Source organism: Aplidium turbinatum, chromosome 3 (genome assembly GCF_918807975.1).
Source record: "Aplidium turbinatum chromosome 3, kaAplTurb1.1, whole genome shotgun sequence".
Classification (NCBI taxonomy): Eukaryota; Metazoa; Chordata; class Ascidiacea; order Aplousobranchia; family Polyclinidae; genus Aplidium; species Aplidium turbinatum.
Window position 1 is genome coordinate 25,111,059 of NC_137474.1, and position 144,179 is coordinate 25,255,237.

Below are 144,179 nucleotides of genomic sequence, written 5' to 3' on the forward strand. Positions count from 1 at the left end.
CCAAGGTGCATTTACCACTGCTTCCACATCACCATACAGTTGGTCAGTAACTAAGGATTGGATATTAAATTTAACAAATTTAACAAGATCAGAGTGTATTTCTTGTTTGCCTGCTAGAGTGTCCATGCGGAAAGAGACTTATCCGCAGCTTTTAGATACAATTCTTTAACCAATCGGCTTGAAACAAATGTGAGCTGAGAGCCTGGGTCGTACTGACGGTAAACCAGAGTGGTCTCTCCATTAGATGGGTTTATGACCCGCACAGCCGTGACACGATTAAACACTGCCCTCTTGTGAGCGATGCTTACACTACGATTAGTGACGGCAGGTGCAGTTCTAAGACCATTGCCATTGCCCGATGTTCCTTGAGGATTCACAGAGGCGTCGTGCAGTAGATAATAGTGCTTAAATCGGAAATGTTCGCCGCAGCGCCTACAATCACATGATTGGGTGCAGTTTTTCGCTTCGTGTCCTAGACGTAGGCAGTTTAGACAACGACCAGTCGTGGCGATGACATCTCGGTGTCGCGACGGCGTCAAGTTTAGGAACTCAGGACAATTGGGTAGTCTGTGACGCTCTTGCTTATTCCTACTCTCACAATAGATACAGAGTATGTCCTTCCTCGTACCCTCAAAAAAGCGGCTACCAAACGTTTCTTCTCGGCTCCCAGAACTAAAGCCAGACCCGCGACTGCTACCTTGGGTGACATTTCTGACAGGCTGTGCTGAGGTTTGACGAATACGCATAATGTGATTATTAGGCTTTGGAAGCTTGGTTCCTCGGTGCTACCATATTGCTCTTTCAGATAGTGCAAAAAGTCTTTCTTCGCATATTCAGGTAATCGACCTGCCAAGTCTAGTACAAAACGTCCTTCTAGCTGATGACGCTGGTTATACGCTCTAGCGAAGAGGGTACACTGAGCCAGCTCGTCTTTGAATTCCTTTATTGAGGATGATGACATCCCAGATAATTTATTGCCATGCCGTATCCGCCGAATCTCAGGCTCCGCGAGAAATCCGCCTCTAACGCCAAAGCGCTGCGACAAGCGATCCAGCGACATATCGATCCTTTCCTTTTCGCTCCAACCAGAAGTATCCGATGTTAAGTTTGAAATGGTTTGCGCGGCGCTACGTACGCAGGCTGCCTGTAGCAAAGTCAGCCGATTTTCCTCAAATGGGCAACTCTCCATTAGTGATTCGATACGGTTTTTAAAAAATATAAATGGCATGTTGTTGCCGTCATAGTTGATCAATGCGGCCCTGTCATAGAAAGTGCGACAATTATGATATTTATAGAACCAGTTTTGTTGATCCTCAGCGCCTCTGTTTGCATTAAGCCCTGGCGGGGATGTCATAACATGTCTAGTTTCACGGCCATCATCTTTAACTAGTGGTAAATTACATCTCTTACTTTTAAGATCTTTCCTTACAGTTAAGGGGCATGTTTGTGACGGTTTCACAACCTTCTCTCTATAGAAATCACGTTGATAATCATAATGAGGTACTCTTTCAGCGGCCCCATGGGTCCCCCCGGGCGGTTTTGCCAAAAAATCATCTTTAGTCCACGTTCTATACTTGTTTGTGAGGGCGTTCCCTGGAAAGAGCTTTCTTAGGGGAGTTTCTCTATGTGGCGGTTCCATTAAATTATCCTGTTTAGCCTTGCTCTGTTTAGGTTTGGCATCTATGCTAGCGGCCCCATGAGTGTCATGGGATCTCCCAGGCGGATTGACAATGTCAGCGTCCCACCTCTGGACCTTGTCTATCGCTGTAGGGATGTAGTCGGTGACTCCGAGACTACTGGCCGTAGGCCGTCTTTGCCCGCGCTCCGACCCTTGGTCCGATCCACATTGTGAAAAAAAGTCAAGCTTACTTTGCCTTGCTCTCAGTTCGGCTGCCTTGATCTGCATTTCAATTTCGGCTCTGGCTTCGGCTTCCTCTGCTTCGGCTTTGGCTTCGGCTCTGGCTTCCTCTGCTTTGGCTTTGTTTACCCGCATCTGTTTTTCCCACCGCAGCTTCTCCATTTCGAGCCGGATTTCAATCTCTTCTTCTTTTGAACGGCGCGAGCGACTACTCGAGGCACTGGTGGTTGATTTTCCTTTTATTGTACCTAATTTTGTATCTACCCTGGAGATTTGCTTCTGTTTTATAGTCAGTCTCAATTCCTCAATCTCTGACCTGACCTGTTCTGTAGCTTCAGATATCATAGTGCTATCCTTTAGTTTATTCGCAAGTTCTAACAGTTCTCCAACGTTGCCCTCTAACTCCGCCATATGAACCAAGGCCCGCTCTAGCGACGCTTCATCCTGTACCATGGGGAGACCTCTCCTAAATTTTCCAACCCCTTGCAGCACTTCTCTTTTTTTATGTCTGACGTCCCTGAGCACAGCTTCTGCACTGGAATCAGCATGGGTAAGGCTGCCATGAACCCCCTGAGGATACACCTGCCCAACGCCCGGGTGTTCTGCCACACCACCCCCTGACGCAGCGCCCCCTGTCCCACTGCCAACGGGAAGCGTACGAGACACCGGATGGCCACCGTCACCTTCCATTTATCAATTTAAGAAATTACACTACTGTATACTATAGCCTACACACAGTAATAGCGACACACGTAACGTAATGGACAGCGTAACCAACATTAATTAGGGACTTACCGCTCGCTGGTTACGGTCACGTAAGCCTCTTGACAAACAATACAGTATTTTAAACAAATTATTATACACAATTAGGCTACAGTAGAGTTCCAGTTTACAACACAATCAAAGTTTATTAGAGTCCTTTTGTTGCAGGGAAGTGCTGACCACCCCTTCTGAAGTCTTCCTTGATTGAAGTTTAAATTTGTTAGTCTTTAAGTTAGTTCTTGTTTTTTTAATTCTGTCAATTTTCGTTATTTAGATACTTTATAACTTCTTTACTTCAGTTGTCGAAAGGTAATCAGGTTTTTATTTTTGGTTACAAGAGTAGGTGCTCACTGCCTACCTACAATCCCTCCTCGGTCTGCCTCAATCATAATTGCAATTGTTTCTTGATTTATTTATTGAGTTAGTGAGTTGGGATAAAAACCTGATTTTGTATAAACTTATAATGGCTTTAACAACGATAACTTAAATCCGAAATCCGTGGTACACATTGGCATTTCTCTAGCTTGCTATTTCGATAATTGATTGATTGATTGTTATGGTTTGTTTTATGTCGCTTTACAACATCTAAGGTCTTTTAGCGACAGTCATTATTATAATAGCTATTTAGCACAGTTAGAGCACAACAGGGCATAGTGAAGGGTGCAATACGACACAACACAACATAATACGATACAGTAGTTTAAATACATCATTAGTGGAAAAGAAATTCTTGTAGGAGGTTAGGCCCACGAAAGTCAGGTACTTCTTTGGAATTGCACGCTTGGTGTTACAAACTGAAACAAAATAAGGAAAGCCCAGCCAGCAAATCAATCGCCTTCCACACCGATTCAGTGTCCAAAGACGCTGAATCAATGTAAGAGACGATCGATCTCTGGCTGGGAGCAGACACGACACGGGTGCACTACAGTATAACATGGACGATTACAGTGATTAAAATAATAATTTAAATAAGCTTATTGCAGGAGTTTATAAAAGCCAGCAGATGTGTAGTAGTTGGACGATTTTCAGCAAAATTTTTCACCGATATGTTTATTCCATACTTGCTCAGATTTTGTTCAAGACACTTCCTTTGAGTTGCATATTTACTGCAATGAAATAGAAAATGATTCACAGTCTCAGGGCTCATACATGTGTCGCATAGTCCAGAAGTGTGGCATCCGATCTTGAAGAGGTGTTGGTTTAAACGGCAGTGACCGGTGATGAGTCTAAAGACGGTTGGATGGTCAGGTACTTTGTTTGTTCCTGCACTTTTGGTGTCAGGATATATAGATTTGTAGAGTTGGCCTGTGGTACTGTTTATATAGTGATTATTCCATTTTTGCAGAGCTAGATCTTTGGTGAGGTTTTTGACTTCACTTAGGCTGAGTTTTGTGTTTGCGGAGATGGGGGTAATGGCTGATGTTGGTATTGCTGGTATGGCTCCTGAAGCAAGTTTTGCTAAGAAATCAGCAGTTTCGTTTCCAGGAATGCCTACATGACTAGGAACCCATAAAAACTTTACTTTTGTTGTATTTGATATAATGCTGGAATGAAGCAGAAGTATGTCATTGATTAAGCTGTGTTTTGTCCAGGTTGGATTTGAAATCGTCCGTAGTGCACTTAAGCAGTCGCTAATGATGACCGACTTACTTTGTTTGGTCTCTTTTATCCATATAAGTGCAGCCTTTATTGCAAACAGTTCGGCACTGAATACAGATGCGGATCTATTAATTGTGAAGCAGCGTTTTATTCCATAGCGGTTTACAAAAAAGGAAGATCCGGTTTTCGTGTTGGTCTTGGATCCGTCTGTATATATGTTGAGAAATTCTGAGTAATTTTTTGTGAGGTGCTCAGCGACTATTCCAGAGATGGCATTTGGATGGTCAAGCTGGGAGGTTTCAGTCACAAGGGTGTAGTCAGTTATGGGTATATAGACTTCCCAGGGTGGGATAGATGGTTCTTGGATGAGGTTTACGGTAATATTCGTGTCTATTGTCTCGGTGAGGGAATGGAATGGTTGGTAGGCTAGTTACTTGTGTTGGTCAAATTTCTTGGCAAACTTTCCTCGAGGATGTCATGTGCTGGGTGGTGTAAAAATGTCAGAATGTGGGCTTTGTAGTTTAGACAAAGTTGCTCGTATCTAAGTGACAAGGGTAATTCATTGCAGTAGTGTTGTAGGTTTGAAATTGGGGTACTTTTCATTGCTCTGGAGCATATTCTTAGAGCTTCATTTTGTAATGTCAGAATTGGTTGGAGTGTGGTTTTGTTTGTGGCAAAATATGCTTCCATACCATATTCAATAACCGATCGTATTATGGCTCTGTAGATGCAAAGCAGTGCTGATTTTCCTGCTCCCCAGTTTGTGCCCTTTAGTACACGAAGGACATTTAGTCTTGATTTGGATTTTTCTGCAACATGTTTAGCATGGATGCTATACTTTCCATTTGACTGAAATGTGATTCCAAGGTATTTGTAGTCTTTTTTGATGGGGATTAACGAATTTTTTATTTCGAGTGTACACGGATCATATTTACGTTTGTTTGTAAACAGCACAACCGCTGATTTGTTTGCGGAGATCTTGAAGCCCCATTTATCACACCAGTCTTTGGTTTTTGAAAAGTCAGATTTGATTATATTAGACAGAGTTGAGATGTCTTCTCCTGTTTTCCAAAAACAGAAGTCATCTGCAAAAAGTGCTGTAGAAGAGGTAATTAAGTTTGGTAAATCGTTGATCGCTACGTTGAATAGTAATGGACTAATAACGCTGCCTTGAGGAATTCCGTTTTCTAGTTTTCTTGTGGTAGATAAAGCTTTGACAACCTTGACTTGAAAAGTACGATTTGACAGGAAAGATTTGATCCAAGATAGCATGGCTCCTTTGATCCCTAGGTCATATAGTTTTAGGAGGACTGCGTCGTGATAGACCATATCATAAGCTTTCTCAAGGTCAAGAAATACAGTTTGTACTGATTCACCGCAAGATAAGGATTTTTGGATGGTGTCGTGGAGTCTGATAATATGATCTGTCGTTCGACGTCTTTTTCTGAATCCAGACTGTTGAAGATGAAGTAAATTGTTTTGTTCTAGGTACCATCTGAGGCGATTAGTTACTATTTTCTCCATAGTTTTGCAAAGGGTGCTGGTTAAAGAAATTGGTCTGTAGGAGGAGGGTATACCCGTTGGTTTGTTTGGCTTATGAATTGGAATGATGATTGAATGTTTCCATTTGAGTGGCAGTGTACCTGTCGACCAGACGTAGTTAAAGAAGTCGAGGAGGATATTCAAACTGCAAGGGGGTAGATGACATAACATTTGGTAATAAATGCCGTCCGCACCTGCAGCAGTGTTTTTATTACCTTTAAGGACTGTCTTCAACTCGTTCATTTGCAGGGGTGAATTGTAAGATTTATTGTAGAAATGGGTTGCCAGTTTTGATTGTAGATTGTTCGAAATTGAAAGACTGGAATTTTCACGGAATTTTTTTGAATAGTTGGTTGAGCTGCTAACTGAGAGAAATTGATCTGCAAGGATGTTGGCTTTGTTGGTATCACTTTCTGCTTTAGTGGCAAGAGTGGGAATTCTTTTGGTTTCCTTTATGCCTGAAAATTTTTTAATAATTTTCCACACTTTGTCAAGCTTTGTTTTACTATCGAGGGAACAGCAGAAATTGTTCCAGCTTTCTTTTTTTGCTTGGATGATAGTTTTTCTGGCAATTGCCCGGAGGCGTTTAAAGGCTTGGATGTCTGTTGGGTGTCTGGTACGATGAAGACGTTGTAGTGCTATTTTTTTGTTCCTTACTGCTCGTTTACAATTGTCATTCCACCATGGAACGCCACTTAATTTGAATGGTTTGGTTTTAGGAATTGCTATAGACGCGCAGAGTTGGATAGTTTCGGAGAGGTTTTGGTTAAATGTATTTATATCATTTGAGACAACAGAAGAATTTAGCTTTTCTTGGCATAATTTGGAATACTTTGCCCAATCAGCTCTTTGGAATGCCCATGATGGTACAAACTCTGCATTATGTGGGGAAGAAACATTGACTGTAGTAGCGACTATGCAGTGGTCACTACCCAAAAATTCATTGGTGACATCGGTGATGCATTTGTGACCAAGGAAAGTAGAAGCAATAGTGAGGTCTAGAGTGTTCCATCGGATTTCCGGCTTATTTAAAGACATGTGGGTGGGAACAGTGGTGTTGAGGATTACTGCGTCATGATTTTCAACTACTTCAAGTAGAGCATACCCTCTATTATTATTGTTGTTGCACCCCCACATGACATGGTGGGCATTGAAATCACCGCAAATTAATAATTTTTTATGGTTAGTGAAAATACAGTTTATTTGGTCACCTGCAAATGAGTTTGTGGGTGGGTTATATATACTGCATACAGTTAGGTGTTCGATTTTAATTGCAATAATTTCCAGCCGTGGGTCTGCATTCGGGATGGGTAGCTCTGTAAAGGAGATATTTCTTTTAATGCAGATTCCGACACCACCTCCTTTTCCCAAGTGAGCAGGTCTGTCGTTTCTGTAGAGATGATATCCATTAATATTAGGGGAGTATTTAGGAGTTAGGTGTGTTTCTTGTAAGCAAATGATATCCGGTGGGGTTTGTGAGCTTGCTATTAGTTGATTCAATTCCGGGATTTTCCTATAAATTGACCGACAGTTCCACTGCCACACTGTGAAGAACATTAAATTATTAGTGATTTTAACATGTCCGAGTTTGTTAGAAATCCCATTCTAGAACCTGCTGCGTCGGCGATAATTTGAAAAATGTCAATTTCTTTATTTTGGCTTTGAGCGAACGTTGTCTTTGTAATCACTTCTGCTAAAAAAGCAAGAAATAGGATTGGGTTATTTATAAAGTGGCCGCTCTCGTCTCCTACGTTGGTTGGTTTCGAGGGTCCGGGTTTTTCCATTGTGACTGGAGTTATATTTATACTGTCATTAGTTTGGTTAGAGGATAGATTTTTATTCAATTGGCTTGTTTGAGTTGTGCTTGCTACAAGAGGAGGGAAGTCCAGATCATAACTTGGCATTTCTGTATTTACAGCTCTTTGCTGCTTGCAGGCTTCAGCATATGTTAAGTTCTTAGTGGTTTTCATTTTCTGAATGGCTTTTTCTTTCAAGTACTTGGGGCAGTTTTTAGAAATAGCGACGTGATTTCCACCACAATTTGAGCATTTTACTGCCATACTTGGGCATTCATCATGCCTGTGTTGTTCACCGCATCGGAGACATTTGGTTTTAGATCTGCAGAATTTTGCTATGTGTCCAAATCGATTGCAGTTGTAACATCTTAAGGGTTTTGGAATGTATTGCGAGACTCTAAATCGTTGATAACCTATTTTTATTGAGTCTGGTAGTGATTTGCTATTGAAGATTAATAATACAGTAGTAGATGCAATTAGTTCAGACGATTCAGAATTTCTTTTATTAAACCTTTTAACCGACCTTATGTTCGCATCCTTCAGCGCCGCAAGAATATCTCCATCCTCCATGCCGAGAGGAACATTGTATATTACTCCACTTGCTCCAGGTGGTCTTTTGGCGTAGGCGGTGATCGGAATGTTGATGGTGTTTCCATCCGTCAGTGTCTTTGTTTTGAGGATAACCTCTATCTGGCTTGGGTTTGCATTTAACTGAAGTCCTCCATCTTGTCTTGCTGAGCAGGATTTGTATTCGCCTATTAGATATTGCAGACATCGGTCGATCAGTATCGGCGAATACATTTTTAATGTTTTTTTTTGCTCTCCCGGCTGGTTCAATTTCAATATGACTGTAGTAGTATTGTTGCCATTTTCGTCTGGGTTGTTTTCCGTTTGGTACTCCTCTTCGGAATGCATTCGTTTCCTTTTTAGAGACGGCGTCTCCTTCTTGTTTTCTGGGTCGTCTGTCTCCAGTTTGGTTGAGTTGATGTAAAATTGAGACCTCAAATTTGTATTTCAAACTGCACCTTCCTTCTTGTTCTGCACCGCGCAAAACACTTGCTTCTCTGGGCAATTCGCAACCAAAAAATCGGCTATGCTTACTAGAAGAAATCTCACAACCTTCCTCTAGCTTGAAAACTCTAGAATCTTCCTATTTCGATAATGAAAAGAAACTCAACACAAAAGCAAAATTGTGACCAGAAACAACGGCTCCCGGCACGCAGCAAAAAGCGACAATCAGTTGTGAAATCTCTTTGCAGCCAGGCAAGCCACATCACGCAGAACACAAAAAACAACGCAAATTCAATGTCAGCAAATTTTCATCACAATTTCAATTCTAAACAAATTTTCATCACAATTTCAATTCTAAACAAGTTTTCATCGCAATTTCAATTCTAAACAAGAGGGCAATTGACCCGCCGGAACACTATGTTTTGGTCTTCTGCTGAAAAAGCTAAAATTCAATTCCTTAATAATTTCAACTCACATCATCTTTTAACTACTTGTAGTCATGCTAACCTAAGCCTCAGAAAAGTAGACCAAACAAATTTTTCTAGATAATAACTGTAACTAACATTCTACATTAGTTAAAAACAAGTCTGCAACCACAATATCATGCACAGTTTCACCATTGATAGTAGACCAGTGGTTCTCAAACTGGGGTCAGCGAGACAATTTTCTGGGACCGCGAAGCACCTTCCGAAAAAATAAACACAATCCAAAGAAAAAAAAAATTGTGGAAAGTAAAAATTTTCAGGCAATTTATTTTCCAAACCAAAGTTAAAAGATATATTTTAGTAAGCTGGCTTGGCAACCCTGCACACAGTTTTTTAAGCCTGGCCTTTCGTTTCATTGTGTTGGCCTTTGTTTCGTTTCTATCGCCTTTGTGACATTAAGGTGTGCATAGTGGTGATGTACTCATACAACACTCATGTTTACCGGATCAAGAACAGAATTACGAAATATACTTGACTAAAAAGGAGTTAGGCAAAAGGCTGATTATTTTTACTGATATTTTGAATTGAATGCCTTTCCGAACTTCTAGCTTTTTTAGCATTAGTCAAATTAGCCAAAAATTAATAACTTTCTAACTTTACTAATTGAATTTTTAACTTAAATTTGAGTACAAAAAGTGAAAATGGCTCAGCCTTCTTATGTTCAATTTGGTTTCACTGTGATACATTCTGGAGGAGATGAAAAGCCACAGTGCGTGCTATGCTGTAAAGTTTTAGCAAGTTTTGCTCTAAAACCTAGCAAGCTGAAAAGACATTTGGTAACACATCATCCAGATTATCAAAACAAAGATGCAGATTTTTTTAAACTGCAAGCTAATTAGCTACCTTAAACCGGGGCTACATTGAACGCTTTTTGACTTCAAAATGAAGTGCATCAGCGGTTTCTTAACCTATCCGCGCTAAATTGCAATATGTTAGGTAGGGGGACCAACTAGGTCTCTAAATAGCACAAACAACATTCAGTTTTAATCTCTATCTTTACCGCTTTTTTTAGAAAATTGTTGGTGTTCAAAGTAACCCCGCGATCGGGGTTACTTTGAACAGACGTGAATTGTTTACGTTTGTTCAAATTTGGATGTATATGAGGTTACTTTAAACACATTGAAAGTTTTTAAAAAAACTTTTTGATATCGGTACCGTAGTATATTGACAATAAGCAACATATTTCACTGAAGAGAACATATTTACACGAACTGGTACACGAATTGGCAATAGAAATTATGATGCTACAGGAAAACAAGAAATATGGCTCAAAACAGTTCATATTAGCATCGGTTTTATCGGTATTAGCACTAGGTATTAGGTACTAGGTATTAGCACTAGGTAGCATCGGTATTAGCACTTTTCCGACATGTATTCTAAGTCAGGAAATCGAAGAATATTTCTGTTATTAAAAGAAATGGCTTTGGGCTGTAGGCTACTTTGACAATATCATCCCACTCGTAGAGCATCTCATCTTTGGTTTGGGGCCATCTCCATCCGTTGCGATTGCACTTTGTCAATGTCGATACCACCGTTCCTTCGCTTTCAACACTTGCCACTTTGCCGGGAAACTGTTGCCCTTCGTATTAAACAATTTGCCTATGTACTCTCCAATTGCAATATCTTTGTTAATTGTTAGATCCTTCTGCTTCATTTTTTTCAATATCACCATCAGAAACCGTAGCCTACCATCCTCTGATGAAGCACCATCTTCTATGCTTTCGTCCTCATACGACTCATCGCTTTCCGATTTATCTTCACCGTCCGTACCGGTAACTGCAGTTTCTCTTTTAGATGTGCCTGCAAAAATATTTATTCAGAACAGCAGTGTAACGAAATTGTAGCTTTTTGGAAATGGTAATGAAGTTGTTAATGATGTGCTTTCATAGCAGAAATATTTTAGACACCAATACCAGTACTGGTACATAAAATTAAGTTATTTAACCTTTGCAATAAAACTAAAAAAACAGAGGATTCTAGAAATAAAAGAATGGTTACCAATATGTGCTCTGGTGCTCACCTGCTTCTACTATCTCATCACATGTGATGCTTTTCCCTGGAATGACATTGATCTTCTTTCTTCTCTTCTTTGGTCTGTCCTCATCCACACCTACATCATTCTGAGCACTCCAAAAACTGCATCTGACACTCTGCGAGCTGTGTCGGTACCGATACTGGCATTGCCATTTTCATTCAAATCATAGTCTGGAAGCCGTTCCAACACTTTTTGCGGATAGAAAGGAAGAATACCGCATTTTTGAAATCCACTTTTGACGTTCAAAGTAACCCCAGAATACTATTCAATGTAACCCCATCCAGCATACGACCCAAGTTTTCCAAAACTACTACAAAAAAACTCGATGTGCATATTGATATAACTTGCTTATGACTTAGGCTACCCTGCAAGTTGTTTGTTCGTTTGTTTGTTTGGTTTATCTTTATCCTGCATTGCGGGAAAGCGGACTTGAGCGCTATGCATCGGTGTACGCCTTCCGACGTACACCTGACCCACGCTGCAGCCGACGGCAATGTCTGTTTCCGGTTGTCTACTCTACTTATGACTTAAATTTGGTACTACCCATTACTCGAAATCGATCACTGGGTAGAGGCATTTATCGTAAAGTTTCTTGCCCAGAGAAACAACAGCAAGTGCGGGTGGCTGGAGTCGAACATGCAGGCTCTCGACTGCGAGCCCAACGCGCTAACCACTCGGCCACTGCTGCCGATAAGAAGGTCTTGCCCAAAAGCGTTAAAACCACTCAGACACACAATGAAGTATTCTTACCATGCCAAAACTGATTATTTCCCTCAAAATCGAGGCTGAAAGCAAAATAGTCTCAAAGCAGCAATCTTCTTTTTTTCGAACAGAAAGGGTTTTCAGAAATAGTTTCCCAGACACTATTTACAAATTGACTGCTAAACAGAAAAATAAAATAAGCGAAGATACGTTTTTAGGTAAACATACAATGAACAAACAAAATAAAAAAAAATGTTCAAAGTTACCCTGGCGTTCAAAGTAGCCCCGGTTTACGATAATAGCTTAGTTAGGTTAAGATTTGATAGCACTAGTGGTCAATGGAAGGAAAATACTGCAGGGTTAAGGGCCTCCTACGAAGTTGCAAGAAAAATAGCTATCGCTAAGAAGCCTCTCACCATCGGAGAACAACTGATCTTGCCTTATTGCCAAGTTATTGTATCAAACGTTTTGGGAGAACCTGAAGCTCAAAAGCTGAAGCAAGTGTCTCTGTCAAACGACACCGTGAGTAGGAGAATATCTGAGCTATCGGAAAACATTTTGTCGCATGTGGTGTCAAAGATACAGAAGTTTATGTCACATTGATACCTAGATCAAAACATGTTGGATTGGATGTAATGCATAATATCAAGATCATATTGAACCAAACGAAACCTAACATAGAACTGATAACACCCAAGCAGGTGCACCCAATTTATTGACGTGCGCATTTTTAATTGCATGTAACAAATAAATTATTAGGCCTATTTACCGTTTTTGCGCTAATTTGGCTTAAGTTTTTGGTGGACCGTGAGTTGTTGAAAAAATCGCAAGGGGACCGTTCAACAATTTTTTTGAAATAGTTTGAAAACCACTGTAGTAGACAATATGCCTGTATTTGCATGCCTTCCAAACAGATTCTGTGATTTGATCATAGCTTTCTTTGGTGGCACTGTAAACAACAACCTCTGGCAGATTTTCCATTGACTCACAGTATCTATATTACTAGAACCGGTACGGTACTATAAGTCTCGCCAAAATCCAATCTATTGAAGTTGCTGTTCTGCTTGCTGGCGCTTTGCTTTCATAATATACCATACCACCACTTAAGAGCACTGTTTCACGAGCGATGACACTGCCTTTTTCGTTAGCCTTCCAGACTAGTAATATAGAGACTGTGGTTTAAGGGTTAAATTGGAAAGTGGCGAAAGTGCGACTGAAAGGAATCAGGCCGTAACTAGCTTAGAGCAATAGGGGGGGGGGGGCAATAAGTATTCTAGAGGGGGCTCAACTTTTACCTTCCGTATCATGTACGAAAACGACGTTTGTACATAATGTGGGTAGCCTACATTTCCGCAAAAACAATAACCGTAATACAGCGTTTACATTAGCATTTATCATAGAAACAGCAGCGTGAGCTGGTCATTTTTAAAACATTCAACCATCAACTGGTGATAAAATGGTTAATAATTGGCATAGAAACCGCAATGAAATTTATGATTTTGTAGTTGATTCTTTTGTTAGTTAATCCATTGCCTTTCATGGACTTCGAGTTAGTTTTAGTATATTTGCATTTTCCTCTAATGCGCTGCATAAATCACACAAAATATACTAGGCCTATACATAGAAAATTGGCGTTGAATTATGATGAAATAAGGCTGCAGCCGCGGCACCTGTCACTCATCGTTTTGTAAATAATTGCATAAAACACCTCATTTTTTCTAGTGCAGAATCAACAATCATCTCTTCAAGATCAATCCTTTAATGATAACAGTGAGAATCTATTTCACACCATCAGTGAAATGTATCCTCCCCATAGATAGGTTAGGTCCTACCTTAACAGAAGGCGTGGATGGACTTCACTGAATCTATTAACAAAAACGTCCACGTCTATTTTCTCGATCATTTCCTTTTTAAACGCCAACAGAACCAAGTTCGCCTGGAACATACACCTGCGTGTATAGGCTTGTCTATCCGAGATAAGATCGAGAAGCCATTCTCACAAACCGCACTACTGGACCCAAATTAGGGGCGGATCCAGAGGGGGGCGATCGCCCCCCTAAAACCCAAGAAAGTAGCTTTATTCTTCATTTATATGTATACAATTTGGAAAACAACATATCAAAAGCAATGCTGAATAAGTCTTTCGCCATGTTCAAAGATTAGGTTATAGGCTAGGGCAGGCTATAATAATAACACAGTAAGTTATAAGGCTATTATTTTGTCGCAGAGTCTAATTACCGAACAAAATTACTAAAATTTAAAAAGTTTCTAAACTTTTTGCCGGCACTGTAGAGCATAGCGATAAATCCCTTAGCCTAGATAAGTTGGTTGACAGAGCAGGTTATTGGCAACTTTGACGGTCAGACGTGGAACTAAAACCATTGAAATTCTACCCAGTGGCGTAGGAGCATATGCTGCCGCCCCTGGCTTTTATTGAAAATGCCGCCCTAAGTAGATTAGCCTACAGCAAATTTTGAAATAGTTTCATGTTCAAGCAATCTTTTCAATAAAAATAATTACAAATAATGTGCCGCGTCTCAGAAGCTCTATATTGCTTGAGAAAGAAGCCTCACTGTCTCAGCGTTAAGGCCAAAAATAAAAGACAAAAAATGGACAACAAATGCAAATAGGCAAATATTAGGCAAATAAAAGATCAATAGCCGCCTCAAAATTGAACTTTTCGAGCCTTCGCCGAAGCAAAATCAGCGATAATATCTTCAAAATCAAGTTTTTGAACGTAGTCTCTTTCTATAGAAAGAATCGATAGAGCTGATAGCCGATCATCATTCATGGTAGAACGTAAACACGACTTTATCATTTTGAGCTTTGAGAAACTCCTCTCACAGCTCGCAATTGAAACACCAATGGTAAGATAAAGTTTCAGACACAAGCATAAATATGGTGTCGAATCAAGTAGGTGTGATTTAGCTAACCACTGTAAAACATCAAACGCTGTTGCATTACGATCAAACGTGATTTCACTGCTTCGCACCAGCCTCATCTGTCAATTTCCACAGCTAACTCCAAAAAGTCCACTCCGTCGTCATAAGTGCTTTTAAAAGCGTTGGTGAATCCATTGTGACTTTCGCTTTGCAGCAGCACGTGAGGATTTAAAAATCCAAACATATCATTCAAGTGGTGTATGCCGGTAAACCTAGTTTCAGCTTCAAGTTTAAATCTGTCCAAAGCTTGAAACATGCATCGTCTTACTTCTCCAACAACACTAAGACCAGCATCTTCTGCGTGTTCGCCAGGCATTCTCTTTTTTCTGCGAACTCTCCGATCTTTACCTGGAATCTCTAGCTCTGTGCATTTTTTGATTGCTGCATCCACAGAACCTTTAACCAGATTATCTCGTTCTTCCACTAAAAAGTTGACAAACGCTTTCATCTTGTTAGTTAAAGCATTGCGCTAACAGCAGTCCTTTTTGCTGCAAGTAAGTTTAAGTATCCTGAGATTCTCGCAGGATTACTTTCCAAAAACCAGGGATATCTAGATATCCCTGCCAAAAACATAAGAAGGAAAAGAAAGAAAAATATTGAATCGCTTCTAGAATAATATGAGGTACATTGTAATTAATTAACTTGTTTCTCGTGCTGTGCAGCCTCATTTTGCCGCCATCTTGCAGCCTGCCGCCCCTGGCGCAGAGCCAGAACCGCCAGGTGGCTGCTTCGCCACTGATTCTACCTTGAAATTGCATCTAGAAACAGCAAAGCTCAATTTTTTTGAATGAGACTTTAGCATCTTGACACCTAACATCATTGCTACCACGAAATTGCTCAAGTACCGAGCCGATAGCATTGACAAAAGTCATTTGCAATGCCTACAAAGGCTTGTTACGTGATATATAGGCCTATAGTGTGGAATCTGCTCTAAGTTCAAAGATCCAACTATGGAAGGAAAAGTGGGAAAACATAACTGTTCCGGCGACTGCTGCAGTCTTACCGATGACTGCGGAAGAAGCTTTACAACCGTGTGATGAAAATGTGTAAACAATCGTAGACTCTCTTCTAAAAATACTATTAACCTTGCCAGTCAGCGTAGCATCAGCCGAAAGAAGCTTTTCATCTCTTCGGTCGTTGAAAGCCTGGCTGAGGAACAACATCGGCGAGGAAAGACTGAATGGATTGGCCTTACTGTACCAGCATCGGGACATTTTAATTGACGCAAACTCCGTGATAAATCGATTTGCCAACAGTAGAAACCGTAAACTTGACTTTGTGTTGTAGTCAAAGATACGACACCTGTTAGTATTACCCGTAGCCTACCGGCAAAGTAGCTTTTTATTTTCGTTTTATTTGTGAAGTCCACAGAAAGAGTTGTTTCTGTTATTGTTAGTTTATTTTTTTGTCTGGTGCAGCGACCGTGCATGACACGTTTTAAGGAGGACTATATCTTTTGGTCGTCATTTAACTATGTTTAACTGCCAATCTATTGTACAAATTGTAGTGTTTCGCTGGTCCAAAATAAAAATTTACAATCGATACCTATTACCTAGCCTATAGGCCTAGTGGCAATTCTACGGGGGGTAGAGTATAAGCATAACCCAGTGTTTTGACCTGGCCCTCACTTTTGTTGCTCATTATGTTAAATGCATGCATAAACTTTCCTCATTGCTCTTTGTAACAATTCAAAACTTGTCAGAGGAATAAAACCTCGAAGTTATACAGTAAATCTATAACCTCAATGTTTGTATCAATATTGGAAAGACAGAGTTACCTGTTATCTTTCCGAGGTCAATTTTTAAATTGCCGTGAAACAATCAAGAGTGAAACCTTCAGTTTCAACTATAAATGCGGCTAGGTTGCTCATGCTTCAACTTGACATGGCAAGGGCATATCAGCTCTTCATCCCTCCCTTTGTTAAACAACAGCATTGTTGAAGTTTCATCAGGCTGTCATTCATTACTACATGTGTGCTTCTCTGTTTTTGTTTTATTTTTTGCTATTTTTTTTTTTTTGGTTTTGTGGCCGTGCTAACTACTGATATATAGCCTACTACATAATTTTTCATTCAGGCACGTTTTAAACCTTTCAAGGTTTTGCCACCTTTTCCCGTTCGTTAACGTGCTGGTAGGTTTATATCGATTTTTGTAGTTAGTATCTTTTTCGTCCCGGACGCGTTAATGACGAAAAATAAAATGATTGATGATTGAATGATTGAAGGTTTTTAAGTTATAGAATTTCAATTTCTCATAATATGTGTTCGAAATGCTTTCAACGCATCAAATTCGATCTAAATTTTCTAGGGGAGACCCTCGTCGTTGTTTGCGCCTGGCTGATCACACGCCTGAATGTCAATGACATCGCCCCCCTAACGTGAATACCTGGATCCGCCCCTGACCCAAATAATAATGCCACAGTAGCGGCAAGCTTATATACATTTAGTCCTGTAGAATTTTTGGTCAACATAGAAAAAATTCTTATAAAGACGTATTATATACCGTTGGAAAGATAATTTTATCAGGTTTTCAATGATGGGTTTTGTCATTTTTTTTACTTTGGGGAAAAAAAGTTATGACCAAAAATGTGCCAGGGGGTGAAACACTAATTTGCCCCTGTAGAATTTTTAGTCAACCTATAAAAAATTCTTATAAAAACGTATCATGTACTGTTGGAAAGATAATTTATCAACTTTTAGATCAGGGGGTGTGCAACCTTTATTACAGGAGAGCCAGATATAAATAACTGAGTGAAACCGCGGGCCGCACGTTTATTTAACATATGATTTCTAGTAGTTGCAGGCACAAAAAAGTAGTTTTTTTTGTTATTCATGTTATTCTTATGGCGTTATTAGGGGCAATATCCATTCAGAAATAATAAGTTAAGACGCATAAATTTCTGAAGAAACTGCTATTCAAATTTATTATCACACCGTCTTTAAACGAGTTCAGTGAGAAATTTGCAGCTGGCTTCTTTTCCCAACGGCTTTTTTCCAAATTTACTTTAATGGAAGTACTAGCAATTCGAAGTCCATTTTCCAAGTGTTCGTCTATCAGAACCGATCGATAGGGTGATGTCATTGGAAAAACCTAGAACATCACACAACTCAGGCGAAAGAGAAAATTGAAAAAAGAAAACTACAGTAATTGGGAAAAAATGATGGTTTGCGAAAATGAGAGAATTGAAAGTGGCTACTTTTATACTTGTGATGAAAGGAAAAGCGAGATGTTTAATTTTGCATCTAGTTTTCCTTTTTCAATTTTCTCTTTCGCCTGAGTTGTGTGATGTTCTAGTCGTTACCGTCATGACGCCCATTTTAGAAAAAAATTGTGCGCACAAACACAGTGGTACGTTGAGCCACAAAGAGCCATTTTTGAAGCCAGGGATTTTTTCAAATGTGGAAAGTCATCTTAGTTGAGATGTTTTCGGTGAAAATCGCCAAGATTCATTTCTAAATACTTTGCTTTCAAATCCGTTTTTTTCTTGAAGATCAATAAGTTAAAGTTATATCTGCTGGTGCTTTGTCAATGTCAGTGTTGAATGGTGAAGAGAACATACCAAACAAATGTTCATGAGATTTGAAGTCCTTGAAACGAGCCAAAAATTCATACAATGTTTTCAAGTTGGTCTGCAAATTCAGTCTTCTTCTCAGGATGTATTTCATAATAGTCTTTCAAAGTTGGAAAGTGAAAAAGATTTCCTGTCTGTAGCCTACGTGAGCTTTCCAAAGTCGTAAATTGTTCATAATGCCTTTTATGTGACCATACACGTTTACTTTCCACAAATAATTAAATACAATGGATTAGCGGTGGCCGGTAGAAGATTTCTAAAATGGTTAACTAAAGGTGTGAAATCTACAATAATCCGCTCCACAATGAATTGTTCGTACGTACCAGACTAAACTAAATTGTAAACACGTTTCGCGGGCCGGGCACAATTCAAAATTGACACATCTTTGCGGGCCGCACAATTTTTCTTCGCGGGCCGCACGTTGCACACCCCTGTTTTAGATGATGGGTTTTGTTATTTTTTTACCTTGGGCGAAAAAGCTACGATCAAAAACGTGCCAGGAGGTAAAACACTAATTTGCCCAACATTCAATCAATGGATTTATGAACTAATGCGAACAGACTGTTATTATCAATCTTTGTATTTAGTACATTACGACTCAGCTCTTCGGAGTTGAGTATCTGCTTTGTTTCTACTTTTTATGTATGATTGTAAATTTGTAATATGGACCATGTTGAGTCTGATGCAAATAAATAAATAAAATAAAAATTATAATACAATTATAAGCTAAAATACGATACCTTCGTAACAGAATACAACATTATAAATTGGAATATTACTATCAGCAAAGCAAACTAACAATCGGAAAGCAAAAAAATAAAAACATATAGGCTATAATTAATTAGGAGGTATTTATCACACGTTTAAGGGGTGAAAAGCTGACCGAAACGGAGATAACAGGAGAGATTTCACCGAAATAAAAGGTTTTTCTTGTATAAGCAAGGACATGTAAGCAACAAATAAAAGCTATCTAAGAGGTAGTGAAGAAGTTTTTAGTTAAAATGCTCTTTCATAGGGTATTTTGTTACAAAAACAATCTGTTCTCTCCTCCACCCCCCCCCCCCCCCAGTCTTGGAGTGCCAAAAAGCCCGGTCTTGCTAGGGTTAAACCAGATGTAGCTTAGGCTTAAAGATGTAAAAACGACATTTAAAGTTTTAAGTTCTAATAAAATATAGTCTCAACACTAGGGTGTTTCATTTTTTCACCATTTTTGAAATTCAAATGCCTGGGGTCCCATCTGGTGGTGTTTGGGGTAAAAAGTTTACACCCCAATTTTTTTAATTATGGCGTTATAATGAGGTGGTCCTTAATGTTTGAAATTTTTGGGCCTCAAAATCTCGAAATTTAGCCGTATCTCCGGAACCATTCATCATAGATCGACAAAATTAGTGTCAAAATGCGCAGAAGGGTCGGTTTCCTATATATACCTGATGTAGAGAATATTAAGGTCTACATTCTTCAGAAAAAAAGGTATTTAAAAATACTAGTTTTTGGCAAAATTATCGGCTTTTTTACGTAGCCTACCGTACCGTAACTGCAAGCCTTAGCCTAATGTATCTGTATTTATGGCGATTGTGCTTTTTAGCTAAAGTATCAACAATCAATTTTGCTGCAAGAACCACTCCAGCTTAGCTTTTAAATGCACAGCAGCTATTCTTGTTAACGGAACGTTTAACTGATCAGTTGGTGTGGTTTCAGTACTTGGCTTGTCTAATGTCTCGTCTTGCTATCTGGTTAAGCAAAGTCCCATCTTGCATTGCTCCAGGACCCTTTTGGCGCCGTTCACAAAAGAAATGACATGGGAAAGATAGGCTATATTTTGTTTATGTGGAACATGCACTCAAGGGTATGAATATCATGACCAATTTCATCATTAAAATAATTGACGTCGAGTATTAACTCCGGACTTTTTTCCTGTGTTGAGAGCAGTCGTATCAGCTATGACTGATTATACTTGGGATAGGTGAACTCTGCAAGTCTCCTGGATGATGGTGTCAAAAATCAGTTCTGCAGTGATCGACACACTTTTGGGAAAAGATTTAACAGCACGCACACTTTCGTGCTTCATGCCATTATCATCAACAAGTTGACCCAAGAAAACGTATCGATCTATTTTATCAACAACGCGCCCATCATAACATTACTGCATGGCAGAAGCTGAGTTGAGAAGGTTCTCACTTTCCATCAAAGATTTTTGTCGTTGGTGGTATACTGTCGAAGGTGATGCAGATATTTGATCTTTTCCAAGAACCGACCTCATAAGATCTGACTGCTGGTGTACCGAAGTCATCCTACGATCAGCAAGTAGGCTACACAACTTCTATCATTTATTGAAAAAGAATGTACTTTTTTGTACATTTTCCCCCAACAGCTGGTTTCAGAGGCTCGTATTCCTTATCATCTTCCCGATTCATATTCCCATCAGAGTCTATAGGCCTATTGTGTAGATATCCAACTGCTTCATTTCTTTTTCTCTGTTTCGAACATAGTAGTGTCGATGCTTTGGCAGATTGTATGCCACAAGTGCTCGGTTGTTCAACTTTACTGCTCGTTTCCCACCTCCTTTTATGATTTTCCCGTTCCAAAGCCTTTTCTACATGGGCGACATCTATGCCACCGATAAACATTTTTTGATTTTTTCGCTGATCTTTCAAGAAAGCGATTTCTTTCTCCTGTAGCCTACCGGTACTCGGTTTTCGAGTTCACAGCTGCAAGAGAGTTTCTTTTGAAAAACAACCGGATTTTCGGAGATCGAATACTTGCATGCACAATATATCGAACAAGTTCTGTAACCATTCTTGATTAACCTCATTACCTCTTCGTTTCATTTCCTTCTTTCTTGCTGTAGCCTATTGCACTTCTCGATCGCGTCTTTTAACTTCGCTTCAATTCTCTGTTTGCTAAGCACTGGAAGACCAGCTTTATTCCATATGCAAACTACATCTTTCAGCAGTTCACCTTTCAAATCTTTGAAATGGGGTGTTTTCTTCAAAAACTTAAGATTAGTTTCAGCTGCTTTCTTCTTCAAGTAAAAGTAGTGACTGACTATATCTGAATTAAGGGGAAGCACATTTCCCTAAAATTCCTTGAAGTTTTGCATCGACTTACTAATACTTGACCTTAATGCCATAATGACACTTAATCAAAAGCTAACGCAGGTGAGCAGCATATCTCTTCCTCAACGGTTACATTATAATAGTAATACAAGGCTTGTGATAATGTTACCTGTTTAACTGGGGCCATAACCAATTCGTTCATGAATACTTTCAGCAATTCAGGTTCATGGGGGTTTTCTGTGCCAAGAATATCTTCAACTGAAGGATACGTAGCCTACTGCTTTTGTGTTCATGATTTTTTATGGCATCCTTTACGAGTTTTGCTGCAGTTTTAGCAATGCGCTCAGTCTCCTGAGATACATTGCTGTCTCTTTCCTGATACCATTTTTCACTTGCAATTCCACTCACACTGTCAAGGAGAATAATTTTACTCTTGCCATTTCTTTCGACTAAGCGCAATGAATTTCCATACTTTTCTTTTATTTGGGTCATCTTCAATGAACATATATTATCTCCAAGTTGGTTTGGTTTTTGAATCTTTATCCTCGGACTGACAAAACCTTGACTGGTTATTCCTGGTAGTTTCGCATACTTGTAGAGGCTATTAACGCAGAACCGGTATACCGAGATTGGCAGAGTGAAGTTATTCGATTGTTGTTGCCCGGGAATTATTCCATTCACTAAGTGCCGCTGAATGGAGAGCAGTCCTGAAAGTGCGTTGCTGAAGCGCACACCCCGAGAGTCGAACATGCGCTGCATGATCTTGAGCCGGGCGCGTAACCACTGAGCTAACGGGGCGGACGTTCCTGCATCATGGAATGAAACTTTGCAACGGTGTACAACTGTACAAGTCCATATCATCTTCCTTTTTTTTTTACATGCAGCATTAAACAATGTCATTTTTTCAGTGGATGTTGGACGACCAGGTGTTGAATATTGAGCATCATTTTCAAACCTTGTTCTGCTTGGTAGCCTATCTGGCTTCAGCAACCAACAGGTCGTGTGCACTAAGCAGTCGTTTCTGAACAATTTTAGCAAGTTCATCGTCTCTACTTTGGCATAAAGCAATTGTTACGTAATACATTCCTGACGATTTTATCCGCACCTCTTCAAATTTATTTCGATCAGGGTGTCGTTCATCAAACATACAACTACTGTATATCCACAGTAAAAACACTGCTTTTTAAAGTCGAACGACTGTTGATCTGACCTGGTCGATACTGTCTTGCTACAGGATTGTTCATTGCTTAAAGCTGGACGTTTCTTGGATCTCGCATGGTTTCTCGAGAACTTACGACATGATGTATGGGTGTACGTAATATGGCCATTTTCTCTTTTTTTCTGCAGAGTTGCGACCAGCGTTTCACAATCCAGTTTCAAAGCATGATCAATTATAGTGTCCAAAGGGTGTGTGATACTATCACTCTCGCAGAAATAAGCTCCAACATGACACAGTGAATCACCAGTCCGATAGCCTTGTCTACACTTAACACAAATTGCTTTTTCTTCTTGTCTTGAATCCATCTACAATGTATCACACTACTTTACTAAGCTTTATCTGAAAAAACAAGCAAGGGAAATAAAACTGACCGCAGTAAGTAAACAATAACATTAACGAAGTTATAATGAACAACGACAGTTCTACTGGTGCCCTCCTGTCTTGCTCACTCTTACCCCCTGAAACTGGTGTGGCCAATAATTATATTTTTATTTATACCTTTTGCATCTATATCCTGCTTTTCTGTTGATAATTTATTAGTTTCTAGCCTTTTGTTCACCCATTATAGGAAAGATAAGAATATAAATATTCTTATGTTAATTTGTTTTTCCCTAATTTCAATTTTACACCCCTGACACGTTTTTGGTCGTAACTTTTTTTCCCCAAAGTAAAAAAAATGACAAAACCCACCACTGAAAAGCTGATAAAATTGTCTTTCCAATGGTATATCATACGTCTTTATAAGAACTTTTTCTAGGTTGACCCATTTTTAGACCAAATTCTATAGGACTAATTCAGGAATGCCAGTCGTTGATCGTGCAGTTCTTTCAGTACTAGGGGAGACTCAGGTAAGTTGGCCCAATGGGCAAGTTGGCCCACTCTAAATAATTTTTTAAGTGCAATAGTTATTGTGACGTATCATACGCATACCGAGAAAATGCTGTTGAAACTACCTTATCACCAGGTTGGGAGGCTCTAGCCAGTGCCGGTCTTAGGGTATTTCGGGCCCTGTGCGGAATATACTTTGCGGGCCCCAATGACAATGATCCAATTCAGTAGCAAAGCTACTTATTTTGAAAGGGAAGGGGAGTGGTCTTACAGTCGGCGGGCAAATCACCCTGTGGCGGGTGGTCTGGGGGTTCCCCCCAGAAAATTTTAAAAAATTACTTTGAGTTTGGGGCATTCTGAGAGCATGTTCAACAAAAATTTGGGTATGAATATTACTGCAAAGTGGTGCTGTCCGGTGGCATAGCAAAAGGATAAAATCATGCTTTCCTCAGCATTTTTCGGAAATATAAAGCTATATGTTTTTATGTTGATTTGGATGCAACCTATTTTGTCCCCTAAGAAATTCTTACCTCGATTCCGTACCCTGAAATCGGAGTAACAAAATCAAATTTCGACCTAATTCGTCCTCTGAAAAGATCGAGAGAAGTTTAAAATGTTTGCGGCAACTCCGATCAGCGACTTAGGCTTTGTTGTTTTTTTTCTTGATCTTTTCAGGATACGAAATGTTCAGGGGACAAAATAGGTTGCACCCGTTGAGTCTCTATGTTTTCTTGTTGCTAATTCTTTTGTTGAATTCACTTTTCCATTGGAAATAACAAAATTACTGCATTTTCTGAGTAAATTGCGGGCCCCCTAATTTGGGGGCCCTGTGCGATCGCACGGTTTGCACACCCCAAAGACCGGCACTGCTCTAGCAAGCAGTATAAACATGTGAGCACGATTTTTGTATGAAAAATCACGATTTTTAATTTTTTTGGATTTTAGAATTTTTTAGATGTCGAGTGAGTTTTTTCTTACTAACTTATATAAGAAAGGTTATTATTTAGTGAGTGCAACGCTAGGGTAGTTATTAAGGCTCACTTTGACGGTGAAGCCGTTGTTAGAAGCTCAATAGTTTGACATAAATTTTAGTTTTTACAATATGGCTGCCATGCAGGGAAGTTGGCCCATTTCGTGGGTGGGTACGTTGGCCACCATGCCTTCATGAGATATTATATAGAATGATAATGGACTAATAAATAGGGGAAGGTCGGGACCCATGATCATGGTGGGAGCCATAATCCACCCCCGTTTTTTTTAATATAAAGTACTCTTTTTGCATTTTTTGACGTCATTATATTTTTTATGTTTGGATAACTTTCCCACAATCCTTTGGTCAAAATTGTACTAAAAATGAAGGTGCAAAGAGGATTTATAGGTTTTGGGTTAAAAAAGTAATTTTTTTTGGCTGAATGTGTTTTAAAATAACTCATTTGTTATGCAAGAAATGTTCATAAACTTTTTTGTAGTTGTAGGTGATGTATTTATGATGAGATTAAGCTGAAAAGTTTTTTAGATAGCAATGTTAGTTTTTTTTCAGCTGTTGTTTTATTTCTGAACGATCAGGTAGGGAGCCTTGAGTCACCATGTGTTGGGACCTACAAGCCATGACAAGTGCCTGTGATAGTAGATGTTAAAGTGTCATATGACATCATTTTTTTGTTTTCACACCTTTCCATTAGGATATAGCCTATCACAATTCTGACTTTTGTTTCGTTTGCAACTATTAATTATGCTATTTCACATGAAAATTCTGACAACTCATCCCAAGGAATCATTTGAAACTTCTCCATCGCTTATTTCAAAATTTAAAGCTTGGAAGCTGGCTCGAAGATTGATTTCACAACATAAATAATACAACTATGTTTTAGAATTGTATTTTTGATATGGCGAAGTGATTTCTTTGCTAAAATACTACATTTTCGGCTTATCGCAATTGTGGCTTATCGCGTGTTTAGCCTATGTTTTTGAGCGTAAATTAAACATTTGCTGAAATAATAACTTGTGCTTTTGCTGAATACAAGGCATTGCAAAACCAATTTTTAGAGAAAAATATTGAGAAACGTAGAAGATATGCATCTACAAGAAAAAAGTGGCTCGCAGGTCCCGACCTTCCCCTACGATGACTTTTTTTTCAAGATTGAAGTATCAAGTATCCAAAGTAAGTAAATCGCGGCTTTACATCAGCATTAAGCAATCAATAACAATAACTCACTTCCTAACATCGTGTTTATGCCATAGATTACGACAACTTATTCCTAAACCATATTGTAATAATGGTAAGTAATTAGATCAAGAAAACCAATCGCGGAAATGTGTCTCAGCAGGTGTATAAAGCAGAGTTTGAGGAGAAAGAGCTTTTCTACTGTTTAATATACCAAGAGATGGACATGCTGGCTTCGTGGCCAACTTACCTTCCATGGTGGGCCAAATTACTTGCACAGGCGGGTAAGACGGCCCATTTTAATTTTTTTGAAAACTTGAAAAATTACATACTTAAAGGGCGGGGAAACCCAAATTAACTTTTTGCGAGTTTTTTGTTTCAACGTGATGTCATTGTGTACAACATGCGTTTAACCCTTTGAGGACCGTTGGTACATATGTGTACCATGAACTTTTTCCACGTTGTCTAATCATTTTCTGGTAGTTATCAAAAAGTATTTGTCTCTAAACGTTTCTTAAATAAATAATCTATTTATAAATAAAAAAAAATTGGAAATTGTATTTTGTTTTAGCTTTGCTTTAACTGTTTTTGTTTGGTGAATTGGTCAGGGTTTGAAGCGATAGATTTTGAAAGATCAACAAGACAAGTAAAAATATAAAAGAAATATAATTTTTATTCTACATTAATGTTTAGTGATTAATCTGACTTATCCCATCAGTAAAATCATAAAAAAAAATAAAACATGTTGCTAGACAATGCTAAACTTTTGTGGTACACATATGTACCAAAGGTCCTTAAGGGTAAATTCTATTAGGGAACGTTCAAATATTACGTAACGCTTTTTTTCCGAATTTTTGACCCCCTCCTCCCCCATGTAACGCTAACGTAACAACTACATGTACCTTGTGACGTCACAGCATGATGCGCAACGAGACCTCGCAAACGGGTGTCAAACAAAAGCGGCCTTAGCGAGACGAGGGCAACAAAATTTGGATTTTTTTATTGCTAAAACGCATGTTGTACATAATGACATCACGCTGAAACAAAAAACTCGCAAAAGTTAATTTGGGTTTCCCCGCCCTTTAAGAATGTTGGTTTGATGCAAGAATATGTCTACTTCTAGAGTGATGAATTCTCTATTTTTCAATAGCATTCGCTTTGACATATGTTTTGTTATTAGCTCACAAATTCAATTTTTTATTTTGCTGGGCCAACTTACCCGAGTCTCCCCTACAGTACCGGTAGCCTATATGGGAATCCTGGTGTTCTGCAACTTCCACATGGTCATGTAGAAACTGTTTTGCGACTTACAATTCCGCCTCTGATGGAATATCTATATCTTCAGTTTCGTAGCATATAGGCTACAATGGAATGTGCGATTCACGGTCCAAAAAGTTTTCATTTTTTCTTGAAAGGGTACGAACAGATAAGTAAAAACCATGAACTGTCGGCCAATCTAAGTTTCAAACTGTAAGTATAGAAGCAAACCAGAAACGCAAATGCCAAGGTGGTTGTCCGGTAGGCCTACTTTAATAGCGCTTAGTGGCAGTCAACTGCACAGTATTCTGGAGACTGATCGGCTACCATACTGCTTAGCTTAGTTGGAAACTGGTGTAGGCCTACTCTGGATCTTACCAGCAATAAATCTCCAGTCTGTCTGTTAACACAACATTCGACCACACCATTAGACACACAATGTTTACAATTAGGCTAAACAACACAAGAAAATTGGGTATAAAACTGAAAAGTTAGCAAACATAGCTAATTAACATCATTTTTTCCAGGGGGGGGCTTCCCCCCTTAGTTACGGGCCTGAACGGAATGTAGCGCCTTTCTACTACATGGGAAAAAAGTAGCGCCGCCACACATAACTTACAAACGTGTAGCGGCGCTACTGCCTGCCTCTGTTATTAACACAGGCCTACATGTATTTTGTTTGGGAAACTTCGGGCAAGCCAAAATCTTTTTGACTTCACAGCTTTGTTGTTTTTCTTAGTTTTAAAATTAAACTGACAAAAGAAGCACTTTGTGACGTCAAAATGACTTTCAAAACGAATAGGCTACCGGTATCATTGTTTGCACAGCCATTTCAAAGCCTTTATGGAAAACATGTTCTAGAAATCCAGGCGAAATTTATTGTTACGCGTCTTTCAAAAACAAGTTAAAATGCTAGTCGCTGAGTCTGGCTCGCTTTAGTTTCAGCACGTCTTTTCCAACGGAGAAAAATCTCTCCACTGAGGCCCTGGAAGGAATAGGGTGTACGGTATTTAATAAAGCGACGTTATAAATCGGCACTAGGAAAGCTCGAGAACTTACTTCTCCAAAAAAAGGCCCCTACAATTCACTTGTCCGCCCCGTTAGCTCAGTGGTAAAGCGCCCGGCTCAAGATCACGCGGCGCTGGTTCGACTCTCGGGGTGTGCGCTTGAGCAACGCACTTTCAGGACTGCTCTCCATTCAGCAGCACCTCGTAAATGGAATAATTCCCCGGCAACAACACTTCAACAATCGGAAAACTTCACTCTGTCAATCTCGGTAACCGGCCCTGCGACTCAAGAGCCTCTACAAGTAGGCTATGCGAAACTACCAGGAATAACCTACCAAGGCTTTGTCAGTCCGAGAATAAAAATTCAAAACCAACCAAACTTTTTCCGTATCGACGTTTCATGCGATGGCACCAACACACAAAAAATTCATCCTGGGAGTCGTGACTGGTGTTGATGTCACTCTGGTCGGTATCAACGTGGCTTGATGTTTCCAACAATAATCGAATGGTTTCTGTTTTGATTGTTTCACACTTTGTTTCCATATAAAATCTCCAAAAACTAGTCACATGTTTCACTTTAAATTGAAAAGTAGCAAGACTGCGACCGAAAGCAATGTAGCGCCGCTCCGCTACATGGTAGGCACTTTAACGTTTTCTTCTGTACCAAAACAGTAACGCAATCATGCGTGACATATGACATTACAGTCATGTGATCCAGCACGGGATATTCTGAGTATTCTTCTCAAAAGAATTTTAATACAACCACTAGCGTACGCAGGGGGGGGCATTGGACCATGGAGATATCAATGGCCAGTGGCGTAGCCAGGGGGGGGGGTTACAATTAACTCCCCTTTTAGCACGCGTGTGACGTCACGATATTGAGAATGATGCTTTCAGTCTAAAAAAAACTTGCCTAATTTTAAACAAAACTGCATTAAAAAAGCCAGTTTTGCCAATACCAAACATCTCAGCTATGAATTAGCAACAAGAAAACATAGAGACTTTTAGCTTTATTTCCGAAAAATGCGGAAGAAAACATGATCTTATCCTTTTGCTATGCCTGACAGCACCATTTTGCAGGAATATTTATACCAACATTTTTGTTAAAAATGCTCTCAGAATGCACCAAATTCAAAGTAATTTTTCAAAATTTTCTGGGGGGCCCCTAGACCCCCCGCCGCTAGGTGTCGTCTTAGGCGAAAACGCCGACGGGATTCGCCCGCCGGTCGTCAAACCCCTCCCCTTACAAAATTCCTGGCTACGCTACTGTCAATGCCCCCCCCCCCCCCCTTGAGAAAATCCTGCGTACGCCACTGAATACAACGTAAATTAAGTGAATGTATCATCACCAACAGCGTGGCCAACGGCCCAACGGGTTAGGGCAAGGAAATAGTCACATCGATGGTGTGGGTTCGATTCCCACCACCTGCCATTATTCTTTTTTCTTCTGTAACTGAACTAAGTGCAAGAAGGATCTTAATGACTGCAATCAGTTGAGTTCAGAAAGGAAATTGTCCTATACCTTATTTAACCATAATCATAATCTGGCGCTGACAAGTCACGTGATTCTGGGATGTCACATAAGTTACACATGATTGCGTTATTGCTTTGGCAAAGAAGAAAATGTTAAAGTAGCTACTCCGCTACATTGAAAAAAAATAGCGCCGCTACGGCAGCTGTTACTCTTCCAAAAATACAGAGGCGCTACCGCTACTTGTATCAAAAAACTGCTCACCTCTGCTTATGGTGCAGGTACCACACGGTAGGCCACAATTTGTTCTCAAGCTAGGAAAAGAACATGCAGCTAAGTGTATGTGAGTTACGTTGTGGCAACGTGGGAGTGAGTTACGTAGTGGGAAGGGGAACGTTCCTGGGATGTTCACAGTCAAGTTACAATCCGCCGACCTGGGTGTGGAGTGTTCGTTGGCACGCTTCTATGAAAGGTTGCATTATAAAATAAAAATGCGTCAATGGCAGTTTGTGCAGCATCTCAAAGTGCTTCATCTTTGCAAATTATAAGTCATCTATTGAAACATTGGCTGATTGCGGTTTACAAAAACAGGGGTGATTTAAGGTTAGAGCAGGCCTCAGATTATCTGCATCTCACGGTCTTATCCCGACCATACCAGCCACACATCAAGGACGCAAGAATCTGGACCAGTACCATCGTGGCGATCCTTATCATTGTGTCCTTCGCACGCCAAGTCCTCTTTCATCATATCCTCTCAGAGAGCCAGATGGCAACCGCACATCCAGCTTGGATGCTGTTCTTGAGAAGATTGTACCCGGGAGCTAGCTCTGCATCATGATCGATCCCAATGTCGTGATGCTCCATTTCTTCATCGCGGAACTGCTTGATGGTCGCAAGGAGTTCATCATGCTTCCCTTCAGCATTCATCTCCAACAACTCCCGAATCTGTCTGGAACAATGCCATCCTAGTCAAATGTTTCAAACGTTTCCACAAACTAATAGAATGTTTGTGCGCTTTCAGCAGATTCATGCTGGCACTTCTGTTGCACACGTTGCAACACAGATAACAGTTGTACAACAGCCTAGTTTCATTTATAGCCAAAACAGTTGTTTTAATTTTAAAAACACAAAGTCGCTTTATATAAACTTAGCGAGCATGAAACAAAAAATACATTTTTAAAAGACGTCTTTTTCGGCTTGCGATGGTATCAGATTCGTTTTGACCTGTGGTTCTTAAACTGGGGGGAGAAGATTCTCCACAGGGGCGTAAATGTGGTGGGCTGTTGCACTAGTACCGTATGCTGCTGTATTGTACAAGTCGTGAACAGAAATGTTGGCAACAGCTTACTTTGTGTCACGATTACTGACTGAAAACGGTACCCTAGTTTTGGCTTAAATGTCTATCCCAGCCCTTATTCTTGCGGTTCTTATTTAGTTCATTGTTTGCAAACAATGGCTGTTCGAGTGTTCGTGACAATTTTTATGTGCGAGTGGCTTTTCTGCACTTGCAAGTGTAAAGGCACAAGGTTGCAACAAACTTAACTGTAAACTTGACATTCGGTGTGCATTATCTTCAACTAAAACAAGAATTAAACTGCTAACTTTGAAAAAGCAGCTACGCTATTGAATTGATCTTTGTACAACGGAAAATATATTTTACTTTCAAATCCAAAAATATGTAAAATTTATGTAGTTTGACTTTGATATATAATTTAAACGAGTGGGTGGGTGGGACACTTTTTTTCAGTGGCAATGAGCGGGACATGTAGCAGAAATGACTGACAGCAGATGAGCCAAAATAACCACAGAATGGACACCAAGATACACAAAAAGGCTCTCTCCTCGGACTACTACCTTAACGTGGTGAGAGAGTTTCCGTACCTCAATGACCTCTAGAGCTGTACTGGCGGGAGCTAACTGCTCCCAGAAGGGTCACTCATGCCAGGTTGGTCGAAAGGTAGAGGTCAGACAAAACGTAGTCCAAAGTCCCCAACGGCGGAACAGGCGGATAAAGCCAGCCAGGCTCAACGACTGTGAAGGCGGATGAAGGCTGCAGCATGCCACCAGCTCCAATCGTCTTGGTTTGCCTTGCCATTGGATAAAGCTGATGGTTTTGTCAAGTTTATGTGTGCTTGTTGAGTGTGCGCCAGCAAGTCCACGCTAATCAATTCACGCACAGGCGTCTTCGCAAGACACTCAAACCTAACGGCGATCGATAATGCATAACGGGAACAGGCAAGTGAAAGCTGGAAGTTTCTAGTGCGGAACCGACACGTTAGTGGTGGTAACTTGATTCAGTCGCTCTATCTTTTGGAAGAAGCAGGAATGATGTTCGTCAGCAGTTATCACGACTGAGCAGCCCTCTTTAGGATCCACTCTGCTCACCCTGAATAGGGAAAGGGCTAGAAAAGGTGCCCTGAACATAGTCTGCTTCAACTCAACCTGTCTGGAAAACCGCGTCCAGAGGGTTCACCTTACCTGCGGTCGAAAAACGAAATATGTAACTATGAAATTTGGAACCTGGAATGTTAGGACTCTAATGGATAACTCCAGCTCAAATAGGCCAGAAAGACGAACTGCTATCATTGCTCGTGAACTACAGCGTTTCAACGTTGACATCGTGGCTCTTAGCGAAACCAGGAGAGATGGAGAGGGCCAACTACTTTTTTCTGGAAGGGCTATGATCTTGTACATCCGAGAATCCACGCCGTAGGTTTTGCGATTAAAAATTGCCTCCTCCCAAAACTGACAGAACAGCCAGTTGGAATAAACGCTCGACTGATGACACTCCGAATCCAATTGGCTAACAATCAACATGCAGCTGTTATCAGTGCTTATGACCCCACACTTGATGCAGAGGATGCAGTCAAGGAAGCTTTCTATAACCAACTTGATCATGTTCCTTCCCACACTTTACGAGAAGAAAAAGTTATTCTTCTTGGAGACTTTAATGCAAGAGTCGGAAAACAAGTGGATCTCTGGAGAGGTACAATTGGAAAAGAGGGAGTGGGAAAGGTCAACTCTAACGGAACCCTTCTTCTCACTAAGTGTGCAGAGCACAACCTGGTGATAACCAACACTTTATTTCGCCAAAGAAACCGCCTGAAAGTTTCTTGGCAACATCCGCGGTCAAAACATTGGCATCTCATCGACTAAGTGATTGTAAGATCTCGTGACCAACAAGATGTGCTCCTTACTAGAGCTGTCACTGGAGCCGATGAGTGCTGGACAGACCATCGTCTCATTGCATCGATTCTAAAGATAAGACTACATACTAAATTAAAACACCACGATCAAGCAAAAGTTCCACAAAAATACAATATTGAAGCTCTTCAGGACACGAAGTCACGTGAGACTTTTCAACAGTGCCTCCAAACTCGTCTTCAGGAAAATTCGATTTCTGACTCTGTTGAAGATTGCTGGAATCACCTTAAAACGGCTATTCTCGACACATGCAAAGAAACTATTGGTCATAAGAAGAAGAACCACCAAGATTGGTTCGATGAGAACGATAAAGTTCTTAGGGAACTAATCGATAGAAAGCGAGAAACCTTTATCACGCTCCAGAATGACCCTCAATCTGATATAAAACGTGACCTGTACAAAAAATGTAAGGCTGAAGTCCAAAGAACTACTCGTATTCTCAAGGATGAGTGGTGGGAAAAGAAAGCCCACGAAATTCAACAGCTGGCAGATGCCAATAACACACATGGCTTTTTTAATGCAATGAGAGAAGTCTACGGACCATCCACGCATGGACAATCCCCTCTGAGAAGTAAGGATGGAGAAACGATACTTAAGAGCGAAGCCGAAATAAGATCTCGATGGAAGGAACATTTTGAGGAGCTTCTCAACCATACAGCTGTTATTGACAAATGCGTGATTGACATTATTCCCAACATGACACAAGAAGACTCTCTTTATCAGACACCATCTCTCGGAGAGGTCAAAACTGCCATCATGGCCATGAAAAACAACAAAACAGCGGGCCCTGATGGAATCCCAGCAGAGATTTACAAAGTAGGTGGAAGTTTAATCCAACGTAACCTTCATCGACTGCTAATCAAAATTTGGACAAATGAAATTGTTCCATCTGATTTCAAAGATGCTAATATCATCACCATATACAAGCGCAAAGGTAATCGATCAGAGTGTGGAAATTACCGTGGGATCTCTCTGTTAGCAACTGCTGGCAAGATTTTAGCACGTATTTTAAACAATCGCCTCAAACTGATATCCGAGAAGATCCTTCCTGAATCTCAGGCTGGCTTCAGGCCATCGCGTAGCACCACAGACATGATATTTTCCCTCAGACAATTACAAGAAAAGTGCCGTGAACAACATCAACCACTGTACAATGTACATGGCGTTTATTGACCTATCTAAGGCCTTCGACCGCGTCTCCAGAGATCTCCTGTGGGATGTACTTTCGAAATACGGATGTCCATACAAATTTCTTCGTATTCTGCGTCTTCTTCATGATGGTATGTTTGCCAGAGTACAGACCAGCAACAACAGTTCTGAACCTTTCCTGGTTAACTCTGGAGTGAAACAGGGCTGCGTAATAGCACCAACTCTTTTTGTAATTTTTATTGCATTTATCTTGGAAATAGTCAGCCATGACTTTCCATCTGGCATTGACATATTTTACCGCATGGATGGAAAGCTCTTTAACCTCGCCCGCCTTAAAAGTAAATCAAAGACTACAACACGGAGTATCATGGAATTTCAATATGCCGATGATAACTGTGTAGCAGCACTGAGTGAAAACCACCTACAGCAGATTCTGAATGCTTTCCATCAAGCATACAAGAGGCTTGGACTTAGCGTCAATATCAGCAAGACTCAGGTCCTCTTTCAACCACTTCTTAAAGATCGTACCAGTGCTCTGCCAGAAATCCTTCTCGATGGTACACCTCTAAAAAATGTGAAACACTTCTGCTACCTCGGAAGTGAAATTTCAGACAACGATGACCTTCAGGATGAAATACAACATCGTTTAAATTGTGCTAGCACTGCTTTTGGAAAACTTCGCTCACGAATATTTGACAACCATAACATACGAAAAAGTACAAAGCTCGCCGCCTACAATGCAGTAGTTATCACAACACTACTATATGCTTCCGAGACCTGGACCACCTACCGAAACCATATTAAAACTCTTGAAAGATTCCAACAACGCTGCCTGCGCAAAATTCTGAATATCAGCTGGGAAGAGAAAAGAACAAATTTGAGCGTGCTAGAAGAGGCTGAAACAACAAGCATTGAGTCCCGCATTATTTGAAATCAACTTAGATGGTGCGGGCATGTAGTGCGAATGCCAGATCAGCGTCTCCCTAAACAAATGTTCTACTCGGAATTGGCTAAGGGTAAGCGTTCGGTAGGTGGACAAAAGAAGCGGTATAAAGACTCACTGAAGAGTAATCTTAAAGTGTGTAACATCAATTATACAAACTGGGAGGAAACCGCAGAGGACAGGCTGCTCTGGAGATCTGCCACTCAAAAAGGTGTCGCCACGTTTGAGAAGAGCAGATCTAAAAGGTTAAAAGAAAAAAGAATGCAAAGAAAAGAACGACAATCATACCCACAACCAACTCTCCCAAACGATCTTAAATGTACCAAATGTAACCGAACTTTTAAAGCCAAGATTGGACTAATTAGCCAAGAACTCACCGTTAGCTTTTATTTTATTGCGAAGGCCATTATCCTCGAAGACGAGGGATAGCCATCACATCACACAAAAAGAACAATAGGGAGGCCGAAAAAAGATGGAGGGATGACATTGAAGAAAAGATTGGCATGAGAACAGCGAAAGACAGAATGGTGTGAAAACATATGTGGAGGCCATCTGCCAGCAGTAGCATGACTGGCTGATGATGATTGATGAGGACTGAGCAAAAAATGGCAGCTATATGCAACCAACAACCTACCAAGTTGAGAAAGTTGCGTAGTGATGCAGGTTATGCTCACCATAAATAACGCTTCAATGCAACTCACTTGTTATAATGTTCTGTGATGGACTCTTCCACAGCCACTGTGCACGCCATGGCAGCTTTAGTCCCCAGCATGGCAGTCCCAGCTCCCAATGCAAAACCTAATACATAGTCATAGTATAGTTCTTATTAAGTTAACATAGTTAAGTTCTTATTCAAATATGCTATTTGAATAAGAACTTCTGATGATCCGTAAAGGTGAAACAGGCTGTTAAGGATTCAGATAGTAATAACTATATTTGATTTAGTCATAGTATAATTATGTGCATTTCATGCACAGTTCGACCATGAACAATCAACTGCCCGTTTAGAGAGATGGTATTTGAGAGACTTCCTTCGTCATGTTGGGAATGATGTCACCACACTTTTATTCAGTAACAACCTTATGGTTGAGAAGCTTCTTGAAATGCTCTTGCTATCATGATTCAACTTCAGCATCACTCCTAAACAGTGATGTTCGATCTTTATGTTTTAACTTTTTTTAAATTTCTAATAAAATAGGTCCCGGACGTTGAAAAGAGATTGGCTAAAACAGTTAGAAAGAAGAGCCATGTTGTTTTTCTGCCGATGCAGACCAGTTTTGCTTGAACCATGTCATAAACTTAACAGATTTTGAAGAAATTTAAGAGTAACCACTAACCACCATTGAGGCTTTCAGCATCCACAACACCAACCACAGCTTACTCAAAGACTCACCAGCGACATGCCATAGCGGATGCAGAACGGTGGGACGAGCACGATATTTTGGGATGAATTCTTCAAATGTTTTTAAATGGTTCTTTTCTTGATCCCACATATGCTAAATATACACTTTCAAGGTAACAAATAAGATTATAAGACATTCAACAAATGTATCACCAAAGTTACAGGTTGGTTTTGTAGAATTCTCGAAATGCATATGTATCAAAAACGTTTTGCAAGTCTCTGCCACTGCAAGTATTTTTCCATGTTGCGTTTATCTGCACAAAGCAAGTTATAAGTGTTTCAAACCAAACTTTACAAACAATTAAAAAATAAGCACAAGTGCAGTATACTTGTATGAGAGGTCCAACTTCTGTATTTCTTAAAACAGCCATCTGTCCAGCATAGATTCTGTCAGCTCCCAATTCACCTTTGCAACAATACATGGATTACTTACACTTGAACCCAAAATCAAACGAATTGACACTACCCACCAGGCAGCAATGCTTATGCATAGTATTACTTACAGTGCTTCCTAACCAGTGAGTCATGAAGCCATAGAATGTTACAGTTACGATTCGACCCAGAAATTGTTGCAATTATTATTACATACCAGAGCTTAGGTAGAGAGTTTGTCTTGTTGAACCACAGGCATACGAAGCCGAGCAACTCAACCGGCAAATCTTGCAATGCTTTGATAAGTTGGAGCTGGAATTATAAAACCAGATCCCCAACGTATCAAAGCATTGCAAGATTTGCCGGTACCAACAACAAAGAAAGAATTGCAGCGAATCATGGGATTGTTCGCCTACTACGCCAAATGGATCTCTAACTTCTCTGCAACAGTTAGGCCACTCGTGCAAACAGAAAAATTGCCTTTAAGTTGTGAGGCTTTGGCTGCCTTGAACAAACTGAAAACGAAATTAACCCATGCTTCTTTACAACCAATCGACGAATCTATTCCTTTTACTGTAGAAACAGATGCTTCAGACTTTGCCATTGCCGCAACATTAAATCATAAACGGCCGTCCTGTAGCATTTCACGCGCGAACCTTATCAACTTCGGAGCAAATGCATTCAGCAATTGAAAAGGAAGCCTACGCAATTGTAGAAGCATTAAGAAAGTGGAAGCATTTACTGCTGGGAAGACACTTTAACTTGATTACGGACCAAAGAAGCGTTTCCTTTATGTTCGATTTAAAACATCCTTCCAAGGTAAAAAATGATAAAATACAACGTTGGCGTTTGGAACTTTCACCTTATAACTTCTCTACCGTTTACAGACCAGGAAATAAAAACATTGCACCTGACACCTTCTCTAGAGCAACATCGGCATCTGTGACAACAACATCAGAAGCCGCTTTAAAATTGCTATATGAATCACTTTGCCATCCTGGTATTACACGATTGTGGCATTATATAAAAACGAAAAACCTTCCTTATTCTTTGGAAGCCGTGAAAGCCGTCGCAATGCAATGCAAAGACTGCGCCGAAATTAAAGCAGCTTTTTATAAGCCCAAAGAGCAACAACACCTCATCAAAGCAACCCAACCTTTTGAAAGAATCAGTATGGATTTTAAAGGTCCTGTAGCATCTGCCACCAAGAACAGATACTTGCTGGTGATCGTGGACGAATTTTCTAGATTTCCCTTTGTATATCCGTGTGCCGACATGAAGGCATCTACTGTTATCGAAAAATTATGTGATTTATTTTCCGTGTTTGGATTTCCGTCGTATGTCCACACCGACCAGGGTGCAAATTTTATGTCGAGCAAACTGAAAGAGTGGCTGCATGGAAAGGGTATTCCGACCAGTCGGTCTACTAGATACAACCCTCGAGGCAATAGCCAAGTGGAACGATATAACGGCATAGTGTGGAAGGCTATTCTTTTGGGACTGCGAGTCAAAAAACTACCCGAGACTTTGTGGGAAAACGTGTTACCCGATGTATTACATTCGTTACGTTCACTTTTATGTACTGCTACAAACTGCACTCCCCACAAGCGTATGTTTTATCATTCTCGTAAGTCTTCAAATGGGGTATCGATGCCTGCCTGGCTAAAACCAGGACCGGTGTATGTAAAACGTCATGTACGAAACAAGAGCGACTTATTTGTTGAAGATGCCGAGCTTATTGAAGCTAACCCCCAATACGCTCACGTATGCCTCAATGATGGACGTGAAACTACTGTATCATTGCGTGACTTAGCACCTAATCCTAAACAGATTACCACCACTCATGATGACGAAACGCTAACGGAGCCATTAGAAATTGATTTTGGAATGTTGGAATCAGCTCAACCTCGCTTGGATCCTGCTCCAAGTTTACAAAATGTCGAATCTTCAGAAGCTGGTCCTACCAATCCTGAACAAAACTCATCGTTACGTCGCTCCACACGAACATGCTGTCCTGTTGTGCGCTATGGCTTTGATACGTGACTTAGTTTTTGCAATTTATGTATTTATTTACTGGGCTTGGCTTGAATCCTTGTACTTGTTATAATGCCGTGATGTAAGTTATGTAGTGTCGAGTTTTCCATTTAACCGGGGGTGAATGTCGTGAAGTTCTGTTCTGTTGCTTAAAGCTTTGTGTTGATTGCAGCGGCGCCGCTCACGTGTAAGGTCGCGTCTTCCTTTACACCTTTGTTGAGTTACCATTAACACGCTGCTTGGGTTGAAGTAGGGTGGTGCTAGTATAGTTTTCTGTTGCTGTTACGTGAAGGTATATTTATGTTCTGTTATGTATTTCAGACGCAGTGCCTATTTAGTTTATTAAAGCCATTAAATGGTGTCATCTACTTTTGTTACTTAATTCTATTCGTTACAACCAGGTTTAACATATTCAAGTTTGTTACATTTTGCGTTGTCTACAGTAGAAACTCCTGCCGCGTTCCACGCATAATGATTAATGCCTTTGGCCAACGCAACTGTTGAGTTGCCACTCTCACTCTGTTTACTTGCTTGATATGTAGAGATGCGGTTAAGGTTGATATCTTATTTGTCTAATGTACTAATTCATTTGTTTACATTTATTTAGATGTTTCGTTTAGTTTGTTCAAGCTAATATAAGCCTTGCGTTATTAAGTATGTATTAGTTCATGACAATTTAACAAACTAATTGAAGATGGATAGGCCTAGCAAGTTTATAAAACCCAGTCTGTTCAGCGCTGGTACAAATTGTAGTCAAGCTAGTAAAGAATGGAAACATTGGCATCGAACATTTACGAATGCTCTTGCAGCGTTTCCATAAATAAATTATGGCATAAATTGCGATGTTTGATCGCCCACGTTGATAAGGGTGTTTACGATGGTATTTACGATTACGGTACATCAGTGTCATTAGTGAATGTAATACTTACGAACTTGCAATAAGAACTTCAGAAAAATTATACGTGAAACCAAATAATCTGATACATACTGTATTTGTCCGACATTTGCTAATGACATGCAAACAACAGGCAGAACAGTCATTGGATGATTACATATTGAAGTTGAAGCGGCTATCTCAAAATTGCAATTATATAGCCGTTACTGAGAAAGTTTGCGCAATGAAGCAAACCGCGATGCTTTTATATCAGGGATATTGTCCGTATCAATATATCACACACTGTAGGAAAACATTAGAGAAGAGACCATAACCCTTGATGCCATTTTTAATCAAGCTCGGTCATTAGATAATACTCAGAAAAATTCTGATACCTTTTTAGTTTCAAATCAACAGCAAACCCACTGCCCAGAAAACACTTTAACATTAACCAACGTGACACAGTGTTCTCAGAGAGCACCGGCTAACAAGAGATTTCCTTGCATGAAAGACTTCCGTTAAATAAAAGTTGTGCTGCAGCTGACTCGAAGAAAAAATGATCGTACTGTGGCTGTTCTGATAACCAATTAACCATGGAAGAGAAAGATGGCCTACAAAGAACAGTAAGTGCTAGAAGTGTAGCCACTAGTCAGCTTGGTAACTATGCAAAGAGAGTGTCGTTCTCATAGAAAACAAATTTTACAAAATCCGTCTAGTGCTGCTTGATTTTCCTTACAATATGTTTTAAATAAAGTTAACACTGTGTGTATCAATGGTGTTACTGCAAGACCACTAGTGGACACAGGTTCTACCCAAAGTCATGTGAGCAAACATTTTGCTCTAAAGAATGCAATTCCTATCAAACCGAAGCCTAATGAAATTGGTATGGCAGTGAATGGAAAAATTTTACAAAGCGATGTATTTTCAATCGTTAAAGTTTACTTTCAAGGACGTGAATACAATGAAGAGAAACTTATCTTGCTTGAAAATTTACTGACAAATGTAATTTTGGGCAATTGGGGCAAGACTTCTTGGCTCAGCATAAGTTCGTAAAAATTACGTTAGGAGGTAAAGAAGCTCCTTTTTATATGGGGGTGTACCGATCCATTATTTCGTCATATAAGTTTTCCTTTCTTTTACTAAAGTGAACTACTTTAACTTAAATTTATTTCCTAGTATTTCTGTAATTTTCCATGTAAACTGCTCCCGAAGTAAATAGAAAAAAGGAAACAAAAAATAAAATGATTTGTTCGCATTTGGCGAAAGCTCAATCAGACCAGCTCAAGCTGAGCTCAGAAAACATTGAATTGATTGTTTAGTTAAAATGTAATAATTCGTGATAATGTTTCAATGTCCGGTAGTTTCACTATTCTGTAATGTTTAAATTCAATTTGTGTTATTATAGACCTACAATACGGTATTATATGAACACCTTCTGATGACTAAAAATTATAATTCGAGTACCGGTAACAATTGTGGAAATAGTTAGTGGAGTCAGATAGCTAAATTAGATAAGTTAGATAGAATATGTATCAGGTAGTCAGACAGCCTTAATATAAATTCAATATAAACAAACATTCTTATACTTAAATATAAACTATCCTTATACGTTAAATATAACCTAAATAAAATATTACCACAGGGGCACTAAAATGCGTGAAAACGGAAGTTTGTTGTTGAAAATTGAAAAATTTGTTGGAAAGAATCGCTCCGGAAACATCATGAATCTGGGGTGATAAAAGGATAGACCCCCAGCCCCAGATACTCAAACAACGATATAGTCTTACAAAGAAGTGGGTATCTCTACAGGGTCTGCTACAATTCGGTGAGTTCCTAACCTCTAACCCCTAACCCTAAAACGGCAATGATAATTAGGCTACAGTACCCGATAATTTAAATAAAAAATTGAAAAAATCACCAAATAGGGATCGGACTCACCGAAACGGGCCATTCCGATCTCTACAGCGCCGTAGATACAGTCGTTTCATGATCTTTTTTAACTCTACTACTTTTACTGCATGTGCGCGTGCTCGTCGTTACTGTTCTTGCCTGAAACCATAGTAAAACTGCCACGTGACGTCACACACAGCTCAGTGAAAGCCGGCACAGGCTAGTCAAAGCAGATGTACTAGGTTAATTTAATAGCTTAGTGAAGTCAGAGTTTTTTGATTGGTTTGTGTGTTATTTATCTACAAGAAAAATAACTGAGGCAGTTTGACAGCTCAATGGAGGGATATGTTATTTTTGATTGTTTAATTTTGTCTAGCAAAAGTGTGTTATGCAATTGATTAAATTTCGCTTTTAGCAGCATGATCATTGTTTACTTCACAATGTAGATTTTAACGACCTGTTTTAGCCTGATGCTACGAGTTCGCTGTGGTAATAGCAAAATGCACTGTCAGCTTTCGGAACACAGTTCCTTAGTGATGTACTATGACAAAAGTGTGTTATTTATCCAAAAAAGAAAAGGGCCCAACAAGATAGTTTTGAAGCTGAAAAAAGGCAGACGCAGCAGTATCAACCTTAAAAATTTTAGCATATTTTTCTGCGCAAGATCATTGCCGACACAAAATTATGGATTGTGAAATGGGGTCGGCAATTGCAGAAATAAAATAATGAGACATAATAACTGCTTTTTGAAAAATAATATTCACAGCTCAGTAAGCAAATAGAGCTGTTTCAAGCAATCAATTTTTCGATTTTTGCGCGTATAACCATTCTCATAGCGAACATTCCATGCAGGCGCGGATTTAGGAGTTTTTTTCGGGGGGGCCAAAAAATTTGAAAATCAATTAATAAGAAAGAAAAAGATAAAACACATATGAACAATGATACTACGACATATAGCCTAGATATGATATAAAATAGACATTAAAACAGCCATTTTCATCAATTGTGAATGTTTAAAAAATAAATTTTGCTTCAATAAAAATTGCTAAGCATGCAAAGTAAAAATAATGAAAAAGGCAATATAACGCAAGAGAACAACTGCACGCCCAGCAAGCTGATGCAAGAGAGAGGCCCAATTACGGATCCATAGGATGCACTGCCAAATAATTATAAATTCAAGACAAATGTACGACTAGTCCAATTGATGTCAAGTTATCTTGTTGTGTATCGCGATTTCGAATAATAAATTCTCTTCAGCACAACTTTATAACAGGCATAGTAAAATCTTCAGTAGGTCAGTTTAAGAATGCAGCAGTTAAGTTTAGAAAGAAATCAACAATAGTGTTTTTCGGTTGCTAAGAAACAAATAAATTTAGTCTGCGAGCAGTAGTGACAATATTATGTAAATTATGAAGGGAATTAAGTCATACATTAGTAAAACGGAGTGACAACGCCAGGGAGGGATTCTGGGGAGGCAAGCCATCCTCGCACAAAAGTGACACAAAATTGCAAAGTAAATTTGAAATCTGGTTTAAAACCCTGCATGGAGTATCCATGACCAATTGGATATATTTTATGTTTGCAGGCATACACGTAATTGATTGAAATTATAATGAAGACTAAAAACTATAAAACAGGCATTCCAGTGGCGTGGCTATAAATTTTAAAAGGTTTTTTTATGACGTCGGGCGGGCCCAGCCCGCCGGCGTATTCGCCTAAAGACGACTCCCAGCAGCGGGGGTCTGGGGGCCTCCCGCAGAAAATTTACTTTGAATTTTGTGCATTCTGAGAGCATTTTTAACAAAAATGTGGGTATGAATATTCCTATAAAATGGTGCTGTCCGGTGGAATAACAAAAGGATAAGATCATGTTTTCTTCGGCATTTTTTGGAAATAAAGCTAAGTCTCTATGTTTTCTTGTTGCTAATTCCTGGCTGAGATATTTGAATGTTTGGTATTGGCAAAAGTCGCTCTTTTAATGCAGTTTCGTTTAAAGTTAAGTAAACTTTGTTTTAGAGACATAAAGAGACTGAAAGCATCATTCTCAATATCGTGACATCACACGCATGCCAAAGGGGGGGGGGGGTTGAAACCCTCAACCCCCCCTGGCTACGCCACTGAGCCATTCAGGGGTTTCAGATTGTTTCAACTGACACCATTTGGTTCAGCGGTGGTTTCAGCTCCAACAAATGTTACTATTAAAATGTATTTGAAATTAAATGAAAGAAAATAACGGAGTCTGATCGATGGATAATTTCAACCATAATAACAAAAACCTATTTCCCCCCCGGATAAGTTAAGTCCGCCGTGGGACTAACATCAGCTGTTTAGAAGCATATCAAACCATTTGATGCGGAAACATACAATTTCAACAATTCCTCACAAAATTTCGGGGGGGCCTGGGCCCCCTGGCCCTCCCCATAAATCCGCGCCTGATTCCATGATTGTTGCAGTCGATCTCAAATCTTAGCGGCCACATAAAACAAGAATGTAAGGTTGGCTACTAGCAGGCCTTAAAACTCGTATTTTTTCCGGCAGCCATCGTGGCCTACCGGGAGCTCCTAGTCCTACATCGTGCGTCTGCTGTTGAGAACCAAAATAGATAATTTGCGACAAAGACCATCAAACATCTTTTCTTTTATTATTGTTCGATTTAATTTTGAGACATCATCCTGGGATGAATGCCAAAGTAATCGAACAAAATATGAATTGCGTCAGAAAAAAAAATTCAATAAGCTATCTAGCTGACTTTATTAAGCAATCAACCTGGTACACCTGCTTTCACTAGACTGTCAATCAAACCGATGCACCAGCCTTCAATGTTGCGTGTGGTGTGATAGTTTTACTGTGGTTTCACTCAAGCACAGTAACGGCATGCACGCGCAGTAAAACTCGGTACCATACACAACATCTGGGCGAAACCCACTTAGGCAAGATCAAGTGGGCGACGGTAGCCAAAGTTATTGGTGGTGACATATATAATTTATCTAGTTGCTTTTCGGCGTCACGGTTTATCGTGAAGCTTAAGAGAAACCTCTCAAAAAAGAGACAAACGAATGGCCAAAAAGTGGTTGACGTCAGTTATGAACGCTCCCTAACCGTTATTGAAACTTGTCAGTCGCAATACCGATGCTGATGGTCGTCGTCGTTCGTATGAAGCAGAGAGTTTGTGGTCAGCCGAATGGAAGGACTTGGAGCCAACTTTTCGTCAGATAGTCAATTGTGCGGAGGCCTGTTATTCCATTGGGAGGGGAATAGATGGGACACCCAAAGATGATGTGGTTAGCTGTTTGCTCCGTCGCACCGCACTGACAAGCAGCAGAGTCCCTTATGCCCCAGCGTGTCAAGCAAGCATTGAAGCGGCCAACTCCCGTTCTTATTCGCTTCAGTGTCACCCACGCCCTTCTCTGAAGTTCAGAACCAAGTGGGAGTGAAGAGGCAGGAGAGACATCGAATAGAACGAGGCGAGACTTTATTTTTGGCACAGTGCTCAATTCCTCGGACCAGGCATCTGACGTGCTGAAATCAGCGAGCTGGAGTTTTGCAGCATGCCTAACAAAAGGGCGCCGTGATGGTAGGCGTTGTATGATTGGGACATAGGGAGTGGATACGCAATCGTGTAGTATGTGGTTCGGATCAGCACAGGCTTTATTTACCAACGAATGATGGTGCTATCTGTTGAAGCTTTTTTTTTCGGTATAAGCGACAGGCAGCAGAATCATCCGGCAACCACTGTGAAGTTCTGATTCCGTATGACTTAAGTCTCAAAATGAATGACTAGTGCCAGTAAAAGTCATACTTTTTTTGGTGGTGCAGAAAGTTGTCAAACCGATAACAGTGAAACAACGACGTTGCTACGGGGTCAATTTAAGAAGTTATAAAGTCATATTTTCTGTTTTAGATTATAAAATATGACTTTTCATTTTTACTTTAAAATACAAAGATTGAACCCTAGTAACTTCGTGAATGCAGTTCAAACAGCTATTGTAGACATTGAAATTTGATAATTTGTGGGAGGCAATGAGAGTTCTGTTTCGCTTGAAAATCACTACAAAAATTAAAATGTCTAATGCAGGGGTGGGCACAGTTGTTCAAAGAAAGAGCCGCTTGCGGATAAACCATAAACACCAGCGAGCCGCAAAATCAGCAATAAAAACACAAGGATTGCTTATCCATTATCAGTTTTGTACTTGACTCCCTAATCTCTGAAAATTTGGACGATAAGTTGTTAATGCTGTGCGAATTAATTCTTCCAAGTGTTCATTTGTCAAGGTTGCACGATGTTTTGATTTTACAAAGTTCATTACAGAGAATAAAGATTCACAACAATAAGTCGTAGATAAAACAAAAATGATTCGTAGGCCTACACTGGTCTTTTTGAGTTCTGGATATTTATTCTCTGGAACCTGTGGTAGAACTCAATGGTAGACTGACTGAAATTTTTTAGAACCACATCTTCTTGCATGTCAGTCAGTTCCATTTCTACAGTGGACGTGTTAATGGCGAAAGGTTGGCGAATTCAACAGCAATCCCTGACTACATTAACGTTGAATGGATTGTTGAGAAGGAGCGATCTTCCTGGAGGCAGCACTACCTGACTATACTCACTATAGAACAGCGAGCATTGTGTTTCGCTAACCATACCTGTGTAGCCTCCACACCAGCAATCAAGACTTTTTCCAAAAACATGTAGATGAGCCCAGCCTCATGGGCGAAACACATGTCTATCGCTGAGTTCTTACTACACTCGACTGCCGAGAAACACATGTTTTTGGGAATAGCGTTGACTTTTTTTTTTGCTATTTGTTTTTTGGGTTTTGTGGCCGTACTGACATACATGATTTTCCATTCAGGCACGTTTTAAACCTTTCAAGGTATTGCCACCTTTCCCATTCATTACTTTGTCGATTTTTGTAGTTAGTATCTTTTTCGTCCCGGACGGGTTAATGACAAAAAATATAATAATGATGATGAATGGATTTACAAGGAATGCAGTGCATAGCTTTAGCTCCTGTAAATTTGCAACGTCACAATTCTATTGTTTAACTGATGATGATGATGGCGTATGAGCTATCTTTCCAGGCTAGATTGGAGGGCAGGAAATCTTCAGCCACTCGGCAGTCTCGTCGTCCAGGATTCTCAGACCATGCGCACCGTGTGGAGGCCGGTGGGTTAGGCAGTGGTGGATGACATGGTCTGCGGTCTGTTCCGTGGCACCACACTCGCATTCTGATGAAGGAGCCAGGCCCCACTTGTGCATGTCCGAACGAAAGCGGCCGACGCCAGTTCGCAGGCGGTTAAGCCTGACCCACGCAAGCCTTGCGAGGGACATCCCTGGTGGACGGGGATCGGCGTTGGGTATGAAGTCACGGAGGGTGGAGGTGTGATTTTGCCACTCCGTGTTCCACATGTGGTTCGTCCAGTGTGCCGCACTTAAACTAAGTTCTTCTGCGTTCTTAAGGAGTTGTTGTGCGGCAGGCACAAAGGGGCGTCTTGATTTCAAGCGCTGCTTTATAGGTGGTGGTCTCTTGAGTGTTGCATGGAGGAGATGGTCGGGGTCCAAAGCGCGGCGAGCGAGAGAAATCGTGGCTCCTTTACGGCGTAGCTCAGCGGGTTGGATGCCTGCTAGGATGGGTAGGCAGTCCGTTGGAGTGGGACGCAGGCATCCAGTCACAGTACGCAGTGCGTCGTTAATGGCAGTATCAATCTGGTGGGTGTGAGAACTACGACACCAGACCGGCGCGCAGTACTCAGCGGTGGAATGAACAAGGGCTAGGGTAGCTGTACGAAGAGTTTTAGCACCAGCTCCCCAGCCGGAACCCGCCAATCGCCTCAAAAGTGCGACGCGTGTAGATAGTTTTTTGCGCAGTGACTTCAAGTGCCGGCGGTACGTGAGTGACCTGTCCAGGGTTATGCCGAGGTATGTAGGTTCGGCACAGTAGGGCAGGCGTTCCCCATCAATCTTGATGTTTATCTCACGCTGTGCCTCCCGGTTGTTAAGGTGGAAGGCCGCCGACACTGTCTTTGACTTGCTGAGCTGTGGCTTCCATTTCTGGAGGTATGCTGATAGTGTTTGCATGTCTTGGCTGAGGTTCCTCTCCACTGACTGCCAGTTTCCTGCTGAGTGCAGGAGTGCCAGGTCGTCTGCGTAAGCCTACTTCCTGGAGGTGGTGGGGGGCAAGTCGTAGGTGTATATGTTGAACAGGAGAGGAGCCAAGACTGAGCCCTGTGGGACGCCGTTTTTAAGTCGGCGTAGTCTGCTTCGACGACCGCTACCGGTTGTGAGGGTAAAACTGCGGTTTTGCACAAGTTCCATCATCATATGGACTATGTGTCTGTCAGGGAGCAGACGGAGTAACTTGCAGGTAAGGCTGCTATGCCATACGGTGTCATAGGCAGCCGTGAGATCAACAAACACGGCGCCAGCCTTCTTCTTAGCCGAGAAACTGTCCTCAATGTCTTGGGTCATAAGTGTGACCTGATCTACGGTTGATCGTCCGTGTCGGAAACCAGCTTGTTCACATGGGAGCTGCGGATCTATTATTGGTTCGACACGGGCGTAGATGAGTCTCTCGAGGATCTTGAAGGGGATGCAGAGCAGTGAGATTGTACGGTAACTCTTCGGGTCCCCTGGGGGCTTCTTCGGCTTAGGGACTGCAACCACAAGGGCTCTTCTCCAGATTCTGGGAATTCTCAGGTGGCGCAAACAGCAGGAAAGGAAGTCTTTTAACCAGGGCTTTAAGGAGGCAGCAGCATGGAGTATCAACTCCGGGCATAGGTGGTCAGGGCCCGGGGCTTTACCTGGCTTTATGTGCTGGAGGGCGGCGGAAAATTCTTCCGGGGTGAACTCACCCGAGATGTTGTCCCCGTCTGGGGTTGTTACCCTCCAGAGGTCCGTCATTTCTTGCAAGACGGATCTATCAGATTTACGGTCTCTCGATTTGTATTTCCCGTTCTCCACAAGTTGTGAGGCGATGGAGTTTGCTGAAACGGGACATTGTTGGCGAGAGGCACGTGATCTGCCAGTTAGGTTGTTCAGTGTACTCCATGCTATGCGGCTGGAGTGCGTGAAGTCGATTGATTCAACGGCTTCTGTCCAGCGCTCCTTCCTCTTTAAGTCCAGCCTTGCCAGCAGAGCTGTGGCTGAGCTGTTGGTGTCATTGCCCTGAGGGGCGTGGAGGAAGTCGGAGTAGAGGCTTTCGCACTCCTTATCCCAGCACGGTATGTAGGTCTTTCGTCGGTCGCGGGGGATGGATTGTTTTGCCGCTGATGTTATTGCATCACAAAAGTCCTGGTAGGCTTCTTCCACGTTGTTGGTGTGAGGGGATGGGAGATACTGTGTGGCTTCATTGGTGAGGAGGCTATAGTACTCCCAGTTAGCCATTCTGAAGTTCCATCGATTAACAGGCTTGCTCGGGACAGGCATTATGAGCGTTGGAGCCGTGATAATCGAGGGTCGATGTTGGGACCTGGGGAACTTCTCTAGCACACGTCTGTCCGGTTGGCAATTATCGGGGTTATCACTTGCGAAAGCCAGATCGGGGTTTGTACCAGTGTTCCAGCGTCCGGAGAAGAAGCTCGCTGCACCCTTGGGATCGTGCAGTAGGGTGAGGTTGTTATTGGCTGACCATGAGGCCAGGCTTTCTCCGTCGGTGTTGGTGGTGTTGTAGCCCCAATCAACGTGGTGGCAATTAAAATCGCCAGCATAGAGGCTGGGTTGGGGGAACACTGGGATGGCTGTTGGTGTTAAGCGTGAGGGTGGTGGCTTATAGACATTGATGATGTGATAGCCTGATATGTCTATGCATAACCACTCTATCTCCGACTGGGCACTGGACTGGTCTATTGGCGTCCAGCTCAGTTGCTCATGGACAAACGTGGCGAGGCCGTGTTTCCTGCTGATGGTTGCGCCTGCGAGTGTGAAGTTGGGTAATACCAACTTATCCACAGATGTGCAGTGGGTTAGGGTTCGTTGTTCAATTCTTCGTCGTATGAGCTGTTCTTCTGGACTATATGTTTGGGCATGATGTCATCAGCCACTCGACAGTTTCGTCATCCAGGGCCTTCAGTCCAAGCGCTCCATGTGGTGGTTGGTGGATTGGGCAGTCATGGACGACATGATCTACTGTCTGGTCTGTGGCGCCACACTCGCATCCCGGTGAGGGAGCCAGGCCCCATTTGCACATGTCTGAACAAAAGCGACCGACGCCGGTTCGTAGGCGGTTAAGCCGGACCCACGCAAGTCTTGCGAGGGACATTCCCGGAGGGTGGGGATCGACGTCGGGTAGGAAATCACGGAGTCGGGAGGTGTTGTTTTGCCACTCCATGTTCCATGTGTAGTTCGTCCAGTGTGCCGCACTTATTCCAAGATCTTCAACGTTGTTCAGAAGCTGTCGTGCGGCGGGCACAAATGGGCGTCTTGATTTCAGTCGCTGCTGTCCTCCAGGTAGGCGCTGGAATGTACTGTGGAGGAGGTGGTCGGGGTCCAGTGCGCGACGAGCAAGGGAAATCATGGCTCCTTTACGGCGAAGCTCAGCAGGTTGGATGCCTGCAAGGATGGGAAGGCAGTCCGTTGGAGTGGGACGCAGGCATCCAGTCACAGTGCGTAGTGCGTCATTGATGGCGGTGTCAATGTGGCGGGTGTGAGAGCTGCGGCACCACACTGGTGCGCAGTACTCAGCGGTAGAATGGACAAGGGCCAAGGTAGCTGTGCGAAGGGTTTTCGCATCAGCTCCCCAGCCGGAACCCGCCAGCCGCCTCAAAAGTGCAACGCGCGCAGATAGTTTTTTGCGCAGTGACTCCAGGTGTCGTCGGTACGTGAGTGACCTGTCCAGGGTTACGCCGAGGTAGGTGGGTTCGGCGCAGTAGGGGAGGTGTTCGTCATCGGTGGTAATGTTGATCTCACGTTTTGCTTCCTTATTGTTTAGGTGGAAGGCCGCCGACACTGTCTTTGCCTTGCTGAGCTGTAGCTTCCATTTCTGGAGATATGTTGATATAGTTGACATGTCCTGGCTTAGGTTCCTCTCCATTGACTGCCAATCTCCGGCTGGATGCAGGAGAGCCAGATCGTCTGCATAAGCATACTTCCTGGAGATGGTGTCAGGCAGGTCATAGATGTAAGTGTTAAAGAGGAGGGGAGCCAGGACAGAGCCCTGTGGGACGCCGTTCCTGAGTCGACGTAGTCTACTTCGTCGGCCGCTACCGGTGGAAAGGGTAAAGCTGCGGTTTTGCACAAGTTCCATAATCATATGGACCATGTGCCTGTCAGGAAGGAGACGGAGTAGTTTGCAGGTAAGGCCGCTGTGCCATACAGTGTCGTAGGCAGCCGTGAGATCGACAAACACGGCGCCAGCCTTCTTTTTTGCCGAGAAGCTGTCCTCGATGTCTTGGGTCATCAGGGTGACCTGGTCTACAGTTGATCTTCCGTGGCGAAAGCCGGCTTGTTCCCGAGGGAGCTGAGGGTCTATTATCGGTTCGACACGGGCGTAGATAAGTCTTTCGAGTATCTTGAAGGGGATACAGAGCAGAGAGATGGGGCGGTAGCTCTTCGGATCCCCTGGGGGCTTCTTCGGCTTTGGGACTGCAACCACTAGGGCTCTTCTCCAGATTCTTGGGATGCGCAGGTGACGCAAGCAGCAGGAAAGGAATTCTTTTAACCAGGACCTCATAGAGGGGGCAGCTTGGAGTATTAGTTCCGGGCATAGGTGGTCAAGGCCCGGGGATTTGCCTGGCTTTAGGTGCTGGAGGGCGGAGGCAAATTCTTCTGGGGTAAACTCACCAGAGATGTTGCCCTCGACAGGTGTTGGGACCTTCCAGAGGTCCGTCATTTCCTTGAGGACGGACTTGTCTGATTCACGGTCTCTCGTTCTGTGCACTCCATTTTCCACAAGTTGTGAGGCGATGGCATTTGCTGAAATGGGGCATTGGCGACGAGAGGCACGTGATCTGCCAGTGAGGTTGTTGAGTGTACTCCAAGCTGTGCGGCTGGAGTGCGTGAAGTCGATTGAGTCTATGGCTTCTGTCCAGCGCTTCTTCCTCTTTGAATCCAATCTTGCCAGCAGGGCTGTTGCTGAGTTGGTGGTGGCGGTACCCTGGGGGGAACGGAGGAAGTCGCGGTAAAGCCTGTCGCACTCCACATCCCAGCAAGGTATGTAGTTTTTCCGTCGACCTCGCGGGATGGAGTCTTTTGCCGCAGATATGATTGCATCACAGAAGTCCTGGTAGGCTTCATCCACTTTGATGGTGTGTGGGGATGGGAGGTACTGCGTAGCTTCGTTTGTGAGGAAGCTGTAGTATTCCCAGTCGGCCTTTCTGAAGTTCCATCGCTTGACAGGCTTGCTCGGAATAGGTGTGGCAAGCAAGGGGGCCGTGATTAGCGAGGGTCGGTGTTGAGACCTTGGGAACTTCTCTAACACACGTCTGTCCGGCTGGCGATCATCGGGGTCATCACTTGCGAAAGCCAGGTCTGGGTTCGTGCCAGTGTTCCAACGACCGGAGTGGAAGCTCGGTGCGCCCTTAGGATCGTGTAAGAGGAGTTGTTCAATAACATTCAATGACATTCTTAATTCAAACGTGTTGCTCCTTATATTCGAAGTCAAGTTCAGTCAGGAAGTAAAGACCACATTTGGTCGGGGAGCAATTTGAAATAGCGTACATTTGTTTGCAATAAGTTCAAAGATTATGTCGCATCATTTTCAAGACAAAATACGGCGCGATTAATATTCCCGCATCACACTTTGCGTTCTGTCTTTCACACTAACAACCGTGACGGCTTATCAACTGCCAAGAAACTATTTATTCTGTAATTATCCAGCTGGCAAAAGTGCGACCACAGCGCTTAGACGTGAAAATTGTTTGTTTTGGAAGGTGCGAAGATCGGAAACAACTGTTTGCTTAAGATGTAGGCAGATTTGGCTACAACAAAAAGCCGCAAAAAATATATGTTTACACAGCTAACAATTCCATTGTTTTTGCATTGATGTTGATTCAACGTCTGGCAACGTTGAATCAAAGTTATAATGGCGGATATTGTTACCTGGATAATTGCTTTGTAGTACAGAATTAGCGCACGTGACAGTTCAGAGAGATGGGTGTCAAAGATAGGATGCAAATCAATATCACAGTTGGACGGAATCTACTGTTTCCTTACCAGTATCCTATGCTGTGTTGTATGTATAGCCTATGCCATTTTGTATTTCTGCATCGCTTCTTGTATTCCTGTTTTATATTGTACTGTTAAATTTCGTGTGTGTATTGTTTTTTATTTTGTAATGTATACAATATATATTTGCGTTCAACTCCGACACCGTTCCATGTCAAATAAGCTATGACACCACACGGGTGTGGCAGACTTGATGACCAGTTCGGTCCTTCTGCCACTCCCATCATCGTCAGCAAACATTAAAACAACCTAGTTCACATTGTAATCTTGTATTGTTTTTTCCACATGTGCTGTTGATGCAAATAAAAGAACTTCTCTCTCTATGGCAAACCAGACGGGTTTTATTTTTACTTTTCGAGCTGGGTACAAATTGCAACGGTTTGCCGATGTTTAGAACGAATCAATTAGCGAAACAGGAATTGTTTATTTACCACGTTTCTGCAGAAAGAGATGCAAAACAAAACGTAGTGCAAAAATATATAGTTACAGACTTTTCGCAGTCTATACTCATGAGTTACGTCATTTTACATTGATTCAACCATGATGATAATAAATCAAAGCTAAAACAACAATGTGCTGTTCTAACAGCACTTATCTTTTGAAACATAACAACAAATGATGTCCACTTGTGCAATCATTGGAGGCAGTCAATTTTATGATAAATCAAATTCGTCTAACGTTGATTAATAAATCTAGCCAGGTGACCGCCTCCTTTAATCTCAAAATGCAAAATGAAAAACACGCAATCGATATACGTAAGCCTAAGGATTCATCTGGTAATTGTGGCTGATGCCGCGAAGAAATTCCCACATCGACTGAGGTTGTTGGTTAGGGTTGTTACCCATGCATTGATCCAATAGGGTCCGAATTTTTTGGTCGGCGGTTCAATACTTCCTTCCCTTAGCTGGAGGTTCGTGACCAGCTACCATTTTTTCGTGATCCATGTCCCGACATGTTTGGACCTGTCTCAGCCCATCGATGAGCTTCCACATCGTCGGGTGCGCCATCATCAGCTCGTTTTGCAAACGGCGGTGTGAGGCCTCCGCATGGTTGTTTGTGCAGTCCTGAAATATATCTGTTTTTAAAACTTACAAACTTCGATAATCACAACTTAAGGGATTAAGTTGATAATCCGACAATTCCATCACATCTTTACAAAAGTATAACTTAACAATGGACATACTGCTTTGTTGTGCACTGAGGATTTATAAATGAAAAAACTATAAGAACGTCAATTGAGGGTAGCTGGGAAATGAGCTTGCGCTCTTTGAGTCTCCAGCCACCCTAATGCTTCCCAGCTACCCTTATTTGACGTTCTTATACAGTACATATACATAAGTTCGTTCATTAGTATTTCATGTTCATTTGTAAAACATTGCTGGAATTGGTCTGGCTACGTCCTTGCATTTAGCAGCGGCCTGAGACACAACGAAGCACGGAAGCAGCCCACTAATATCATGTAGAAGATACCTGGTCATGCAAAGTACGATCAAGGACGCTCCACAACGCTGGAAGAAACATCGGAACGCGTCTTCCACCGCTATTGCGACATTTTCCTGTTTAAATAAAAACATTGACACAATTTTTGAAAATAGCTTTGACTATTAATATCGGAGTGATACAATCAGTTCGAACACTGCTGAAGGATATCGATAGTTACACATTACGAAAATGTATTGCTGGAAAACAGGACAGAAGCCGAGGCAATAGTCTGTTCTTAAAGCAATACTCTGTACATAAATCCACCATTGGGCGTTGGACAGTATAAAGGGCTATATTGATAGGAGTTGGTTAGAAACGGGACCAATTACACAGGCACACATTTTACGTAAGGCCGATGTGGAAGTTTATTTGTTCATGTACGATATACTGACATATGTAAATGTGCGTGACCTACGTAGTACCTTCTTTTACTAAGTGGTCTGACACCGATAAGCGTTCAAGAACAACTTTTAATTGGTTTAAAAGGGGTCTTCTATTTGACCTGAATTTTTAATTTGACGCGGTTCTAATCATAGTGGTCGTTTTTGTGCTTACCAACATAATACTCTTCAAACCAGTCGAAGAGAAACATCAAATTTGGTGGCAAGTTGTTTTCCAGCGCTGTCATTGCTTGATCTATTTGGCTTGGAGGAACAAACGCTGTGGCTATAATTGCTTTGCCATGTAAAGCAAAATTGGCATCGGTCTTGTACCGTTGTAGTGCATGCGGTACAGTTCCCAGATGTTTTTGCATATTTTTAGCCAAGTGACAAAAACAGCCGAAAAGCTGCGCTCCGGGAAAGGCAACTTGGAGCGGCTCGGATCGCAGCCAACTCGAAGTCCATCGAAATGGCTAAAGGCTAAAAAATAAATAAATACTTTGTATCAAACGCCAGTCTTGAAAAACCAATAAAAGCAATATTCTTTATGTCTATAACGTACAGTAATTAAATCCTTGAATCAGCCACTTGGGGGAGAGAGCAAAATGAGGAACTTACCTTGTTTTTACTTTTTCTTACTCACCCGACTTTGGGTTGTTGTAGCTAGGATAATGTTAGCTAATTACTGATTATACTTTCTTTTACGGTTTCTCTTTGTTCGGGCTTTTGAATATTTTTCCAGGGTGTAGAATTATTCTTTTAGAGATGAACTAATTTTTTCAAACTAGATACAGGCCTACTGTTGACAAAATAGCAACTCGGTGCGACTTTGCTGAATCGAAACGTGTGTTATTCAAGCTTCAAAAACGCATACTTACATTTAAATTGGGCATAACTTGCTGCACAGCGGAAAAAAAACTTGAATACGTTCTTTGACTCTTGTTCGGTAGCAATGCGTAGACCATGGGAAACACCCATCCTCGCTTTTTCGCAAGCATCACGTATAACTGCAAACATTCATGAAATAAATAACCAGAACGGTGACCACAAGCAATGCGCAAATGAAAAACCATGTTCTCGCACAGGGTTCGTCGCTGCAGCCTTCAGATTATCAGTCTGTTGCTCTAACTAGTCGAGCTAACGAAGATATTTTTCATATGCGCATATTTTGCATATAAACCCAGCATTTGCTTTTGATTATTTCTTGTACTTGCCGTTCTGGTGGCTCTTCCTGGTTCGTGATTGCCGTGCTGGCAATCCTTTATAAGCCAGACAGTATACGACAATGTTGATCGAAAAGACGCTGGCTACGTAAATCATAATCACTTTCTTGTCACATCAAATAAATAACAGCAACATACAGAAAATTAAAGCAACTGTACCTGTCCACGTTCATACAGTGGTGGAGTCAAGCTGAATGTTCCATCTAAATAAACTTGTTGCAACGAATTTGAAGTCCACTCAATGTTTTCTTCTCGGCCAAATATTAAAATTCTGTCGTTCCCTGACGATGCTCCAGAGTCGTACAGCAAAAATTTTTCCTCTGCAAAATAAACAAACAAGATGACGATAATCTCTCTCTTGTAGTCTCATGCTCGATGACGATAACAGCAAACCGAATAAAACAAAATCTATCAAAAAGATCCAGCCAGTATTAACCTGGTTCACCCATGGGTTTATAAATGCTGTATTCATGGGGTATGACCAATTGCTGCAACGAAGGTGGGTCACCAGAGGCGGCTGCTGCGGTGTTTCCGGTGCGCTGCGTTAGTTTCTTCAAATTTTTTGATTCGAGGACCACCTTAGTCGCAGCGCTGACGTTTTGTGATTCTGCCAAAATAATTTGGCTTGGCAGCTCCATTGTGTCTTTAGTTCCTCTTTTTACTCCTGTTTTGACTTTGGCTACTTCGACGTCAACCGCACTTGCATCATGAGTGTGGCGATTTCTTCTCTTTAATACCTAAAACAATGTGATTGACTTATTTTGTCGCGAACGTAACATTTGCTTGTATCTATCCACCGTTATAGAAAACAACATAACGTATATATTTTGCAGATTGGCAGAACACAAATTGTTATAAAACATGTAGCATTAAATTTTCGAGTTCAAGAAAAAAAGTTACAACGTATTTTTAATAAAAATTTTCTTCAAGTCCTAATTCTATGCTCCGAAACAAGAATGGTTAAGATCTTCCAATCATATAAGGCCACAATCGATACTAGTCACTAGGCCACCAGAAACATTATTATTTTGCATTGTATAAACTAAATTTTTATGATCAACATCTTGTGCTGTCACTAACCTGATTGTTTTGAACGTTTGTATGAATCCTCGCCTTGCATTCATCATTTTTGAGGTAACATTGCCAAAATTTTTTAGACTTGTCTGAGCTGAACCGATCGAACACATACATAAATCCACTGTCAATTAATTTGTCACGTTTTTTTTGCGATTGCGAGATTTGCAATGACATCTTGAATCTCAACCCCTTGTGTCCAGCTCTCAATAAATGACATATGCCGGTCCGTATTTATACCATTAGCCAAACTGGATCAAACAGAAAAAATAAAACCCGTCTGGTTTGACACATGTCTGGTTTGACACCCATCTCGCTGAACTGTCACGTGCGCTAATTCTGTACAACAACATCAATGCAAAAACAATAAAATTGTTATCTGTGTAAGAATATATTTTTTGCGGCTTGTAGCCAAATCTGCCTACATCTCAAGCAAACAGCTGTTCCCGATCTTCGCACCTTTCAAAACAAACAATTTTCACGTCTAAGCACAGTGGTCGCACTTTTGCCAGCTGGATAATTACTCATTTAATTATCACAAATTAGATATTATTGCACGGTAGTTTGTCTTTACAATAATGTTATTTCGTGCTTCCCAATGACTTTGGCGTCGTTCTGTCTGCGCCGTTTTGCCTCTGCGCCATTTTGTCTCTGCGCCGGTTTTTCTGCGCCGTTTTGTTGGCGCCTTAATGCCCTGCTTCGCCTACTACGTACGCCACTGCTTGGTTGACAGCGCGAGATAATATTTATAAAGTATAATAATCTTCATGTTTTTGTAATATTACGATTCAATACAAGAGCCACAAAATTTATGCTGTCGAGCTGCAGTTTGCTCATCGTTGGTCTAATGCAGTGTTTTTCAACCTTTTTTGAGCCATGGAACACTTTATGCATTAAAATAATCTAACGGAACACTAAATGAAATTTTATAATGATACAATGAATTGAAATAAACAACACAACAACAATTTATTTACTTTTGGTTTTTGTCAGTGCGGTATCTAAGCCTGTTTGGATGATCACAAAGTTGATATTCGGGCAGAAATTGCAGAAGACAAACGTGAAGCTGTTGTGATTTTGATTTTCAACCGGTGTTAAATTTGAGAAAGATTTCACTGTTCTACACTGAGAAAGGGTCTGCTACTATTCGGTGAGTCCGATTCGGAGAGTCTGATTCGGAGAGTCCGATTCGGAGACAGCCTTTTTCGGAGAGTTCCCTATTCGGAGATTTTTTGAATTTTTTCTTGAAAATTATCGAGAACCGTAGCCTAATTATCATTGCCGCTTTTACATCGTTTTAACGTGGCTAAACGTTCAAATCGTGCAGAAAAAAAATAGAAAATGTTTAAATGAAAATTTGTCATGTCAGTTTAGTTGAATTGTTTTTATTTGTGACCATCATATCAAAAACAATACACGTCAACATAGCAAAGATATTTAAGATATGAAGTGAGCATTCTGTTGCTCCGGTTTTCTTTGGTAAAGTTATGAATATGGAACGTACCATATCACTAGGGTCTTTCCGGTGTCATAAATATGATTTAAGATCTCAGTGGTTAGGTCTAAACCCCACTCATCTTTAAAGCTTCGAGAATTTCAACTATAAAAGAAACGATATTGTGGAATAAAATACAAAATTCTCTACTGTAAATAAACAGAAGGCGTCGTTGGATTTAGAATTTTGTAATAGGTGAGGATTCTAATAAGTAATATATTCTAAGTTTGCATGCAGAAGGCGACGCAGGATACATGTCAATTTTATCTGAGCAAACATTAATAGTTCAAAAATAAATTTAATTCACTTTTTAGTCTTAAGATCTCAATGGTTAAGTCTAATCCCCACTCATCTAAAGCTTCCACTATTTTTTTCTGCACGATTTTAACGTTTAGCAACGTTAAAACGACGTAAAAGCGACAATGATAATTAGGCTACAATACCGACGAATTTTCATTTAATTGTTCAAACATTTTATTTCTATTTTTTTCTGCACGATTTGAACGTTTAGCGATGTTAAAACGATGTAACAGCGGCAATGATAATTAGGCTACGGTACGGACGAATTTTCATTTAATTGTTCAAACATTTTATTTCTATTTTTTTCTGCACGATTTGAACGTTTAGCGACGTTAAAACGATGTAACAGCGGCAATGATAACTAGGTTACGATACCGACGTTTTTGCACGATTTCAACGTTTAGCGACGTTAAAACGATGTAAAAGCGGCAATGATAATTAGGCTGCGGTACTCAATAATTTTCAAAAAAAAAATTCAAAAAATCTCGGAATAGGGAACTCTCCGAAATAGGCTGTCTCCGAATAGGGAACTCTCCGAATCGGACTCACCAAAACGGGCCATTCCGCTGAGAAATATGAAGAGTTACATGTACAAAATGTCAATCAGTGTATTTCACTCACTCAGTGTGAAACTTGTGCCTGTTTGGATAAACAAAGGGTTAGGGTTAGCAGTCAACAAAAAACTGTCCAAAGGTTGATCAGCAAAGCTTAGCTTCAGACCACGATTTTATCTCAGTTCAGTTAGTTCCTCCTGCTCCTGCAAAGTCATGTTCTTTCCAAAAACTGCTGAGCTGTATGGGTCCCTAACCTAGTCAAGGCTATCAGTAGAGGCTGAAGAGAAATAAAATGACATCTTTTCCTTGAGAGTTTTCAGATGTTTACTAATGATCTCACACAGTGCAGCAGTGTGAACATCTTGCCATTGCAACTTTCCACATGTTGTTGCCAGGCTAGATTTTTCTGGCTTTTTTATTTAATAAAAAAAAGCCTAAGGAGTTAAAAAACAGCCTAAGGAGTTAAAAATTTTTCAAAATCTGGCTTCAAAAAAGCCAAATTGGCAACCCTGTCGCCAGCTGTCACTTTCATGCCTCACTAATTCTCTTGTCTCAACGTACTTGTCTCAACTACAATGCAATTCGCTACTTACTGTCATCTAGCACTAGTGTTATGTAAGAGTTTTACATGATTACGCTATCAGTCATTACTGCAGCACGTACACTCGATAATGGTATATTATTTGCAGATATTAATTAATTTGTTTTCAAACATTTTTTTTAGACTAATTAGGTGAAATTGGATAATTTCACACGACACACCTGACGATTTCACACGGCACACGGTTGAAAAACACTGGTCTAGTGCATGTACCTACCAAACCAGCTACTTAGTAGTTAAGATCTCAGCACTGGCTGACCTAGTGACCTACCGCAAGTGTTTATAATATTCAGAGACTGGATTGTGTTGTGTGTTGCAAAATAATGTGTCAAGATGTCACAATGCAAAATAATTAACATCAAACAGCAAGCGTTATTACTAGGCTACAAAAAATAATGAAAATATTGCTTCCAATGCCTTGCGAAACTTAGCGTGAGAACTCTCATAGTCCGGTTGCCAAATCCACTTTTTTGGCTGAACCTGGAAATTTTATGCTAAGTTTTTTTTTTTATTGATTTTGGTAGCCTAGGGTCTACTCTTTCAGAATCTGCCGGGTGCACTCCGAGCATCCTTGAGCGTTTTGAGAAATTCAAGATGGCGTCCAAAATGGCCGCCGTTTCAGATAACTCCTTATAACTCAGTTAGTATTTGACCTAGGATGATAATTTTGGTGTCTAACCATATGTTTTGAGGGGCAAGGAATCCATTGAAACTATTTGTTTGACTTGTTGGGGATTGCATTATATAGAAATGCAATAATGCCGCCAATAGGGCTGCCATATTACAAAATTCAAACAAAAACAAACAAATTCACTTGTATTTGGTCTAGAATGATAATTTTGGTGTCTATTCATATGTTTCGTGGACAAGGAATCCATTTCAAGGATTAAAACAGTTGCATATGAATTACATCACAGCAAAATCCAAAATGGCTGCTGATGTATTTGCCGAACACTTAACCTACTGTAAATTTTTTAATCTCGAACTCCCACTATGCTACGTAATCACTTTGCTTTCTGACTGACAAGCGCGAACTTGCGTCTCAGCAGGCTTGTAAGAAAGATCGATACAGTGTTCTCTCTTTCGAAGCAGCAGTGCTTGTTCTAATTCAATGTTCTAGTTATAAGCAGTCAGACTGTCAGAGAAGTAAAATGAAAACTTTGTGAATATTTAGTTAGGATAAATGATGATTATGCTTACTTCTGTTTGTTTTTCAATTTAAGAACGTTAGTTACTGTACAGTATAGTGAATTAAACTGATCTTTGAGTGCGCAAAAGAAAGAATTTCTCAAGCTTAGGCCACTAACGGTACGTACGAACCTTCTTTGTTGTGTATTTGTGGTGCTTCGATCATACATTTGTGACTATAACTCCGCGTATCGTTAATGCAGATTCAATTTCGAAACTATCGAGATCAATTCGGAGACTCTTGGGCTATGACGGACCATATTCGGTAAATACCCTCTATGCATTCCCACTTTCGTGTTAATTATTCGTGATGGAATCGTACCTGAGTGCCTTTATTTATCTATTTTAGAAAACCGTCCTCCAGCACGAGGTTAGAATTGGAGGAGAGAAAATGCGTCTTCAATTGGAAATTCAGCTGTGATGACAAATCAGAAAGACTTACTGAGGCAGGCTCTGCCAGAATTCAGAACATTATTAGATGTAGCAGGATCTACGATGACGATGTACACATTTCGCTGCAGGAAAAACTTGAGAATAATGCTAACTTAACCATTGACTGCCATAAAAGCTGTGTTTCTAGTTACACATCCACTCATCATGTTAAAGGGTTTAATAAGCGAAAACATTCCCAAGAACCATCATCCTATATTCCCCCAAAGACAAGGCGACAATCGTCGGCTTGTGGAAAGTTTGATCTCCTTCAGGACTGTTTGTTTTGTGGAGAAAAATGTGAACTCCAGAAAGACAGTAAGAATCCATCACGTTGGAGAATTGCTTATAAATTCAGACAAATACTCAGTCCAGATAGAAAGACGACCCTGAAGAAATTGATCTTAGAGACATGTGTTGTTCGAAATGATTACTTGGCTGAACAAGTTAGACTCCGCATTCATGGGATTGTGGGTGATCTCCATGCTGCTGAAGCAAGATACCACACAGACTGTCGAATAAGCTTTCTGTCTCTCGATCACGTAACAATTGCAGCAGCTAAGTCAGATAAACTTGAACAAGATGATCCTGCCATGGAACACGTCATTGGTGTGATGAAGAAAGATCAGTCACAACTTTGGAATTCGATTGACCTGTACAAACTATACACGGAAAATGGGGGCAAAATTCAGTCACGGAAACGCTGCTAGGGAAATTGTCAGATTTCTTCGGTGATGATCTTATTGTGTTGCATTCAGCAGGTTTAGCAAACATTGTTTGTTTCCGTTGTCGGGCGGCAAAATCCCTAAGACTAATAGATGAGGATGACGATGATACTGATGTGATCTTGAATAGAATTGCGAAAAAGGTTAGAAGTGAAGTCAAAGGCATTCACTTGGATAAAAACCATTACTCAACAACAATTAATAAGGACATTGCAATGAACGAAGTAAGTGAAACATTGATGACATTACTAGGACTTGTATCCGCAAAACTAGAAAGGACTTTCCCAGCCATAATGATGGGATCAATCTTGACTGGGGCTGTCAAGAACAACCCAACGGCTCTGCAGATAACACTAGGTTCAAAATTGGGCAGATCAAAAAATATCATCACAACCATGCAGTCATTCGGTGTGACATGTTCTTATGACGAGGTATTACGCTTCAAGCGTTCAGCTGCGAAAGCTGCACAATGGAACGATCCTGTCTTGGCATATCTGATGCTGTTCCAGACGGTTGTTCGCCGGGTCAAACGTCATGTAGAAACCGTTCGGGTCTACTGAATATTACGTCATGGAAATTCCTAAAACATGAGCCAAAATTGCACCTTCGTCCGTAAGACCTGTGTCAAACCTGTTGAAACCGGTTTAAACATGAAATGTTGCGTCGCGCTACTGCTGGCGTGCCTTTGAGTTATCACAAATTTTTCTGATTCATTCTCGAAGTTGTTTGTTGGAAGTCGGTCGCACATTTAACTGGTTTATTTGGTGCTTGCTAGCTGGACAAATTCTCTGTCTTTTATCCAAGTAATCTGTATCGTAGTGACAGTTTTAGAGGTGTAGGCATTGCATCTCCATTTCGATAGCCGCGGGCTAATTTTACAGGAATACACTTATTGAATAGACGTTTCAAGAAGTGTTTCTTTTTCGGTCACTATATGCAGACAAACGGATCCGGGAACTTTATGTTACAATTTTCCCACGAAGAGATTATGGTTTACCGCTGTGATCATAAAAAATAAAAGACGATTTTTGTCAGTTGGTAGGTCAAGAAGAAATTAAAGCAAAAAATAAAAATAAAAGACGAGTTCTTGTTAGCTGGTGGGCCAAGAAGCACTTGAAGGCATAAAAATAAACGACGTGTTTGTTGTCAGCTAGTGCAGAAGAACTAATTAGAAGTACAAGAAATAATAAAAGAAGATTTGTTGGTTGGTAGTCTACACTCTTACAGAAGCAAAGAAAAGTAAAGACATTTCTTCTCAGTTTGGTACTGAAGAAAAATAACTTTGACATTCATTGGCAAGAAAGAAGATTAAAGACAATCGATCTGTGCTTAAAGATTCAAGTGGAAGAATCCAAGCAAGTTTGTGGACTTTAGGACTTCATACTCGTACAGCTACGGTATCGTGCATTTAAATTCTTTTTTGTATTTTTACTGTCTTTGCAGTTAAGTTTTTTTTAACTACTGTAGCCTAATAATTTTGTGTGTTTGTGTAACTTAATTTTTTTAATTGTTAAATTTAGCCCCAACATTTAGTATGTCTACACTCGGTGGCGACAAGGACTCGACCGCCGTAGACTCGACTGAGTTTAAGCCTGATGATGTTCTTTGCGGTCGGGCAGGCCATTCTGGGGAGGGACCCATTAACGATGAGGCTAAGTCAGTTCGAGAGGCCCGGCATCTTAGACGGGATATTTTGACTCAAATTGGGAAACTTTCTGTAGCCCTAGGTTCTTTGAGTGATAAGCAGGAACTGTTAATTTTTAGATCTAAGTTATCTACTTTAGAAGAGGAATTACGGCATTTCCATGCTCTTTTGACTAAAATCTTTAACTCTGCGATCTTGGCAGAACTTCGTGATAGGGTAGACCCCGAATTTAACTCGTTAAAAAATAACTTTGAACAAAAAGAAAGTGAGTTCTCAGATATGTTGGATGCTGACATACATCCTGAGGATAGCGCCTCAAATGTAAGCACTAGGATGTCTATGACTTCGTCTCGGATAGTGGCACAAATTAACCTGCAGCTAAGACGAGAGGAGCTCCAGATACAAGCTGAGGCCATTCGAGCTGAGGCTGCCGCGAGAGCTGAGGCCGAAGCGAGAGCTGCTGAGGCCATTCGAGCTGAGGCTGCCGCGAGAGCTGAGGCCGAAGCGAGAGCAGCTGAGGCCGCCGCGAGAGCCGAAGCAAAAGCTGCTGAGTTCGCACTCAAAGACGCTCAGTTGAGGGCTGAACAACGTAAAGAGGTAGTTTTAGCTGAATATCGATCAGAGGTGGGCTCTCGGCGTAGCTCTAAGAAGGGCTCTTCTAGGCATTCCAGAAATGAACATCAATCGCAGTTTAATTTACATAACCTTTTCCAAACGCCCGTTCAACCTGTGAGTGGACCAGTGCAATCCACACGTTTTCCAGCTGTTTCAGGAGGTCTCAGGGCCGCGGCTAAGGGTCTTCCGAATGCTGTAGAGCCAAGGTCTGCGAATTACAACCGAACTCCTCCCCCAGAGCGTACAGGTCACGGGGCCGCCATTAGTAGTAATGCTTTGCCCCCTTCACAGTTTTCTGCGCCGCTAGGTTTTGATCGCCCAGCTACACGTAATTTGGGTGGTTGTGAGAGGCGTATTGCGTCTCCTGATTTTAACGTGTGTGAGGATCGTGGTCGGGCTGTGCATGTGACTGAGCCCACTCAGCCCCTTAAGGGATATAGCTTGTCTTCTCCCGCTAAATCGAGTTCTCAACAGCAGGATTGCTTTTTTGAATACCAAAATAGTAGGACGTTTTTCGATAAGGCGGCCTTGATTGGTTACGATGGTAATAATATGCCATTTATCTTCTTTAAAAATCGTGTTACGGCCTTAATGGCAGCTTCGCCCTTTAAGGGGACTCGTTTGACTTTGTTACAAGCAGCTTGTGTTAGGACAGCTGCGCAAACGATTGCTAATTTGGTTTCTGACAGCCCTGGCTTGTCAGAGGAAGACAGGATAGAAATGTCGTTAGCTCGCTTGTCCCAGCGTTTTGGGGTTCGTGGAGGTCTTTTTGCAGAACCGGAAATTAGAAAGTATCGCTATGGTAGCAAATTGACTTCGACCTCTTCCAGTGATCTGAAAGAGTTTAAAGATGAATTATCGCAGTGTTTGCTTTACGCGCAAGCTTATGGTCAGCGTGACAAATTGGAAGGACGTTTTGTTTTGGATTTGGCTAAGCGACTCCCGTTTGACGCTAAGCAGCGTTATCTTGACTTTTTAGGTGATCAGTATGGTGGCACTAATGAGCCTACTTTTCAGAGTTTGTTCGATTTTGTTGTACGAGAGGAAACGCGTAAGTCGACTGATTTTAGCATTATGCTAATGGGCGATTCTGGTGAGTCGCAGCATTTTAAAAAGTTTGGCAAAGGAAAATTGCCTTCATGTCCGGTTAGGCAGATGTCCGTAAAACCCCACAATGATGTGATGTCAGGGAGTTCGCAGTACTCGACTGTTGTTGGCGCACCGCGCGGTGGTGAAGCCAGACGTAAAAACCTACCGGCATGCATTTGTTGTTCGTCACGTGGTCAAGTTGAATATCATTTTTTGTCTAATTGTAAAGAATTTTTGCGCTTGACACCTAAAGATCGGAGAGATGTCATTGTGAAAGCTGGCAAATGCTTGAATTGTTTGCGCCAGCATATGGTTAGGGATTGCGTTCATGCAAATAACTGTCGTAAGTGTGGGCCTAACAACGATAGGAAACACTATTTTCTTCTGCATGATTTTTATGTGACGTCACAGGATTCTCTGGATTCTGTTGGGAAAGATGATGCTCGTGCCAGAGTTCCTGTGCGTAATGTTAAGATTGGAAATGTTAAAGCAGCCTTTAACCGCGTTACTGCTGCTCGTGTTTTGAATCCAATGACTGGCAAATCGAAGTTGGTGTATTGTCAGCATGATCCTGGTTCGCAGTTGACATTTGTTTCGAGTGATTTGGTGTGTGAACTTGATCTTAAACCGTACGATAAAGCGTCGTTTAAAATGGATACCCTGGCTGGTCAGAAAGCTACTTGTGCTGACCTTGTCAAACTCAACATCCAGTCGTTAGAGACAGATGAACTGTTTTGTGATATAACTTCGGTGGTTAACCCAGCTTGGGCTGATGATGTTAAAACTTTACCGCATAAACAAGATTTAAATGGTTTCCGTCATTTTCATGACGTGAATATGTTTCATTTGAAGGATTGTAGTACTGTAGATGTACGGATTGGCAACGACAACGCTTATTTGATGTGGGCAAAAGAAGAACGTGTTGGTGAAAATCGTAGTGAACCGCATGCTTTACTCACTCCTCTCGGTTGGTTGGCTTGTGGTGGTAAGTCACCCTTAGAGGAAAGCGTTGCTAAAGTGTGCAGAGTGCAGACGTCTTCAGAGTCGGATGTCATCTCTGGCTTTCAGCGTAAAATTGAGTCTCGTGATATGGAAATAGCAGACCTGAATAAAGTCATTCAGGATTTGACGTTGCAAAATGAAACCTGTGAATTGTCTCGCAATGATAAGTTGGCTAGAGAACTTGTTGAACCGAATATTGAGTTGAAAGATGGTCGATTTGAGATACCTGTTCCGTTGAAGGAAGATATTGATCTACCTAACAATTTTGTGTTGGGGTCAGATAGAGTTGCTGCTTTAAGGAAGAAAGCTTTAAAACAACCTGAACTTCGTGATTTCCTTACTGACACCATGAAAGATCTTAAATCAAATGGCTATATTGAGCGTACTGGTGAAGCAGGAAATGTCAAGGGATTTGAATGGTATTTACCGTACTTTGTTACGTCACAATTAAAAAAGCGCATTGTTTACGATGGCAAGTCTGAATTCCGAGGAACTTGTGTTAATGATGTAATGTTTTCGGGTCTCATGGCTGATGTGACTAAATGCTTCTTTCAAATAAAGTTACCTGAGTCGCAAAGGGATTTGTTTCGTATATTGTGGTTTGAAGATGATGACCTTGAAAATGGTAGAATGGTACCATTTCGTTTTTGTGTACACCCTTGGGGAATAAAGAGTAGCCCGTATATCGCTTGCTTGGCTATAAAGAAAATGATCAAGCAGAATCCCAGCAGTACTGGTGAATTGACTCTCTGCAATATTGCAAATAATATGTACATGGATGATTTTATATTTTCGGCTGATAGCTTAGAGGAAGCTCAGCAAATCACTCATGAATCAATTGCTTTGTTTGATAGCCGTGGGTTTAAACTTGGTAAGTGGAGTGCTAACAAGGAGGCTATGATTGTCTTGTCAAATTTGGATAATGAGATGCTTTCACCTTTGATTCGTGACATTAACTTTCAGACTGAAAATATGACTTTGCCATCAGCGAAGACATTGGGTTGTGTGTGGCAAACCGAGTCTGACGAGATGCGTATCGCATGTTCCTTAAAGCCCTTAGCTAAACACACGCGCCGAAGTATGCTCAGTCAGCTTGGACAAAATTTTGATCCGCTAGGCTTTGGAGCGCCATTTTTTCTAAAAGCACGCCTTATACTTCAGCAATTGGCGATAGACAAGTTTGATTGGGACACCGAGGTCTCTGATAGCTTTGTTAAAGAGTGGGAGTCGTGGCTTCGCTCTTTGGACCTGCTTAAGGATTTTTTGTTACCGAGATGGTATTTTGCAAACTCTGGCAGTGCCGTTCGGATCGTGAACGAACGCCCTTTGGTACCTTTGAGTGACGACCCTAGGGATTTTACTGTCATCACTCCTGCCTCACTTTTGACCCCATACTTAGACCCATACTGTGCTGTTGGGCAACCACATGATCGTGACCAATTAAGAAGGGATTATCGGTTCAATTTGTCACTTTCTCAGCAGTTTTGGAGTAAATGGATAGATTTTTACTTGCCAGGTCTTCAGGGCCGGAAAAAATGGCTAAAAATGGCCGAGAATTTGGAGCCTGGTCAACGTGTAGTGGTAGGTTCTCTCCAGGACATTGGTAAACGTGGGAAGTATCAACTTGGGAGGGTGCATGAGGTAGTTCCACAAATTAGGAAAGGGAAGCCTGTGGTTCGTAGAGCTAAAGTTGCCGTCTGCAACTATGATGAGAGTACGGGGAAAGTGAAAGTAGACTATGTGTTGAGGGATATTTCGTGCCTCGCCCCCGTAAAGAACACCTAAGTGTTAGGGTTTGAGCCTGGTTTTGTCTGCGGTGGCCGACACTTGTCTGAGCCCAGAACAGTCGGTTATTATCGCAATCATTGTATATAGCATCATTTTTGCGTGTACCTAATACCTATGGTACCAATTTCATGTATCGTCGTGTTCTTATTGCTGTCCATTCTTTGCATGCCCTTTGTATTTGCGTATTAACTTAAACGTGAGTGATTCAAACAATTTGTGTATCATGTGTTTTTATTCATTGGCTCACAATTGTCGTCAATTCTTTTTTAGTTATGCCATGTCAGACTGTCATAACTAGGGGCCGCTATGTTCCAGACGGTTGTTCGCCTGGTCAAACGTCATGTAGAAACCGTTCGGGTCTACTGAATATTACGTCATGGAAATTCCTAAAACATGAGCCAAAATTGCACCATCGTCCGTAAGACCTGTGTCAAACCTGTTGAAACCGGTTTAAACATGAAATGTTGCGTCGCGCTACTGCTGGCGTGCCTTTGAGTTATCACAAATTTTTCTGATTCATTCTCGAAGTTGTTTGTTGGAAGTCGGTCGCACATTTAACTGGTTTATTTGGTGCTTGCTAGCTGGACAAATTCTCCGTCTTTTATCCAAGTAATCTGTATCGTAGTGACAGTTTTAGAGGTGTAGGCATTGCATCTCCATTTCGATAGCCGCGGGCTAATTTTACAGGAATACACTTATTGAATAGACGTTTCAAGAAGTGTTTCTTTTTCGGTCACTATATGCAGACAAACGGATCCGGGAACTTTATGTTACTATTTTCCCACGAAGAGATTATGGTTTACCGCTGTGACCAGATGCATCAGAAGGTTTAGTACAAGTAGTTGTCGATAATTTTGATGCTGAAATCTCGTCGCAAAATGGAAAACTTTCCACCCACTCGTTAGCTGTTCTGGTTACACAACCTGAATCACCATCTGATGCTGATCGATGCCATAGAGAGACAATCCCACGAATTTCAAAGGAGGAGATGTCGGAGCCAATACAATATGATGTCACCATACAGAGATACAATGGTCCCAGGAAACCAAAAATGCCCGAGAGTGCTGCTGTTAGAACAGTTCTCTCACTCAAGTTACTTGCGCAACAGGCTACTCTAAAACAAAGAGCGGACGAAACTGACTTTGCCTTCTTTCAGGATGTTCAGAAACAGAACTGTCCCGAGTACAATGGCTATAACACAGCTCTTACACGCAATCAAGGCCAAACAGAACAACCTAAGACTAAGACGGCATAACTGCCTTTGATTGATCTTGTGCCATCCCACCCAGATACAATAATGACAGCAATGGTGGAAGCTCAAAAGGTGACACATAATGCTGACCAAAAGTTTGTGGTATTTACCTGTGACTTACAACTATATAAAGTTGCATTACATGTGAAGTGGGCTTACCCAGAAAGGTTTTCAGATGTCATCCCGCGCTTGGGTGGTGGTATGCACTTGTTGATGAGTTTCATAGGCTGCATCGGGACTCTGATGGAAAACAGTGGACTGGAGGAAGTTCTGAGTGATGTGTTTGGAGGAGTCGCAAAAATGTTGACTGGAAAGAAATTTCCGCAGAACGTTCGAGCATTGAGAATGCTGGCTGAGGAAGTTCTTCGAGGAGTACTTGATTGCAATACACTTGAGTCAAAGGAGGATTTCATGGAGGTCTTGGAGAACATAGCCAAAAGGAGTAAGACTGCCAAATTGTGGGTGGACATGTTAATCAAACCAGTGTTCCTTATCATGAGGTTTGTCCGAGCTGAGCGGGAAGCTGATTGGCTGTTGCATCTTGAGGCATGCAAACAAATGCTTCCCTATTTCTTTGCCGCTGGTCATGTGCATTATGCAAGGTATGGGATGTGCTACCTAAGGGCAATGGAAGCCCTCCCAGAAGAGGTACTAGTCCGGTTCATGAAAGGGGAGCATGTGATGAGGCACCAGCGCGGACTATGGAATGGCCTGTGGAGTGATATGTTTATAGAAACTACTTTCATGAGATATGGCCATGCCCCAAATGGCATCATAGGAATAACCTTGAAGCCGGATACTCTCAAGATCTGGGCATTGAGTCTTCATACATGTAGTACTGTGGAGGCTGCTCTGGGCGAAATGCTTGGAGATTCTGGAGACCAGGGAAGTGGACATAAGGAAGAAAATAAGGCACGGATAGAGAATGACAACAAGGACCGACAAGCCATAAAGACAAAGCTTCAAAAATGTATGGATCCACTTGATCCCGAGAAACATCCAGAGGATCTAGTGAACATTGCAACAGGTCAACATGGAACCCCGGCAGTGAATGTGCAGGAGGCTGTGCAGAAAGGATTCAAACAGATGTGCGAATTTGGAGAGAATTTACCTGATGGCTTACATGACACAATTCACAAGATCGTGACTACCATGGTGACTACAAAGAAACATGTGGATGTGGGAGGTAGTAAAGTGTACGACATGAATGTCATCTACTCCAGGGTCATAGGCCAACAGGCTAGTGGGCGTGATGTTAACATAAAAGATGTCCTATCCTACGAAGTGGCTCCAGTACCAACGTCTATGTTTGACCCCACAGGAGAAATGAGAGCTGCAACATCAAAATCTTCCTTAAAGCGACAACTTCAGGTTGAGGTATCTGCTCGGACAACAGCAAGTGACACTTCAGTAGTTGTGATTGATGGTTCAGCCCTACTCTGGGTGATTCCTTGGCCTGCAGAGGGCACCACTACAGACTACGTAAACAACTTGAAGCATGCCATTGCCAAGAGACTAAAAGTTGGGGACGTTCACCTAGTGTTCGATCGGTACTACGATTACAGTACTAAGAGTGTCACCAGAAGTGCTAGGGCCACTGGAGTTAGCCGAGTCCACGAGCTGCAGTTGAACACCAAGTTACCACCTCAAAAGACTGTATTGACGGTGACCGAAAACAAGAAGCAGTTGATAAACCAGATTGTTAAACTTCTGATTGAAGACGAGTCATTCCATGAATACACCCAAAGTCACAAGTTGATAGTGATTGGTGAGGACGTTGCCCCATTGGAGATCAGCCATGGTGGTGTAGTGATCAGGAGGGCGGACCTTTCAACTAGTCATGAGGAAGCGGACAATATCATTGTCCAACAGGTGATGCTGTCTGCTCGAAATAATGAAGAGAGTGGTATAACTGTGATATCCGATGACACTGACGTTTTCATTCTCTTGCTTCATTATTATCACGCTGTCATGCTGTCATCACGCTGTCATGCGCATGATCAGATGTGGATGCAAGAGTGACAACCCCTGCAAAACGCTTTCTTGCAGCTGCACAAGGGATGGTTTGAAATGTACAATATTCTGTGCTTGTTATGCTGCAGGTTGCAGCCAGACTCTTACTTAGCATTTTAATCAATTGGACAACGTCACAGATTTGTGGACTAGGTGACTTAATGATGAGATGATAACAACAACTGACTGTCCTGTGACTGTGAGAGAGGCTTGTACATTACCAATAAATGGTAACATTTGTGATAACTAATGGTGACATTTGTGAGTGATGTTAGATGGTATTTCACAAGCAAAGTCGCAGAAATAATGATTTTCTGTAAGTATTTCGCAAATATATCAGCAGCCATTTTGGATTTTACTGTGATGTAATTCATATGCAACTGTTTTAATCCTTGAAATGGATTCCTTGTCCACGAAACATATGGATAGACACCAAAATTATCATTCTAGACCAAATACAAGTGAATTTGTTTGTTTTTGTTTGAATTTTGTAATATGGCAGCCCTATTGGCGGCATTATTGCATTTCTATATGATGCAATCCCCAACAAGTCAAATAAATAGTTTCAATGGATTCCTTGCCCCTCAAAACATATGGTTAGACACCAAAATTATCATCCTAGGTCAAATACTAACTGAGTTATAGGGAGTTATCTGAAACGGCGGCCATTTTGGACGCCATCTTGAATTTCTCAAAACGCTCAAGGATGCTCGGAGTGCACCCGGCAGATTCTGAAAGAGTAGACCCTAAGCTACCAAAATCAATAAAAAAAAAAAACTTAAAGGTTCAGTCATACTTCTGCCGGACTATCATGGCCTCCCACAAATTATCAAATTTCAATGTCTACAGGAGCTGTTTGAACGTTCCGAACGGCTAAACCAAAGCTACCGTCGCCCACTTGGCTCGATGCCCACTTGGTCTCGCCCAAGTGGGTTTCGCCCAATTGGTCACGCCGAGATGTCGTGTAAAGGTAAAACTGCCGTAGAGATAAAAAAGTGCATGAAACGGCTGTATCTATAGTGCTGTAGAGCAGGGCTTTCCAAACTTTTTTGTTTGCAACCCCTTTTAATCTCTTAAAATGTTTTGCGACCCCTTACGATTAAAACGACAAACAGTGCGAAATATACATTTGTGATATTTATTGAAAAGCCTAAATCTAACAAAAACCAAAATCAATTTACCATTCTGATTCTGAGTTCAGTTTGTTTTTATTTATTTCTGACCATATATAACAACGAAGCTTATGGGCACTGGGCAGCTTACTGGAAACAAAACAAAAAAGCAAACACATTTATTCAGTGTGATGGGTGTGACTGCTTTCTGCCACAAAGCAAGTCCAGCCGTGACTCAGTGTTTGTTAATGCAGGTCTCAAGGCGGTTTCAATGTTGTTTAGGCTGGAACGGTAGGCGAAGTGAAAACATTTCAAATAAATCATTTGGAAATATTTGTTTCCAGCATCAATTTTAGATTTCAATGCAAAATATTGAGGTCTTCTCTTAGGAGTAAGGCGATGTGAAATTTGAATGAAAAAAATCGAATTATCACACAGGGTGACTACTGTTGTGTAGTGTATTTTTGTGAAGTTTTATGCAATAAAATCCAGTATCCATAAACATGTAAGCATTTTAAGGTTAGTATATTCTAATTCTTGCAAGGTCATTCTACAAAAAATACCATCACAACGCACCAATCCACGTGATCCAGATAGCGCGCTCCGAATGGCTAGTTAGGGAAGTGTGTGCCGCACACACGGGCGCGCTCGAGCAAGCAATTGCTGTCTGCTGCTGAGAGCCTGACTCCTGAGCCTAGAGATTAATAGCTTGATGCTGATTACTGAAGATAAGGGGTCTGCTACTATTCGGTGAGTCCGATTCGGTGAGTTCCTAACTCCTATCCCTTAACCCTAAAACGGCAATGATAATTAGGCTACGGTACCCAATAATTTAAAAAAAAAATTCAAAAAATCACTGAATAGGGAATCGGACTCACCGAATTCGGTACCCAATAATTTAAAAAAAAAATTCAAAAAATCACTGAATAGGGAATCGGACTCACCGAATTGGACTCACCAAATCGGACTCACCGAATCGGACTCACCGAAACGGGCCATTCCGGAAGATAAGGCTGCAAAATTCAGATAAGAAGTTGTGTTCTGCCGAACTGTTTGCTATAATTTTATGCTTGGTTGATAATCATTCAGGCTTCGGTTCAAAGTTAAGGTGCGTCTACACGACGACTGTTTTCTTGCTTAAGCTAGCAAAACTTCTTATTTGTTAAAGATAATCGCACTTTGTGCGCTTACTTTTACGAAACTGAGCGAGTAAGCGAGTGCCTGAGAAAAAATACGCTCCAGAGCGAAAAACTGAGCGCTTAAGTGAGTTCTCTTGCTTAGAAATCTTTTCACGACAAAACCTCAGGTCTACACTCAGTAGTCTGGCTGCTAGTCAAGCAACTAGGAAGTTTGTAGTTGTTGTTTTGTATTTGATGCACCCGGTGTTCTCTTGCCACACCTGTTTCTAACTTTTTAACTTCACTAAATCACTAAGGTGTGAGAACACTTCTTTCTGAAGTAAATTTCATGTTTGCATTTATCTTTTTGCAGCATTTTTTACACAAGTTGAGTTCAGTTGCTTTTATTTCTGACCATGACCATCACAACAAAAATAACACACGTTAACATTTGAAAGCCATTAATAAATCATTGAATCACTGCAACAACTCAAAGTGCCAGCTCACTGCGACTAGTTGTTAAAAAACAGTTGGTTTACTTCTTGCTTTGGCGCAAACTTTTTGAAACGTGACGTCATTGCGGTTGAAATACTCACGTGACCGCGGTTCAAGCAAGCAAAACCTTTTTTCGAGATTGTGAGTGTAGACGAAACAAGCTTAAAAACTAGCTTAGCAAGAATTTCTAAGCAAGAACACTTTCTCGTGTAGACGCACCTTAAGGTTAGGCTAGGTTTTCCAAATTGTGTGAAGTAGGAGGCAATGTCTGTAATTATCAGGTCTTCTGGAATAAGAACTGCTTATTCAGGTCAAGTTGCTATTTGTGGTTCTAACATTTCTGCATGTTTGATTTGTAACTTTGAGAATGACACTAATAAAGTTCATAGTATTACGGAAGGCTCAGATAAATAAGTTTTCAGCACTTAAATTTTTAGCTCTGTCTACTTCATATATAGGCTATGTAGATTATCTTTTTTTTCAAAAAATTACATTAATCTCTTCACATAGCCTATTATCTTTAATTCATAAAGCTGACCTTGTTGTGAGTAGCATTGTTAACTGTTAAATCATGCCTAAAAGTTCTAAAAAGAGAGTAAGAAGCACGAAAAGCTCTTCTGTCATTGGACCCTCCAAGAAGCTTCCCACTGCTGATTTACCAACACTACAATATGTTCTTGCATTCTGTGCTTTGTTGAAGGTGATATTCAAGTAAGGGTAGTTGTTAAAAATACTAACATATAGCTTGCATGAATGAACAGTACACGTACAATACCCAACTAGCAGACACTTTTCAAAACCTTAATGTGTAGAAATAATTAATTACACGTTCACAGAGATAGAGCACTCATAAGGAATTATTTTTTCAAGAAGCTGGAAAAAAGCTAACTATTCTCTTTTCAAATGAAGATCGCATTCCTAAAACAGAATTGAAGTCTTTCGTCTCCCAACGTTATCATGGAGTAGAAGCACCGTTATACCAAATTGGGCCTCTTGACAAAAGAACAATGAAAACGCTTCAAAAGAGAGTTTACAAAAAGGTGAGTTCTTACATATCTTTTCAAATTTTTTTGTCTAGTAATTTTCTATGAAATGTACCAAACTTTTGTTCGATCACAGGCTTGTATTCTGAGTATATTCTTTGATAGCATGGTCATGCAAAGCCAGGACCCATGTTGTGTACTGGGGTTGGTAAGTTGTTGTCATTGACGTGGCTCTTCTAACAACATTTGTTGATTGGAGCCATATGAGAAAGAGAATGGGGTTACGGCCAATTCTACAACCCCACTTCACCATTGCAGATGCAGTGCAACCTACTCTAGATAGTGGGTGGTTTAAGGATTTTTCCTTTTCCTAAAGCATTTCCTTGCGGGAAAGTGATTCAGGTGTTCTGATTTCTATGTCTGTAAAGGCAGGCTTGTGCTTTCACTAAAGCTAGTCGTGCTATGTCGAGAAGATTTTTTTTGGCTATCACTGATTTTTGCTGCCATTTGTCCGAAAGAGTATTATTTGTTATGTTTGGCATATATTGTTTTTCGTTGTGACAGTCAGAAATAAAAACAAACTGAACTGATTTACATGGATTATTTTGTGTTCTTTACATTTATCATTCGTCCAAAAAAGGTGTTTTTCAAGAGCCTCAAACAACAGCGAGTAGATGACTTCGCTGCAGCAAAGAAGTCACAAGTGATAGAGGAAGAGAGCTGGAAAAAACAGCAGTTTTCTGCAGCAATTGATGAAGAAAATGACTCTCCTTTCGAACCAGCTGCACCTGGTACATCTGAATGCGACAATGCCCCAGTATTAGGGTGGTCCTCAAATGTATGCAAAAATTTCAAACTTAAAAAATTGTAGTGCACACACTTCTATTTGGTTCCTTTTTATATAAAAACATTTCCCTGAAAGTTTCAAAGAATTTAATAAAGGTTTAGAGGTGCCAGATTACAGGTGAAAATTTAATAAATTGAGCGATTTACGAAACACACCCAAGATAAAGTAACATTTGCAATTGTACTTTAAAAAGACATAACACATCATGGCAGAACGAACAATAAACATGAGAAAAATGATATGTAAGAATACTGTACTCTCATCCAACTCTGCAGTAGGAAACACTGATATAATTTTCTACTACTATGCTTCGTGCATCATTAATAACTCCAAAGTATATTACTGGAAAACTAGAAGTTTATCTCGCAACAAGATAACTAGTGCATTCTACAGATAAATACATAATACAATTCAGTCTGTGGACTGATACACTTTCTGAAGATTTTTTTTGCTGCAAGTAGCAGTGGGCTATACTGGGGTGATTTTGACTTTTTTCAAGTTTAACACAACAGAACTAGAGTTTAAAAGGTGCCTATGGACATACCTAGGAACGTGCAAAAAAAATTTTTTGATTTTGTTCAAATTCCGGATGGAGTCCGGACTTTATGTGAAAAATACAAAATGGCCGCCATACAAATTGACAAATCTGCAATAAATCTGCTTCCAGTCAAGCTTTTGAGCTGATTTTGGTGTCAAAAGAAGCAGCAAATTGAGCCTGTTACTTTAAAAGAGCAACAAAACGCCCAGCATGCTTGAATGTTTTCTAAAACTTTGAAACTATTATATTTTGGTCAATATTTTTCATAATTTTTTCACGTTTGTTGGTGCAACTTGAGATTACTGATTTACTGGTTGCATCCAAGAATAATAATGACAATTTCAACACTATATACACATAACTTTACCGGTATATGAAATTCACATAAAAATGTCATGAAATACACTAGACATTTGAGAAACATTTATACGCTTTAGTAACGACACAATGGTCGTCACACCTTGGAACACCCATTCCGTCTTTACTGTGACAGGGATGATTTGAACAGGATTTACATCCTGAATGTCATGTCTTTTTGGTCTCTTCCACATGGTATTATAATTGTTCTTATCATTAACCCGCTGGTAGTGGTCACATTCTACAGTGCCATCATCGTTTAAATGGCAGACCCTTGCCAAAAACCACTGACGTTGATTGTTTTCTCCGTCCCACACCACAGCCACATTTGTTCCTATAGGGTATTCTTTATGGAGTTCAGGAATTGCTGCTGCAATACACATTTTCACTGGTTGATTTGTGTCACCAGAGGAAGTTGCAGCAGTAGAGGTTAAGATGGCATATACCTCATCTTCTGTTGGGAAGATGGTCCCAACATCCTCATTCCTCATCCTCAGTTCCAAGAATGACAGCTAGGTTCAGCAGCATGGTATCTACATTCAAGCTGTTTACTTTGTAGAGGCTGGGATTTGCCTGGCTGTCGCGTGGATGAATCATCCGTTGGTACTGGATCTCCATCCGGAGGATTTTTTTCAGCGTGGATGGTGATGCTGTTGGAAGAGCTCGGAGCTCTTCTACTTTTGTAATTGGCCCTCCATGTACCTTACATTGATCCACCAGGTGGTTGAGGAAATCTCCCTCCCTCCTGCTCTTTTTCATGCGTTCCTTCAGTTTAGTTTTCATCAATTCTTTTTGTGTCTCTGTCCATGCAATCTCCATTTCATCTAACTTTTTCATCATTTTGCGGGATGCAAGCTCACTGTTAATTGGTGCACCTTTAGCAAACATATTATGTTTGCTATGTTTGCTAAAGAGATGATCTTATTAAGATCATCTCTTATTCGTTTTGCTTTGAAGTATCTATTTGAATGTGCTGCTGACAGTCCTGCAAGGTTTCTGAATCGGGCTAAGTATCTTTCTGCAAGCAAGTTCTCTGTGGGGAGGTTTACTCTCATTTCTTCAGTTAGTGCATGGATTCTTGTACTCCTCTCACTATTCTTTGTCTCGTCTCCCCAATACTCTCTTCCGCATTGCATCTTAAGGCCAAGCGCTCCGCTCTGCTTGGCCATAGCAGTAATTAAGTAGTGGTCGAGGTCTGTTGTGGGGCTGTGTGATTCAGCATTCACATGCTTCCAGGGAACGTGGAACTCAGACAGGGTTTCAAGATTAGCCCTCTCAAGATCATTATGTAGTTTAGGAAGGACCCTGACGAGGTCGGATTGTTGGCAACGCTCTACCATGTTAAGGTAAGGCATTGTCACCTTCTGACAGAAGTGAGACAATGCTTTTAGTGATGCCACAATGAACTCATTCTCCAGGTAAAGGGAACAAGCTCTGACAAGGAGGTTATTCTTGCTAGTTCTGGATAGCATCTTCTTGAAATGGAGAACACAATCAACCAACGCACCAGCAGTGTGACCCAATCTTGTGAATCTGCGGTCTTTATAGAGCGAGAAGGATTTGTGAGTACTACTCTCCTCCAACACCAGGCTAAACTCGGGTTAGGGTAACCCTTACCCTAGCTAATAACATGCAATTTCTAATAACTAAAATCTAAAAGTCTGAAATGAAGTAAAATGTGAAAATTTTTGAAGAATTTGACAGAAAACAAGCTGAAAACAGTTTCAAAAGGCACTTTTTTCCCCTTGTTTTGTATTTCCCATACACACTAAGTGTTTATTGTTTTTTTACACTAACAGGCTCAACTTTCTGCTTCTTTTGACACCAAAATCAGCCCAAAAGCTTGACAGGAAGCAGATTTATTGCAGATTCGTCAATTTGTATGGCGGCCATTTTGTATTTTTCACAAAAAGTCCGGACTCCATCCGGAATTTGCACAAAATCAAAAAATTTTTTTTTAACATTCCTAGGTATGTCCATAGGCACCTTTTAAACTCTAGTTCTGTTGTTTTTGAAAAATCACCCCAGTATAGCCCACTGCTACTGCAAGTTGGAAGAGCATGGCGGTGCTGTTCCACAACTTGTAGAATGTATTGAATTTGCTCTTCATCTTTCGTTAATACATTGTTAAAATTTTGCATCAAAGCAACACCTCTTTCGGCAAAGTCATTGATTACATGGAGCCCACCAACAATGGCTTGCGCTTTCTTATAATTGTCATCAACATTCCATGATGTGATTTTCACCTTCAGAAAGTCACATGGCAAGTTAAGAATCTGGAAAAATCTCATGGTGTTTGATGTGACAAAGTGCGACAGATCTTTTGATAAAATATCATCTGGTACTCGAGAAAGACGCTTTGAAGGTGTACTGCTTTGATGAGTTAACGCGGAAACCATGGCTTTTTTTTGAGTAACAGAAACAGCATCATCAAAAAATGAAAAATGCCAGGTTCACAAGTTCTTCACTTATATACCACAAGTGCCTCGAAAATGTTTTCATGGCTTCTTGCAATAAACCGGCATCATGTCGCTCATACTCATTTATCCTTTTCAATAGCTCCAGATCATGTCGTGGTGCGCATTTAGCTAAAGGTGCTGTGAACCATGATTTTACATACACCTTCAAAACAAACAGAACAAATCGCTTTAAACCACGTTGCTCCTGACTTGACAAATCAAACTGCATTCGAAATAACCAGATTTTGAGTGCATATACAGCAGTTGCCATCCATCTGGCGGTCCACGACATTAAGGCACGAACAAAACGGCGCGAGACAAAAAGGCGCAGAAAAAACGGCGCAGAGACAAAATGGCGCAGAGGCAAAACGGCGCAGACAAAACGGCGCCAAAGTCAACGTAACAATTTTTTTTCTTTTGAAAATACTTAACTCAAGCGCTATAGTTGATCAATAATAGTTTTGATTCAAACGCGTTGCTCACTTCAAGTTCATTTGGGAAGCACGAAATAACATTATTGTAAAGAGAAACTACCGTGCAATGATATCTAATTTGTGATAATTAAGTGAGTTCAATAACACTCAATGACATTCTTAATTCAAACGTGTTGCTCCTTATATTCGAAGTCAAGTTCAGTCAGGAAGTAAAGACCACATTTGGTCGGGGAGCAATTTGAAACAGCGTACATTTGTTTGCAATAAGTTCAAAGATTATGTCGCATCATTTTCAAGACAAAATACGGCGCGATTAATATTCCCGCATCACACTTTGCGTTCTGTCTCTCACATTAACAACCGTGACTGCTTATCAACTGCCAAGAAACTATTTATTCTGTAATTATCCAGCTGGCAAAAGTGCAACCACAGTGCTTAGACGTGAAAATTGTTTGTTTTGAAAGGTACGAAGATCGGAAACAACTGTTTGCTTGAGATGTAGGCTGATTTGGCTATAAGCCGCAAAAATACATTCTTACACAGCTAACAATTCCATTGTTTTTGCATTGATGTTGATTCAACGTCTGGCAACGTTGAATCAAAGTTATAATGGCGGATATTGTTACCTGGATAATTGCTTTGTAGTACAGAATTAGCGCACGTGACAGTTCAGAGAGATGGGTGTCAAAGATAGGATGCAAATCAATACCACAGTTGGACGGAATCTATGGCAAACCAGACAGGTTTTATTTTTACTTTTCGAGCTGGGTACAAATTGCAACGGTTTTCCGATGTTTAGCGAAATCAGGAATTGTTTATTTACTACGTTTCTGCAGTAATTGTGAATGGCGTAATTGTTGAGAAGGTGTCTGTGCTGACTAGGCAGCAACGCACATTACAACTGATACTTCATACAACTGTTTACAATTCTGGTTAAACTTTAAAGAGTTTACTAGTTCTGTGTCACTTTAACACTATGATATACTGTATGTTCCAGCCAGCAAAACTGGTCCTTTTTACATTGATTTATCCTCAGCAGACATTGAAACAATGTAAAAAAGACCATCTTTGCTGACTGGGAGAGCATGTACGATCAAAGCATTTTTCTACAAACTGTGGCAATCGGACTTGTTTTCATCTCACCGACCTCTGTGATGTCACAACGGGAACTTTGACTGTTGAAGTTTTTGATTCAAGCGTGCTATTTTTAGCTCCTTACCAGCTGTGTAGTTTTGAGAATGGAATGTGGCCTACGAAAATAGTGGTAAGGTAGAAAAACACGGTTCACACTCATTGTTTGTTTTGAAATCGCCAAGGTTTTTTTTTCAAGTCTTTTGCGCTGTCTGGTAAAATAATTTATTTGCAATGTTCCTCAACCGAACGAAACTGCACAAATGAAATTAGCGCTGCATTTCACAACAGTAGGCTACTTTTTTTCAGAAATTTTAAATAAATTCTCCAAAGTTTTCTGGTTTAAACTTTTGGACATGCTTTCCTACACTTCCCTCCCAAGCCGAAACAATTTGTCTGTGTCCATTCCTTGGAGGCCAGTTGCCGACGGATGACATCAAAAGCATTTAAACTTCTTTAAGGAGCAACGCATTTGAATTAAGAATGTCATTGAGTGTTATTGAACTCACTTAATTATCACAAATTAGATATCATTGCACGGTAGTTTCTCTTTACAATAATGTTATTTCGTGCTTCTCAAATGAACTTGAAGTGAGCAACGCGTTTGAATCAAAACTATTATTGATCAACTATATATAGTGCTTGAGTTAAGTATTTTCAAAAGAAAAAAAATTGTTACATTGACTTTGGCGCCGTTTTGTCTGCGCCGTTTTGCCTCTGCGCCATTTTGTCTCTGCGCCGTTTTTTCTGCGCCTTTTTGTCTCGCGCCTTAATGTCCTGCTTTGTCCATCTGGCGCGATGAAGGGCACCCGGATGACGGAATCAAATTCCATGTGGTGGTGTTCCGTTCAGGATTATGACCGATAATTTGATAAGATATGACCGATAATTTGATATGACCGATTGACCGATATGACCGATTGATATGACCGATAATTTGATTGACCGATAAGAAAAAAAAAAAAAAAAAAAAAAATCATATGCAGGGCAACGTCGACCACAGGGTGTGCGAATAAGCGACCCTCCCTGTAGAAGTACGTATAGTTGGTTTTGTTTTCTTAGCTTTTACTGTACTACCGCAGAGCAAGGGGGGGGGGGGGGGGGAAACTTTTTTTAGGGGGGCTGAAAACATTTAATTGGGCAAAATCATTATAATTGTAGCTGTTGCTCGAGAATGTTGGGATTTTTTAAAATGTTGGAACATTTTTTTAGGAGGGGGCGAGGCCCCCAGCTGGCTACGGGCCTGTACTACCGTTACGCCAGTACAGTGGCATGGACGACTTGTTGAGCTGTGGGATTCTTCTTGAAGATGCTGCTTGCAGTAGTGAAGATGAATCAGCAAATTTGGCTTCCCCTGCTTCAGAAATAGATACCTATAGCCTATATCTCGCGTTGTTTAAGCATCCACTACATCTCTTCAAAACGCCCTTGTTTGATGGAAAGCAAAACAAAAACCAATTTTCTTGTTTCTATCAGTTGTTTCAAAATATTTTTGTGTACCTACTACATCTGCTTCTTCAGAGAGATGTTTTTCAAGTGCAGGTTTAACTGCCACCAAGTTGAGATCTTGTTTGACTGGTGAAAATTTAGAAAGCCTAAATTTGTTACACTGCGATAAGCAATTTTTGTGATGTTCATTGTTTTTGTAAAGTCATAAAAATCATTAAAATGTGTCGATGGTAAAAACTATCAATTATTCTAGAATAGATATCTGTATTCTATATTCGGTTTCAGTATTCTAGAATAGCTAATTATTCTATTTTGCCCATCCCTACTTTTACCCCACCAAAATTAAATTTTGATGCCAACTCAATGTGCTCTTTAATTGATTAGGACAATGCCACGCTTACTGAGTTTATCCTTACTTCACACTTGACCATGGATGAACTAAAGGGTTTGATAAACACAAAGTTAGAATGCCCTCATTTTTCTGCCCATGCTCAGGCTGTGGAGCGCCTCATTCGGGAGGGAATTGCTTGGCGTAGGGTCTTGCCGAAAGCAGACACGAAATATGACTTTCTTTCATTGGCTGCAGTATAATGTCTTGATATTCACCACTATATTATGTTGATATGTTGTTCATTGTCTTTATTCTTCATTCGTTTGTGCACGTTTTACAAGCACATATAAAGCTGGTCGGTTGATGTGTAAGCTACCATTGGTTAAGTTGCAGTTAGTAGCCTATGTCTGTCAAAAAATAAATGTAAATCGGCGAAAACAATCGAATATTAATGCAGTGCGTTGTGTGATTATGTAATACTTATTACTACAACAAAACCAAAGTGTCATCTTATGCACAGTGCATTCCTACTCCTGCCATAGAAGTTACAGTGCACTCCTACTCCTTGCTCTTCTTTGCTATGAGCTAAATGCATCAAGACGTGTTCCCCTTACGACCATCAGCAGTCTTGATAACTCTCCAAGGCCGATCTTCATAGCAACTATCCATACAAATCTTAAATATATCAGCTAAAGCTATGTGGGCTAATAAAGCTATAGCCTAAATATATGTTGTTTATTTGTTTTTGTTTTGTAACATTTTCTTTTTTTTATTTTCCTTTATATCTTAAATTTTTCTGAAGATGTTGCAACCGTGCCATAATTTTTTCAACACAATAACTTACTTCGGTCTCAAGCACGTTTTAACGTTCGCGTTTTGTCGCTTTTACCCTTTTCTCGACCTTTGCTATGTTGACATGTATTGTTTTGATATGATAATCAGAAATAAAAACAACTGAACTGAAAAAAGCTTTATATATCATCAGTTTTTGCTGACCAAGCAAAAATAGGGTTGCCAGATCATACCGTACACCGCCAGCTTTTACCTAATACGACAACTAGCAGTCGCGTCATATGTAATTGTTGTTGTGGTTGTTAAAGTGAGAAATTTTTACAATTAAAAAAAAATAAACAAAGTTTTTTTTCTTCAAACAATTTGTACCTGGCAACTCTGTGCTGGCAACAAATGCCAAGGACAAAATTGACTACATGCTTAAGGTTACTGAATATTTTTGCGTGAAATTTTACAGAAATACTCTACATAGCAGTAGCCACCCTGTGTGATAATTCGATTTTTGATTTTTTTTAATTTTTTGATTTTCACATTGCCTTACTTAGGAGGGACCAATTAAATCCGTTCAGTTTTTCAAGCAAATCTGACATTTGGCATAATTTCAAAAGCTAGATGTCATTGTGAAAATGGTGGACCAAGACTGAATTTTATTCATGGGTTTAATGATTTCTATCTGCTGCCTATGGTTGAATTTTATTCTGTTGGAAAAATAACAATTTCGATTTTCAACGTTTATTGGCTAGCCATTTCAAAGCTTTGACATTTGAAAGCCACCTCACTTCACAATGCAGAAAGAGTTTTAACTTTGATTCCATTTCACCTCTCAAATTTTCAAAAATACGAGCTCAGCCTAATGAGTGCGCGAATCTTAATAAAGTTAATAACTGTCACAGCATCTCACACACAAATGTTAATATGCAGTACCTTGTGCAAATTGGTATACTTTCTGCAAACCCTGAAGTTCGTTACAAGACCCTCAGTTTGGGAAGCCCTGCTGCAGAGTGTAGACGTAGCCACTTCCAACAAAAAACAAACAGTGGAGGCGAATTGGTTGAACAGCACCAAGGGCTTTTTTAAATACAAGTAGAGTAAAGTTTGCTGAAAAAAGTAATTATCGAAACAAATGGGCACAATACACCACTAATACTATTCTATTGCTGATGAAACCAATAGATTTCTACAACCTAATCATTTTGGTGTCACTCATTTGTTTGCAATAGAGAAAAACCATTTCACTACAAACTCATAGCATTGCAAAATTCTTCAATACACTGCCTTACTATTGTGCAGTGAACATTACCAAAATAAATTGAAGCTTTTATGATCAGCCTAAAAGGTTGAAAACAAAAATGCAGTATTCTTACCAGCATGATTGACACGTATGATGCGATCATAAACCTTCATATCCTTTTTATTTAAACTTGATAACTGCCTTGACAACACTGAACAAAACTTTGCATGGGATGGAATCACTGAACAACAAAATAAGGTTCTTGGCGATGCCATTTCCCCACAACTTGACACTAAGTAAACCAAGCCTATATTATAAACAACAAATCATCAAGAATTAATTTCATCACAGATCTCCATGTACTGGCGTACCGCACATGTACTTTTTAGCACAGCCGTATTGAGAATTGAGATGTGACTATGTATATATTAGTAGTATTACTCTTAAAACAACTCTATTTGATCTTTGATGCTGCTCGGACTCTAGAAAGAACATAAATTTATGGCAGTGGCTATTTGACCGGCTCCGTTCTTTTAAACTGAAACACTATTTGATCGGTTATGAACTTATGATGTACAGTATTTTTCTCTTTCAAAGCAAAAGACGAGAAGGGAAGAAAAAAGTACCTATATTTATAAGTTCTAAATTCAATAGTTTTATTCAACTGAATCAGCGGTGCGTACGATGCCTTTCGGGCTGTTATCCCCAAGGGTATGAGTTTGATGCTACCCGGAAGTGTTTTATTTCAAACTATAAATTGCCTGCTAAAAAATACTGCCTAAAATTAAACTTGACATTGATGAATAAGCGAGTAAGAATTGACATAAAAATAGCCGGACGCGGACATTTTTGATAACAACCATTTTTCTTCATAAAAAGATGGTTTTGTTTGACACCCCAAATCTAAAATTCGGCAAAATTCGGACATGAGGAAAGGCCTTTTTGAGGGTGGCAATTATTGATCGGCGCGCCATCTAGCGGAAGAAAAATAAATGTATTTTCTGTCGTGCTAATTCCCGAATTACAAGTGAAACAAGGATGATTAACATAGCGTCTAGAATTACCCTTCAGCAAAATTTGCTATTTTACGTTGATTCAACGTCTGGCAACGTTGAATCGACGCAAAATAGCATATTTTGTTTCCTGAGTGCCTCAACAGAAATTAGGCTCCAATGATAGTGTCAAAAGGTGGTCCCATACTTGATTCAAGTGTTGGGTATGAAAAGATAAGGTTCTCGTTGTACTAAGCCTTCAGCACTAAGGTAACTAGCACTAGCACTAAGCCTTCAGCATCTAGATCTCACAGCTGCCTATGACACCGTATGGCATCGCGGCCTTACTTGCAAGCTGCTTCGCCTGCTTTCTGACCGACATATGGTTCATATGATTATGGAACTTGTCAGGAACCGAAGCTTCACCCTCACCACCGGTAGCTCACGACGAAGCAGACTGAGACGCCTGAAAAACGGCGTCCCACAGGGATCGGTCCTGGCTCCACTTCTTTTCAACATCTACACCCACGACCTGCCAACTACGGTCTCCGCAAAATACGCTTATGCGGACGATCTGGCAATTCTCCACTCCACAAAGTCGTGGGAAAATCTAGAAGACACCTTGAGCCAGGACATGAAAACTCTCTCAGTATATCTCCAGAACTGGCGACTGAAACTCAGCGAAACCAAAACTGTGGCAGCAGCTTTCCACCTCCACAATCGGGAAGCTGATCGTGAGCTACACGTCCAGAACAACGGAAAATCTCTGTCCTTCTGCCCCGAACCAAGATAGGCTATCTTGGGGTAACACTGGACAGATCGCTCACATACCGCCACCATTTGGTGTCACTGCGCAAGAAACTCACATCCCGCGCTGCGCTACTCAAGCGCCTGGCAGGTTCTAGCTGGGGGTCGAGGGCTGACACTTTGCGTATAGCAGCCTTAGCCCTTGTCTACTCTTCAGCAGAGTACTGTGCACCTGTTTGGTGCCGCAGTGCTCACTGCCACAACATCGACACTGCCATAAATAGCGCCCTGCGCACAGTGACCGGATGCCTGCGTCCCACACCATTGGACAATCTCCCCATTCTCGCTGGTATCCAACCCGCTGAGCTTCGTCGCGAAGAAGCCACTCTGTCCCTCGGTCGATGGGCACTGGAGCCTAACCACCTTCTCCACCACAAGATCTCTGCTCTCCCAAACGAGCACTCCAGTCGACTGAAATCAAGACACCCATTCGTGCCAGCCACTCAACTTCTTATCAACGAAGCTGATGTACAAGACATCTCTGCGGCTACTTGGGCGGACCATAAATGGAGTTTTGAATGGAAGTCAAGTGCCACCATACTGTATTCCTTCATTCCCGACGTCGGCACACGCCACATCGGCCTAACACTACCAAGACAGGCATGGGTGCGCTTTAATCGTCTCCGTACGGGCGTCGGGCTTTTCCGCTCAACCATGCACCAATGGGGAATGGCCTCTTCCTCCTCCTGTGAATGTGGTGCCGAGGAACAGACCGCAGACCACATCATCAATAACTGCTCCATCTTCAAGCCACCTAACGGAGTGGAAGGTCTGCGTGTCATGGATGATGAAGCCAAAGACTGGCTGCTCTTTAATAACCTTCCAGTGTAGTCCGGGAACATCGTGAATCTGGGGTGGTAAAAGGATAGACCCTCGGCCCCAGACGCTCACACGACGACGACGATTGATCAAACAAAAATTTTAAGCTTTATCAAATCTATAGGGAGTCGCTTCAGAGGCATAGCATCTTTTCACATATAAACTATGTGGGCAATTGCCCACCTAGTCCCTTTGCTTGCCCCCCTAGTCCTTTCTTTGCCCCCCTAGTTTGAAACTAGGTGGGCAATTTTTAGGACTTAATTTTTGTTTAAGTTAGATCCAAGTTAAAGAATGAACAGCTAAATGGAAAGTTGAGCACACATTTAGAACTTATGAGCCTACCTTTGACCTTACGGTACTCAGGGTTGGAAGTCGTTAGTCAAAAAGCAATGACTATTTCACTATTCGATAGTGTCCAAAAAAGCAATGATTTTCTGCTATCGATACTAAAAAAAAGCAATGATTAGCAATTACTAAAAATATTGCATTTGTGTATTTAAAGACCAGTGATGCCAGGTGTTTTTTGAAAACAAGCAATTGAATCTAAAAAACAAGCCCGAAAATAGGCAAATCAATTCCAATAATTTACAACCCATATCAATTAGCATAAAGCACGCAGTTTAGCAGTTCAAAATTTTAAATACAACCTTTGCAGTCCATACATCATGTTTATTTCAAGAATGACATTTGTTTACGCCATTCCAAGAAATAATTATCTTGAAAAGAGGGGATACAATATTGACTACAATAACAACCTCGCAATTTCAGTGTCAAAAACAAGTTAAAAAAAGTTTGACTGGCCAAAAAACAAGCAACCCGCAAACTGAAAAAAAGGTACGCAAACTCGAAAAAAACAAGCCCAAACAAGGTTGGCAACACTGTTAACGACTCTCACTGGCATGGTTTTTCTGAACTGTGTTGCCGCAAAATTTTCCTTAATCCTTTAAAGTTCAAAAATCGGAAGGGGACTAGGTCGGATAGTAATCCGAAAACTAAATCTTGTAAATTCGTTTTGACGACGAAGTAATAAGTGAACAACAAAAAATGATTCAGCAGTTCTCCTAAATATCGATTAGCGAAAAACGAATAGTGATTTCGTTGCTTGCATAAAAAAGCATTGAATAATGCGCATTCAATGTTTATTTTTAAAAGGAATGGGTATAAGCATTCGATATTCAGAAAGCAACGAATAACGCTATCGAATAGTGACAACTAGTCGTTACTTCCAATCCTGACGGTACTTATAATATCCTTAAATGTTCCATTCAAGCAGATTAATTAGCAATTTGTGTTGTGAGTAGGCTACCTCAAATTTTGTGTGAGATTCTAAATGTCTGAATTAAGTTTGTTTCCTGATTTTCATTAAAAATAAAATACCAGCTCTTTAGAATCATCTAATTCTGCAAAGATTCAACTCATTATAATATCTTAGCAGTTGTGTTTCATGGATGATCGTAGTTGCAGTCTTCGAAATTAGTCTCGGCAATCGGCAATTGCCGAGGTGATTGCCGACGCAGTTGCATGAATGGCGCATTAGCATCGGCAATAAAAATGCCGAGGCCACACGAGCGCTTGAAAGGTTGGAGTTAGACATTCCTCCCAGTCGTTATGACACAGCCAGAGATTTGTTCCTTAGTCAACACCCTGATGGAGCTCTGAGAAAGAGGCGTGTGGATGGGTATCAAAGCACGAAAGCCGCAAAACGTGGACGCTTTATTGCGAACGGCAAAGACAATGTAGATTAACAGCGAAGCGATGAGCCTCTTGATGTGATTCCAGTGATGACGCGACAACCTCATCCTCCAATACAGCATCTGATGATTCCGATTCTGACAGCTAGTTCTTTATCAAACAGAGTTTGTGTTGCTCGCAGTATCCCAATTGTTCCGAAATTATGTTAGTGTATACATAAATCGAGGCAATGTTCTCGCAGGGAGCTAAAAATTTGTTACTGGTACCTGATTGAGCAATTAACGTTATTTTATGATAATTCCACGTCGCTAGAAGTCGAATTAATGTGAAACAAACGTAAATTTCTTATTGGGCATTTTTGTTACGCAATATAACCCGCCTGGAAAATTAAATCAATTTGTGCTGACTCGAACGTTGAATCAACCCAACTTTTCCCCCCTGTGAGTTATTATAACGTGACAGCGTGCGTATTGCGTTGCTCGCTTTATCACTACTTTTGGTATTATTACATCACAACAAATCAAACGCGGGCGTGATAGACTACTCTAGTATATTTTTCGCTTCTCGTTTTGGTACAATTTTTTCGCAATAAAAGTTCACAGCAATTGCCGAGGCAATTTCACCTTTTGCCGTTTGGCCTCGGCAACGTTTTTGCCGAAGTAAACATATGCTAATTTCGAAGACTGTAGTTGTTTCTTTTTACTTTAGTACAAGAGACCTCTGCAATTAAATGTTACTAGATTAAATTTTATTACATTATTATGGGAGCAAGTCTTTTAGCCGTAGACAGTTAGGCGCCGGTCAAATAGGCGCGCACACTGTGGCGTCAGGATATTTAGGTGCGGAGCACTGTGGCGCCAGATCATTTAGGTGCTATTCCTAGTAAAGTCTGCAGATTGTATCAGCTTGGCACTTTGGCAGGTAGAGCAATGCTTTTCACACAAAATGTAATATTGAAAAGAAAAATATGTTGTTTTGTTAATGCGAGTGCATTTATTTGTTGTTAGTCATGGCTGTATCAATAAATTATTCATACAGCCATGACTACAGCCATGACTAAATTCATACAGCCAGATCTATTCCGTGTCTTTTCTCCAGACCGGCTAGTTAAGGGAAAAGCGTAAATGCGAGCTCTTCTTTAGCGATAAAATATGCGATTTCAAACAATCTCTTAATTTGATTTTTTTTTGTCACTCATATTGTTGATGGCCTTGATGACCGGAAATTGATGGCTTGGGGTAAACGATGTGTTGTGATCTTTGACAGAGCTAATCCTTACATTCGTTGTTCCTTTAATAGGCTATATGCGTCTATCACCACTAAAATTCCTAGTAGTAGGTTCATTGCCCTCATTCTCACTTTCAGAAATTTCCGAACATGACTGAGTTCACTTTTAATTAAGTCCAGGCCTCGAAATTCGTTTTTGTTGACGGCGGACAAACGTGTCCGGTCTGAGCAGCTATCTCGGCGGACAAATTAAGTCTTACGGCGGACACACCAGTTTTAACGTCGATCGTCATACTTAATCCCTTTATCTTGATAAGTCTTCGCCATTTGAGAACCATAGCTACGGTTTAGGCTTTTTAAAATTTCAGCGAAGTCACTCTGAAAAGCTTTCATCGGACCAACGACGTGCGCTTGACGCCGTGTAGCTACTAAATATGATGATGATGATAATATGATGATTGTTAAAAATTTAAATTCTATGGACTTTTTGTGTCTGATGCAAATAAATAATAAAAAAATAATCCGCCGCATAACTGATTAACTTCCACCGAACGAGGTCGTGTGGCTTCTTGCGTCACAATGTTTTGGGCACGAGTCGGAAAACTTCTACACTAACGCGTAACGCTACTATTTTCTGATGTGCAAAGTTTCACTAGGCTTTTTTCTTTAGGTTTATTTTTGCGTGTCATGTGAGCGAAAGTGACGAAAAGAATAAACAAAACATTAGAAAAAGCACAATTATTTTTTCCCCTCTCCGTGATGCGGTCGTCTCTCCAAAATAGTATCAGTATTCCACAAGACCACGGCAGGCTCGGAATTATAATCAGCGCAGTCAAGGCCATTCAAACATATGCGCATGATTAGAGCTTCAATAACATCGATCTTCAAGGACGTGCGCCAATCTCCACGAGATCACTGCTTGTCGTTAAGATACGTGATACCGAGATCTATTCCGTGTCTTTTCTCCAGACCGGCTAGTTAAGGGAAAAGCGTAAATGCGAGCTCTTCTTTAGCGATAAAATATGCGATTTCAAACAATCTCTTAATTTGATTTTTTTTTGTCACTCATATTGTTGATGGCCTTGATGACCGGAAATTGATGGCTTGGGGTAAACGATGTGTTGTGATCTTTGACAGAGCTAATCCTTACATTCGTTGTTCCTTTAATAGGCTATATGCGTCTATCACCACTAAAATTCCTAGTAGTAGGTTCATTGCCCTCATTCTCACTTTCAGAAATTTCCCTGGGCCTCTTCTTTCTTACTGTAATACCAAAACTTAAGTTTTGCGGCATCTTGCTGTAGTAGCCTATACTCTTATAATCTAACTTTGTAACCAACCTTGCCTTATCAATATTACTCGGAGATCAAAGCCAGACATTGTGACATAAGACTTGAACTAAGTTGCGCGTGATTAGTGTAAAAGTACCGGTACTCCCATCAATTCTTAGCTAAGAATTCACCTCTGTTACGCTGATTCAATGTCATCAATCGTTGAAGCAACATAAAATTCGAAAGTTTTTCTGCTTGAATGGAAGGTAAGAGATACAATATTAACTTTGTCTAGATGTGCGCTTGGAATGCGATAATTTCGCATTCCCAGCGCAAATTATATTCTTGCAACAGTTGTTCGTGCTATGCAATGACGATTTGTATCGCCAGTTTCTGCGATATTTCTCGGCGGACAAATGTGACCGATCTAGAGGGTACTTCCCGCGGACATCACATGCTGTGACGGCGGACATGTCCGCCGTGAATTTCGAGGCCTGAAGTCAAATAGTAATTACACTAAACATCAGTAAAAAATATATTGTAGCCTATATTCAAGCAGGTGGTAGGCTTGAGTGATGAATAACTTAGTTTTCCGTCAAAATCCCGACTAGGTTTTGCCAAAGCTGAGCTGATACAATCTGCAGACTTGACTAGGAATAGCACCTAAATGAACGGGCGTCACAGTGCTCAGCACTTAAATATCCTGACGCCATAGTGTGCGCGCCTACTTAACCGGTGCCTAACTGTCTGCGCCTAAAAGACGTGGGCCCATTATTATTTATAAAATATTGTGGGTGGGGATGAATATAGGAATCAATTATGGGTCTCAAAAGTTGAGTCTAGGTAGAATATGCCTTTTTACCCACAATTTGCCTGAGAAATCTACATTTTTAAGCTTAGATGTTTTATGCTCGGAAAAAATGCCCTTTTTCCCATCATTTCGCGCAAAAAGTGCCATTTTTAACATAACTCTCGCGCTAAAATTGCCCTTTTTTGAAAATTTGCCCACCTAGTCCCAATTTGTGAAAAGATGCTATGTTCAGAGGAGCTATTGAACTATATGCGGTTTCAGAACTGCAGGTTGCCGATCCTTAGCCTACGCCTGTAAGTCGGAATGAATCAACCATAGTTGGTCTCCTAATAAAGTCTATCGTAATCTTTCATGCTTTACTTGGTGTCTCTATTGGATCAAATTAGTAGGTAATTCAATTGGTATTATGAGTAGGATGCAATCATGAAATTCTCTTTTAGTCAAAATAGATTGGCAAAATTAACACTTAATATCTCAAATGGCATTAAGTTTGAACATTTCGACTATCACTTTTAATGACCAAAATTTATAAAACGTCAGTGTGCATTTCACAGCATCTTCAGCAGCTTGATAACAAAAACGTTTTTTTACCACGTTTGAAACAAGCAATGAAACGTCACGGGTTGTTTTAGTTGCAAACATGTGCAATGTAGCCTATTGTTACAAATAACAGTCATGTATCGTCGCTTTCTAGGAATTCAATATCTTCATCCAAAAAGTCTTCTGTTTCCAAAAGCGATTTGCTGGAATTCACTGTTGTCTTCATGCAGTATTCTTCTACAGTAGTGGGTACCACCACTCCATCTCTCACGGCTTCACGCTGGCTGTCTTGCACCTAAACAACGAATCATGTTCCAGCATAAGCATGTTAGCATTAAAATCCAGTCATACATTTATTAGTGAATAAAAAGTTATCAGTAACTTCTCAAATAAATGTAGCTTCACACAAAGTGAAAATTGCATGACTTTTGACTCTTTTTTATTTTTAAAGACAATGTCTAAAAGGACATTGTTAACTACGGACAGTGGGCAATGTTTCGATGTTCAGCGTAGCGAAATGAAAGTAAAGAGTTACAGTACCATGAAGTTTGAGATGAAAAATGATGGTTTTCAAGAACAACATTATACATTTATTAACCTACACACAGGAGAAGCTTTGGACTTGGTCTGGGCTCATCACAATTGGAGGTTCTCACAACCAATATGGAATTGCATGATTGAGCTGTTACGTCAATGAGACGACTTAACAAATATGATGTTGTTATGACACAATTAAAAAACTGTACAAAAGGTGTAATCGTAACCCATATCCTCCTGAAACCGAGTTTTTTGTTCATTTTTCAAGGTAGCTTTATATAGCCTTAACTTGAAACGAACAAATGTTTTTTTTTTTTTTAGAGAAATTGTTTCTTTTATGAAATATGGGTGATTTTAGTTCTGTAAACAGACGTTAGGAGCAGGAGGGCACAGGTAAAACAATGCTAGATTGCGTTTCTTCAATTATTTTGTGTTTAAATAAAACACTTTTTGCAACTAACCAGCCAACAAACAAAAGGTCTATAGTTTAGATTAAAATAAGCAAATAAAACCATTTTAACAAAAAAAAAAAGAAACGTTAGTTTAATATTTTTAGCAAAACTGATCAAAGTAGCTTAATAGGCTACAACTAAAAAAATATCATGTCATACTAAGTAAATTTTTGTATTTTGAAAGTTTTTTTTTGACATTGGCAATCTACTAATTCTGTAGCCGTGTAGTCCCATCACCATCATTAAAGTGCCTCTGACAGAAAAATAAATTCGCTAAATTTACCTAAGATATCAAAAAGATTACACTAACAAACTTCTCTGACCAGCAAATCGTAAAAATATCAACAGGCTACTAAGTTACACGCTTGCAAACTTTTGTTGACTTTCGACGAATCTGGCACTCATTCAATCGCGAAAATAAAAACTGCAACACCGCTGTGACGTCACCATAAGTGGGAAGGATGCATTCTTTCCATAGCAAGGTTCAGTTAGTACGACTACCGCAAAACGTGAATGTGTGGGGCTCTGTTGGTCTAAAGCATGTGCAAAATAAGAATTACCAAAATGAAAAAGTGAGCTTATTATTACTATCAGGTTTAGATCAAATAGGTCGAGTTTATTTTTATCAAACAGGATCTCAATTCAATTTAAATTGCAGTTTCGTAGGGCTACAATTTTGATAATTTTTTATTTGTCCTAATCTGGCTATAGCCATTTGCAGTGTAAGAACAGTATCTCACAAACAGTATCCTTAAGTAATGGTTGAGGCAATGCCTACAAATTGCTGTTTATGTGACAGTGTCAGTGACAAAGACCGTGTGCTATCTTTTCACGCTTTCTCACAAAACAAGGTGCTGAGATGAAAATGGTCAAAGTTTTCTTCAAGTGTTCGAAAGTGGGATTGGCCATACAAAACTAGTCGTATATGTTTTCTTCACTTCACTGATAATGATTTTTTTATTGTGGTGCGTTTGCCACAACTAGCACTCTAGGTGGTGCCTTTGCCACAAGTGCGGGTTTATGCCCCAGCACAATGAATGTGTATGTTGCCATAAAATGCCACAGACGAAAGAACTTTTGAAGAAAGACGCATCTAGTTGTGTTACAAATTTGACAGATTTTGAGGCACACTTACATCCTGCAGTTCTGAGGACTTTTTTATGAGGAGCAGGAAGAACTGGAGAAAAAACAATAAACCGAAAGGAGAAAACGAATACCTTTCAAACGAGTAAGGATGCTACATTAGGCTAAGAATACCCTAAACGCTAATGCACACTAAAAGAAGTGATTTTGTTTCCTTGCAGGCAGTAGGCTATCGGTTAGTTGCTTACAGGCATGTATTGGAGTGGATACTACAAGGTGATGCTCTCGGAAGCAACAATCAGATTGTGCTGCCGTCATGCATTGTTTGGCGAATCCGAAACAATTTTCCAAGTCCAGATGGCCGTTACACCGGATTTCAATGGCCAACTGAAGGCACATTATGAGAGAGAGAAAGGACTTTTATTTATTTATGAATAGTGAATATGAATGATGATTCGTACGATTTCTTCATTTTTCCCTTCAAGCATAATTTAATTTTTTTTAGGAACGTATCCAGTACAGTGCAAAGACAATAAATCTTTGAAAAAAGCAACCGCTTGTACCAACTCCGACCAAACTGTGATCCACCAATTACATCTAGGAAACATTTGTTTTATTTGTCGCTAACGACGCCCACTTAGGATGACGTCACATCACCAAAGTCGTCCCAGAGCAGTGAAATATGGAGCTTCGCCCGTGGTGGCGCTGCGGAGCAGTCGTTTGATATAAATTACGCCCCAACCAGTCGAGCTTCGAGGTGAAGATTAAAAATTTCGCTAAGCATAATTCAGCGCTAGGAAATGCTTAAAAAAGTTACTAAACTTGGACCCAACCTGTCAGTGGCACTTTAAGTTCCTTCCTCTCGTTGATGGTTGGAGACAGTAAAGCACCAAGTTTATCTGTTGTGAGATTTTTCTTTTGCAGTTTGTAATTAAGTTTTGACCAGTCTTTAATATCATTAGTCCAAATTCTTGGTGGTCTGCCACTAATTCGTTTTCCATTTATTTTTCCTTCAATATTTCTGTATTGCATCTGCTATTTTCAGTTATCGTGTGTCCCAGATAGGTAAAGCTTTGACTTGTTCGACCAGCATTCCATCAATAATAATGTTTTAAACTTGGTGCAGTTTTTTTGTAGCAGTGACCGCTTTCGTCTTTTTTGTGTTAATTTTTATGTTATGGCTTATTCCTTTCCAATATTGTTTACTTTTTTTAAATTCCTTTTGGAGAGCGTCTGCTGATTCAGTGAACAAGGCAGTGTCATCTGCATACCGCAGTTTGGATACATTCTTACCTCCTATGCTGATAACCTCCATGCCATCAACCTGTCTAACGATCATTTCAGTATACAGATTGAAGAGACATGGAGATAGTAGCCTATAGCCTAAATCCCTGACGAACTTCACGTTTTATATTAATTGTAACAGCAGATAAACCATCTTCCCTCTAAATACAGTGTAAGCTTTTTATACGTCCAGTGCAGGTCTTAAGGTATTTCGGGCCCTGTGCGGAATATGCTTTGCGGGCCCCAATGACAATGATCCAATTCAGTAGCGTAGATAGGTATTTTGAAAGGGGGGGGGGTATGGGGGTTCCCCCAGAATTCTTTTTTAAAAATTACTTTGAATTTGGGACATTCTGAGAGCATGTTCAACAAAAATTTGGGTATGAATATTACTGTAAAATGGTGCTGTCCGGTGGCATAGCAAAAGGATAAGATCATGCTTTCTTTGGCATTTTTCCGAAATACAGCTATGTCTCTATGTTGAGTCTGGATGCAACCTATTTCAACCCATGAAAAATTCGTACCCCAGTTTCGTACCCTGAAATTGGAGTAACAAAATCAAATTTCGACCTATTTCGTCCCCTAAAAAGATCGAGAAAAATTTTGAAATGTTTGCGGCAACTCCGATCAGTGACTTCGGCTCTGCTGTTTTTTTTTCGATCTTTTCAGGGTACGACATTTTTAGGGGACGAAATAGGTTGCACCCGTTGAGTCTCCATGTTTTGTTGTTGCTAATTCCTTTGTTGAATTCACTTGTTGAATTTTTCCATTGGAAATGACAAAATTACTGCAGTTTCTGAGTAAATTGAGGGCCCCTTAATTTTCGGGCCCTGTGCGATCGCACGGTTTGCACACCCCAAAGATGGGCACTATATACCGCGCACACCCCAAAGACGGGCACTGATACGTCCAATATACTTTAATAATAAGTCGTAGATTTTTTCCATTTAAACCCATATCAGCCAAACACTGCATCAATTTTTCATGATTAACACGGTTAAAGGTCTTTTCATAGTCTATGAAACATGTATAGACATCTTTATTTATTTGGTTGTAGCGTTCACATAGCCTACAGTTCTCATATTAAAAATTCCTTTTGTGTTCCCATTTCAGGCATAAAACCAATTCAAGTTTCGCTAATTTCACTTTTGATAATTTTTTTATTTCTTCTGAGAACAACTCTCTGCAAAATTTTTAGTAGGCTACATGAATCATAAGAATAAAGGTTCTAAATTCTGTACACTGTGTGTTTTTGACTTCTTCGGCAGTTTAACCCTATCTGTAGCGACACGGGGTTTTATGAGGACGCCCCACTCTACTGTAGTAGTGAAATATTTCTCAGAAGAAAATATGCTAGAAATGTGAAATTTCTTGACTTTTATTTTTTATTTTTTGCAAATTTTCGAAACCTACACTGGTCATTTTTCTACCTTCTGCCCTTCACAATAAGCATTTCGTCTCATGTGGATAGACATTTTCGTGCAATGCTAGATATATATAATTTAATGTAAGTGCAATATAAATGTTAGTGCAATTACTTTGAAATGTAAAAACGCCCAAAATTGCCTTATATTTATGAGCAAAAGTAATTTTTTGTTTAGTTTAACATTACTCTATGTTTGGCTATAATTCAAAAATTTCAATTTTGCAGCTATTTTTGGAAAAGTAGAATAAAAACTGACTTTCTTTTCATCTCAAACGTTTTATTTCAATGAATTTGTTGGGCAAAAATTTAATTTCTATGCGCACAATACACATGGCTATTATTTTGTAAAATATTTTGGATCTGTGATTTTCATAGCTCCCGTTATTAGCGATTAAATAGCACGGGGCTAAGATAGCCGGTGACGTGCTTTCCGCGTACGAAAACAGCTCTTATTAAGATAGGGTTAACAAGATTCATTAACAAGATAGATTCATTTCTTTCTAGTGGTATGTGACCAGTCAGGAAAATGCCAGTAGGTAAGTCATAGATATGTTATAGTCCTTTGCAGTCTACAGCTTTTATCGTTTCCGTTGTTAATTGATCTTTATCAGCAGCTTTATGGTTTTTTAATTCACCAATAGCTTCGTCCAATTCAGACTCCAATAGTGGTTCACCTTTTTCGTTGTCAAAAATAAAATTATTTCTTCATTCAATTTCCATCTATCTTCATAAATTCCATCTTGGTCAAAAATCTTCTTTTATCTTCATCCTTCATACAATCGTTTTGTTTTGTTATTGAATTTCTATTGCCAGTAATATCTTTAACTTTTTGATGCATATCTCGTGACTTGTGCGCAGCTTGTAATTGTTCTATAGTTTCATATTGTTCATTCCACCACTTCTGTTTTGCTGTTTGACATTTATCATTTATCATTTACTTCTTTGTTTAATTTAAAATATTGGGTGTTATTGTCTTTGTTTCTCTTTCTTTCCATCATTAAGCCAAGAATCTTTTGATTCATCCATGGTTGTTTGAAGGTTTTTTGTTTGTTTTAGAACTTTTTTGCTTGCATCATTCAAGTTCTTCTTTGTTCTTGCTTGTCAATCATGTGCTCACTGTCACCTCCTTGTACTTCTTTGTTCAATAGATCAACTTCTTTGTTCAATAGATCAGGGGTCACCAAACTTTTTTCTCTGAGGTCCGGATTGCTGTGAGATTAACAGCTGCGGGACGGATGCAAATTGCGAAAAGATATACAACTGTTTAGAATCTCCATTGACTTAAATTGAGCACAATAAATAACGAAGTCAGCGGTGGAATAGCAAAGTTGTGATGAAAATCGAAAGACTGCTGGAAAAGTTATCTCCTGTTGTGATACACTACAGGGCATCGTGCTCTTGAAAAACCATTAGGCTACATCTTTCCAAATTTGGCCTAGTTTGTCCCCATTTGTGGTGGCCGAATGATAAACAGCAACGCCAGTCCTTTACAAAAAGTTTGGTAACTTTTTTCTTTAACAGTTGTAGTGCAGCTGTTATTTCCACAGCACGTGGCGGGCCGGATGAAATCAGTTCGCGGACCGTAGTTTGGTGACTCCTGCAATAGATCAAATTTGTTGATCACCAAAATATTGTAGCCTTCTGTTATTTGGTTTCTTTAATTCTAAGTTAATTCATATCAACTTTCCAACATGGGGTTTCGTAGCTTTATAACAACCGGATTATAATCAAAGTTCCTGGAAAGTTTGGCTTGCTTATTGAGTTCTTGAACCTTTAGTTTATGATGATGAAGTCAATTTGGTTACAATATTGGTCTCCAGGGTTATGCCATGTGTACAGTCGTCTAGGTAGTTGTTGAAACAACGTGCTTGCTTTCACCAGCTGATTGAGTTTGCAAAAATTCCAATATTTATTTTCCTCGTTGGTTCATTTCTGCCAAGCCATGATGTCCTGGTACTGGGAATTCATATTGGTTTCCAACTTTCACATTCCGATGTCCCATTATGAAATTGATTTCATTCTTTTTGGTAGGCTATATGATAAAACATTGTTTATATCGCCATAGAATTTTTCAATTTCTTCATCTGTATGATCTTGTGTTAGTGCATATAGCCTACCTGGATCCAGAAATGGACATGATCTTGAAGATCACTTTTATTTTGGTGATCTTGATCTAAGATCGCTTTTTTGTGTGACCTTGATGTTGCAAAACAATAAAACCAAGATCACTTTAAAATTAAAGTTTAGGCTTACTAACAAGATAGATGCATTTTTTTAGTATTCTTAATGTCCAAAGTAGTTTGTGGCAAATTACCAACATTAAGCCACTGTTAATATGATATAGCCAATGCCCAAGAAAAGTTGATTTGTAGTTTCACACTAATTTGATCAGTGTTACCATTCAAAATTTAAAAGTTTTCTGAATTGGTCATAATAAATATGTCAACTTTCATATATAGTTTATGTTGATGTATGATAGAAAATGATTTTACTTTGTTCAAAATTTTGTTTTGTGCATCCTAAAAAGGTTTTGCTTTCTTTGACCTAATTTTAGATGTTTAAGAAATTTAGAATGACGGTGCTGAAAAAACTAGACTCTATAGCCGACTTTAGTCACGTAAAGTGATTTATTGCAGCAAATCAACTAGACTAATAATTGCTTAAGGTCAGAGTGTAAACAAATATATTAAATGTAAAAACATCTCTTTTTCGTATAGCTTTTGTGTGTTTGTTTGGAGCGGTTTATCTGACTGCAAGCCTTTGACCGTGTTTGAAAGCAGACAACAGTATCAAGGTTGACAGATGGGTTAGGGTTAGGGTAGAGATAGGTTAGGGATCATCATCAGTCGTTATCTCCGCCTGCGGCAGATTGCACATCAACATGGCTTATTTGCTTCCAAGAGTGGCGATTTTGAGCCAACTCGCCCAGTGTCTTCAAGTTGAGTCCAGTCCATGATTGAATGTTGTCTTGCCATCGTTTTGGTTGTCTGCCACGGTTTCTTTTTCCTTCTACTTTGCCTTCTGTGCAAATTTTGCTGATTCCGAATTGTGATCTTTTAGTGTGGCCGAACAGTTTTAACCCTATTTCCTGTGACGTATTTTGGCCAGTTGACTTGCGGAGGGGGGGGTCGGTTCGACACTATCACTTTCAGCTCGTGTAACTCAAAAACCACGCAAAATATATCAATCAAATTTTCACATGATGCAGATAATTTATCTGACAACATAGCATCGAAAATCTTTTGCAATTTGTTCAACAGAGTAACTTGAAAAATCAAATAATTTGATGGTTGGTCATATTTTTTTATTTGACTTGAGAAATCGTTTCTTAATTACTTTATAATTGAGTGTGACGGGATAATTCAATTGTGTTGGATTTTAATCTCTTACGCGTGGACGTCGTCCACGCTTCAATGAAATCGTAATTGGCGTCTGACTTGCGTTTGCTTGTTGTTTTGCCCGAGGCATTGCAAAAATCTTTCGCTTTGTCTCAACATTTGCAGAGAATGAGACAAAATCACGGCAAAATAAACTGTTTCAAGTCATTTTTGAGCCATATGTTATAGTCTACACATTTTCAAATGTACTGTCATCGCTTGATATTAAAACTAAATCAAGCAATGAGCTTTAGTAAACATTTTATTTGTAACAATTGTGTTCAGTTCAGTTTTCTTTTCATACTCGTCCAATTTGGTTATACATGATCAAGAAACACTTTGCAGTTTACAGCACATCCCAGGGAGCTATTTATTTGTTTTTAACATTGTTTCAACGTCTAGAGACGTTGAATCGATGTAAAAAGTATCTGATTTGCTTTCTAGCTAGCGGTTGATACAGAAAAGTAAGTTAGCCTATTGTTGTCACATGGTGTTTGAACCACAACCTATCCAAAGGTAGTTACTTGCTTCGATAGGAGCTCGTTCCAACTTGGACCTTCATGCACTTCAAAAACAAAAAGTGTCTAGAACTCCTGACTGATAAACTATGTCACGATGCATTACAAAACTGATTTGTTTCCATACCTACCAACAATGATCACTTTGAATGAAATAATTTTGCAACAATTTTGATAAAGTGAAGTGACAATAATCGTTTAGTCAAATCGTATTGGTAGGCTATAGAAAAGGTCGTTTGTACATTGCCAAAGGGAACTCCCGTTCTGCGTGACAAACTCAAAGTCGTGGCATAACGATAGGAAAAATAAATACATTTAGCAAGATATCAAATCTTGCAAAAAAAATCTTTTTTAGGTTGATTGTTATTATCATACAAAAAAATCACTAAAATTTTGACTTTTTTCTTCGGCAAAATTGAAGGTTTTTGATATTTTGAAAATGCACGTTTGTGTCTAAGCGATTGAAACGGCTTTTTTATGTTGTCAACTAGATTTGCAAGATAAGGTTTTCTACATGTTTTTCTAATTTGTTGGACATGCATTTTGTGTCAAGCTATTTCTTACGCATTAGAAAATTTCTTTCTCTTCAAATTTTGAAATAACATTTTAGATGCAGTTTGCTGTTGACGGCATTACTGCAAAAGCCATCTTTTGTAATTGATACATAACCAAAAACAAAAGGCGCATAAACTACTGCTGGCTGATAGACCACGTAACAATACATCACAATGATGTTTTTCCGAACCAAAGACCCAGAAAACCAATTTTGTTGTATATTAGTTCAGACGTTGAACCAATGACAAAAAGTGATTTGCTGATTTGAAACAAAGTGATTGCTGTTCCCAATGTGCAAACCTTTTGATAAAAGTAATCAAGTTTTGGCCACAGCTTTCTGGTCCACTGAGGCTACTCTGGTCAATCGACTCACGTTGCAAATAACTTATCGACATTATTGGGTAGGCTCACACTGAAGTTGTTTTGTGTAAAGTCTTGCTTGTGAAAAAGTCGAAGTAAAAACACAAAAATAAAGTAAGTTATATTTACAAAGTATTATATTCTTGAATCAACCACAGTTTTAAAAAAAAATAGTTTGAACAGGTTTCATGTAATAGAAACTACAATTGATATCATCGCGAAGGATCAAATAGCTGTGAAAATCACTTCGAACAATTGTTTGTTATGATTTTCATTTTTCATCATGCAAACCAAGGTGAACCTCAATATCATATTTTTATGCCAAACGATAAAAATCGTTTTTATTTTTTTTTAGTTACTTTTAGGAGACAAGGAAAACAATCCGTATAAAAAATAATTCAATTCAACATATTTCCCTTATTTTGTCAGATATGTATTTCGTGCAACAATTTTTTAGAAAAATTGCTGAGTATGGTATCGCGTTTTAGATGCAGTCAGAGAATGCAACTTCGCGGTTGATGGCGTTATTACAAAAGCCAATCTTTTGTCACGGAAATGTATTCGAAAACAAAAAGGCTCAAAAGCGGCTGACTGATAGGTTACGTTGCGATACGTTACAAAAACAAGGCATTGATTTCAGATTCTTTCAACCAAGCAAACAACTTTGCTCCAAATGACATAAACATCCAAATTTATTGAGAAAATGATATATGCCTACACCTTTTTGAGGTAAGCTTTTGTGAAAATAAGCTTTTGAAGATCAACATTTGAAAACAAAGTTTGAAATTATTGAGTTGGTCCTAATATTGTTTCTGCTGAGATATATCAAACTTTTCAATTCTCGTAGAGAAAAAATAATTTTGTAATCTCTCAAGCAACTGCAAAATTACCATTTAGGTAAAGATTCATTGCTGACAATACAGTATGTGCAATGTTTGTCAAAGCACAACAATTTCGCTGCGCGTGTTTTTCCACAAAAGCAGAGCAGTTTAGATAGACGATGTCAAGTTCTTTTCAGTATCCTTCAATCTCTCGTTTTTATAAAAACGTTTTAACAACATCCATAAATATTTATGTGAATATAAGTGTACCGGTACATGCAGAAGTTTATTGGCGGGTCAAAAACTCACTCCTTGTTGCTTTCCGACAAGAAATCAACAAAAAACTTCCCACATCAGTTTGTTTGTTTTGTGAGATAGACTGAGTTTTGTCAAGAAATTTTCGTACGGCTTCTTGTTATAAGTTAGAAACAAAATGTATTGGCCATAGAAAACTATGTAAAATTACATCTTTTTCAGCATGGCTTATCGTATACTTACTCTCTGATATAATTTCAAAGAAACCCAGATGTAATTAAAAGATTAATCAAAGCAACTCAAAACTCGAGTTTGCAAACAAAAGGCAGAATCATTACGGTCGAATGCTTTACAACAAAGCCTACTCACGAGATATCTGCGTCGCAGTTCCACGCACGACGGCGCTCAGTAATCCTATTAATCCGTATAATTAGAAAACAAAAGGACTAGCTAGTAGCAGGCTAAAATATCCGAGTATGTTATGAAAATCATGTCATATCTCTAAAACTATAGACAATAGCAATGTCATTTAAAGCGGAATAAATACTTGAATAATTTTTAGGAAAAGTCAAAAAATTTCAAAGGTGTGGATTGCGTAGTTCTTTAGTGATATTGCTTTGAAAAGCGCCAAGTCCCACCCGACCCCCCCCCCCCCCCCACAGGACAAAGGGTTAAAACTTTTGATTTTATTATTGCTGCAATTGGATGTAGTTTTGTCATAGTTAGAAGATCTTCTATTTTCGTGTGATCAAGTAACCTTTTGTTGGTCATGCTTCTCATGATGTGATTTTGGAAGGTAGTGAATTTTTTCATTTTTGATGATGTCCAATTTACGCATTCTAGACCGTACAGCACGACTGGTAAAACGTAGGTGTTGAAGATTTTTGCTTTCAGTTTGATTGGGAGTCTATTGGATGTTAGGATCTTTTTGTTCTTTTCAAATGCTGCCCAGCCTAAGCCAATTCGGTGTTGCACTGCAGTCTTTCCATCGTTGGTCGCGAATAGACAGATGGGTAAATGCACAATAAACATTGACATAATCCAGTGAAAGTTAAAAATACTTAGTAACACGAACCAAAGCTTCCCATATAAACCAAACAAAAATTTGTTGAAAAATGATGCACCTTAAAGTTTTTTAATAAAAATCATAAAACTAATTGAAAATATTGCGATTTTTTTTTAGTAGGTTGCTATTACCATCAGCGTTTGTGGGCTACTGCATTTCTATGCAAACTACGACAACGATTGATGGACTTAGCAACAGTCACTAACTTTAATCATGAGCGCCGATCGCTCTCTAAGATTGGTAGGGACATTTACTAGGAAAAGTAGAAAAGAAGGGGAGACGAGCGAATACAGTAGATACAAGTCCAATGCGATGTACGGTATTTTAATTGTCTGTGTCAGCATTGGACAGCAGATGGCGAAACTCTGCAACTCGGCAACGAGTCTCCGGCGAATTAAAAACGAAGTCCTTAGAGAGGTAATGGAGGTTGATCGAATTCAAAACTTTGTTGTGCACATGGCAGACCATTGCATGATTTGGCCGTTTCTGTGTCATGGTAGATAGTAACCAAGTTTTGACCCGTCGCAAAGTTGAAAATGACCATTCAGATGAACACGAGCTGGCTGGTGAAATGAGTAAAAGTTCCATAGGAAACATTTGCCAAAGAGCGGTTGACATCTTCTTGAATATCATTCGAAAATCTTGTGCAAGGGACTCTGTGTCAACGTGACGCGACAATTTATCGAAAGATAATTTATCGAACGACAGTTAATCGAACGACAGTTTATCGAAAGGCAGTTTATCTAACGACAATTCATTGAAACGACAGTTCATCGAAACAACTGTTTATCGAAACGACAGTTCATCGACCGACTGTTTATCGAAACGACAGTTTATCAAACGACGAAGCACATATGCAATGGAATACTCAGGGGTTAGGGGTTAAGGGTTAGGGGTTAAGGGTTAGGGGTTAGGGGCTAGGGGTTATAGGGGCTAGGGGTTAGAGTTAGGGATTAGGGGATTAGGGGATCAGGGGTTAGGGGCTAGGGGTTAAGGGTTAAGGGTTAGGGATTAGGGTTAGGGGATTAGGGTTAGGGGATTAGGGTTAGGGGATTAGGGTTAGGGGATTAGGATTAGGATTAGGGGTTAGGATTGGGGGTTAGGAGTTAGGGGTTAGGGGTTAGGGTTAGGGTTAGGGTTAGGGTTAGGGTTAGGGTTAGTGGTTAGTGGTTAGTGGTTAGTGGTTAGTGGTTAGTGGTTAGGGGTTAGTGGTTAAGGGTTAGTGGTTAGGAGTTAGGGTTAGGTTTTAGGTTAGGTTTTCGATTAACTGTCGTTCGATAAATTGTCGTTCGGTGAACAGTCGTTTCGATAAACTGTCGTTTCGATAAACAGTCGTTCGATTAATTGTCGTTCGATAAACTGTCGTTTCGATAAACTGTCGTTCGATAAACTGTCGTAGTACCCTGTGTCAAAGAACTCAGGATAATCGTCTACCACATATGATTGTAGCTTTCCACTAAAGAGTGATTCTTCTAGAATTTTCTAGTGCTCAAGATCGGTCGACTTGAAACAGTCAGTAAGATTTTGCTGCGCGCTGTCAATGACTGCAAAATACTTTGACCGATATTTCGTCTCTGGTGTTTAAAGTTTAGGTGGTTGACCATGGCCATGTCCATTGTCCATACTGAAGACGATTTGGAACGTGACAAGTCTTTTAAAAATTGGGTAAGGTAAGAGTTTTTTCAATTGAAAATAAGCTGCCTGCCAGCCTTCCAACGGCTGATTTGGCCTATATACATTTTTTTGCCAAACCGGCAAAGACGTTTCAGCAACTCTTAACCTCAATGTAGCCTAATAATAACTGAAAAAACAGCTTTTTTCTAATAAGAAACACACAAAAGTAACACAAGCTAAACTTACTGCACTACAAATAATTCTAAAACTCTGCACTGTCTGGCCCTGGCGTAACCAAAACAAACACAATTTGCGAGTTGCACCAGGGTTTCTCCGCCTAATAAAACATTTTCTACTAAAGTTGGGGCTTCCTCGCATAAAATAAAAATGTTGTCCCCTCCTTTTTAATATATTTTAAACGTCTGACTGATAAAATTGTGACATTCGGTTAATATTTTCCCTTTTACGTTACAAAAATAATGTAAAAAGATGGTGGGGACATGGAAAAAAATGGTGGGGACATGTCCCCGCTGTCCTATAGGGATCGGCGCCCATAACTTTAACCTAGGCCTACCCATGGTTGCCTAAAGATACGGCCTGATTTGTCACATTTTGCAGAAATTTCCAGATTTTGCCAACTTTGGGCGACAGTTTAAATGAAAATTTCTACAAATTATATTTTTTTCCTTCTTTACTGTTTTTCTCAGATGAAGCAATAAGTTTTAACCTCATCATATGTTGAAAAACAAAGACAATTTGATTTCGAAGATTTTAGTCAGACTGGTATTTTTTCAATAATAGTCTGATTGAGCGTTTTTCAAATTATTTTTTCTCATTTGCTACTGCTTCCCCAAGGCCACAAAAAGCTTTTATATTATTAAGAGACAGCAAAAAGTGAAATGGGAAGGCGCAGTGGATAAGGCGCTCGCTTTCCAATCGCTGGCTGTCTGTTGCTGGTTGTTGAAGGCGCTCGCTGGTTGTTGAAAAACACCGCTCACCGCTACCCAGGGTGTAATTGATTGGGTGGGCTTAGTTGCTGAAGTAAAGGCGGCCGAGAGAAAGGAACTGGCCACCCTACTCTAGTTTGTGCTGAGGGCTTAGTATAATGAGAACCTTATCCTCTCATCCCCCAATGCTTGGATCAAATATGGGACGCATCTTTACCTATTAGCGGTAATCAAAATCTGCAAATGTGACAAATCATGCTGCATCTCCAGGTGGCCATGGCCTACCATATTTTCATCGCCTAAAAAGAGGACACGTTTTCCTGGCAAGTAAAATGCAAGTAGAATTTTACGTTTGAACAATCTTTTACATCTTTTTGAATTGAAAATTGGAGTCGTGGGAACGTTCCCCACCCTCCATACATTGTGACTTATGCCCACGTCTTTTCCACCATAAACTATGGGCTTCCAAAGCCACATCTGATATCACCATCCAAAGCGAAACTCGATTTGATGACAAAACTAATGTTCGGACACGAGCTGGAGCCGACAACAATTTGTACGAGTCAGCGTTTCCAACGTTTATGGCAACCAAAATAAAACAATCACCATCAAAACCAAACAGCCTAAGCATCATTGAAACAGCATTGGAACTAGCATTAACAAACATTGACCCACGGATGAACTTTTATGTAACAAAATCAAATCTTTGTCGCATCCATCAAACTGAATAAATGTGTTTGGTTTTTAGTTTGTTTTTTTCCAATAGGCTACGTGTAAATTGTAAAATGTAAAGTAGTAGGCTTCCAGTATCATGAGGTTGTTTTTAGTTTTCATTCGAATTAAACCTTTCCATAAATATCACAAATGTATATTTCGCAGTGCTTATCATTTTTACCATGAAGGGTCGCGACAAATTTTAGTAGATTGAAAGGGGTCGCGAGCAAAAAGTTTGGGAAGCCCTGTTCTAGCATACTCCAGTACACAAAATGCTTTTTCTACGCTATTGTATGGCATTTCTACATCTAAAAATAAAAACGCCTGAAAATTAAAGGATAACATTTTTTGTTGTATCTGTACATAGCCTACTGTTAAAATTCGAGATCGTATAAACGATACTTGGCTAAGTTACAAGACTGTACAATGATGTTATATGTTTTGAAACACCCTGTTTAGACACAGGTTTAAAGCCAAATTGATTACCATTTGTTGTGAGATAGGCGTTGATGTTAAAAAGTAGCCTACAACATGCTCAAATAGTTTTGATATCACATTAGCAAGAGCAATTGGTCTGCAATGTGCAACGTCTCTTACATCACCAGATTTGTTTTTAACAATGGGAACTAATTCAGTTTTAAGACAAGCATTTGGCACATATCCATGAACAAGACACATATTAAAAAAGAAAGGTAGTGTATATCTTTCATCTGGAATCTACATAAGCAATGTGCTCAGAACATATTTTATCACAACCACCAGAACAATATAATGGCAATTTACAGTGATGTACGCGTATACAAAACAATATTGACGGTGTAAGCGTAAATGGAAACGTTCGAAAAACCATACGCCGTAGTGATGCAAGCCGCGCCGCGTACGCGGCCGCTTTTGACTTTTTCGCCGCGTTCCGCGCCGCGCCGCGTGGAAAGTTGAAATGACAAAGCCGCGCCGCTTTCCGCGTAAACTTTCAAGAAGTTAAACTTTCAAGAAATTAAACTTTCGTAAACGTAAACTTTCAACTTTTCAAGAAAATCAGTTATGAAACTTCAAATTTAAATTGGAAACACGGATCAGTTTTTTTTTCCTTCGAAAACCCTAAGTTAGAAAGCTGTGCAAATGCAAATTGCAAATGGCTTGCAGTTGACAGGGTTTCGGGACTGGCTTGTCAGGGAAGCTGTACGAATGTTTTTGGTTAATAGCCTAGCTGATAAGCTCAGCTCCCAGTTACCAGGCAATAGGCCTAGCGCAACTACCGCATTAGTTAGGCTACTATAACAGTTAGCCCAGTGATTTCAGGCTATAAGTTTTACTCTTGTGTGTGTAGTTCATATAGCCACTGACATTAAAATTGCATTATTGCGTACAAAAAGTGTTCAAAAAGTCCTGATACTGGATCCAGGAACATTTTATTTGTCTTAGTTTGTACTATGTCTTAGAACTTAGATGGATTGCTGATAAGAGAATATGATCTGGTTAGCCTAGCCAATTAGTGCACAACTGTACTGGTAAGTTACCAGTTATATGCCATGGGTGCTTTTTGCTACAATAATTGACTTTCTAAAAAAAAAACGTTTTAAAATATTTGTTTTAAATTTTGTAATTTGCGGTGTGCGGTGCGGTGCAGTGTCAAAGTTCCAGATAAATTGCGGTGTGCGGTGCGGTGCGCGGATAGATGAGTCAGTTGCGGTGCGGTGTGCGAATAAAAATTTTGGGTTCGCTGCATCTCTAATACGCCGTATGCGTTAACGTAACTTGTAAAAAAAGTTGGCGGCGTCAGCGTCAGCGCATACACCAGCGTAAACTCATTTTGTTTGCTACGTACCAAATATTCACACGGTATATACCACTCAAAACAATAAAGTTTTATTTTAAATTTCCGCAAAGAAACACAAGCATCTGAAAGTGTTCATCTGACATTTTGCTGCCTTTTGGTTTCAATATGTCTTTGCCCATTGAAAACATTCTTTCAACTGCAGCGCTGGAAGGTATTGGCGTGTTTTAGCGAAAACAAGACATTAAAAGTATACGTTGACGCCATAGGCCTATGCTAAAAAACCGCGAAAACTTTACGACATTGGCTCAAGCGACAACTATCCAAAAAAATGTGGCCGTAAGCGTTAGCATAAACAAAAAGTCTACGCCGCAAGTCTACGGCGTAGAATTTGCGGCGTATACGTACATCTCTGGCAATTTATGAAGAAAAGACGAAACTGTGTCTGCAGAGGACAGGAATTGGCTGGTGTTATTATAGCTATGTATGTCATTTAAGTGTGACGCAACAAATTCTTGATTAGTGACTTTCTCAGTAGAGTTTAGTATCTGAATAAAGTGATACATCCACATATTTGAAATGTTTTACCTCCAATGGCGTCTCCAACAGAAGTAGGTCATGAGAACCTTTGTGATCCAGACTGCCTAATTTTATCCCAGGATGTTTTAGTCGAGAAATCTGCATGAAATGCTTTGGCAATGGCATCTGCTTCATGCTCTGCTTCATGCTCAGGTCTCTGTTACTTTTGCAGTTTCGTAGAGCAGATTTGAATACTCTACGAGTAACAGACATAGCCTTGTGTATGCTACCGGTTTTAGGTTTACCACTGTCAACCCAGTAGAGGTACGCAGCTCTAGCTTTCTTGTGGAAGGTCTTGACAGTATTACTTTCACCCACATGGTTGGAAGTAACGACTAGATGTCACTATTCGATAGCGTAATTCGTTGCTTTCTGAATGTCGAATGCTTATACCCATTTCTTTTAAAAATAAATATCGAATGCGTGTTGTTCAATGCTTTTCTATGCAAGCAACGAAATTATTATTCATTTTTCACTAATCGACATTTAGGAGAACTGCTGAATCATTTTTTGTTGTTCACTTACTTCGTCGTCAGAACGAATTTACGAGATTTAGTTTTCGGATTACTATCCAACCTAGTCCGCTTCCGGCTTTCGAACTTTAAAGGATTAAGGAAAATTTGCGGCTACACAGTCCATAAAAAACCATGCAAGTGAGAGTCGTTAACAATGTTGCCAACCTTGCGGTTTACCCGCAAGTTTGGGCTTGTTATTTTTCGAGTTTGCATATTTTTTTGAGTTTGCAGATTGCTTGCTTTTAGGCTTGTTTTTTGGCCGGTTAAACTTTTTTTAACATATTTTTAGTAATTTTTATTCATTGCTTTTTTAAAGTATCGACAACAGAAAATTATTGCTTTTTTGGGCACTATCGAATGGTGAAATAGTCATTGCTTTTTGACCAACGACTTCCAACCCTGTTACACAGGAGTTGAATAAGTGGACATTTTCTTATTCTTATGTGAATGCACTTTTCTTGAGGAACTTAGGAGGGCCTCTACAACACGATCATAGAATTTGTCAATCTCTATCAAGTGAGGTTCATCATAGCAGAGAAAGTTTTGACATAAGACAAAATCAGTTTGCAAGGAAATTTGAGTTAATCTTTTTTGGGTTTCCTGAGCATAGCGTTGTAATTGCTGATGAGATGCGACTTTCCAAGTGATAGTACTTGACTTGGTATGTTTGGGATTAATAAGATCAAATTTCGGAAACGACTTTACAGTTGAAGTAAACCGATAGGAGACGGTGGTTAGATATAATGCAATCATTGAGAACTTCAATCTTACAGATGGATTGGTGTACAGTGGTGAAAGTCACACAAAGATCAATCCAGCTACATATTCCTTGGGCATCACTGGTAAGTAAATGATTCAGCAGGCAACAAAACCATGTCACTAATAGTCAGGGCATGGTCAGCACATAAGCTTTTGAATATGCTTCCAAACACATTTCTGTCACTTGCATTAAAGTCACCCATGATACAAATGTTGTTGCTTGGGCAGTCAAGAAGCATACTTTCCAGCTCACCCAAGTATTTTAAGTGTTTATCATTGTTATCACAGCAGTATGGCAGATAGACATTTATAAAGACCATATCTGGTTCTCCTAATGCAACTTTAAGTCCAATGATCGATGATGATGGCGTATGAGCGATCTTTCCAGGCTAGATTGGAGGGAAGGAAATCTTTAGCCACTCAGCAGTCTCGTCGTCCAGGACCCTCAGACCATGCGCACCGTGTGGAGGCTGGTGGGTTAGGCAGTGGTGGATGACATGGTCTGCGGTCTGTTACGTGGTACCACACTCGCATTCTGATGAAGGAGCCAGGCCCCACTTGTGCATGTTCGAACGAAAGCAGCCGACACCAGTTCGCAGGCGGTTAAGCCTGACCCACGCAAGCCTTGCGAGGGACATTCCTGGTGGACGGGGATCGGCGTCGGGTATGAAGTCACGGAGCGTGGAGGTGTGATTTTGCCACTCCGTGTTCCACAGATGGTTCGTCCAGTGTGCCGCACTTAAAGTAAGTTCTTCTGCGTTCTTAAGTAGTTGTTGTGCGGCAAGCACAAAGGAGCGTTTTGATTTCAGCCGCTGTTTTATAGGTAGTGGTCGCTTGAATGTTGCATGGAAGAGATGGTCGGGGTCCAGAGCGCGGCGAGCGAGAGAAATCGTGGCTCCTTTACGGCGTAACTCAGCGGGTTGGATGCCTGCTAGGACGGGTAGGCAGTCCGTCGGAGTGGGACGCAGACATCCAGTCACAGTACGCAGTGCGTCGTTGATGGTGGTATCAATCTGGTGGGTGTGAGAACTACAACACCAGACCGGCGCGCAGTATTCAGCGGTGGAATGAACAAGGGCTAGGGTAGCTGTACGAAGAGTTTTAGCACCAGCTCTCCAACTGGAACCCGCCAATCGCCTAAAAAGTGCGACGCGTGTAGATAATTTTTTGCGCAGTGACTTCAAGTGCCAGCAGTACGTGAGTGACCTGTCCAGGGTTATGCCGAGGTATGTAGGTTCGGCACAGTAGGGCAGGCGTTCCCCATCAATGTTGATGTTTATCTCATGCTGTGCCTCCCGGTTGTTAAAGTGGAAGGCCGCCGACACTGTCTTTGACTTGCTGAGCTGTTGCTTCCATTTCTGGAGGTATGCTGATAGTGTTTGCATGTCTTGGCTGAGGTTCCTCTCCACTGACTGCCAGTTTCCTGCTGAGTGCAGGAGTGCCAGGTCGTCTGCCTAAGCATATTTCCTGGAGATGGTGGGGGGCAAGTCGTAGGTGTATATGTTGAACAGGAGAGGAGCCAAGACTGAGCCCTATGGGACGCCGTTTTTAAGTCGGCGCAGTCTGCTTCGACGACCGCTACCGGTTGTGAGGGTAAAGCTGCGGTTTTGCACAAGTTCCATCATCATATGGACCATGTGTCTGTCTGGGAGCAGACGGAGTAACTTGTAGGTAAGGCCGCTATGCCATACGGTATCATAGGCAGCCGTGAGATTAACAAACACGGAGCCAGCTTTCTTCTTCGCAGAAGCTGTCCTCAATGTCTTGGGTCATAAGTGTGACCTGATCTACGGTTGATCGTCCGTGTCGGAAACCAGCTTGTTCACGGGGGAGCTGCGGATCTATTATATTGGTTCGACACGGGCGTAGATGATTCTCTCGAGGATCTTGAAGGGGATGCAGAGCAGTGAGATTGGACGGTAGCTCTTTGGGTCCCCTGGGGGCTTCTTCGGCTTAGGAACTGCAACCACAAGGGCTCTTCTCCAGATTCTGGGAATTCTCAGGTGGCGCAAACAGCAGGAAAGGAAGTCTTTTAACCAAGACTTTAAAGAGGCAGCAGCATGGAGTATCAACTCCGGGCATAAGTGGTCAGAGCCCGGGGCTTTACCTGGCTTTATGTGCTGGAGGGCGGCGGAAAATTCTTCCGGGGTGAACTCACCCGAGATGTTGTCCCCGTCTGGAGTTGTTACCCTCCAGAGGTCCGTCATGTCTTGTAAAACGGATCTATCTGATTCACGGTCTCTCGATCCCATTCTCTACGAGTTGTGAGGCAATGGAATTTGCCAAAACGGGACATTGTTGACGAGAGGCACGTGATCTGCCAGTTAGGCTGTTCAATGTACTCCATGCTATGCGGCTGGAGTGCGTGAAGTCGATTGATTCAACGGCTTCTGTCCAGCGCTCCTTCCTCTTTGAGTCCAGCCTTGCCAGCAGAGCTGTGGCTGAGCTGTTGGTGTCATTGCCCTGGGCAGCGTGGAGGAAGTCGGAGTAGAGGCTTTCGCACTCCTTATCCCAGCACGGTATGTAGGTCTTTCGTCGGCCGCGGGGGATGGATTGTTTTGCCGCTGATGTTATTGCATCACAAAAGTCCTGGTAGGCTTCTTCCACGTTGTTGGTGTGAGGGGATGGGAGATACTGTGTGGCTTCATTGGTGAGGAGGCTATACTACTCCCAGTTAGCCATTCTGAAGTTTCATCGCTTAACAGGCTTGCTCGGGACAAGCATTATGAGCGTTGGAGCCGTGATAAGCGAGGGTCGATGCTGGGACCTGGGGAAATTCTCTAGCACACGTCTGTCCGGATGGCAATTATCGGGGTCATCACTTGCGAAAGCCAGATCGGGGTTTGTACCAGTGTTCCAGCGTCCGGAGAAGAAGCTCGCTGCACCCTTGGGATCGTGAAGTAGGGTGAGGTTGTTATTGGCTGACCATGAGGCCAGGCTTTCTCCGTCGATGTTGGTGGTGTTGTAGCCCCAGTCAACGTGGTGGCAATTAAAATCGCCAGCATAGAGGCTGGGTTGGGGGAACACTGGGATGGCTGTTGGTGTTAAGTGTGAAGGTGGTGGCTTATAGACATTGATGATGTGATAGCCTGATATGTCTATGCATAGCCACTCTATCTCCGATTGGGCACTGGACTGGTCTATTGGCGTCCAGCTCAGTTGCTCATGGACAAACGTGGCGAGACCGTGTTTCCTGCTGATGGTTGCGCCTGCGAGTGTGAAGTTGGGTAATACCAACTTATCCACAGATGTGCAGTGGATCTCCTGGAGGAAAATAACGAGGGCCTGATGTTTTGTGGCCAGATACTCGATGATGCTGAGCTTGCTGGCCGTAATGCCCTCGGTGTTCAGCTGCAGTACGGTGGGTCGTCGGTACTTTTCGACAGGGGAGCTGCCGCGCCCTGAAAAGGACGTTTCCCTATCCACCTTGCGCTGAACCAGGGCCTGGTTTGCTGGAGTGTGACAAGCTTCGCTTCGCATATCTTCTTTTTTTCTTGGAGATATGGTACTGACGGGAGGGACCACGAGAAGGTGCTTGTTCTTCCCACCCCCCTCTATCTCCGATTGGGCTGTCTTGGGCTGTCCCCCACTCTATCTCCAGATGATCGATGAATCATCACTTAGAAAAACAGAAGCATGAAGACTTTTACTCCATAGGATTGCAGTGCCATCATAAGGTCTACCTGTCTACATTTTATTTGAGAGGTCTGTAGTAAAACCATCTAGGCTACAATTCCTCTAAGTTATTAGAGAAGTTTATTCCGCTAAAAATGCAGCTAGGTTACTCTGAAGATAGAAACTGCAAACTGAAATCAGACTGAAAATAAACACAAGTAAAAGCGACAAAGGAACGGCAACGTAACAACAAAGCAATCAGCAACAACGTAAATTACAATGCAACTTAAAGCAATATCATGTCATTCACCCCTTCCAGAGATTATCAATGGGGATCAACATAAACTCAATGACATTAATACATTAAAGACATAAAATTAATTCACAAATCTATTTGGCGGTCGCCTTGAACGTGATGGAATCAGTTGGTATATGAATTTCCGATGACGGGGCAGGTGCATCCTCATTAGGGTGGCTCTTATTTGGCAAAAAATGAAATTCGGCTGTGCAAATTTATCAAATGAACATAATGTGAAATTGCATACTGATATTTTATTCAAAAATGGGTGATGTGCTGTGTTGATTGTGGAACCTTTTGGAGGGTAAAAGTCAAGGAGTGAGACACTGGTAGGCCTATACGGGCCAAACCGCAATGCCTACGCTACACAGGTGTTGGTAAGAACACGTGTTAAAATTCCTTCGGTTTGTTTTAGTGATGAAGTTTCAATGACATTTAGGTGCCGTAAGCTTTAGAGCGGAACCAGCGCCATTTTATCATGAGGTTTCTATTTGTGCAAAGTCAAACGCTTTACCACTGACGTAACCAGTTATATTGATTTCTTTGTGTAGGCCTATCTATGCTTGTACTTCCAACACAATACAAAGTATCACCAACATTATTCATGTCAATTCAAAAGATATTTATTTGTTCAATCAGAAGTAACCAAATTTTAACATGTAGCCTGCTGTGTAACAGGCAAAAACTTTGAAAAACACTGCATGATACACAAAGTAGCCTACTTCAATAACTTAAAACTTTGTTTAACTACATATTAGAGTTGTGGAAGTTTTTTTTCATAGATTGCATTATGGTAAAATATATTTACATGCAGATAAAAAGAACTTCTCACACAGTGAATGCCAATGAATAAATGTAAATGGCCATTATTTGTTCTAAATAAAGTTATGCCATTTCGAAAAGCAATAGATTAATGTAATTTGTGAAAAAAACATTCTAGCTTTATATTAAGCCAGAGGATTTCATGTAAGTGTATGCATTGCACTGTGTAGTACTGTAGTGTGTATTCACAATCACAATAAACAAAAAAAAATCACCAATTACTTGTATTTATAGCCAACTGTTCTGGAATTTGAGTGTAGAAAGGATGGCCACATTTTCAAATATGCTTCATTCTTTACAATAATGGCATTAAATTTTCTTGCATGGTAAAATCTTTTTGCAACTGTTTGCAAAAGCCTATTTCCACAGCATGTGCAAGTTGCAACATACCCTTGCGTCTGGGCTTATACTTGTAAGTAAATGTTCTTGTGTTGAAAGAAAGTTCCACAGCTTTTGGCCTAAAATTGATGTGGCCTTGTGGTGCAAATGACCTGCGAGCAGGGCCTCCGAGAGAAATCACGACTGTTTGGGCAACAATACGAAAAATGCGCCCCAGAAAAATTTTTTTTAGCAAAAATAAAAGCAACGAATTTTTATCATGCGTTGCATCATGTGTCTTAAGCTGAACTTGGCCTACTTTCCTCAGCGTGAAATTGAATTCCTTTAAAGTTTAGATTTTAATAAACATTTCGATATGAAAAAAGCATTTTTCTATATGAAACCAACAAAAATCACTCAAGTACACTTGTGACAAAATTGCCATTTTTGCTCACTATCTTAACTAGAAAAACTAGTAGGCCTAGAGTCATGGTGTGCACATCTCATATGCGGTGCCGAGCCGTTGGCGCTTCAACCAGTGTTTAAAAATGTTGCCACATGCGTGTAGCCTACTGCTCCATATCCGCGACTGATGTTAGTGGCTGGGCGATCCTTGATCAGGTGATCGACGTCCTGAATGTTAGACTCGCAGTGTTGGCATCCAGAGCTACTGAGAGTACCCTACCTATGTAGTTTTTGGGAAGTGCGAGCGTGCTTGCTGATGATCCTGTTACTGCTACCTATTGTTGTGTGGAATCCTGGAAGAGCCGTTGTTGGGTCGATGATAATGGTCTCCTTCGCATGACAAACCTGCGTGCCAGTAGGTTATTGGTTCCATTCAACAAAATTGTTGTAGCTGGTAACTTTAGCATAGATGGAGAAAAAGTTGTATGCACACAATAGGCCTACAGGCAGTGGCGCGGGAACTATTTTTCTTTAGGGGGGGCTGAAGCTGCCGTAGTATTGTCAGCTTCTGGGGGGCTTAGCCCCCCAGATCTCCGTATGTGAGAGAGCATTTAAAAACTGGTAGTGGGCATTCGGTCACCTCCTGTCTAAAAAAAACGGCGCCAAAAAACGCACACATTGTAAATTGTATAATAATGAAGAATGAAAACGAACAAATGATCAGTGACGTTCGGTGGGCTTAAACCGTTGGGAAAGCAACTTGGAAATATGCTGCAGCAAGGTAGTAGGCACGCAGGGCGTAACCGTCGGGCGAAGCCAGAAGGCGTGTTGCCTTCGGCAACACTTCCAGCGGGGGGTCTGGGGGGCCTCCCCCAGAAATTTTTGGAAAAACACTTCCAATTTGGTGCGCTCTGAGAGCATTTCCTAAACAAATCAAAAATAAAAATCTGTCAAATTGTGCTTCGCCTATGTCGTGATCATACATCCATTTAATGTTTAGAAGTCATGAACAATCTTAATTTTAACGTTGCAGGACCAAAATCCAGTGTTAGACATGGAATAATAGTTGTCTAAATGTTTAATTCGTCATGAATGTTCATTCTCAGATATTCAGTTAAGCCTACACTACAAAAACTAACACTTAGGCCTAAACATTACAATCGCAAGCAATTTGTACAAAAAGCTGGATAAGTTTGCCTCCTGCGTATAGAAGCTCAACAAACTAAATATTGCATCTGCACCTGAACGTTCATTGGCGAAGTAACGTTATATCAACGCTGTAAAAAGGGCAAAGGCATGGCTATGAAAGCTAGTAGGCTAAAGTAGGCTAAAGTACATGGTAAGGAGACATCAAAAAACAGCAACAAGCTTGTTGGCCTTATGATGCTGTGCGTGTACCGTGACGAGAGCATTCTGACGAGTTAGTCTAGTCGCTCTAGCGAATGTACGCATTGACGTCACTGGGAGCACAACTAACCTACCATAACCATAACACATCTGATTGGCTAAGCAGCTGGTGACGTTTTGCAAAACGATCGAGGATTGGATGAAACGAAGGCGCTTTTTGACATTTTTGAATCTGGGAAAGCAACTTTGATAGTTGCTTACCTGGAGCCTCAGTGATTGTTTCTGACAGAAGTGTTTGCGTCAATTGGCATTTATAGGCAAGACATGCGGTTTGGTGAGGACTTAGACTACTCACAAGCGTTACGAGTAATTTTAGTCACGAATACAGTAATTTTCAAGTTAAAATAGACGTGATAAAAATAATAAGAAGTTAAACCTAGGATTCAGTCATTATATTTTGCATAGTTTTTACTAAGGTAAGCACAGCTTTTCTTGTTTTCCCTCACCGATCGTCACTGCAAATGATAATAATTTGTAATATGAAAAGTAATATGAAAACGACAGTTTGTGGAAATGAGCTTTCACACGCTTCCGAAGACTGATTTTCGCTCAGGCGTTTTCTCTATAAACCATGTCATGAGTTCTTTGACATCGACAGTGTCCAAAATGTTTTGGTAGACATGCATTAACGCAAGATATCGTTTTTAGGTGATCTTTTCTGATGGCATCGGGTAAGCTGATCTCAGTATCAGATCTTTCCTCACCGTTTGCACAGCTCAAAGGGCCTTCTCTCTGTTGGCTGCTGTAAGCAGATCTGCCTGGTCGAATCTTCGATCAAGCTCAGCTTGAATCAAATCAAGGGCTTTGATGTATTGCCGTTTCCACGATCCTTCTCCCGCAGATGACGAAGCATCCAATTCCTTTGTGTTTCGAAATCTTGCTGGAGTTTTGCTCACTCGGGGATCCTTTGACGTCTTTAGGTTGTTAGCTGACGCAAAGACGTTTTCTGCTTCCACAAGCTTGGAAACGGATTCATCTTTTCTGAGATTTTTGATCCGTTCGCGGAGAATTGAGATTAATTTCAAAGCTGAAGAAGCAAAGATTTTGTTTTGGAGCTGTCTTGCGACGGCTTCCGCAGGCTGAAAAACTTCACCGCTGCAAGTAATCGCAAAATAAAGCCGCATCGGGCGTGCTTGTTTTATCAAGCCGAATATCTTTGCACGTGCCTCTCCTCTCATTGCACTATCTTCTGTCATGTCGGTCAGACATGACAAAGCAATATCATGTAGGCTATTTTTGTAATGTTCATAAGTACGCATGAAATGTAAATATTGCAGAATGATGTCCAATAAACGATGATCCGCCGTGTTAGTAGGGAGGGTGGCTATAGTAGGCTACCGCTACTGCGAGGTATAGCTCGCTGTGATTGACGACTCTTTATTGCAAATGATGAGCGCGACCACACGTAACAGGAACTCGATTCGTCGTAGCAATTGTTGTTCGAAAAAATTTCTGAAAATATGTTACGTAAGCCTACCTTAAACTGTCAGATTTTGTAGGGGGGGGGGGGAACTGAAGCAATTATTGAAAATTCTACGGGCTGCAGCCCCTAGAACACCCCTGCTTCTCGCGCCCTTGCCTACAGGCAATGAAAATACCTCAACAAAGTATTTAATCCATTCCGGACCTTTTGCAATGCAAAGTTACGGATCACAGCATCAAATAATATAGGTTTTGCATAGTCTGATTTGATGCACAAGAGGTTACGCATAGGCTGTTCGATAGGTTTTGAGTCATGCTGGAGCGTAAACAATTCTTTACAAATTTCTATATGCTAAAACAGGCCCGTAATTATACATTTTAGCTTGGGGGGGCTCAAAAGCTGTTGCGAAGTAAAAGGCTATGCACATAACATTTGTAGTTGCAATGAGTCTAATTTGCGGTTTTTCGAGCAAAGGCACGGCATATGTTATAAAGTCACAAGGTGCTAGATAGCAGTAATTTCGAATGATTGGGATAATTCCAGCCAAAACATGGGTAATTCCAGCCAAAATGATTGCAGAATAGAATAGATGCAATATTTTTAACACACAACTTTGTCAGGAATGATCCTCGTGACTTTGTCTGGTAGGCCTACAGGTCTCCACCAAACCAATTTATCCCCTTTGGGGTGTAATATTCGGCAGTAAACGTCAAAAAACACCAACAGCTATCCAAGCTGATACCGATATCAATGTTGATGGATTTGTTTTTAAGAGATATTCATGGACAATATTTCCAAAATCAGCATCTTACTCCAATGTAATTGCTTTTACCTGAGATGCCTTGCCAAAAAAACTCACCCAAATTTAAAAATCATTATTGTGCAATCTGTCTGGAATAACCCTATAACTATTACCCTACCAGTACATAACAACTACAAAATTACAAGCAAGATAATTATACAAAGTGACATATGAGAATCAAAACAAATTGAATATAGAAATTCTTGGGTCTAGGATTACTCATTTGGAAAACCAAATGTAGCTTGCCTGGCAGAGTTTGCATTGATGAAGTCTCTTGATATATCGTTTACATTCAAGCTAGAGACTTCCTCTTTGTGTACAAGCAAGAAACAAACTTAATCTACTTTAAAAGGGGAAGGCTACTCAATATAATTGTTGTTGAGTGATTTGATAAAGGGAAGAATTGAACTAAACGTGTTAGCTCAGTCTACAATATGTATCTCTTACTTTGAGCTTTGGGGGCATTGCCCTCCCAAGCCCCCCCGGCAACTACGGGCCTGTGCTAAAACCACGTTTTCAACTCGCAGCCGTTCGAGTTAGGCCTACCGGTTTACGTAAACAATTCTCAAAGCAACGATAATATTTTAGAAAATTGTTTCGAAAGTTGCATTCAATGATGTTTTTGAGTAGAGATGGTGTGGTGGTGCGTTTCGGTTTTCAGCTCAAGTTTTCTTTTAAAAGTACCAACCCATCCAAAATGTCATTATTGTGGGCTACAACTTGTCTAAATTTGTTCCAAAAGTCCCAACTGCATGAACTCCAACTAGATTTTCGCAGTGACATCCATAAGGGACCGTTCAAATATTACGTAACGCTATCGAGGAGGAGGGGGGGGGGGTTATGAAAAGCGTTACGTTAGCGTCACATCGGGGGGGAGGGGGTTTAAGCAAAACGTTACGTAACGCTTACGAGTACGGTAGTTTAGTTATGCTGGCTGGTATCGTCGTTTGGATACTAAATTAAGCTGAAATCATATCCAACAGCACCAACAAAATCTCTATCAAGTATCAACTACGGTAGGCTACTGTAATTCCATACAGGTTCTAAGTGCTTAAAACCTCGCATTGCGAAATTGCAAGGCAGCATTCTTATATCACAAAGCTTGCTTTGATGTGAGTGAACAACATCAGGGTTGCCAGATGGCCTTTTTTTAGGCTAAATTCCAAAAATCTGGCCTTTTTTAATTGCAGTTGGCTTAAAAAAATTGATGCAAATAAGGCTGCCTTATTTGGCTTTTTTTATGGCTGCAAATTTTGACCGGTTTCGAAAGTATTATTTTAAGTAAATTGCAAATAAAAGTATCACTTATCATCACTTAAAGCCTAAACTATATCCGTTTTAATTACTAAGTAGAGACATAGAGAGTAGAGAATGTATTAGCTGTGGACAGGGTGGTTCTATTGAGTTGAACCGGGTGGTCACAGCGGTAAACCATAATCTCTTCGTGGGAAAATTGTAATATAAGATTCCCGAATCCGTTCGTCTATATGTGATGACCGAAAAAGAAACACTCCTTTGAAACGTCTATTCAAAATTGTATTTCTGTAAAATTAGCCACCTGGCTGTCGAAAATGGGACGCAACGCCGTACACCACTAAAACTTGTCACTACAGAACAGATTACTTGGATAAAAGACGGAAATTTTATCCAGCTGGCAAGCACTAAGCAAACAGTTAAATATGCCTCCAACTTTCAAGCAACCATTTTACGAATGACTAGAATAATTTGCGATATCTCAAACTCACGTACACAGTAACTGTGACGCAATAATGAAAAGCATTGTCACGCAACTCAAATCGGTGTTCAAAGGTGGTGATGCAATCTTTCATAAGGTCTTACGAACGATGGTGCAATATTTGGACATTTTCTAGCAATTTCCATGACGTAAGATGCCAGCTAGGTTAAGTAGACCATAACGGTTTTATATGACGTTTGATTTGGTGAATAATTGTCGGGAACATAGCGGCCCCTAGTTATGACAGTCTGACATGGCATAACTAAAAAAGAATTGACGACAATTGTGAGCCAATGAATAAAAACACACGATACACAAATTGTTTGAATCACTCACGTTTAAGTTAATACGTAAATACAAAGGGCATGCAAAGAATGAACAACAATAAGAATAATACACGACGATACATGAAATTGGTACCATAGGTACACGCTAAAATGACGCTATACACAATGGTTGCGATAATAACCGACTGTTCTGGGCTCAGACAAGTGTCGGCCACCGCAGACAAAACCAGACTCAAAACCCTAACACTTAGGTGTTCTTTACGGGGGCGAGGCACGAAATAGCCTTCAACACGTAGTCTACTTTCACTTTCCCCGTACTCTCATCATAGTTGCAGACGGCAACTTTAGCTCTACGAACCACAGGCTTCCCTTTCCTAATTTGTGGAACTACCTCATGCACCCTCCCAAGTTGATACTTCCCACGTTTACCAATGTCTTGGAGAGAACCCACCACTACAAGTTGACCAGGCTCCACATTCTCGGCCATTTTTAGCCATTTTTTTCCGGCCCTGAAGACCTGGCAAATAAAAATCGATCCATTTACTCCAAAACTGCTGAGAAAGTGACAAATTGAACCGATAGTCCCTTCTTAGTTGGTCACGATCATGTGGTTTCCCAACAGCACAGTATGGGTCTAAGTATGGGGTCAAAAGTGAGGCAGGGGTGATGACAGTAAAATCCCTAGGGTCGTCACTCAAAGGTACCAAAGGCCGTTCATTCACGATCCGAACGGCACTGCCTGTGTACGTAAGCAGTTCAATGAAATGGGGCTTACGTAGCGAACAGTTTAAAATGTGAAAAAAGTACTTGGTCATATCGGCCACGAAACCAAATCCACCAAGCCGAAATCTAGCCAAGAGATCTGCCAGAGGGTTTAACAAATCAGGACACGAAAACACTACATCATTAACACAAGTTCCTCGAAATTCAGACTTGCCATCGTAAACAATACGCTTTTTTAATTGAGACATCACAAAGTATGTTAAATACCATTCAAATCCCTTTTGATTTTCTGCTTCACCAGCACGCTCAATATAGCCATTAGATTTAATATCCTTCATGGTGTCAGTAAGGAAATCACGAAGTTCAGGTTGTTTTAAAGCCTTCTTCCTTAAAGCAGCAGCTCTATCTGACGCCAACACAAAATTGTTAGGTAAATCAATATCTTCCTTCAACGGTACAGGTATCTCAAATCGACCATCTTTCAACTCAATATTCGGTTCAACAAGTTCTCTAGCCAACTTATCATTGCGAGACAATTCACAGGTTTCATTTTGCAACGTCAAATCCTGAATGACTTTATTCAGGTCTGCTATTTCCATATCACGAGACTCAATTTTACGTTGAAAGCCAGAGATGACATCCGACTCTGAAGACGTCTGTACTCTGCACACGTTAGCAACGCTTTTATCTAAGGGTGACTTACCACCACAAGCCAACCAACCGAGAGGAGTGAGCAAAGCATGTGGTTCACTACGATTCTCACCAACACGCTCTTCTTTAGCCCACATCAAATAAGCGTTGTCGTTGCCAATCAGTACATCTACAGTACTACAATCATTCAAATGAAACATATTCACGTCATGAAAATGACGGAAACCATTTAAATCCTGCTTATGTGGTAAAGTTTTAACATCGTCAGCCCAAGCTGGGTTAACCATCGAAGTTATATCACAAAACAGTTCATTCGTCTCTAACGACTGAATGTTGAGTTTAACAAGGTCAGCACAAGTAGGTTTCTGACCAGCCAGAGTATCCATTTTAAACGGCGCTTTGTCATACGGTTTAACGCCAAGCTCGCACAACAAATCACTCGAAACAAAAGTCAACTGCGAACCAGGATCATGCTGGCAATACACCAACTTCGATTTGCCAGTCATTGGATTCAAAACACGAGCAGCAGTAACACGGTTAAAAGCTGCTTTAACATTTCCAATCTTAACATTACGCACAGGAACTTTGGCACCAGCATCATCTTTGCCAACCGAATCCAGAGAATCACGTGACGTCACATAAAAATCATGCAGAAGAAAATAGTGTTTCCTATCGTTGTTAGGGCCACACTTACGACAGTTGTTTGCATGAACGCAATCCCTAACCATATGCTGGCGCAAACAATTCAAGCATTTGCCAGCTTTCACAATCACATCTCTCCGATCTTTAGATGTCAAGCGCAAAAATTCTTTACAATTAGACAAAAAATGATATTCAACTTGACCACGCGATGAACAATAAAAACATGCCGGTATGTCACTACGTCTGGCCACACCACCGCGCGGTGCGCCAATAGCAGTCGAGTAGGCTACTGCGAACTCCCTGAAATCACATTATCATGGGGTTTTACCGACGTCTGCCTAACCGGACATGAAGGCAATTTTCCTTTGCCAGACTTTTTAAAATGCTGCGACTCACCAGAATCGCCCATTAGCATAATGCTAAAATCAGTCGACTTGCGCGTTTCCTCCCGTACTACAAATTCAAACAAACTCTAAAAAGTAGGCTCATCAGTACCACCATACTGATCACCAGATAACGCTGCTTAGCGTCCAACGGGAGTCGCTTAGCCAAATCCAAAACAAAACGTCCTTCCAATTTGTCACGCTGACCATAAGCTTGCGCGTAAAGCAGACACTGCGACAATTCATCTTTAAACTCTTTCAAATCACTGGAAAAGATCGAAGTCAATTTGCTACCATAGCGATACTTTCTAATTTCCGGTTCGGCGAAAAGACCTCCACGAACCCCAAAACGCTGGGACAAGCGAGCTAACGACATTTCTATCCTGTCTTCCTCTGACAAGCCAGGAGTGTCAGAAACCAAATTAGCAATCGTTTGCGCAGCTGTTCTAACACAAGCTGCTTGTAACAAAGTCAAACGAGTTCCTTTAAAGGGAGAAACTACCATTAAGGCCGTAACACGATTTTTAAAGAAGATAAATGGCATATTATTACCATCGTAACCAATCAAGGCCGCCTTATCGAAAAACGTCCTACTATTTTGGTATTCAAAAAAACAATCCTGTTGTTGAGAACTCGATTTAGCGGGAGAAGACAAGCTATATCCCTTAAGGGGCTGAGGGGCTCAGTCACATGCACAGCCCGATCACGATCCTCACAAACGTTAAAATCAGGAGACGCGATACGCCTCTCACAACCACCCAAATTACGTGTAGCTGGGCGATCAAAACCTAGCGGCGCAGAAAACTGTGAAGGGGGCAAAGCATTACTGGAAATGGCGGCCCCGTGACCTGTACGCTCTGGGGGAGAAGATCGGTTATAATTCGCAGGCCTTGGCTCTACAGCCTTCGGAACACCGTTATCTGCGGCCCCGAGACCTCCTGAAACAGCTGGAAAACGTGTGGATTGCCCTGGTCCACTCACGGACTGAACAGGCGTCTGGAAAAGGTTATGTAAATTAAACTGCGATTGATGTTCACTTCTGGAATGCCTAGAAGAGCCCTTCTTAGAACTACGCCGGGAGCCCAACTCTGAACGATATTCAGCTAAAACTACCTCTTTACGTTGTTCAGCCCTCAATTGAGCGTCTTTGAGTGCGAACTCAGCAGCTTTTGCTTCGGCTCTCGCGGCGGCTTCAGCAGCTCTCACTTCGGCCTCAGCTTTCGCGGCGGCCTCAGCAGATTTTGCTTTGGCCTCAGCTCGTATGGCCTCAGCTCTCGCTGTGGCCTCAGCAGCTTTCGCTTCGGCTTCGGCTTGGATCTGGAGCTCCTCTCGTCTTAGCTGTAAGTTAATTTGTGCCACTATCCGAGACGAACTCCTAGACATCCTAGTGCTTACATTTGAGGCGCTATCCTCAGGGTATATGTCAGTATCCAACATATCTGAGAACTCACTTACTTTTTGTTCGAAGTTATTTTTTAACGAGTTAAATTCGGGATCTACCCTATTACGAAGTTCTGCCAAAATTGCAGAGTTGAAAATTTTACTCAAAAGAGGATGGAAATGCCTTAATTCCTCTTCTAAAGTAGATGACTTAGATCTAAAAATTAACAGTTCCTGTTTATCACTCAAAGAACCTAGGGCTACAGAAAGTTTCCCGATTTGAGTCAAAATATCCCTTCTAAGATGCCTGGCCTCTCGAGCTGACTTAGCCTCATCGCTACTGGGTCCCTCCCCAGAATGGCCTGCCCGACCGCAAAGAACATCATTAGGCTTAAACTCAGTCGAGTCTACGGCGGTCGAGTCCTTGTCGCCACCGAGTGTAGACATATTAAATGTTGGGGCTAAATTTAACAATTAAAAAATTAAGTTACACAAACACACAAAATTAAGTTATAAAAAACTTAACTCCAAAGACCGTAAAAATACAAAAAAATTTAAATGCACAATACCGTAGATGTAAGGGTATATGAATGAAGTCCAAAAGTTCCACAAAACTTGCTTGGATTCGTTCACTTGAATCTTTAAGCACAGATCGATTGTCTTTAATCTTTTTTCTTCAAATGAATGTCAGTGTTGTTTTTTCTTCAGAACCAACAAAGAAACGCCTTTAATTTATAGCTTGAAGTTCTTCAGTGCCAACTGAGAAAAAATGTCTTTAATTTCCTTTTGCTTCTGTAGACTACCAACCAACAAGATCTTTTTTATTATTTCTTTGCTTCTGTAGCCTACCAAACCAACAACTTCGTCTTTTATTATTTCTTTGTGCTTTTAAGTGCTTCTTGGCCTACCAACTAACAAGCCACGTCTTTTATTTTTTATGGTCACAGCGGTAAACCATAATCTCTTCGTGGGAAAATTGTAACATAAGATTCCCGAATCCGTTCGTCTATATGTGATGACCGAAAAAGAAACACTCCTTTGAAACGTCTATTCAAAATTGTATTTCTGTAAAATTAGCCACCTGGCTGTCGAAAATGGGACGCAACGCCGTACACCACTAAAACTTGTCACTACAGAACAGATTACTTGGATAAAAGACGGAAATTTTATCCAGCTGGCAAGCACTAAGCAAACAGTTAAATATGCCTCCAACTTTCAAGCAACCATTTTACGAATGACTAGAATAATTTGCGATATCTCAAACTCACGTACACAGTAACTGTGACGCAATAATGAAAAGCATTGTCACGCAACTCAAATCGGTGTTCAAAGGTGGTGATGCAATCTTTCATAAAGTCTTACGAACGATGGTGCAATATTCGGACATTTTCTAGCAATTTCCATGACGTAAGATGCCAGCTAGGTTAAGTAGACCATAACGGTTTTATATGACGTTTGATTTGGTGAATAATTGTCGGGAACACCGGGTTTCGGGACTATTGCCAAGTAGCCAAATTAGTGAAGTCTCTTAGCTTAGTCAGTAGCCTACATGGTACCAACAGCATAGTAAGGTGTAAGCAACTGGTTCTGTAAACCATCTAAAAACTTCATAGACCTGCTGATTATAGGGTAATAGTAATAATATAATAGAAAGAATCAATTTTATCAGAAACAGTTATATTTTAATCATTTTTTTGAAAGGTTAAGGTATAGCCTATTCTCCAAGTATTGAAAATGCATAAGTATAGCCTACAGTAAGTAAGGCATACTGATGATGAATTAAAGTGATAATGGTTTCTAGTTTTTTTGCTACTACAGTAATTGTTTATTAAACAGATTATGCAAACGAGCCGGTCATTATGCTCTGACACTGACAGTGTTAAATTATTTTCTGTTATGCTTGATCGTTAAATGGCATTCACAAAAAAATATTTTAATTAAGTTGTTAGCGTTTATTTAGCCTTAATAAAAGTAAATAAAAAATTTGGCCTTATTTTATAATGAATTTGGCCTTACTATAGCTTGAGTATCTGGTACCCCTGACTGAACAACATCATGCTGAGCAGACCGTTCAGAAGAACGTGGCGAGCATTGCACAACATGCAGTGGCCGAGTGGTTAGCGCATTGGGCTCGCAGTCGAGAGCCTGCATGTTCGACTCCAACCACCCGCACTTGCTGTTGTTTCTCTGGGCAAGAAACTTTACGATAGTTGTCTCTACCCAGTAAACGTTTTCAGTAGGTAGGCCAACATAACGTTTTAATTCCAAAAAAATAATATAGCTAAAATTTCATGTCTTAAACGTAAGCTTTAGGTGCATACAAAGCAAGATATTTTATCAGCACGTGTTTCCACGTCATAGTTTTGATATAAACTGGCAAAATTGGCTTTGTAATGGAAAAGCGTCACGTGGGGGAGGGGGGGGAGGTTGATAAAAACGTTACGTTGGCGTCACATGGGGGAGGGGGGTCAAAAATTCTGAAAAACAGCGTTACGTAATATTTGAACGCTCCCTAAGCAGAAAATAGGCAGAAAGGTTTTACTTCCTTTAATCTTGCATGAACATTGAACATCTTTCCCCTTCTAGACATGTTGGGTCCATTATCAGTTCAGTTCAAAGATTATCATATAGACAACCTGGCCAACGCAGTTTTTGAAGTCAAAGTTAAGTTGGTCAAGCAAAAATAGCAAGCTACACGCTTATAGACAAAGCAGCACCAGTTTTCAAGTTAAAACAACAGAAACGGTTCAGTGATACAAAAGTCAGTCAACTTAATCAGATCTTATGCCTTGAAGCAGTTTAACAAAGCTTAGGCTACCTTAATTAATACTAGAATGATTTGTTCTTGGTTTGAAGTAGCACCTACATTAATCGAAAAATACTTGGAACTACACATTTCATTCAAAAATTTGTTTACTTTTAAGTTGGTACATTTTTATTTATGTATTTGCATCAGACATGTTGAGAGCCTATACGTGGCGATCCCCGTTAATCCTTTACAAGAGACTAATCTCAACACCACGCTCCAGTTACTGCCGGAGAGAGCACATTTAGGGTGGGAAAAGGATAGACCCTCGGCCCTACGATGAAAATAATTAGCTTCAATACGGAAGGTTTGTCAGCCACAAAAGCAGTTCTTATTGCTAACTTACAACCAGACATCCTGTGCTTGCAAGAAACACGCAGAGAAAAAATTCCTCCTAGCATCCCAGGAATGTACTTAGCCATTCAATCTCCCAGCCGAACCCATGGTAGTGCCATATTCTGCAGAGAAATCAGCGATACTCGGATCGGCCAACCTAACAACGGGTGCTTTAGAAATTTTGCACATAAAAACTAACTTATTGGAAATCTTCTCGATATATTATAAACCCCCCACAGAATCTTTTTCCTGGCCAAATAACACCTGGATCGACAACAGCAAACCGTGCCTCATAATAGGGGACTTAAACAGCCACAACATTGCGTGGGGATACAGCAGCAGCAATAAAGATGGAGAACTGGTCGAACTGTGGGCCTCCAACAATAATCTCTCCTTGCTCTACTCGCCGAAAGACAAACCAACCTTCCACATTGCCCATTGGAAGAAAGGCTATAATCCCGACCTTGCTTTTGTTAGCTCAAAATACATCAACTCCTGTAAAAAAACAATCCTCGAACCGTACCCAAGTCCCAACACCTCCCAGTATGCATCAACATAAATCCAGCAATTCAGCCCCGAATCTCCAAACCACTGCTTCGGTTCAATTTCCGCAAAGCTAACTGGGACAACTTTACACAAGTATTTGACGCAGAAATCGACAATATACCTCCCACACCCCAATCATATGCTGCTTTTCAAAAACTGGTTTGAAAGGTCTCAAAACAGACCATACCAAGAGGAAGCCGCAAAGAATACATACCTGGTCTTACAACTTAAAGCAAAGAAGTGTATGAAGAATACCTGAACCAATACTACCAGGATCCTTTCATCCAAGAAGCTCTGAGCCTTGGCGAAACAGTCCTCAACAAACTCAATGAAGAAAGAAAAACGCGCTGGAGAGAAATGATAGAGTCAACTGACCTTCGCCATAATAGCAAGAGAGCATGGGCTACCATAAAAAAATTAAATTCTGATAACCAACTGCAAATTAACCTAGCAGCAGTCACACCAAACCAAGTCGTCCACCAACTGCTTCTTAATGGAAAGACCAAAGCCAAGCACCGATACCACAAACCCACCAGGCACAAAAACGATACTTTACTAGAAAGGGAAACCAACGATCAACTTTTCACACCAGCAGACCTCCAAACAGTTGAAAAGTGGTAAAGCAACTGGCCTAGATGGAATCATTACTGAACAGATCCTCCATTTTGGTACAAAAGCTAAATCCTGGCTCTTAAAATTCTTCAACAATTGTCAGGCCGGTGCAACAATCCCAAAGATCAGAGGAAAAGCAAAAGTAGTGAGGCAAACCGGGGCATGTTGTCACAGGTTTGGGGTTTTTCGATTTGTGCTTTTGCTATATACAATGCAAGTGAGTTGGTTATATCATTCGTACGTTGTCCACTTACACTTCCTTTTGCCACTAGTTAAACTTTTTAACTGCAAAAGGATTTCAAGAAAATCAAATTTTTGTAAAAAAAATTGTGACTGTTCTTTTGCAAGCTTGCAGCAACTTAAAACTTGCTAACCAGTGCCGCATCAAGTCCATTTGGGACTCCCGCCCAAATTCTAGTAAAAAGAGCCCTCTTAAAATTATGTTAAATATTTACGGTTTGACATTCTAAAATGTACTTTTTAGCACTTTGGCGTTACGTTTTCACTAAAGTTAATAAAAAAATCCGTAAATTAAGCAGAATTCAAAGAAAAGGCTTGTGTTGATGGGGGTGAAGTCCCCAGTTTTTGAAATTGTTTGGAATGTTTCAATGAAATTTTTTAATATTCTTGCATTAAACTTGTACGTCGGGCGTGTTGTCACAGCTGTGACAACTCGCCCCGACGTACGCAGTCAGACAAACGTTTTAATGCCGGCTAGAAAAGGCACGCTATTAACTTCTAAAGTGTCAGCTAAACTCTTAACATAATAAGCTATAAAACTGATTTCATACTTGCGGTCAGACTGCTCTTACGAAAGCGTCACACAATTTTGAAAAGTTAGTGAAATTTCCATCGATGACCAAATTTTTGATAATAATTTAATTTAAGCTAAACCTGCTGTCTTTTCTGGACTTTGCTAACCTCAAAATGAAGATGACTTTTAACGAAGCACGTGCTACAAATATAGACTCGAAGCAGTCAGTGCAAGTACAAAAAAAAAGTGCTGTGACAACACGCCCCGGTTTGCCTTAGCTCTTTTGAAACCCCAAAAAGAGCACTCTTCTCCAAAGAATTATAGACCAATGTCACTTTTATGCATCCTCATGAAAGTATACGAACGCCTCATACTAAGTAGGATTTCAACGCAAGTAGATGACCAACTCACACATGACCGGGCAAGTTTTCGACCAAGGCGCTCTTGCTGCGGTCAAGTCATAAACCTAACTCAATATATAGAGGATGGATTCGAACAGAAACTCGCCACTGGAACCGTCTTCGTAGACCTATCTGCCGCTTATGATACCATTAACCATAGGGCCTTGCTTCTTAAACTGGATCAAGTCATCAAGAACCCCAAAATCAACCAAGTTATTCAATCACTTCTTACAAATAGACGATTTTTTGTTGAGATGAATGGTCGCAAAAGCCGCTGGAGAACCCAACGTAATGGCCTGCCGCAAGGCTCTGTCCTGCACCTATCTTATTTAACATATACACCAACGATCAACCAAAACCCCCCAACGTACGTCGCTTCATTTGTGCCGGCGACCTCTGCCTAGCTACCCAATCAAAAAACTTCTCGGTGATAGAAAAGACCTTAACAGGACCACTCTCCGAGTATTCCACTTATTACAAGTACTGGAGCTTAAATGCAAACCCTTCCAAAACCCAAGTAACATGCTTTCACTTGAACAATCATCAGGCTAGCCAAAAACTTATCATCAATTGGGAAAACATTGCATTACAATATACCCCCTTTCCTGTATATCTTGGCATAACACTGGACAGGACCCTATCCTATAAGACACACCTACTGAAACTGAAGAAAAAATTATCTGCTCGCAATAACCTTTTGCAAAAGCTGGGGAACTCAAACTGGGGAGCAGATGAGCACACACTGAAGCAAACAGCACTGGCTTTTTGTTATTCAACCGCAGAATACTGCGCTCCAGTATGGGCTAGGTCAAGCCACACTAAAGTAATTGACTCCGAATTAAACCAAGCCTGTAGAATCATAACTGGCACACTGCCACTCCGTCCAACATCAATTTCCGACCTCTATAACTTAGCTACTATAGCTCCACCTCATATCCGAAGAGAAGTCTCTACCGTACAAAAAAGGAAAAAGTAAAACAAATATTCGACCAACGCCACCCTCTCTACGAACACAAATGTATTCCAACCAGGGGCGGATTTAGCTGATGGGGGGCCCGGGGCACTTTTAGATCGGGGGGCCCCCGTGCAAAAAAATGCCTACGGCGCGAAAAACCATCTCTACGTTTACAGTAGCATCAGTCCAGTACTGCACAGCATTTTGCAGAAACTTTAAAAGGCCAAAAGGAAAGAAATAACACAAAATCACATTTTTTCCACATAGGGAGGCCCTTCAAAAGTCGGGGGGCCTGGGGCAACTGCCCCCTCTTCCCCCCCTAAATCCGGGCCTGATTCCAACAAGACCCAAGTCACGCAAGAGCTTCGTCAAAGTCGGCCCATTGGAACACACAAGCGCGGCAGCTGCACGATTAGAAATGTGGACCTCTGAGCCCGATAGGACACAACATCCTGCCATCCCAAGTCCTTCCGAAAGTCTTCAACAAACTCCCATCCTTGAGAGAAGAAAGTGGTGCTGCCTAAGTAGAGCCCGCTGCGGAGTCGGGAGAAATAAAAGCAACCTTTTCCGATGGAAGATGACTCCTGAGTCCTGACCCAACGTGTGATTGCGGCCTAGACAATCAGATGATGAAGCACATCCTCACCAACTGCCCCCTTAGCCCTTCATGTGATGACAACGACCTCAAAAACATCACAAACAATTCTCTTACCTGGCTCCGACACTGGCGTGACAAGCTATGAATGAATGAATCAGACTCAAGATGGTCCATATTACAATCAAACATAAAAAGTAGAAACAAAGCAGATACTCAACTCCGAAGAGCTGAGTCGTAATGTAGCCTACTAAATACAAAGATTGATAGTAACAGTCTGTTCGCATTAGTTCATAAATCCATTGATTGAAAGACAAGTTACATCGGGTAACAAACTGATATAATTTTTTACGAATGAGAGCTTGAAAGTTTGTGATATTGTTATCAACGAATGCAGAGTTGATGCTGCCTCGTCTCTACGGTAGTTTTTCGTTTTGTCACTTTTGAGGAGAGCCCATTTTTACTACTAGGCCTACAATAACTATGGTGCAACTATCTTTTATCCAGTAGCAATCGCTTACGTGTTGGATAGGCTACAATAATTGTTACAGAATGTTGTCACTTTCACTGCCAACCTCTGGATATCCAGAGACAAAATTCTAAAAAATACACACTGTTTGCAATCACCATAGATCTTAGTCTTTGTTTGCCAAACTGCATGAGTCTGACTGTTTTAGAAACAGGAACACTTGTATTGTCTAAAAATTGAAAGAAAATACTAGGTTTGTATTTAAATTTTTCCTGTAATTATCAAATATTTACAAAAAATTGTCATTTTTTGTGCAAAGTGAAGTATTATCCAGTTCTTTCTTCGCAAAACGCGTCAATATCTCCGTGACAACCTTTGTGCGGCAAGCGGCAAGTTTATCGCAGTTTGAAGATTTTTTTCAGATATCTAAACGGAAGCGAAAAAAAAATCAAAAAAACACAGAAATTTTGTAGTTTGTCAGAAATTTTGGCCATTTAAGGCATTTTCAAAAGAAAATACACAAAATTTGTAAACATATTGTAAAAGACTGTTGAAAATGCAACAACTTTCATGTTTTGATTTTTTTTCTAGCAGTTGTAGGCCTAGTAAAAATGGGCTCCCCTCAAAAGTGACAAAACGAAAAACTACCGTAGCCTACTCGTTTTTTCTTTACAGTGTTATGCTAGGGGGGAAAGTTGCTCGATTTCCCCCCTCTCGGAGCCCCTGCCTGCGAGGTGGTTTCAGGTGTTGTTAACTTGAACTACATCAACCTGTTTTATCCAGCCACTTTGTAATGGGTCGGCCTACTCATATTTGGTTCATAGCTAAATTTTACTGAGATGACAAAACGTGCTATCAAAATCTAAAAATTATAGAAAGATGGTTAAGTACAGTAAACAAAGTCAAAATATCCCATGGTATAAGTATTTTGCAATACTTTTCAAAAGTCTATAGCTTAGTATTGATCAGCTGTAGTGTTGGCCTTGACTGAGTAGCAATGATAGTAGGCTAACCTTTCATTGATTGATTAAATTGATTGGCTACAAGTACCTAGTGCACCTTATATCATCGTAAAATCTCAATGCTGGTTATATAGGCATAATTTCTGAGTAAACAAATGGCTGAACTCATACACCATGCAAAACAAAAAGAATCTTAAAATTTTTTCTTAAAACATCATTTTAAAGCTTCAGAATAACCTTCAATATTACTTGTACAGCAACAAGTTTCAGAACAAATGGCTTCCTCAGCTTACTTCCTACACCGAATTCCCACGGTTCTTACTCGTGGGCGATTCGTCTATTGCAATCAGGGCCTTCGAGAGAAATCAGAACTGGTCGGGAAACAATACGAAAAATGGGCTCCCAAAAAACAATTTCCAGCAAAAATAAAAGCAACAAATTTGTATCCTGCATTGCATCATATCTCTTATGCTGAACTTGGCCTCATTTCCTCAGTGTGAATCTGAATTTCTTTGAAGTTTAAAGTTTTACAGCGTATGGTTATGAAACAAAGCTTCTTTCAATATGGAAATCAACTAAACTCACTCGACTACACTTGCAGCAAAATTGCCATTGTTCCTCACTATTTTGTCTATAAAAATTGTAGTCATATGGTGAGCACAACGCATATGCGGTGCTTTTGACGCTTTAACCAGTGTTTGAAAACATCATCACATGCGTGTAAACTACTGCTCCATGTCCGCCTCTGATGGTGGATGGGCAATCCTTGACCTGGTGATCGACGCCTTGAGTTTTGGATTCACAGTGTGACCATTCAGGGCTGCTGAGAATACCCCATCTATGTATGTGTTTACTGTTTGGGTAGTGCGGACGTGTTTACTGATGATCCTGTCAGCTGTTACCCATTCTTGTCTTTTTGTTGTGTGAAATCCTGGAAGAGCTGTTATTTGGTCAGTGATAACGTGTCCTCTCTTTTACAAGTCTGCGTGCCAGGCCAGTATTGGTTCCAATCATAGTGCGAATCAAAATTGTTGTAGGGGGTAGACAGGTAGTTTTAGTCTAGATGGAGAAAATTTGTGAGCACACAATAGCCTGCAGGCAACGAAAATAGCTCAATCAAGCATTCAATCCAGTCCTGACCTGTAGCAATGCAAAGTTGTGGATCACAGCATCAAATACAACGTCTGATTTGGTGCACAACATGTACAGTCTGTTCAATCGGTTTTGTATCATGGTTTACAAGCAATTCTTTACAAATTTCAGTGTGCTAAAGCCACGTTTTCAACACACAACTGTTGGAGCTACCGGTTTGCATAAAAGATTTTCAAAGCAACAAAATATTTGGAAAAGTGTTTCGAAAGTTGCGATTAACGGTTTCTTTGAGCAAAGATCCTGGGTGATGAGTTCCGGTTTAAAGCTCAAGTTTGCTGGGTAGCTTTCTTTCAAAAGTACCAATTCATCCAATCTGTCATTATTGTAGGCTAGAACTTGTTTAAATTGTTTTACATGCTTGCAACTGCACATCAGACATACGATGAAATTTCCATAGAAATTCAAACTAATCGATGATGTGTTTGAGTTTCTTGATACATTTGTTACAAGACTATCAACAGTGTGCAAATCTTTTCCAACATAGTCTGCGATAGAATAAACTTTGTTTGTATGATTGAGCCTGTGAAGCGGTTTTGTAGGAGCGTTCTGTTCCCAGAAAATCTTTTTCTTTTTAACTCATAGGCTACTTTCTACAACAAATTTAGCTTGCGGGTAGTCTACTCTTTCCAGCTTTCTCTAATTATATTTAGGACTGCAATCCACATAATGGCATAGATTTTAAACTGTAGGCTGCAAGTAAAGGTAAAGGTGAGTCACATAGCCTACTTGATCAAAGCATCAAGGGATGAGAAGATAAGGTTCTCATTATACTAAGCCTTCGGCACTAACGAGAACAGGGTGACCAGTTCCTTTCTCTCGGCCGCCTTTACTTCAGCAACTACGCCCACTCAATTTATTACACCCTGGGTAGACGTGAGCGGTATTTTGTCAACAACCAGCTTAAGCCGGGAGTCGAACCAGGATTGCATGTTTGAAAAGCGAACGCCTTACCCGCTGCGCTACCCTACCTGCAAGTAGGCAGCTTTAATAAAGGGACAGCTTTTTTAGAATTTCCTATTAAAAATGACACAAGCTTACTGTCACAATCAAGGTGCAATGCCTCGCGATGGGTTGCTTTGTGTCTTAAACGAGCGTTGTTGTTTTGGTTGTAGAATTCTGGTGCAATGTGTTATTATCGGTTATGACCTGAAGTAACCTCTGATTACGAAATCTGTATGATGTAAAATGTGTTTTCTGGAATCATTTTCCCTACGTGACATTCTAGAGACTTCTGTTGTTTACATTTAAATGCTGCTTGATAGAACAATGGTTCTTTATGATGTAACCTTACGTAACCTTCTCGAAGTTACTGGACTGAACAACCAACTGTAAATAGTGGTGTAGTTTGTGTAATGTTTATTATTATTATTATGGGAGTTGTATTATGATGAGTTGGTGATGAGAGATCATTGTTGTAGTAATAGCAGTTGTTGATAGACGCAAAGATTATTGTTGATCGAGAGTGGAAGTATTGAATACGAGTACTGTAAAGCAAAGTTGATGCTAATATAATTTCTGATTGAAATTAGAATCGTATGAGAAGCTGTGAGTGGATCACGTTAAATTCGATCAATAGTCGCAAGCATTGGAATCTATTGCTGTTTACTATTACTTTGATTAATTGTTGGAAGTGGTGAACCATTCGTTGGAGTCCTTCAAGAGTTTTTATATATCATTTCACCTGTAGAACTATCCGTGAATTTAATTGACTGCTTTTCGGTTTGACTCATTAAACTACGTCATTGAACCTTTCCAAGTCTTTTTCCTGGTAAGAGATAGAAAGAAATCGTGACATTCTGGGGGCTCGTCCGGGATAAACCGAAAAAAAAGCGAATGCCGAAGGATTTATTGAAAGAATAATAAATTAACAACAAGCTGTCAAAATGGCGGATACTGTCAAAAATGAGATGATCGAAGACTTAGGGAGCATGGCTGAACGAATGGGGCTGACTGGCAATGAGAAGTCTCAGTTTGTGATGGAAGAGTATTACAAGATAATGGCCCAAAAAGCTCAGCGAGAAGCTGACGAAAGAGAAGAAAGAAGAGCTGCTCGTGAAATAAGGAAAGCAGAACTTGAAGCTGAAGAAAAGCGAGTACAACTTGAAGCTGAAGCCGAAGAGAAACGGGCACTACTTGAAGAGAAGCGAGCGGAACGAGAAGCTGAAGAGAAGCGAGCGGAACGAGAAGCTGAAGAGAAGCGAGCACAACGCGAAGCAGAAGCTGAAGAAAAACGTGCACAACGGCAGTACGAAGCAGAAGCTGAAGAAAGAAGAGCGCAATATGAATTGGAAAAGTTAAGGCTTGAGTTAGAAAAACAAAAACTGGACAATGGTGAGCGATCTAATTCTACTAACGATAATGTTCGAGATGTTATTGTGGCGCAAGTTAGACGTCCAGATTTGCCATCATTTGTTGAAGAAAAAGATGAGTTGGATAGTTATTTGTTAAGATTTGAAAGATATGCTACAATAGCCAAATTGGAGAAGTCGACGTGGGCTACCCAGCTAAGCATGTTATTATCGGGACAAGCTCTTGATGTATATTCAAGACTTTCGCAAGAAGAGGCCATGGACTACGACAGATTGAAGTTAGCTCTGTTAAAGCGATACAATTTTACCGAGCATGGATACCGCCAAAGATTCCGTGAGGCAAAGCCTGAACGACACGAAAGCCCAGGTCAATTTATTGAACGGTTAAGAAACCTTTTGTTAAAATGGTTTAAACTTTCGGGGGCCGATCAATCATTGGACGGATTGGCAAACCTTATAGTTAAGGAACAATTCACAGATTCATGTTCAAAAGATCTGTCTGTTTATTTAATGGAGAGAAGTCCAAAGAATCTAGAAGACATAGCTAGTGTGGCGGAACAGTATTTAGTTGCCCATGATGAGAAGTTGTCGACCGAAGAGATGTTGTCATTCGATAATGACGAGGAGCAAACAAATAATTTTAAAGGAGGTGCGGTTTCAAGAGAAGTACGTTGTTTTAATTGTAATGGCTTAGGTCATAAGGCTGTTAACTGCCGGAGGAAGACTAACAAAAATCATCAGGAATCGAGGAAGTGGTGCAATCGTTGCAATAGGCAAGGACACGAAGCGAAGGAATGCAAGGACAAGTCGTTTTCCCTATCCAATCAGTCTGGGAAGAAAGATGCGGTTGTGCGTTAATGATTCCTGAACCCACGCTTGAGAATGAGAGATCGGATGAAGATGATCAGTTGGAGAAGAAAACGGGAAAGAAGACAAAAGAAGATGCTTACGAAGAAATAATACCTGAAGATTACCTGCCAGTAGTGGATGGAACAGTTGGAAACAAAAGGGTAAAAGTTTTACGTGATTCTGGTTCTACGGGTATAATGGTGAAGAGAGATTTGGTTAAAGAAAGTCAGGGAAAAACTCGGGAAAAACTGGAATTGTGATGTCGATAAATAATACTTCAATCCAAGGACCGTTAGCGAGGATATATATCGAAACTCCATATTGTAGTGGGACTGTGAAAGCGTTATGTTTACAAAACCCTTTAGTTGATCTTATAATTGGAAATGTTATTGAAAGAGATTCTGAAGTTAGCCTACTTGTTATTCTTGTGGCAAGAATGGTCACTTTGCTCGAGATTGTTCTGCAGATAATCACCGACGACCATTTGGAGCTTGCTATAGATGCGGTAGACGCGGACACTTCGCCAGGAGTGCGTTGCTGACGGCGGACATTCGGAAAACAGACGTTGCCGTGACAACCACTGCTACCGATGTGGAGAGAATGGACACATAGCCAGGAGTTGCCCTTTTGATGAAAAGGCTTGCTACAACTGTCACAGAGAAGGTCATCTGGCCAAGGACTGTCCGGAGAGGAAGTGCTTCCGATGTAAGAAGATGGGTCATCTTGCTCGCCGGTGCACTGAGGACATTGAGGACGGTGGAAACTTTCACAGTAAACGTAATGATCATTGTTTTGAGAAACGCTGTCGTTGGTAGATCATGCAACGATGAACTTATGAGAATTGATTTATTGAGTAATTAATTGTTTTGTAATGTGTATTGTATTGATTGTGTTGTTATATTGTTTGCAACAATATTCTAAGGGGGGGCGTATGTCACAATCAAGGTGCAATGCCTCGCGATGGGTTGCTTTGTGTCTTAAACGAGCGTTGTTGTTTTGGTTGTAGAATTCTGGTGCGATGTGTTATTATCGGTTATGACCTGAAGTAACCTCTGATTACGAAATCTGTATTATGTAAAATGTGTTTTCTGGAATCATTTTCCCTACGTGACATTCTAGAGACTTCTGTTGTTTACATTTAAATGCTGCTTGATAGAACAATGGTTCTTTATGATGTAACCTTACGTAACCTTCTCGAAGTTACTGGACTGAACAACCAACTGTAAATAGTGGTGTAGTTTGTGTAATGTTTATTATTATTATTATGGGAGTTGTATTATGATGAGTTGGTGATGAGAGATCATTGTTGTAGTAATAGCAGTTGTTGATAGACGCAAAGATTATTGTTGATCGAGAGTGGAAGTATTGAATACGAGTACTGTAAAGCAAAGTTGATGCTAATATAATTTCTGATTGAAATTAGAATCGTATGAGAAGCTGTGAGTGGATCACGTTAAACTCGATCAATAGTCGCAAGCATTGGAATCTATTGCTGTTTACTATTACTTTGATTAATTGTTGGAAGTGGTGAACCATTCGTTGGAGTCCTTCAAGCGTTTTTATATATCATTTCACCTGTAGAACTATCCGTGAATTTAATTGACTGCTTTTCGGTTTGACCCATTAAACTACGTCATTGAACCTTTCCAAGTCTTTTTCCTGGTAAGAGATAGAAAGAAATCGTGACACTTACATTCAATCAATTAGCCTACTCCAAAATTGATATAACTTGTGGACAACACTGTACACTACCAACCTAACGAGATTAAAGCAGTGCCATCTATAAGCAGGAAGGGTTTACTTCCTTTAATCTTGGTTGAAATTTTTCACCTTTCCAGGTAGGCTATGTTGGATCAAATGCCTGGCCAACGCTTCACCAAAGCAGCACTAGTTTTCAAGTTAAAACAACACAAACCGTTCAGTGACACAGAAATCAGTAGGCTTAATAGCAGCAGATTTTACGTATTGAAGCAGTGGAACATAGCCCGCCTTAATACGACAATGATCTGTTCTTGATGAGAAACAAATGAAGTAGCGTAGCATCTACAATACAATGATGAAAAACACTTGAAACTACTCATTTCACTCAAAAATTTGTTCATATTTAAGTAGGTACATTTTTAATTTAGTAGTAAAAAATGGGGCCCTCTCGGAAGTGAAAAAACGAAAAACTACTCGTTTTTTTTTTGCAATGTTATGCTAGGGGGGAAAGTTGCCCGACTTCCCTCCCTCTCGGAGCCGATGATTGCAATGGCGTGATTGCTGTTCAAATTTCATCTTGGACATTCTTGCCTCTGTCAAAGCATGCACCACTTTCCTTTTTCAATTTTAAAGGCTATTTGTTCATTATGAGTGTTCACTGACAACCTAATATGATAGAGATAAAAATATGAAACGATTCAGAGTTATATGAAAAAGTTCCACTCTGAATCCTTGAATTGAGCACATGAAGTTAGTCACCCGTAAAGAATAAAATTATGAAGATTTCAAAAGGGAAAGCAAACTGCTTTTTAAAAAGGGATTTAAACTATCACAAAAATCTGGATTACAAAAATACAAATGTTGTTTTGATCTTAACGGGTGTTCAGTGAACATCTAGAATATGCACCACTGATTCATATTGAGATACATGAAGAAAAAAAGAGGAAAATACACGAACAGGAACAGGGAAAGACTACAAACATAACAGGTAGTGCAAGAGTAGGCTACATAATACATTATATGCAATAGTACAGTGCAATTGTACATAGTAGCCTACATTATCTCTTTTGTGGATAGCGAGGTCTCACCTTTGTCCGTGACGTAGAAAGGTCGTTTCTCACCTGTTGTTTGACGTATTCCTCGAAACGCTTGCTTTTCTTTTCCTTCCAGTCTTTGAACATAACCGAAGCATCAACATTCGCAGGAGAAAAAGTGTTTGGCTCGTTTAGTAAAGAAATGACACTCATCAGTATCGTCCTCACAGATTGAGTGGGGTTCCATCTTTCTTGGGGTAGTTCCCCTCCTTGGGGGTCGTTTATTGGAGAATGCAAAATTGAAATGCACACCTGTTTAAGAAAGTAAAACTGAAACTATCTAATAAAAAGGTAGATACACTTACTCAGCCCATATATTTAATGTTTTAATTTAAGTTAATTGGTTCCAGTGGCGTACCCAGGGGGGGAGCATTGGGCCATGCCTCCCATCAAACAATGTTGATTTTTGTAGCGTCGTATGTTATTGTTCAAGAGTGGTGTTAGGTAACAGAGCCCGTATCAATCGCCTCTCGTACCCCGGGGGGGGGGGGGGGGAGGGGAGATTATGTTGGTGCAGCGTTTTTCGGCGATTTTCAATAAACAATGTGATAATACTGTGACAAAAAACTCGACATTTCATAGCTTAGGCTGCATGCATCGATTTTGCATTGTTGATAATCCTTTGGAATGACTATTTTAATATGTACAGCAAAACCAGAAAATCCATGGTATTTTGTTGGAGTTTACAGAAGAAATAATACTACGCTCTCGCTCTCTTAGAAAATGTGTTTCAACGGTTGATAGCATAAGACTAATTGTTCAAACTTAAATGCTCGTGAAACAATGAAGATGTTAAATAATGGTATTCGCAAGGGTTGACAGGGATTATCCCGCGCATACTTTTGCATTCGAAATATTTTTTTACCCTGGAAAATTATACCCTATAATATAATTAAAATTATTATTACCCTGGAAAATTGCCCTGGAAAATTATACGGTTTGATCAAAGTGCATAAGCCAGGCAATCCTGCGAGACCGGTCGTTTCCATGATTGGCACTCCGGAATATCAACTGGCAAAATTTCTGGACAATATCATAAAGCCGTACATTCCCAACACTTACATGCTAAATTCGACGAAACAATTTATGGAAAAACTGAAGGATTTTAAATGTCCTCCGAATAGTGTTATGGTGAGTTTCGATGTGACATCGCTATTTACTAACGTGCCGCTTCGAGAAACCATCAATATTATTGCTGATCACATTTTTAATGACAACCAACCGCATCGACCACTCATTGAGAAAAAGGATTTCATAAAATTGTTAAATCTGGCCACTGAAGGTATGTTTATGTTTAATAATCGCTTGTTTAAGCAGATTGATGGCGTCACCATGGGTTCTCCACTTGGTCCGACTTTGGCCAACTTCTTTTTAGCGCACTTACAAACGAAAATGTTTGAAGTGTTCCGTGATTTTTACCCTAAAATGTATGTACGTTATGTTGACGATATTTTTGCAATTTTTGACAACGATCAGTCTTGTTCGCAGTTTTTAAACCTTTTAAATGCTCAACATCAAAACATCAAATTTACTGTTGAAAAATCTGATGACACTATTGCCTTTTTAGACGTTGAGGTAAAAATAAATCATGACTCGTTTGACACACAAATCTGGAGAAAACCCACCAACACTGGCCTACTTTTAAATTACAATGCTTTTTGCCCAAATAAGTGGAAATCTGGATTAATCTTGTGTCTTTTATCTCGTGCCCATTTGGTTTGCTCGACGGACTTGTTGTTCCACAATGAAACTAAAAAGTTGAAAAGTATGCTACATTTAAATGGATACCCGTCATACTTTTTTGGTAAAATATAAACTTTTTTGGATACGAAACCGAAAGATAAACCCGAAGAAGACGATTTTAGCAACTTTTTTGATATACCATTCTTGGGAAAAGATTCGGTAAAATTTTCAAAAAATCTAGCTAAAATTGTCAAAAAGAAATTTGATTGTGACATTTACCCTGTTTATAGAACGTTCAAAGTAGGCAGATATTTTCAGCTAAAGTCGCCTACGCCCTTTGCTCTATGTTCTGATGTCGTTTATAAATTCAGTTGTTTGCGTGATGCAAGCCTGACATACATCGGTATGTCAACAAGACATTTATCGACTAGAGCTGGGGAACACCTGAATTTGAATTCTATACAGAAAAGCGCAATTAAAAATCACATTTTTTCATGTACAGAATGCCAAAATAACGTTTCTATCAAGCAGTTTGAGATCATGTCTAGAGGCAGGTCTGAGTATCAAACTAAGATCTTGGAAGCCCTGTACATAAAACGTCACAATCCACTTTTGAACAGACAACTGTATGCTTGCGGCTCGTCTTTCTTGCTCTCTGTATTTTAAAATTAGTTTTTTCGCACCTTGCCTTTTTACCATATCATGTGATCTGTTTAACACCTTTTGATGCAGTTACCTTTGATTCTCGTGGAGCCTATATCGTTCAGTTTGAGCTAGTCAGAAGTACTGTGCAGTTTTTTTGTT

At 40.4% G+C, this 144,179-nt stretch overlaps 3 protein-coding genes and 1 pseudogene across 5 annotated transcripts in view; all 4 read right to left on the minus strand.

Moving 5' to 3' along the window:
• Positions 1-21,440: 21,440 nt before the first annotated feature.
• LOC145766651 (uncharacterized) lies at positions 21,441-22,505 on the minus strand (annotated as a pseudogene).
• Positions 22,506-27,247: 4,742 nt separating this feature from the next.
• On the minus strand, positions 27,248-84,768 carry LOC145767067 (NADPH-dependent 3-demethoxyubiquinone 3-hydroxylase, mitochondrial-like). Of its 2 annotated transcripts, XR_014288737.1 has the most exons (6): positions 84,599-84,768; positions 36,332-36,408; positions 35,994-36,096; positions 35,302-35,398; positions 29,569-30,253; positions 27,248-27,811 (listed from the first exon to the last, which is right to left on the minus strand). XR_014288737.1 is itself a non-coding variant. In XM_082578812.1 (5 exons), the coding sequence occupies exons 1-5, from the start codon at positions 84,738-84,740 to the stop codon at positions 30,049-30,051; spliced, it is 624 nt and encodes a 207-aa protein (XP_082434938.1). In that variant the 5' UTR covers positions 84,741-84,768; the 3' UTR covers positions 27,248-30,048. The 2 variants fall into 2 exon arrangements, 1 of the variants encoding a protein (XP_082434938.1); XM_082578812.1 differs by having other exon boundaries at positions 27,248-30,253.
• On the minus strand, positions 52,327-56,823 carry LOC145767375 (uncharacterized). Its single transcript, XM_082579184.1, has 7 exons — positions 56,499-56,823; positions 55,855-56,155; positions 55,578-55,738; positions 55,074-55,202; positions 54,371-54,675; positions 53,804-53,889; positions 52,327-53,397 (listed from the first exon to the last, which is right to left on the minus strand). Exons 1-5 carry the CDS (start codon positions 56,667-56,669, stop codon positions 54,574-54,576), a joined length of 864 nt encoding a protein of 287 aa, XP_082435310.1. The 5' UTR covers positions 56,670-56,823; the 3' UTR covers positions 52,327-53,397; positions 53,804-53,889; positions 54,371-54,573.
• Positions 84,769-92,650: 7,882 nt separating the features above from the next.
• The window catches only part of LOC145766209 (ubiquitin-conjugating enzyme E2 R2-like), an 81,035-nt gene continuing 29,506 nt past the window's right edge, over positions 92,651-144,179 (minus strand). The window contains exons 2-3 of one of the 2 annotated variants that reach the window (XM_082577874.1): positions 141,720-141,944; positions 92,651-92,919 (exon numbers count right to left, since the gene is read on the minus strand). In XM_082577874.1, the coding sequence (XP_082434000.1) occupies positions 92,758-92,919; positions 141,720-141,944 (387 nt within the window). In that variant the 3' untranslated portion in view covers positions 92,651-92,757. Of the gene's footprint in view, positions 92,920-117,398; positions 117,643-141,719; positions 141,945-144,179 lie in introns of those variants that run through there. The other variant, XM_082577872.1, reaches the window with a different exon arrangement.

Excerpts from the sequence above, each read along its gene's own strand:
- LOC145767375 (XM_082579184.1), bottom strand. The coding sequence starts at position 56,669 with ATGTCATTGCAAATCTCGCAATCGCAAAAAAAACGTGACAAATTAATT. Across the intron at positions 56,156-56,498 it reads CAAACGTTCAAAACAATCAG|GTATTAAAGAGAAGAAATCG; the intron begins GTTAGTGACAGC and ends ACATTGTTTTAG. Across the intron at positions 55,203-55,577 it reads CACTGTATGAACGTGGACAG|TTATACGTGATGCTTGCGAA; the intron begins GTACAGTTGCTT and ends GAATGTTTGCAG.
- LOC145767067 (XM_082578812.1), bottom strand. The coding sequence starts at position 84,740 with ATGGCATCGCCAAGAACCTTATTTTGTTGTTCAGTGATTCCATCCCAT. Across the intron at positions 36,097-36,331 it reads AAGTTGGACCTCTCATACAA|CATATGTGGGATCAAGAAAA; the intron begins GTATACTGCACT and ends GTGTATATTTAG. Across the intron at positions 30,254-35,301 it reads ATCACAGAACATTATAACAA|ACAGATTCGGGAGTTGTTGG; the intron begins GTGAGTTGCATT and ends GCATTGTTCCAG.